A 114,759-nucleotide genomic window follows, 5' to 3' on the forward strand; every position below is an offset into this window, starting at 1 on the left:
CACCGGCGCCAATCTCCCGTCTTCAGCTCCGTTGGCTGTTCCTGGACTCCATTCCACCACTAATTAGCTCTTCAGAGATTTCTCTTCGTGGAAGCAGGGGGTTGGTGGAGGGGTGTAGGGGGCTTGACGGGTGGGGTGGGATAAGGAGAGAAGCGGCAGAGCGATGTGCAGAGGAGAGTGAGCCCTATTGGATATCATGGGTCTAATGACAGTGACTGACTCGTGCGCTGACAGACGTATGCAATCCTTAGATAGATAGATAGATAGATAGATAGATAGATAGATAGATAGATAGATAGATAGATAGATAGATAGATAGATAGATAGATAGATGGATGTCTTCAGGCATTGGTCAAACAGGAGGGCTTGTGCAGAGGACTCTCACTAATGTCCCGCCTCTGCCTGGCCAGCATGACCAGTGCAGGTCTTCTGGTGATTAACATGTTGGCAGGGGTTCCTACATGAAAAGACCCCTGTTTCTTTGTCTTCTGGTGTGTAAATATTGTGCTAGCGGAATATGAAAGTAGTGCAACTATAAGGTACAAAAACATAGGGAAAAAGATCAAGAGTGGGTCTCACATCAAGGAGGACCCTGAGGATGTCTTTGTTGTCAACTTCAGAAGGGGGAAGAGAGGAGCAGAGGAGGAAACTGGCAGAAGGGGGAAAGATGCCAGAGAGAGCTCAAAGGATTCGGTCTGGGCAAGGTGATCGGTATTCCTCGGCAGTCTGCCTTCTGGCTCAGATCAGTGGGAGTAAGCTGGCAGCCAAGCCAGAGGGCATAACAGCACAAACACACCTTCAGCACTACAGTGCTAGCGGCTCGTCTTCGCAATCTGGAGGGGCGGGAGCTGGAGGGAGAGACGGAGGGAAGAGCAGGAGAAAGTAAATACACTGTAATTATCTTCAAATCATCGACATCCATTGTAAACACGAGCGTGTGTGGATATTCCGGCAGAAGCCGGAGCGCGTCACCTTCCGCGTCGGAACAAAAGTTCGTCGGTGCGACATTCAGGTGTGGGTTGCGTGTGGGGAGGAAACCGAGGTCACCAGTCAGGCAGACTCATCCTCAGGCCAGCGATGTCGTATCTGCTCACATCATAACCTCGCTCTTGGACGGAGTCCAAAAACCATCGGCGTGTGATGAATGGGGAGGCTCCAGCCCTCTTCAAGGACTTCCCAACGCCATGCTGGGACACAAGCCTGACACGCTCCTTGCAGTAGACACCTACATGGCCCTAGCTGATGTTGTATTACAGCCCCGACTAAAGGTCTAAACAGGTACCTGATGGGTGGGCAGAACTGGGCAGGTCACAGGCCAATGAAGAGCTCACACACGTGCACACACACACACACACACACACACACAAAGTGGTGTGACAGGTACCAGATGTCCTGGCAAGGGCCAGCTGTCTCCACGGGTGACCACGTCCCCTCCTCCACACACACACACACATACACACACACAGGCATTCACCCACATGTCCACACATCACGCTTGGTCCCAAGTCACCTGTGGTCTGACACACGTTGCCCACTCATGCTTTCACACTAATGCCCTGCTGCCCACATTTAGTTTCTCGCCACAGTCCGCCAGAAGTCAGTTCTGCCTTTTATATCCCGACGTCATCACGAGTAACACCCTGAGAAAAACATGACAACAGAGCTCCCTCCTGGCAATTCAGAGGTGGCAAAATCGTTTTTACACAGGGAAAAGTTCTTAATAGTCTTAAACGCCCGCAGACACCTTCACCTCAGGGTCCCTGCGAGTAGATATCCCGTTAAGCCCTTGTTTAACGAGACACTTTTGTTTTCTGAAATGTGAAATCAACCGTCATGTGACACTTTATTGCAAGAAACACAAAAAGGTTTGATTTTAGTCCTGCTGTCTCATATTAAACGGGTTTCCGGACCTTTTTCATTTCATTTGACAGACACCAAGGGACTCTACAGTGACCTGGGATACTCTTACAAGATAACTATTGGGACTCTGGTTTCAGAGAGCTTACTGTAACTTTATGGAAACCTGAAAAAAAAGGGCCAGTAACTGAGTGCACCCGCCGTTGTGTTTTTAAAGCAGGTTTTTATGCAGAAGATTGTAAAAACTAAAATGAATTATCACAAGTGAAAATGAATGCACTGCAATATAACAGTCCTGTATGAAATCTTATCTTCATGAAGGTTCAGTTTAACAACACCACAAACTACATCCTCCAAAATGATCATATAGTAGTTGAGTTACCAGATTTCCTACAGTGTCACAACATAACAACTGAACATTACAACAGTCGTGAAGATTTTGTGCAGGGCTGTTATATTGCAACGCATTCCTTTTCACTGGTGTAACCTAATGTTTCAGACAGCAATTGTAAGTCCGTTTCACATTTGCACTTCTGCTGCATATACAAAGTCTGATGATTCAGCATCAAGATTCCAAAACATCGATCACTCTGAATCACAGATGCAAAGTTCATCACATGGTGCTCATCAGTGAGAACAATATGAATCCAAAAAGAATAAGTCTTTGGTATCTAATGTATAGATTAAATGTATTAGTACAAAACTTTCAACCTATGGATTTCTCAGGCCACGAAATCAAAGATTAAATTCAAAAACTATCCCTAAATCTCCTGTTTCATTATTTATTCCAAATATAATTACGTACTCATGAAGCGAGGCCTTGAGTTTCTGTTAGGACCAGCGAGTAGGGAAACTAATTTCAGAGCTATGAATGCATTTTTGATGCGCCAAAATCCAATACAGCCTTAATGATGAATAATCTTCATTATTATTCTATATCTCTGATAATGCGGTGTTGTTGCTGATCAATAGGATGCCATCTTGAACCTTCAGCAACGTCCGCGGAGACTTTCAAGAACATCACTCATCAAGGCTGCCCGGTAACATCCAATCACATTGCCATTCTGCCGATGCTCTTCCGCCTCCTGAGATCACAACCAACTTCTCTCCTTTGGATGGGAAAAAGAAAAGTCCTTGCTGCTTTAAGGTTTTAAGTGGAATCTTAATGTGTGTTTTTCCTCCACTGAACAACCCTTATATTTCCTGCTGCACAAGGTCAACACGTTCACGTGGCCAGAGATGGAATTAAATAAAGAACTGCAAGAAACAATTAGTAATGCATCAATAGTCAGATCAATAGTGATGTTGGTAATTATCACTTTTGGGATAGGGGAGATGGTCTTTCCTTATTGATGCTCTCTAATTCACGGGTATAACCTGAGGGCATGCAGAATAAATCAAAACACATCAAGGTAAACCACATTCCCAATTCCTTTATGGCAGATGTGAATAAAAATTAGCCTGTAACTTAAAATATTAAAATCTGAACTTCTCTTGCAGAGGAACACCGTGTTGAGGTCATCGGCGTGATATTTTGAGAAGTGAGGAAAAACATATTAAATCAGTCTGACAAATGCAATTGATTAATTGGAGGATCGTGGCAGAGAGGATTCAACCAAATAGATTATCACGAGTAATATCACTATTAAAATACTGCTCAAATCTCCCCGATGAGTTTTTCTGTGTTGTTTTTGCCGAATCAATATTTCTCACATCGAATGACTCTGCTAATTGGCCAAAACAAATAGTTTGTTTGAAATGTAATCCATATTTATTTAATGCCCCCTCGCTTAAAATTTCCTGCCGGGGTTTAATGTCTAATGAAATGTGACAATTTATTTAAATTTAGGCCATTTATCTTAGGCGGACGGAAAAAGCACATGCCAAATTAACTCTGATCCGGACAATTACTGCCTATCATGTAAACCCATATCAGAGCGAGTGGAAAGAAAGCTGCTCCACGAACAAAAAAAAAAAAAAAAAAAAAAGGCTGCAGTGCTGCACCATTTAACCAATCATCTAATTGGCACAAGGTTTCACTGGACTGAGCTTCAATTAAAACGAAGCCCTGGGAGCCCGGAGACCCCTGGAAAGAATATTTCTATTTCACCCATTTACTTTTTAAACTCACGTCTTGTTAAGTTATTCGTCTGACAGAAAAGAATTCGCACGGCGTCAAACAACAAACAGGAGGGAGAAAGCGGCGCTAAACGTCTCAGTTCTGGTTTGAGATTAAAAGGTTTAATTAATGTGTGGCGCAACTTTGTCAAACATGGTTTCTGTCACTTGGGCCTGTTGAGAATTTGGCACCGGATGTGTTCCAGGGCTGATGATATAGCAAACAACTACCAAATAGTGAGTCTGGAACTGTTCAGACAGTTATTGTCACATGAATCGGATCATTTTTGTCTTTTATGGGCCAAAAAATGAATAAATTCAATAACATGAATCTGCTTATTCACGACTATTCTTCTAATCAGGAGCAAATGTCTATCCAAATACGTGACTGAGGGACCGAACCGTCCTCCTTCCCATGACCAGGAGCCGTCCCTGGAGACGCTTTGCTGCCATTTGTTTTCATTTAAACCAGAATTTCACTTTACTTTTGTCCCAGCATACCTCTGATCTCTCCCAAGAACCAGACTCTATCCAGACACACCAGGGGAACAATGGGAGCCTGAGCACCACCAGAGCCCGGGGGCCCTTTAGGCCGCACGACTGTGTCGATAATGCAGATGTGACCACGCTGATCGGATGAGACAAGCGGTGTTTAGAAGGAGCACCGTCCCCGATCCAGTTAAATCTGCTGCACTCCGTGCCAGCGATTTAGATGTGCAACTGCCGGAGTTGCTGCTCCGCTTTGTGCAAGTGAGGTTTCCTGGCGTGGGCGGGCTACTGCGCGTATGGACACGCGCACGCACACACACACACACACACACCTACACTAAGTACATGCACACACTCAGTCACCCAGGTGAGGGGAGGCAAGTGCAACACCCAGCCTTGTTGATGGGTCCATTGATTTTTGAAGGCCTCACTCCTTCTTCCTTTTTTCTTTGATTATTAATTCACAGAAGCAAAAGAGAAATGCCCAGTGCTTTTAAATCTTAACTGCTCACTGAAGTACCATCTGTCGAAACAATGGCCCCTACAGTGTGTTTGATATATGACCAGTTAGAAACAAAGAGCATATCCCTTCCAGTTCCTGTGATAGTTTAATTTCTAGGATAACTGTGATAGCATTCTCTGTTATGTTTATCACATGAAACGACACAATTTGAAACTGATTATGGGGAGCAAATTTTTCACTTAATTTCTTTACAAAGTATATCTGAGTAATGAAAAAAAATGACACATTTGACAGTGAGAAATTTCACAACTATTAATAAGTCCAGTATCATGATGAAATCTTAGTGTAAGTGTTGTGCGATGGCCAGAGGGTAAGAAGTAAAAAGTGCTGCGTGCTGGGGAAAAAGCCAAGCTGACCGACTGACCTCTGGAGTTCGATAGTTATAAATATTTTGGGTTTTTTTTTTATGTGAAAGAAAAAATAATGTTGCATACCCAGCTGTTTATTTTATTGTGTGTAAATTAGTACAGCCCTGCAGTTGGTTCATGTTGTCCTTTTGTGTGATGAGTTGTCCAGTTCCGTAATTATTCACTAGAGGGAGCAAACACAAAGCTCTTTAGATCTTCTACACTCCTTGCAGGTTGCTTTCACTCAGATCAGCACTGTGCACTAATTACACTCCAGATCATACATGTTATAGAAAGGCAGGTTGCACACACACACACACGCTCCTCTGCTTACCTGTGCAATACTTTAGTTTTAGACAAATTGTTCTTGCTCATGGCTCTTTGAAAAGTTTTCATTTTGGATGAGGAACATTCACAAACCAAGGAGTGATTGAGGTTTCTCCAAAGCACAGCCCGCTTTCTGCACCACCCAAAGACGATCCTGCGAAGGGAGTCGTCGTAAATACTGCATGCTGGGCATTTTTTTTATATATATATATATATATATATTTTTTTTTTTCTTATCAGTTGACTTAGCTGTGTTTGTTTGCTCGATGTTGTGATGTTGCTGATTAGTGAAGACAGATGAATGAATCATAAAAGGACCCTTCAGAAGTGTCTCCTGCGAGGGACACGTCCAGCCGGCCGCGGGGGGAAACTCGCGTTGCATTTTTCACTTTTCACTGCATAATTCGGCGTATTGATGAATATTAACAATTAAGTCTTTCAAATGTCTTACTTTATCTGGTGCCAGATAAAGACCGCTCTCTTCTAGTGAATTAATTCCTGAGATGCTCCTTGCCGAAACATCTGAGATTCACCCGGAAGGCTGCACTCTGCTTGCTCCATGCTAGTTGCTCTGAGCTCCCTATCCACCCCCATCCATGCCTCGATCCCTCAACTAGCACCCACCCTTACGCTCTTGCCTTTTTTCCCTTTCCACCCCCCCTCCATGATTTTTTTTTCTTTCTTTTTGCTTGTTTGATATATTTCTTTCCACCCCACCACCACCATATTCAAAGACTTATACAATATACATGTTCCATCTGGTCAAACTTGGTGAACTTAAATATACCTGTCAAGTGCAACTTTAAAGTTTCCCTCGCAACCTCTACTGGGTCTCGCCCAATCCACCAAGGCTTTAATTAAAAAGCAGCCCCAGTTCCAGGATGTGCTTCTAAATGAGGGAGTTTGCGCTGGCAGACGAGGAGCTGGGGTCTTGCAGTGGGACCCGGCTTGTGGCTTTCATCACTTCCACTCCACAGCTCTGAAGTTCCGGAGAGGCATCTGTCTGACTTGAATTGGAAAGATGGAGAGAGGCACAGTGAGAGAAATTGAGAGAGAGGAGAAATTGAAGAAGCGAGGAGGAGGAGGAGGAGGAGGAGGAGGACGAGGAGGAGGAGGGGGTGGAGGAGGGGGTGGAGGAGGAGTAGGGGGGAAGGGGTGATGTGGCCCATGTGGGGGCAGATACCCAGCTTTTGTTCTGACTGTGAAGGAGGAAAGTGAAATGTTAAAGGTAGACTTTTTTTTCAGCGTTAAAGCGAGAGTTTTGCACACACGCTTGAGCGGCTGCTGGTGTGGAATTAAGTTTAAGTTTGAAATTTATATTACGTCATAGTTTTTTTTTCCTGTTAAAACATTAACAATGTTTTTATATATATATATATATTTTTTTTTTTAAAAGTATATTTTTGGGAGAAAACAACACAGGACTGACACCGAAATAGTCAGAAAAGCGAATTTTATGTAAAGATTAGTGGCATTTATTTAGGTTTATTTCTGCAAAGCACCGTAAGTCTGTCATCATGAAATCAGTTTTCTTTCTTTCTTCTTTACTTTCTTTTTCAAGCCTGTTAACAAAAGTGCTAAGGGCCATAGCACCGTCTGTCGTGATCACTGTCTTTCTCAGCACAGCAGAATATCTCCAGATTTGTAACGCAGCTGCTTGACATTCCTGAAAACCAAGCAACTCTGACATCTAGTGGTTATTTCCCCAAAACACAGCATCACAGAAAAAAAAGGCCCTTTGCACCCACCGAACAATCTGGACAGCTGAGAAGTTGTAAGATGCTTCCCTAGAGGCAGAAACATTCAAAAACCATGACCATGTGCAGCAGAGTCAAACCTGAAGCTAACAAACACTTTTTCAGCCATCATTTCCCTAGCACAGAGGTCTTCAATGTTTTTCAGGCCAAGGACCCCAAACTGACGGAGAAATTAAGTAGGGACCCCCCTACCTACTATATGTGTTCTATATTAAACTCAGCCCAGTGCTGTTTATAAATATACATTATTATTATCATTTTGCATTCAATATTAAGCTATCCCTTATCACTTTACTAAAATAAGTTGGATTCGTGTAAATGTGCATTTAAAGAAATTTAAATTTAGAAATAAAAAATATATATACATATATATAAAAAATGTCTAATCAACCATATTTATCAATTCCCCCGGCAGTACCTCAGCGGACCCCCTAGGAATAACGGACCCCCCGTTGAAGACTTATGCTCTAGCATTTCTGTCATCAGTGATATTTATGTACACATATGTGTCTACATGTATATATGCACACACACACACATAAAGAAGGGGATTAAAAAGGCTGTAATCCTATGGTTTACAAATTCACAGAATCATACTTTAAATCCAGTGTCAAATATTAAAAGCATTATGAATGCATATGTTTTGGGTTTTTTTCCCATAGAATTTATGGAACCCGTACTTTTATATTTTCAAAAGGTCCCAAACATCATCCAGAGCCCGACGATTCCAGGCAGAGGGCCAAAGCCCGCTGAACCCTGCGAGAGGTTAGAAAATTCTCACGCATGTCTTCAACCGCTCTCCAAACACGACTTTTCCTTAAACTCTGCGCCTCGGTAATTTATTGCCAATTACAGAATGCGGTGCGACAGCGTTTTTTTGGAAAGATTAGTGTATATCTGCGGCTTCTGGGTCCAAGGCGCTGCAAAGCAGCCCCAGTGGGGTTTAATGAACCTGACGATAGACATGTTTCTATATATATACTTACTCTCGTCTAATACACAGACGTCTGGTGGATCTGTCGCCCCTAAAGTGTCATTACACGTCAGCTGTTCATGTGTGATCAGTTAAAGAAAGGGGTCAAATATCTTCACACAGTGTATCCATGGACATATGGAGGTAGTCAGAGATGTTATACAGTATAATCAGTCCCCCCGCTACCTCTCCTGAATTTCTTCTTCTAAAGATTGTCAAAGGGGAAAGCTAGAGTGTTGCGTCAGTCTTTTTTTTTTTTTTTTTTTAGTTTCTTTTACAAACACAGGAAGCGACCAGTTGCTATTTGATATTCGCCAAAGGCCTTGGCCACGTGCATTCGATCTCCTCAAAGCCGGTTTATTGGCAGAGGGAAAATTTGTTTCAGATGGCAGGGCACTCAGTTTCCCCTGCAGTGGATATTCTTCTTTTTCTTTTATCTTTCCTTTAGTTGTTTTGATGCAACGCTACCTTCGGAGGACATGAGGCAAACAGCTGCATCCGCGCAGAATTATGGTATTTTATTCCCTCCACAATAAATAAGTACGAATAAAAAATAAAAAAATGCAAAAATGTCCTGCAAGTACTACATCTGACAGCATTTATCAGCATCTGTAAACAAGAAAATAAACTCATTACAAGCAAATCAAATAGCTGCGATGCCGGAGAAGGTCACCACCCCGAAGTCGCCATTTTACGGCAGTCATTTTCACAAAATATTTACGTGATATCTGCTCGTTCATCACTGAAAGCAAACACAGTTCTGTTTAGAAAGCAGAACGCAGTGTATTTGTATTTGATTGCATTAGTTAGGCAGGCCGGGCTTTAGGGTTCTCTTCCCATTTGATCTTTTATCTTCAATCTTTTTTTCCTCCAATTAAGTGCGACCATATGTGAGGTCAGGGGCCTGTTACGGCTGTTACGCAGCTGTGATTATGCGCCACAGAAGCAACGGCATCGAGGCGTTCTTAGTTTTATTTTGTCAGGGATAAAGACCTCAAAATTCTGGGAACGTTGCGAAGGAAGCTCCCAGTCTGTGCCGCGTGTTGACGCAAAATTTTTATTCCCCAGGGGTGAAAACTGACACGTCGCTGAGCGTGCCCACTGATAGAAATGATCAGTGACTGAGCTGTTGGCGGGCATTTGTCCGACAAAGCGATAGTTTATCGGGCCCTGCACTCCTCAACCCGTGTCACTCACGCTGCAGCAGTCTGTTTTCATTTTTATAAGCTCCGGGACTCACGGCATATATAATGAATCATAACATTGTCTAGAATCTGTTTCTTGTCTGATAGGTCAGCGTAGACACACTTTCAGCAATGTCTGGGCCTTATTTGCCTTTTCGAGACTTTGTTTTGTTACCACCCCCCTTTATTATACATTTCTTTTTCTTTCTTTCTTTCTTTTTTACAGCATAAAACTTGATCTTTGTTAGCAGTGTTAATATTTACGGTTTTGTACGGGGGAGGCTTTGTTGATAAAAGGGTTCAGTTTTCTAGTTGGAGGACTACTTGGAAGGCAAAATTGTTCCAGTTGCTGTTGAAAATTCAATTTAAACTGGGGGATGCAGCACAATATTGTTTTTAATTCGGCATATTTGTGGAGAATGATTGAATAACTGATGTGGCATTGATTCCAGGACTTAGATGAAGCCATACAAAGACAATAAAAATCAGTGTTGATTGATAATGACAATAATTTACAGGATTTTGGTTGCATTGCATTATATTAACACCATAGTGTTTGGTATGTCTAAATCTGAATTATATATGATTCAGACTAAGAATTACTCCCCATATTTTATCATAAAGCAAAAACAGTTTCTTGAATTGCTGGCTGTCAGAGTGAGATACTCTCACAATATCTTTGCAAAGAGGAGGCCATAAAGAGGAGAACAATCGGGAACGTGAGACTCGTAAAGAGATGCCATTTTATTCAGTTTTAACCTGCTCGTCTGGGTCCTCTGTGTCAGAAAACTGCCTCTGTGTCTTTTAAACACACACCATAGTCCAGCTACACAAACCAAAGCTTTGTTTGTGTTCCTCCTAACCCACAGATCCACTCCAATCCTCCTTCTCTTGCCATCATTCATATATTCCTTTGGACTATTTGGAAATAGAAGATACATGAAAGACATATAAATAACATGTGTCTCTAACTGTCCATCCACACAGACAGTTAAGCCAAGTAAGGGCAGCAAAACATGGCTATTCATACACACACACACACACACACACACACACACACACACGCTATGTTTTCCTAGCATAATTAAATCGGCCCGTACTCGTTCCACAGGATCTCCCCCGAGGATTTGGAGGCCCACACTGACAGTCCCTGCAGGTCACAGGGGTGGCTGTTTTTCTTGGACATGTTTCATGAGACTGCTTGTGTTCTCTCTGGGAATCGGGTCCTTCAGGGAAAGAAAGGCGCAAAGGTGGAGATGTGGACCGCGGACATCAGAGCAAATGTTCAGCACAGGCTCATCCCGGCCCCGCACCCCTCTGAATAGGCTCCCAGCAAATGGCCTCGCATTCACAATACGCTACAGGTCACGCCGAGCCCTCTCTCATGTCGGCTCTGTTTATGTTTTATTAAGGAACTCACAACAGAAGTGTCCACAGGAGAGAGTTCAGGATTAGAGGAGTTTCTGATTCTGTCTGCCTCTAACTAATAGGTGTATTGGGCGGGTCCTGAGCAGGAAAGATAACAAGTGTATGTGTCAAAACTAGAAATAAAATAATATATAATAATAATAAATAAAAAATGCATTTGTACCAATGATGTACTTCAACAGCATTGTTGTAATGCACCTACCAGCCACCAGTGACGCAACCCAGTGCAATGTGGCTGAGAAACAGGCCAGTTTGGGAGCAAGGAATGCACCAATTTAGATTGTACTAAATACAACGGAAAACACTTGGAGTGATTTGTAAACAGGTCTTTGTCACAGAGTATTTTTACCATCAATGCTTACATTAGATTTATTTCCCTAACAAACTTCATGACCACTAAATGCAGGGTGCTGTTGTTTGTTTTAAGGCTTTTTTTAAAAACAGCTTAACAATGTTCCACAAGTGGAGACTTACCTGTCCTGTTTCTTATGTATGTATATATCAGTTACATTTAACCGTTTCAAATTTCTCTCTTTGTGTCAGTTTGAAACATAATGATAAAATTCACTTGCCATGTCCTCATCATGTTTTAGATTAAGTGTGACTTGATCTAACAAGATCCAGGAATTCATGGTTAAAATCACGCAATGCAGTCAAAAAGGGACACCTGTTATTTATATATTTTCGCAGAAACCAAGAATTTAAATAGTTGGCTTATTTACAAATATTGGAGGACCTCAAATGCCACCCTGAGGAACACCACAGTACCTGTCTCTTTTGATTTGAATTACATTTGTGCAACTGAGTTATTAAATTTGCTTGAGTTATAAATAGTTTCAAATCACTGCTTTTTTTGTATGTTAAAGGGAGTTAGTTTCTTTAATGTGGGCTTAACTATTGCTTATTCTTTAAATTGCTTTGTTGTTTAAACGTTGTTTCTGCACACAGTTTGTAAAGCAAATATGAGTTCCATGCTTTCTAATGCCTAATTCAAATACTATCTATTGTAAGAAACCTTGTGAGAAATGATCTGAAAAAAAGACATGAGGAACAGAGGACCTCCTGCTGACACTGAGTTGTAAGCCCATCCTCGGGTTAGACACAATGATGACTTAAGTCCATTTGTGCCAAGTTCTAGCAGGCTTGGGTCATTAACCTGACTGTGTCTTTGACAACAGATGGAGGTGGAGGTATGGCTTTAGGCTGCACTGTGATCCATGACTTCTAAACACGTAATCCATTCTCCTCTGAGTGTCCCTAACCACAGGAAGCCTCTCATGCAGCTCGACTGATCTCCACCTCAAGGGCTCAGAGCACCTAAACATGTTCTACCCAGCTTCACCAATAAATAAGTAAACATGTGACATCATGTTCTGGATGGCAATAAACTGTGGTTTCTTGTTGTTGATGATGTCTGTTACTGGAGTCAGGGCATGGATTTTTTTTTTGATGTTGTTAGTTCAACAAGAATAGCTCTAATCAAATTGTCTTCAATTCGACTATGTAACATGAGACATTTAAGAGGTGGAGAGTATTTTTGAGAAGTACGAAGCTTACGGAGAACAATGAGAGCAATTCAGAAGGGCAGTTATTATTTGGCCAGGTACTCCTCATTGAATAATTGAGGCTACAGTATGGTTGCAGTTGTAATTTGACGTTCTGAGACCTTGTAAGAGCATTGGAATAATATTATGACAATTACGACTGCATACTTTTGACAGTGTTTAAATTCTTCATGGAAAGTTTTAACCAACAAACCAAAACTAACAGTTATGAAAAAAAAAAAGTATTTACTGGCTTTCAAAATAGACGAGTTCTTAAACTTACAACAACAATTTTTCCTGTGATTTATAACAACACAACTTACAACACATTAGAGTTAAATCCATCTCCATGCTCTGTTAAGTCCCCTCTTCTCAGTTGCAGTAGAAATGTTGAGAGTACCCTGGGTCGGGAATGTTTTCCCATCTCAATAAATTGCTGTTTACCGAGAATCTTCCGGCAGCTGATGATAGTTAATTGTTTTGCATGCAGATGTCCGGCTGAACTCCAGGTTTTCTATCATCATGCTGTTTTACTAAGCAGATTCATCATCATCATGCCAAATTAACTGCGATACTAAGATGTCCTGGTGAACACTTGAAGACTTAAATATCTTCTAAGAGTCGGAAACATTTGTTTGTGCACAGCCCTTGCATGGATCTGTCTTCATTCAATTTTTTTTTTATTATTATTTTCAGCATGGCTTTATGGGGAAACACACATGTAGGATTAAAAAGTTTTCTTTCCATAATGTTTATTCAAAAGTAACAACTTTGTTCATACCACAGTTTTCTGGCGAGCGTGCGCACTTCTGCTACATGCATACACTGAATGAACCTTTGCTTGGCGACTAATAAAAATGCTTGTTTTTACTGCATGCTTGTCGTGGCTCAGCTGTGGGTCAAATCCAAGCTATTATGTGTCATCTTCGATAATCTTTAACATTTCTTGTAGTTACAGCAGCTCAGTCTCTTGCGAGAACCTTCAACAAGTGTAAATAAGCACAGGAAATGGTGATGACGACAACAACGATGATGATGATGATGATGATGATGGTGATGATGATGATCACTCAGAGCTTTCTGGAAACTTGTATTTGGCACAGATAGTGCGATGGAGTTTATCACCCTTTAAAAATCTCTTGAGTGCTGATAGCTCATCCCTGCGTGCATATCCATAGATGGAAGTGATATTTGTGTTGTTTCTCAATCTTCACACAGTCAGACTTGATTCACTACAGATGTTGTATTCAGATTGCCATTATCATCAGAATCAGTTGGTTTGTAACATTTAAATGACGGGAAAATGCCAATATAAAATGCCAAGAAACTGTCTCTTCCAAAGGACAAACACAAATTCCTTTCTTCTGAAATATGACTCAGTTTGTTGGATTTTGTTGTTTGTTTTTGTCATATTATCTCTCGAGCTATCGTAAATTCTCGCACGTAAAAAAAAAAAAAGAAGAAAGATTTAAGACATCTGCACTTGTCGTTCATCTGTCGTTATGAAGTCCTTAAAACCTCCACAAATGAGGAGAGGAACCCAGCCAATAAAACTAACACAACATTAGAGACGCACTGGGCCTGCAGTTAATAACCTGTGTCTGCAAACATACACTAACTTTACTCGGCAGCCTTGCCCAGGCATGTCTGGCAGTGCCCATTTCCCCTGCTTTGATCACACGGCACAGGAAACCAATGTGAAAGACTGGCTGAGTATAAGTCTTTCTGCGCTGAAACTAATTACATGAGCGATAAGGGATGAAGGAGGGAAGCGACTCATAGGTCGGTGCTACTGCGAGGGAGAAGAACACATACAGTAGAGTACCACTGTAGTTTCAAATATGAATATGTGGATGAGTAACACTAAATTATTCTGAATAAAGTAAACATTCAAGCCTAATATATATTTTATCATTGCACTGTATTCCTAGCAAAATGTTTAAATCAGTGGATTAATCAGAAGTGGTTGCAAAACATCAGTGCACAGTTATGTTGCCAGGTTGTGAGTGTATTTTCAAGGTAAAGCACCTTAATATATGTTCTCTGTCAACTTTCACTAATCCACACTTGGAAGCGTCTCGACATCTTTTTAAACTTGTTTTTGGATTTACGGGACACGAGTTCACAGTTTGGGTTCAGCTTCACCGCTGTCATCAGTGTCAGATTCATTTCCAGCCACTGCAGGAAATCATTTTTAGAGATAAAGCTCTGATGGTCCATTACTTTCCCAGGATGAAAACTGCAGCCCAACAAAGTTAGTGAATAGCTGCTGACAACAAGCGGCAGCTATTTTAAAGCCATACACTGATTTTCCACTTCATTAGTTGTACTGGTGGAAATTCATTTATTCTGAATGTATTCACTAAGTGTTAGCTTCATGAATTTATCATAACTTATTCACATGTGTTTTTATTTTTGGAGGCTTGTAGTGTTTATTTTATTTTATCAACCTTATTTTAGCCAGTAGGCTAGGCTAAACAACAGGTTCATTCAGTTAAGTTTAACAACATGACAAACTATATCCTCCAGAAGATCAGAAAGCTGAATCACCAGCTTTTCCTTTTACACTCTTTCAACATAAACTCAACATTAGAACAGCCATGCATAAAATTGAATTTTGTTTTCATTACCTAAAGCTTTGACAGGTTAGCGTAAATTCAGACAGCAGCAGAATGGGAATGCATTGACGTCACTGCTGCCTGGGGCCACACCCGCCTCCGTGGCAAAACACAGTGAAATGTAGCAGTAAATACAACGACACTGGGAAAAATGTGGACTATCAGATTAAATTAAGAACGACTGGACTTGACAATGATCCATACGAACTAGTATGGATTTGGAAAAGTGGATTAACCTCAGTTTCAGTTAGTTTAAGATAGTTGTAGGTCATCTCAGTTATGATAAATGTGTCTAAATAAAAGATGCTAACACTAGCGGATCTTTACTGAGAAGTAACATTAACGTATATACTGTAGCATCCAACTAGACGTTAAAGGGATGACATGGAGTGATCGCAAATATTCCGTTTATTGTTTTATTGTTATTTATTGTTGAAATTGATAGTTATTGTTGGCTGTAACTACACCAACATCACAAACTTAAGTAACTTAAGGTTTGACTTCTTTCTGTGACTTTCTGTGCCTGGATTCCAGTTGTTTCTTTGTTATGCATCAATCCATTTGCTTCTCTTTTCTTTGGCAGTTGGATATATCTGTAAAAATACATCTCTGAATGCTTTTCAGTTTTGTTGGTACAGTCAGTCGCACAACAGCTCTTCCCGTTTTTTAACTTAATCTTACAATTTAGACTCTGTTAAAGCCTATGATTCAAACTAATGTGGCTAATCTCCATACTCAACTGCCGCTCAGTGGCCGTAACCACGGAGACTTCTGTTGCTATGACATCATATGCAAACCCTCTATAGGAGTGAGAGAATGAACTTATGAATGAAATTTGTTGCTGGATGAAGACTCGACTCCTCTTTGAGAACTTTATGCCTTTACTGGTGTGTTTATTAATTGCCAATTGAGTGGTAAAAATCACACTGATCAAAATAGGAACACTGATGCATTTTAAAATGAGTGACAACCACTGATATTTAAACTTGCCATCTGTAACGCAGAATTTTCATTCATCCATTACAACCACTTATAGTACTCAGCAAAGCACTTCAAATAATTCAATAACTGTCAACCCAACAGAGAAACAACAACAGAGACCTTAACATGTACGCTGTGTAGTTAACTGTTAAATATGTAATAAATCTCTTGTGCGTTGGCTGCATGTAAAATCAACCTCGCCGGATATGTTTGTCAGTTCAGAAATCCTGCATCCTGGTTTTAATTGTCTACACAGGTGGGCTTCTATGTATCCTTTTGACCCTCAGGGCTGAATAAGGGCCCCATTATGAAAGTCAAAGGTCAGTTTAGTGCTTGAGGCTAATTGATTTGTGGGGTGCTTAGATATGCATATCCCATGAATCACGGCAATCAGAGCTAATCAGCGTGATTATCCATATATTTTAACACGTGAGGTCGTCATTCTTGCATTAACTCACGTCCAGTCCCTTAGCTCTAGAATTAAAGAAAACTGTTATTGTTCCAGTAATGTGTAAAGAAAGGTAATGACTATAAATTAATTGTAATTTCTTTGAGCGCAAGCTTTTATTATTTAACAGAACCCTCTGTTTAACAGGCTTACATACCACAAATATACATCCAAGACGCGTCAAGAATTATACCTCAGACGCTCTTTGGAGACGTAATCACTGCCAGATGTCTGTCGGTCCTCTCCCCTCTAACCTCTGACTGCTTTCCCTGTCTCTGACTCAGACACGAGGGAGGACGACAAGATTCAGGGAGTAGCTCCCTTGCCTGCCGCAGGAGTGAAGCACAGAAGGAGGTCACGCGGTGTGAGGAGCCGAGACGGGGCCGGGGGGAATTCCCTGTGGTACGTTAATCAATGTAAAGGATAAACAAAACATGACCACAAGAGCTAATGCATTAATGTGGAAACGTCTTATGAGATAACTGCGGCGTGCAACACTCCAGCTGTTAGGGATCGTCACCAGGAAACGCTGATTATCATCCCGGTACCAAGACTACACAGTACACAGTATTTGTTTTTAGTTCGTGATTATATCGTGAAATCATCAGTGCCATAGTTCAGCAAGGATAAAGTCTCTGCTTTTCTCCATTTTTCCTTTTTCACAAACAAAATTTGCATGTCCAATTTCACCAGTAAGTAAAAAATATACTTATAGACTATTTTTTTATTTAGAATGAATAAATCTGGTGCTCTAAGTAGTATTCACAGCAGCAGTATGCTGCATGTTCAAGTCCATTCCTTTTTTAAATGGAGTGCAGCTCATTGTGTTTTTTAAGAGTAACAACTTGGACGTCCCTGGAGGTCTTTGGCTTCCTGAACATCCAATATATTTTTGTCCAAATAAAGAATGTGGAAATTTTCAAGTGTCTGACTCTAACAGGTGCAGCCCTGGTTAGGAACATGTGTGTATATGTGTGTGTGTGACAACCTTAACTGTATTAACCCATCACAACACCACAATAGAAGGATGATTAACCTTGGGTACGGTGGGACAATGGTGGCACTAATCCTGGCGCCTACTTTTAGCCCATCGGTTATGTGAGCTGTGCACCATGTGAAGGCCCTATTGGTCAGTGAAGCCTGGAAATGAAAGGTCTGCAACCCAATGGAATACCAGTGAGCAATAAGTATAATTAACCATGGTTAATTCTCCCTCAGCTCTTTCCACGTTGGAGGTCCCTGCATTGAGAAAAGGCGGAATCTGTAATTAAGAGGCAAATTAAAAAGGCACGTTCAGCGTAGAGACCACCTAGAGACACTATGGTTTGTGCTGCACCAAGTTTTCTTCTGGTGAAGATTTAAAAAAAATCTTACAGCTTAAAGGTTTTTTTTAATTCTTATTATTTGGTGACCATGTTTAAACAAATTTATACATGTACAATCTCATTCAGTGTCTGAACGTTAATATATGTACTATGCATACTTTTACTTTTTACAGCTATAGACAGAAAATACAGTATGTGTTATACAGTACACAGTCTGATACACAGGGGTCAAATATATGGCCTGCGGCCCATAAGGGAGCCAGAAGGTGTAATGTGGCCTGCAGCATGGATTTGAACAGCAGACAGCAATGTGCCTAAATTGTACTTATTTTTCTTAAGAAATTTTATTTTTTAAAGGGTAGTTTATTAAATGTAAACATTCTCCTTATTTACTAGTTCTTCTTTGTACTAAAACAAATGCAAAAAATCCAGAGTTGTTATGCTGTTATCTTACTGGGCCTGCGCACTTTGTGGTTAAACTGGGCTGTACGTGAACTAAAATGAGTTTGACATCTCTGGTCTAATACAATACTCTCTTTAACAATGGCCTCAATAGTAAACATGCAATTATTATAATGATTTAAAGAATTTCTAAAAATATCAACATAATTGCATTCGATGAGGCCCCATTAGCTACTTTTATCATTTCATTCATGTTCGTTGTGGTTCTGGCCAGATCGCAACCTTGCTTTTAACACACAAATCCCAGTTCATTACCCTTTATAAACATTAAGCATTCACATAAAGAAGAAAAAACATAAATACCTTGCTCAGTAGTTCTGCGAGGCGCTCTATGAGGAATACAAATGGGCCCGGTGCCCTACATCAAAGCTGAAAACAACACAGCTAGCAATCAAGGGAAATAAGTGGAGGGATTAAGTGTTCTGGAGTGAGGGGGAGTAAGAAGAGGAGGGGGAGGAGGAGGAGGAGGGCAAGGGAAGAGGTTGTTCCAATTGAAATAGCAACTGGATATGATGGACATTTGGGGAAGGAGTGGGAGCAAAGCATGTGTCGCGATGGCGGACAGCTCTTGTCAGACTACCGTCACGTGGGTCTGTGTGTAAACGTGCTATCTCGTGCTTTGGAAAGTATAAATAGCATAAGCATTTTGTGAATATAAGACTTAGCCACCTGTGGCTGAACACCGCAGAGGCATTTCATCCGAGTTCACAGTTAATATCTATAATGGTTTCTTTTTTGCCAGAACCGTTTGCCGTGTTATCTGATCCCAGATCTTTATCAGGTAACTGGCCTGGGCAACATCTGGAAGTTCGTCAAGGAAACCCCATCAGTCTTTCCTGACTGAGGTTTGTTATCTTCACTTTTGCCCACTTGGTCTTCACAGCTGTGTTTACAAGTAGCACGTCATGTTCAAATCGTCTACAGATGTTTTTACAATCCATCCCTAAGAACCCCAAAGTGTTGATCACGGCTTCCGTGGTTGCTTATGCTGCATTTCAGCGAGACTTTCAGCGCAGCATCCCAACAACAACTTTGCACTAATTAAAGGTTCAAGGAAAGGATTTATATACAAAATCTCCATGTTTTCAAAAAAATAAAAATAACACAGCTCTAAAAGTCTAACAGCTAACTTTTACCTTTCGAAGCGCTTTTTGCTGGTCAGACCAACGTGGAGTTATAATTATGTCCTAGACATTTGGAACACGCACCCATGGGCTTCCTGATAGTGGAAAGCTAAGACTCTGTGTTTATCAGTGCTTTTAGGGTCTGTCCGACAAGAGCCAGATTGTAAGCAGGAATGTGTCTAGGCCGTAACTGCTCTGTCAAAGACCTCACTATCAGTTCCCCGGTCGTCTGAGAGCTTTGTGTTAAGCATGGAAACACTAAAGGCATTGGGTCTGTATGCTGTGGTTTTGAAAATTAAAAGCAACTGATAGTTAATGCTGCATCCTGTTAGCTGTCCAGATAGCTTCTATAGTGAGCTGGGTTCAGTCTAGAGCAGCGTTTCTCAGGTCAAGGACCCCCAAACTGTTGGAGACATTAAGTAGGGAACCCCCGGCCTATTATATGTGTTCTATATTAAATTCCTCCTAGTGCTATTAACAAATATACATTATTATCATTTTGCATTCAATATTAAGCTATCCCCTATCACTTTACTAAAATATGTTGGATTCATGTTAATGGGTACTAAAAGAAATTTAAATTTGTAGGGGAAGCAAATATATATATAAAAAATGTCTGTCAACCAAAAGTTTTGAAACCCCCTGCAGTACCTGCGTGGACCCCCTGTTGAAGACCTGTAGTCTACGGTCATGGAAGCATGTGAGGAATAACAGTGCCTAAAGTTGTAGTCAGATAGAAGCACAATTTATTTCTGTATCACAAATTCAAACGCTCAAACATCTCCCAACACAGCAAGTGTACAGATGTTAGCTGCATGATAGCTGTTAGCTGGGTGAGCTGGCGAAGCAGTTGAGCTGATGGCTGATTTCAGAAAATCTGAAACTCTAGCAGTTAACGGTCTATGCTTTTTTTGGAACATTGATCAAGATGCTTCATCCAGCTGAAACATGTCCAGCCTGCTGGCGATGTTGACATTGACTCAACACAATAATCTATTATAAAGACACGATCTGCATTTTCGACCATCAGCTGAACTTGCAGCAGTTGTTTCGGATCCAATTGACCCTTTGTCGCCCCTCCTGACTGGTCTGTTGACCACCACCAACCAGAGGGCTCCCACTCAAGCCCACTTGTCCTATGTTACTGTTTAGACAAACAATAACAATGCAGTGGCCCATTCCAATACAAAAACATTGTAAACACGCAGACAAAGTTAGTATTAAAACAAGAGTGTGTACAATGGGGGAATTTGAACACTTTGCCTTCTTGTCACCTCCAGCCTCTATTATCACAAGTTTAATTTGTTTTCTACGGGAATGATCTCCACTTTGGTATTGTTTGTCTGCAACAGTAAAATATGAAATTGAGACTTGACAAAGAGCATATTTTTACTGTTGCAGACAAACAATACCAAAGTGGAGTTCATTCCCATAGAAAACAGCCCTCTGGTTGGTGGTCAGGACGCCAATCAGAAAGCCAACAAGCCTGTACTCTGCAACTGACGGCAATTTATGCACAATGCATTTGTTCAGAAGAAGAATATTTTCAATATAGTCTAGACTAGAGAATCTATGTTGACGTATATCCGGAGGTCTCCATTGTTATCTGACACTTACGCCAGTGTTACTTAAGCCCAAAACTGCAGAAGCATGCAGGTCCAGGTACCTCATGGAGGAAGCTTAGAAACCTTTTTTTAACTGGGCAACTTCCATTGGAACTCAACACAGAACAACATAGCTGTAACCATCATTTCCCTTTCCCATTATGTGTGTGTGTGTATGTGCAGACAAATGGAGACCATATTTCTACCACATTAAAATATGTATATATTAACGTATAAATACGGTTTACATCCCAGTTTTTTAAACGTTGGAAAGCCAAGTAGAGCTCATAATGTTCGGTTTATGGGAAGCTACAGACGAAGGGTCTTTATTTTCCCATAACAGAAAAGGAGCTTAAAAAAGAATGGTCATTCCATAAATCTACATTATCTAAATAAATCAAAGAGGAATACAACCAGAACAGGGGTAATATAAATCAGTTTATCAGTTTATACATATAAGGAGCCCACTTGGAGCCTCGCCCAGGGGCACTTCAGCCATGGAGATAGGGTGGTCCCAAGTCCAACTCTCCAACCATAACCCATGATGTTAAATGCATAATTGATACTGTCTTTGAAGGTGAATTGCAGGTTCTGTAATTGCCCGAGCTTTTATTCTTCTTTCGTGGTAGATTGTTCATGCGAGTTCCATCGGTAGTCCTTAAAAAAATTAACCGTTCTTCTAGATGCTGCCGGTACGATGACTCCACACATCGCTGAATCACTTTCAAGCCTCCCCTCATCTATCAGCACATTTCTGAAATAAACTGGCACCACAGTCCCGATATCTCCTCTATATTAAACGTAATGATGTTCAGACTGACAGCCTTACCTCCTCCTTGATTGCGTCTGGGAGTGCTGATGCTGGTAAGACTGAGTCATCTGTTAGAAGATTTTGGGAACTGTTAAGACAAAGTCTGGTTGGAATGCAGTTCGGAGACATGAACCAGCGAAAAATGTAATACTCATGGCGCCGGACAGTTCATGCGCAGCCATGTTGCATGGCTCATGGTATGACCCACGCGAAACCCTCTACCTCTGTAACTCTGGTGGCGAATCAAGTTAAAGAGGAGTCATAAAATAAAAAATAAAAAAGGAATCCCTGTGACACAGTATAAATTCTTTTTATGTGTTAAATTGTGTACCTGTGATGTGTGAGTTCGGGTCAGACGAGAGAGGAAAATTTACGTAATATAGGTCGGAGCAAGAATCCAAAAAACGCAACTGAGCAAGAACGATTACACAAGACGGCAGACAGTGACTAAATGCGGTCGTTCACCACCACTTCCCATTTGCGTTTCGCATCACGACTGAAAACCCTGATGTAATGTCCAGCAGACATAATGAAGAAAGTCGCAGGAACATAAAAATGACAAATTCTCAAGAACACAGACTTCTCTACAGACTCTTTTCGCCAACTGTAGTTGCCACCACTTCATGAACCGACCCTCATACTAATTAAAAGAATCTGTTAATATAGTAAATCCCTAATCTGTGGAAGCTCCTCCATCTAGACCCACGTTTTTACTGGCGCCGCAACTTGTTGTTTGTGTGAACCATATGTCCCAAATTAATAACGCCAGGCAGTACGCTGAGCCCTCTCAACTCTGTCACTGCTCTGTCACAGTAGGATTGGCCTCAAACTTATTCTCTACCTCCCTCTCCGTGCCTCTTCCCCTCTCTGTCTCTCTCTCACACTCACTCTGTTCTTTCTGTTTTCGCACAAGTGTCCCAGTTAAGAAATTGCTTACATCCCACTCAGTCTGGGGCTGGATTGAAATTTCCCATAGGGTATGTACCAATATGCAGAGAGCACACTTCGACAGATGCCATCAGAGAACAAGCATATGAATTACCAGGCAGCCTGCCATCTTTGAGTTCAGACAGAATGGCATTAATACCTGATTACGATCCAAACAACAACACAACAACAACATGAAAGCCAAAGCAACTGGGAGCAGGTAAAGGTTTCATCATTTATATATTAATGGATTTACTAACAAAGACTCTACTCCCCCCCTCTCAAAAGTTAAAATGTCATAGACGTTGCCAACAATCGGGGAGAGGGAGGGGTGTGGGGGTGTGGGGGGTGAGGGGGAGGAGGGGGACTAGGGGCGAGGAATCAGATGCCGTCAGCAAATCACGTTCCAATAAATTAAATATTCGCCACTGCTGACCATAACTAATTCAGAAGCCATGATATATTCATGACTACAATTAAAGAAAACACGATCCCTTTAATTTCAAATGGCTGTAAATATTGGCATTACCCAATTAAGTCACATTTGACTGTAGGAAAAGCACCTGCGAATGAACCAGGCTGGAACTACGTTTCCTAGGAGGAAAGAATGAAAGTTTCATTAGCAACTTAAAAAAAAAAGAATACAACCGTGAAACTATACATGCACCACAGCAGCACTAGCGGGGATCCTGTTAAGTTTTAACTCACCTATACTGCAGTTTTACATTATTAATTTTTAAGAAATTATATTTTTAATGAAGAAAACTGATGCTTTTTTGTTTCTTTCTTTTTTAAATCTTTTTGTAAGATGAGAGAATAAAAACACACAATAGTGAATGAATTATACTTTTTTTCTCCTGGAAGAAAGAAAGAAAGAAAAAAAAAAGAAAGAAAGCTTTAAATCAACAAACGTGAACAGAGGTTTTCATGTGTTTGCATTATAAACTCATGAGCAACGTCAGAAGATCTTCAGCCTGAGGGTCTCAGGGCCACAGCCTCTCAGCGTTGTGTCTGTGCATCATGTGTGTTTGTACAGAGTGTGTATGTTGCGTTCTTGTCACTCTCGCCAAGATGCCTCTTTCATCTTTAAAACTTTTTCTGTATCTCTCTACCTCTTCCCGCTCTATATTACAATTTACAGCTTAATCGAGCTATGCTCAAAATTCAACTTTCTGACTACAGTCATTGTCCCAGTTTACATGCAGCGCAAGAAAATCGAATAATTGTTCTCCTCTTCCACACTAGGTGGCGATACGTGTCTTTTCAGAGGGATAATACCACGTTAATACGGCCCGATTTCCGGTTGACCTATTACGTGATAAATTAATGAAGAGTCGTTCATGCGGCAGACCGGCATTTCAAACAACAACCGCACGGAAAATAGTAAATTTTTTTAATCTCATACGTAACATTCGCGCCACTTCTGGTGCAGGTAAGATCCGCGCTATCCCTCTGACGGTTCTTCTAGCGGCTCCGTTTCTCTTCTTCTTCTTCTACGATCGGCTTTCTTGGACGTTTTTGTTCCGGGGTCACACGCCAGCGCAGCGGTGGTGGAGCATGCGCACACGCATTATCCGTTTGAAAACTCCGATTCCAATCGCATTATCTGGGTGTCTCAATGGGATAATGAGAACTCAGATTTCAATCGGAGTAACGTGTTTACATACACTTAAGTTCTCCTGTTATGGTCCGATTAAGACAATAATTCGTTTTTTTCACTTGCATGTAAACGCTATGTAGTTGCACTGACCTTCATGCTCTCTCATAGCCGCCACTACACCTCAAACATAACAGACAAAGTTCAAAGCTCGACGTCAGCAGAGGAACATGGATGGAAAGAATAGCTCTGCTGGATTAAAAACAAACTACTGAGCAACATCCGATCTTTGACCCTGAAGGTCTCAGGGCCACAGCCGGTCAGTGTGTGCGCGCCCGTGTGTCCGTATTCCTCTTTCTTTCATCGTGCAGTGTCTGCGTGTTCACTGATAAATATCCGGTTTTTACCACGCAACTTACACAACCTAGTATCAGATGTTCGTGAATGGGTAAATAACGTTGATTCACTCATTCACGGACACTGAACATTTACCAAAATTATTTGTAAGATCAGAGCAAGATAAAATAAGATTCAATATAAATATTTATCGTGGTTTCACGCTCACATTTGTACTCATTCGACATTTTAATGTGTTCACTGGAGAATTTTTAACAACTCTATGCAGATATCTAGCAGGTAAAGAGTTTTTTTTTAAATAACAAAATAGAGTGGTTTTCCCTCTTTCAGCAGCTGCTGTATCAGCTCTTTGCCGTTGCATAATACAGACTGCGGTGGCTTTGATCGGCCTCTTCCTGCTCTCAGCGCGCATCATGATAGATGGTCCATTTCGAAATCCATAATGGACGCTGACGTACCAGCTCTCTTCCCTCCTGACACCGAGCTGTCTTCTCCCATCAGTCAGCCGTCTAATCGGCTCAGAAAGCACTCCCCTTGTTTGTTTGTTCTGCCTTTTGCGTACAGGTAAAACCAATTTATTTGCTTTCCAGTATTTTTAATTTAGATGTTTGGTGAATACAGGCTAGACCACATTTTCCCAAACGTATCATTTACTGAAGAGAGGTTCCTCAAACGTAGCAGGAGTGGGGGTAAAAAAAAAAAGAAGAAAAAAAAAGTGTGGTTTGGCCACCCACACTGTTGTCTGTAAAAGTAAAGCCTGGCTGATGGTTAGCTCCCACTTCCCGTCTCGGCACCCTCCCCCCCCCCACTCAAATGAAACAAACACAGCATCACAACACGGACGTGGACTTCCTCGTGCCTTCCTCCCTCCAGCCTAATCTCTGCTGCCTTTTGTGTGAGGAAACAGTTGCGTGTAACGTATACAAGACCTAACGTGAGTCAGACGGGATTGAAGAAGAAGGTGGGAGGGATTTAAGGAAAGGGGCAGATTGGAGGGGCTCCCAGATGCCCCTGCCCCTGTGTGTGCATGAGTGTGTGTGTGTGTGTTGCCGTGCCTCGGAGAAGACTGTCAGCAGGCGGTGCCTCTGAGAGAGAGGAGAGGAGGTGGGGTGGATGTTTCCAAAGGGGGGCCCAGTCTGTTACCAAAGGGAGGTGGAGATTTACTATCCCACCCAGTCAAAGTGTCTCACTGGTGCTCTGACACACACACACATGCAGAAATACACACACACACACACACACGGCTGAGGCACACACACCACTGCAAAAACTCTCCACAGGAAACTCTGAGCCATAATGCGAAGGCATCTCGGAGCAGACGGGTGCATTGCTCAAACCAAGTGGGATACGGTGCGACTTTGATAGTGCGTTAATTACTCATGTGATGTGATACAGATGTCTGGGGGGCTTCAGCTGAAAGTTTGCCTGACGGTTTCCGAGGGGGCCAGGCAGACATTTTAGAAGCGGTAGGTGAAAACCAAATGTATTTATTATTTATGGACGGATCAGTTTGCGTGCTGTCACAGATCCCAGCAGTGTCATGCTGATGCTAAACTGTGATGCTACTTGAAGGGCTGGCTGCTAAATAGTTCTTTGTGTACTTGGTGACAGCTGGGACTTTGAACAGGAACAACTCTGGGCTATAAGAGTTGCCTGCGCTGTGACATGATGAAAAGGGCTTCGCTATCCACCTGATAGTTTAAAACTTTATCTGGCAGTTTGGTGGAATGAACTGCTCCGATTTTGTCCAGAGATCTCGTGTGTGTGAGGAGGAGGAGGAGGAGGAGGAGGAAGAGGGGGAGATGGGGGGTTGTGGGGGATTCATAGCATAAGCATGTGTTTTTGCGGATTTGGATCTTCATCTGCTTTTTATTAAAACCCTTATACTCTCACAGCTGACTGGAAATCAGCACTTTTTCGCAGCTGAAAAAAAAACAAAAAAAAAAAACGAGTCCCACAAGTCTAAACCTTTCAATATTAGAAACAGAGGGAGAATGCAGAACTGAGGAGCTCATTCATCGCGGACGCACGCAAGAGGCTCATTGTCAAAAACCTCAGCGTGTAGCTGCAACATTATTGACACAAAGACATCCAGGAATGACTGAGGGCAAAAGATGTGCCCAATGTGCTCTGCTGATGCCCCATCCGCACTGTATGACCATAACTGGCTCTGGCATCTCCCATCTGTGCGCCCTTGGCAAAGCCTTTTTGAAGTCGTGAAGACGTTGTTAAACTTCCTCATAGGTTTTGTAAAGGGACAGTAACGCTGTCAAAGTTTCTTGTGCCTGACTTGATAGATTACACTTCGGTCTTGCCGTCTCTCTCCGGCTTTTCAAAAGGGATCTGGCAGAGTTGCTTTTTCTTTTTCACAAGTGCACGTTCTGAACATTTGTCCTCCTGTTTTCTGTTTTGTTGTCTCACCAGTGATATATACCGGGACAGCGTTTCAATCAGTGAAATCAAAGCGCTCGCTGCGTTCCATGATGGGCACCGCAGCCAGGCATATGTTGGTGCTAATGGCCTGTATGGCAGCCAGAGGAATGTGCCAGATAAACAGGGCCGATGCAGAGAAGGATGATCACCATCTCCCGGGCTTCCTCGTCCACTCCACCCTCCAGTCTCCGGCTTTCTACAGCACCGTCAGCCCGAGCGCGGGACCCCGCCGCCACGTGGGACCCAACTCCGACAACGGGACTGTCGCCACGAGGCCGATGCGCCCTCCGAAATGCATCGTATCTACCTCCATCAACAGCTATTTTAAGTACATCAACACCATCATTTCCATCGCAGTCTTCGTGATCGGCCTGGTCGGCAACGCCACCCTGCTGAGGATTATATACCAGCACAAGTGTATGAGGAACGGGCCCAACGCCCTCATCGCCAGCCTGGCCCTGGGCGACCTCATCTACATTTTCATTGACATACCCATCAACGTATACAAGGTACGGCCGTCGACCCGGTCCACGCATGTTTATTTGAACCTGCGCGTCACAGCTGAGCCCCTGAGTGACAGGTGCCGAGCTGCTGATACGATGAAATGCAGCAACAAAGGAGGTGAAAGATAAAGCGGAATATGACGGACGGGAAAAGGGAGTGGAAGAGGGAGGGCGGGAGGGGGGGTGTAAGGGAGGGGGCGAGTAGACGGGAAAGTGCAATCAGACGGACAGCGTTATCTTCCCCGCGTGGCCAGATTAGCGATGAGAGGGGCAGGGATATGACCGGCTAAATAAACACGGGGATCGGACACACGCCTTTGGCCTCGTATTGACCTGAGATATTAGTCATTAACCCTAATTTAGCAGCTTTATTAAATACTAGTTGTCAAGGGATAAATCCAAGTGGGGCTGGAAAGTGAAAGGGTAAAAATGTAACACATAATCATTAAAAGCCACGTTAAGTAGTTGTCTGGTGACTTTCCGCGTGTCTGAGAGCCCTGTCACTCAGTCTCAGGTTCGTGTGACTCACAGCACTTTCCTCAAACTTGGGACCACTTTGCAATTCTGAAGTGTTTAATGATGATACATCGTCACAGGCCTCCCGCCTCAGTTTGATTTACGCCCGTAAACACTGCCGCGGCTTTGCGAAATAACAGAGAATGGAAACCAAACGAGACCATCGGTCAACCTGACCTCTGGAGCTCGTCTCATCGCAGGACGCCATTTTAACAAGAGAAAAATGAAGGGGGCCACCTGGTTGAAATTAACTCGGCTCTCTGTGGGCGCAGGGCTTTGTAGTGGGCGCAGCACATGTGCAAAGAGGAAACAAATATCCGACTGCGGGGAGAGGTTTGTGCGCAAACAGGCAAAAAAAAGGAAAGAATAAAAAGCCACGTCTGCGATGTTGAAACCCTCGTGTTCTCTTCCTCAGAGCAAGGACACTGTTCCCCAAAACACTGTCCTTTTTTTCCCTCTTATACAAAACTGTCCCATGAAGGAGAAGTGCCACTCTAGTGCCAAAGCAAGAGCCTTTGTTGACATGGCCTTGGCTTATTTTAGCAAGGCAAATAATCAGAGAGTAGATTGTGGAAAGTTGAGTTCACCAGTTCTTTTGTTTATCGGAGGAGTGAATGTGCTGCGTGATGCTTAATGGATTAATGAGCTCCATGTGGTTTAGATTAATAGCAGGCTCCCAGATTACTTAATTAAAATCCCTTAAACTGATACATTAACACAAACAAACAGCGACGTAACGACAACTCCGCGCGTGTCCAACAACGGAAGATAAATGGTGCTGGGAATGCAGGTCTGAATTCTTTGCAGATAGCAGCGAGCGCTGTCGTGACCGCTCTGTGTTTCCCTTCCAGCTGCTGGCGACACACTGGCCGTTCGATGACACCACTTTTGGCCTGTGTTTGTGCAAGTTCGTGCCCTTCCTGCAGAAAGCCTCCGTGGGCATCACCGTGCTCAACCTGTGCGCCCTCAGCGTGGACAGGTCAGTGCTGCTCCACCAAGGGCTTGTGTTTGTCACAAATGGAATTTCAGGTATTGTCACTCATTGTCCATTAACAAAGAGGTATCACGAGGGTTATCGTGTTTTCATTCAACCCCCACAGATTTTCACTGAACCCACATCTTTTTTATGTAAAACATATTTGCTCAGATGCTTCGTGACTCAAATGTGTGTTTTTCCCACTCCCACACTGTTGCGCAGAATTCAAGGACGCAGCAAAATGACTGCATAGAACTTTAACCAGCACGAGTCCTGGATATTTACTTGTTTTGTTTTTAGGAATCTAATAAAGACAGAGCACACTAACTAGTTGCCAGTTCATTAGGTACACAAGTAAAAATTAATGCCTTCCAATAGAACAGTCCTGAACAACAAAGGTTGTAGTATTCAGCATTAGTTCAAAATAACGCAGTGCTGTGTGGATTGTACTGTGTTTTCATAAGTGACGCTGAGGTTTGTGGTGCTATTGAACAACACTGTGATGCACCGACTCATGTTTCTATTTTCTGTTACTTTGACGAGCCCCATTTTAGTCAGTAGTGTAGGCTGAATAACAGAAATGCTTTAGTTTTGAATTCAGTCCAGTTCAACAGTTCCTCTGGGACGATGATGTTGAATCAATCACCACCTTCCCTACACTGTTACAACATAAGCTGAACATTACGACAGATGGGGATTTACACTGTGTGTTATCATATTAGAATTGAGATTTTGATTTGATTTGAGGGTAATGACAGGAAGACTTAGATAATGACTTTCAGGAAACTCGTTAGGTCACCACTAATTGTCTACTGGTACAAGTAATTGACCTCTCCTATCCTTGTCAGCGATATTTCACGTCTTTATTTGGGATTAGTTGCATTTATTTATTTATTCTATTTACTCGTGACATTAACATCACTTCCACCTCGCAAGCGTACCGCCGAGTTCCTTTTTTTTTGATAGCACCTTAATAGAAATTCCGCAATGAATAAATGATGGCCGTGAAGTGCTGAAGCTCAGTGTCATTTCACTTTATGGACTAGACACAACTTTAAAGATAAGAGGCTCTGATGCGCCTCCAAGGTTCAGCGAGGCAGGGCGTTCTAATGACCTCTATCAGGAGAGAAAGGCTGCGGCGCTGCACCATCAAGAGCAGATGCTCTCCATTTGTTTCCAGGAAATGTGTAACATATCTTAGTCTGCGTGCATTATGAAAGTACTCAAGTCCCCTTTGTATCTTTTCAATGTTGGAGGAAGAGGAAAAAGGTGGATACATTACCACTTAGTAAAATATAAATAGCGCCATGTTGTCGAACAGAGAAATTCAAATGTGTCATGAAAAATATATTGTTTTTGCCATAAAATCTTGATGCACGATTTTACTAAAACATTTCGACAAGTGGTTTCCATTAATGAAACAAACAAGCAAACAAGTATTCAGCGCACGCGGAGCACAAGCCAACAGACAGGCCTCTCTCTGCCAACGTGGGGCCGGTCTGTTTGGAGGCATCACGAAAATATAAATATTAGATATTTAAGATAAACAATTGATCATCTCTCCTCGTTAATTCTTAACATTCAGATATTCTTTGCTGACTGAGCAGTGTGTTGAGCTTGGTGCACTGCCATGCATGAAGGAAATGGCGGTGATTCTCAGTTTGTAAAGACAAAGAAATTGGTGAATTTACACATTTTTTGCCCATGTAGCAGCAACTGGAAGCAAATGTACGGAAGACTATTAGGGCCACCCATGAGAAAAGAAATAAGAGGAGGTAGATATGTTTTTCACCATGCAATTTGAGAAAAAAGAGAAATTCTGAGAAATTTTGAGAAATAAAGTAAAAAATTTGAGAAAAAAGTCAAAATACAATTTCGAGAATAAAGTAAAACTTTTGAGAAAAAAGTCGAAAGTAGAAGCAGACCTTAAACCGTATGATACCGCTGATACTCCGCAGAATTGGGACATTGGGACAATGAATTGGGCATTGGGACTAAATTAATAATTAATTAATAAAATTTTTAAATTGTATTGTGAATATTTTTTGCTGTATTGCTGATATATTATATTGGACTGTACCATACGCATACGTACAACCGGTTTAAAAGTCTACTTTCTACTTTGGACTTTTTTCTTGAAATTTTGACTTTTTTCTCCAAAATAAATTTCAAATTTTTTCGTGAAATTTCCACTTTTTTCTCAAAGTGCATGATGAAAAAAAAATCTGCCTTCTTAAATTTTTTTCTCATGGGTAGCCCTAATACTCTTCCGTACAAATGAACCCTCATAGACCTACTGATGCATTATATTTTTTATTCACATCACATTCAAATAATACTAATGGTGTTATTTTTATCCTAGAATTGCTTTATTGTATCGTCTTACTGCAGTAACTCAATATCCTGTACTCATAGTGCTTTAATCAGTTTAAGATGTTTAGTGTCCATGTTATCCTCAAAGCCACATGCTGAATGTTAACTCGGTTTCCTCTTGGGATTCAGGTACAGGGCTGTAGCATCCTGGAGCAGAGTGCAGGGAGTGGGCATCCCTCTCCTGACAGTCATTGAGATCGTCTCAATTTGGGTGCTGTCACTCGTCTTGGCAATACCGGAGGCCGTCGGTTTCGACATAGTCACCTTCAACTACGACAACAGGACCATACGCACTTGCATGCTCAACCCCAAGAGTGACTTCATGATGGTACGCTATTGTCATTCCTCTTACCAGCTTTGGATAACAAAACTGCAGTTGAGTGTTTTTGCGTCCCGTTGTTTAGCTTCTAATAAGGCCAAGATGTGCTGTAAAGAAGTACAATGTGGTGAATTTTGTAAAACGAAGACAAAACAGCACTGCACTAATGAGATAGGAAGCGCACCTGCGTGAGGACCTACTTATAATGAAAGTGCAAGTTCAGCTTCCATGATCTCAAAAAGTGTGTGTTGTTCTTCTTGGGGAGTGCTTTTAATGGACGGTAGGTGTGCCCACATGCTATTTTGATCCGGTTTGGGCGTACGTATTTTTATGGTGCAGATGAAACTGCGAGAACGATCACCTACAGCATTTCCTGCTTCTGCGATGAATAATTTAAAATCCAACGAAATCAAAACACAAGACGATTAGAACATGAGAAAGCCAGAATGCAACCTAGTCACCCTCGAAGGGTGCGCCACTCCACCCAAACTCGCTGCAGTCAATATTTTGAGTAGAGTATCACTTAACGAAATAAACCTGCCCTACTTACTCTCCCTCTCCGTGATTGTGGCCTTTTCACATCCTTGGAGCACATAATTGATTGCAGGCCAAGTGCAATTACTGCAGCCTGGGGCCTCAAGCTGAGCCACATGTGTGCACCCATTCCAGATCTCACCCAGCTCTGAGTACCACGTGAAGGCTTCAGGAAACCTCTTAACGCCATTACTGAATAGTACACTGTGTGAAAACACGCAGGATTTTGTTTCCTTTGCAGACACCAAACTCTGGAATGGATCCACAAGATAAAATACTCAAGGACGTTGAGCAATAAGTTTCGATCACGTTTGCGCGGTTCGAAAATTGTGGTGTATTTAAAGAGAATATTTCACATGTTTCTTTACAACCACAGGCGACAAAAGGCCCCTATTATACACAGCATAATTGGAATCGGGTTGATATCTGCGTGCAGAGCAGCAGTTATGTGAATTTCATTTGCACTGGAGTACAGGGGTAGTCTGGTGGTGTTTCGGGTCTTGGACCTAGTCAGGCGTAATGATTTCCAGTTCACTTTCATGGCCCAGAATCACACGTCCTTTAAGGCCCGATATCAATGTCAGCTGCAGAAATCTGAAGAGTGATGCGGCCTGAGGATGAAAGGAAACACAAGGCAGTGACAAACAAAGATTTTAGAACAATCAGTCAATCAGACTTTATTTGTATAGCGCTTTTCATACAAAATTCAACTCAAAGGGCTTTACACAGTAATCCCACCTGCAACCCAAATCCCCCCACTCCCCGAAAGCCCCCACCATTTCTCCAACATAGACACAGACCCACACATCTGTGAAGCACAACAAATAAGAACAGCATTCGTCAAAGTAGGAGGAAGAACTGTGGAAATGCTACTGTGAGTGAGGAAACATTAGGGGCCGGATAAAACCAACAACAGCAAGGTGAAATGGGTCAATAAATAAAAACTCCAAATTAGTAGAAATAGACGGAAGAGCACAAACTTTAGCATCTTTGACAGCGTCCTGTGAAGTAGATCCATGGGTTAATCAGATGCTTTATTCATCGTTATGAATCAATGCAGAGCCATAAAGATAGAGCTGTTCCTAGACAATTTTTGTGTGTGTGCCTGTGTCAGGGTACATCCTGCCTTCAAGGAGTGTCATGGTGGGTGGGAGGTACATGTCTAAATAATGTCCCCTTGAATGCCAGCTCCAAAAGTTTTCCAGCAGAATATGGAATTGTCATTGTCCCATCAGTGATTTTAATATCCACGCATATTGGAGATGTAGTCATCATGGTGTACGTGGTTTAGAAAACCTCCCTCGTTCTCTACGTCTACGTTTTTTTGTTTTTTTTGCATTTGTTTTATTAAATGTGTTTGACTGCATCTCTGCGTTGTGTCGACCTCCAGTTCTACAGAGATGCAAAGGACTGGTGGCTGTTTGGCTTCTACTTCTGTGTACCGCTGACCTGCACCGCCATCTTCTACACTCTGATGACCTGCGAGATGCTCAACCACAGGAACGGCAGCCTTCGCATCGCACTCAGCGAGCACCTCAAACAGGTTAGACGACACCTAAACCACTAAACCAAACTGCTCCTGGTTACAAGCGTTTATTCCATTGCTGTACATCTCCTCTCTAATGGTGGAGTCTTTTGTTTCCTGCGTGCAGAGGAGGGAGGTGGCCAAAGCTGTCTTCTGCCTCGTCCTCATCTTTGCCCTTTGCTGGTTCCCACTGCATCTGAGCAGAATTCTCAAGAAGATGATTTACTACCAGAATGATCAGATGCGCTGTGAGCTTCTCAAGTGAGTAGAGGTTGCTTAAATGTCTACAAGCAATGGACAAGAGGACATGAAACTGTTTTGTTTATAACGTTTGCTGTGACTATGAAGTTCAGAATCTCATCTTTTCACTGAAGTCAGAATATACTGAGCTTCTCAATGCCCACAGAATCTTACTCTGAGTATCTATCCTACTCAATATGAACATACACCGATCAGCCATAAGATTAAAACCATTGACAGGAGAAGTGAATAACACTGATTATCTTGTGACAACGCAATGTTCTGCTGGGAACAGTTTGGACCTGACATTCACATGGATATTACTTAGACATGTATCATCCACCTTGATTGATGCAGCCATCCCCAGCAGGATGCAGTTTATGAACAACCTAAAAAACGTGAAAAACAGCACAAGGTCTCAAACTGATCAAGCATCTGTTTGGAAGCATTGGAACAAGCCTGATCCACAGAGACCCCTCCCCTAAACCCATAGGACCCATAGCCCCCACACTACGAACATCCAGACACCACAGGACACCCTCAGAAGATCCATGTCCATTTTCTGATGAGTCACAACTTGGAGGCACAAGGGAGACCTACACAATATTAGGAAGATGGTCATAATGTTATGCCTGATCGGTGTAAGTTTCATTAAAGCTGACACCATTTTTTAAGCTCGTCGTGCCAAAGTAACAGAAAAGATTTAAATTTGTGGTGAAAATCATCGTCCTGTCTTTGATTTTCAGTTTCCTGTTGGTCCTGGACTACCTTAGCATCAACCTAGCAACAATCAACTCCTGCATAAATCCCATTATCCTCTACTTTGTCAGCAAGAAGTTCAAGAACTGCTTCAAGGTATCGTACTCCCCTGTCACACACACACACACACACACACACACACACACACACACACACACACACACACACACACACACACACACACACACACACACACACACACACACACACACACACACAATCAATCGCTCTCAATTTCCAGGCACTAAACCCTGAGATTTATTCTAGCCAGTAAACCAAACAGTGAACTCAACCCTTTGTCCATGACTCAGTGGCTGTGATGGTGATGACATTCCACGGCCGACATGTAAAAGCTGGCTAGAGATTTATGTAGCCGCTGAGGTCACACGCAACACATGTCTGTCGTGGGGTTGGAGATAAACCAGTCCTCATGTTTGCATGTTGAAAGTGGCAGCGGTTAAACGGACGAGCTCCACATATGGGAAACCCTCTCGGTAAACACTGCCATGCTAAAATTTTTCTCTTTCCTCTTTTCGCATGTTCTTCAAGTCGTGTTTGTGCTGCTGGTGTTACTCTGACAACCAGCTGAGCAGCATCGGGCCCATGAATGGCACCAGTATCCAGTGTAAAAGCCCTGAGCCCAACAACGTCCACACCGACCGCAGCATCAGGAAGGACAGCAACTGATCTATCACCTGAGGATTTTTTTTTTTTTAAAGCTTTCCACTGTCCCCAACAAGTGTTTAAAACGCAAACCAATACTCATCCTAAAATGTATACTTAAAAAAAAAACAAAAAACTTCTGATTAATACTCTCGGATCACTGGAGCAGCACATAAGTGTGGCAGGGATGGATTTGGAACTGGAATCAAAAGAAACAATGGTGTCCAACGCTCCGATGTTTCCTGATCCTTTCAGCGGGCTGGACTTCCGAAGACAAACTTCTGTTCCCACGCCCACGGACAATGACGGAGAAGCTTGCGAAGTGGGGGGAGAGCAGGATGAGGAGGAGGACCCTTTAAAAGGATGCAGCTGAATGCCGGCTATAAATGACTCAAGCTGGAGCCAAGCGTGCTATTCCTGTAAAGGGCAGCACTACTGGGAAGGATGCTACAGGAAGGAAAGAGCGGACTGCTCGCTGTCAGAGGGGATGATGGGAGACGAGCGCGCGGCGTCCTCAGAGGTCACCGCTGATGATGAAAAACAGGAAAGCACGTTACTGGCTCGAGCCAGAATTAGCGAGGGGTTGTTGTGCATGTTACTCGTTATTCAGTAAGCTACTATTTGATATAATTAGAAGATGTTTTGAAGTTCGAATTAGCTTGACTCCCGCTGCTTGCTCTAGGAAAAGGTGGGAAGATGACGATGATTAACATAAGCACCATCCACAGCCTCTAAACCTTCTGGAAATTAAAAAGTTAAAGATGTCAAATAGGAAAATCGGAGGCATGCTGAAGTAAACAAAAGCACAGATAACGCAGGTTTTTAATCCTCCATTTTCAGAGCATTCACTTGATGCATTGTGAAAAGCCGACATCACCACTGACCACAAACAATAGACGAGATTTTGTTTTTCCTCCTACAACACTGTGAACTTTGCCGTACATACTTATCATGTGACAGTTATGCTTGTGTAACCCATGGAGTGATAAATAAACACATGTATAGTGTCCTCTTTTGTAAACCGCTGTATTACCGTAACAAGACGTATTTTACTTGGACCACATTACAGTTGTAATGACGTAGACAGACGGTGTTTTTGAGAAAACAGTTATACGCCAAACTGGAGGAAAAAAAGAAAAGTTTTTTGTTGTTTTTTTTCTTTTCGGTGATTCATTTTATGAGAAGCTGCATATTCATTGCTCTATGACTGGAAACAGCTGGACTGGCTCTGTCCAAACTTAACAGGATCCGCCCCCTGTGCAAAAACACATAATGCCCGAAGTTACACTTAAGTGTGAAGTACCAAAGATTGGAGTTGTTCAAAAGCACGTGTGGTGGAGCTAACAATGGAGGAATGAAAGAGAAGTGACAAATTTACCCCTTGAGTCATTGGCAATGTAACAACTCTTTCATGCAGTGAGTAATTAGTCACAATATTTTTCAAAACGTTAAGTTCGGGACTGTTTCTAGGCACGGTGCAGTCACTTCCTGTAGCTTTAGATGTAACTGACAAGTAACTGTATAAGGATGTTTCTCCAAATTATAACCTGCTACAGTTTTTACGTGGAAATTGTACAAAACGACTATACTGCCTTATACTATTTGATATGTGAACCTGTGTAAGTTCAAAAATATGCTAGCATTTGTGTGTGTCCGTGTGTGTGTGGGTGTGCTTCCACTTTGTAAGTTGGAGTGTGTGTTTTTTTGTTTTTTTTTGCACACTTGTGTATAGAAACAAGCGACGTCTGTACAGCATTACTCTTACCACTACCCATAAAATCGTTTCACAGTAATCACTAGAAAACAGTTTGTTGTCGCTCATTGAACGCGCCGAATGACACGCGTTGATGCTGCTGCTCATACCAATAAATCAGTCTCCACTCTAAATAAACGAGGAGGTTTATTTGGCGGTATGTGGCCCGATTTACCAACGCACTGGTTTCCCAGCGAAGCCGCGGGGCCCTCCTTCTGTTTTTAATCTGCATCTGTGAGAAAGGGGCGTCTGGGAGTGATTTGAGACACACTGTGACCTGCTTGGCAGCTGAGCCCTAAGGGTTGCTAATGTCAGCAGAGAGGATGTGAACGGCTCGGACGGTGGGAATTTGATACATATAATTCACTTCTCATCTCTGCTGCCAAGAGAGGATGGAGGAGAGCAGAGCTCTTTGACCGTTGCATAGTTTCGGCCGCATCCGACACTGGGGTTCATCGGGATCCTATATGTTGCGCTTAAAACAGTGTCACGATGGATGTAAACAGCAGGGAAAAAAAAAAAACTGGATACGACCCAAATATTTATCAACAGCTTCCGTGTGACGCAATTCGATGTCTCCTTATCAGCGACAAAAGATGCCATTAACCCGGGATTAAACTCTCAGCGGCTGTCAGAAATAGACAGTTAACAGAGTGAGGGTGTAATCCCATATACAAAGATCAAAAACACCAACAGACCAACAGACTGTTGCAGCAGCCAAGACTTTATCAGACGCCGGCCTGTTTTTTATTTATTTATTTTATTTTTTTTCTTATTCAGCGGGTTGCAGATAAATCTTTGACAGGTCATAAACCTTATGAAACAGTTTCATATTCCTCATATTAAATCATCTGTCCCTGGTAACCCCTAATCAAGCTCTGTGTTGCTCAAAACTCCGGTTGTTAGGACACAATGTCCAAAAGGGTCTGATAACGCAGAACAGAGTTTAAATAAAAGACAGATAATATAAATAATGATAATAATGCTGGTGATGCTGGGTTGAAACTCGGGATTTTAGAATAGAATAGAATAGAATAGAATAGAATAGAATAGAGGTGTATACATCTATGGAATGTACGTGACGTCACAGCCACAGAAGTTTCCGTGGTAACGTCCACTGAGTGACAGTGACAGTTGAGCATGCAGATAAGCAGCATTAGTTTGAATTTAATAGCATCTAAATTGAAAAATGAATTAAAAAAAATTGGGAAGAGCTACTGTGCGATTGACCGAACCAACAAATTTGAAAAGCAGAGGAAACAAAGAAACAACTGGAATCCAGGCACAGAAACCTGGTGTTGTGGTTCTCATGTAGTGTCAGGTAATATTAATTTATGCTGAATTTTTTTGATGAAGTCGTACCTTAAGTCAGTGTTTTCCAATCCTGGTCCTCGGGGAACGCTGCCCTGCATGCTTTAGATGTTTTCCTCCTCTACCACACCTGATTCAAATGATCAGCTCGTCATCAAGCTCTGCAGTGGCCTGATAATGAGCCAGTCATTTGAATCAGGTGTGTTGGAGCAGGAAACATCTAAAACATGCAAGGCAGCATTCCCCGAGGACCAGGATTGGGAAACACTGACTTAAGGTACTTCTTAAATTACGTCCTGGAGGGCTGTCGGATAAGTTTGTTGTTGTTTTGGTGTAGTTACGGCCGACAGTAACTGTTTAAGTTCCAAAAATAAATAGCAATAAAACAATAAACGGAATATTTGCGTCATCCTCATCATCTTTTTAACATCTGGTCGGACGCTTCAGTATCGTACGGCTAACATTACTTCTCAGTAAAGCTCTTAGCTCTCATTTATCATAACTGAAAATGAACTAAAGCTAACTTAAACTAACTGAAACTGATCCATACTAGTTCGGATGGATCATTGTTGAGTCCAGTCGTCCTTAATTTGATTTGATAATCCATATTTTTCACGGTCTCTCTGTATTTACTGATACATTTCACTGTGTTTTTGCCACTGAGGGGGGCATGGCCCAAGGCGACAGGGACTTCAATGCATACCCTCTGGAATGGAATGGAATGGAATGGAATGGAATAGAATAGAATACCTTTTATTGTGATTATATAGTGTACAATGAGATTGGAGCGCTCCTCCTTTTCAGTGCAAAAAACCCCAGGTATATACAAAATAGTGCAAGGAAGGTATTATTTACCAAGATTTACAAGCTAATACTAAAACTACTAATAATAAAAAAATAGCAGCAGTGGTAAAAGTGTAAACATTTATTGCACAAGGTTCGTAGAATAGACAGGATGGACATGATAGCAGCATCAGTGCGTTTAGAAGTCTGTTATTGCACATCCTATATCATGTTGATTGTTGCATGTGAGAGGTTTTATTCATGCTTTCCTCTGGAAGTGAAAATGACATTGGAGAGTGTGAGAAAAAAGGGAAGGAGGGAGAACCGGAGTGGTTTTATTTCTGGAATTTGGTGGGAACATTGTTTCCAGGCAGCAGTGAATTGAAGAAAGCTCAAAAACAAATAATAGAGGATCTCAGAGGTCCAAAGTGCTTCCCTGTGCGTAGCTTAGTTAGACTTGCTTGTTGCTACTCCAAATATGTATTTAACCTGTCAAGCATATAGCAACAGTGTTATGAAATTTCTACTTCTCAATTTCTGCCTGACAACAAGCACCTATTAACATTGTTTCCCTTTCAACTTTATTCTTTAATTTTTAAGGCCTAAGTGGTCTATAAGGTTCAAATCTTATTGAAGAAATTCAGTGGAGCATTTTTCCTGTGTCCATATGCATTTAATCATGCTAATCATGCTTAACTTGTCATCAAGCACACCCACGGTAAAGACACAAAATGTATTTGTTTATTTCATAATGGGGAATATTAGTTCATCAACTGCTCCTTAAATATTTCATGACCCGAAATGAGAGACAAGCCCTGGAACGACTGCGAAGATTTCCAGTCATCCAGGGCATGATATACATCCCAAAATAACGCTCTAAAACAAAAGGAACAAAAGAGGCAGTTTAACCTAAACTCCCCACCAGTCGTCATTTATAAATGCAGATGTCAGTGAGTCGTAAAAAGTGTCCAAGAAAACTCAAAACAGTCCAGTTGTCTTTGTTTTAGCTTTGTTTGTTTTTTTTTTTTTTGGGGGGGGGAACAAAGCACGCAAAGAAGGAAACTGCCCTAGAACAGGTGTGCTCAATAATAAATTACAGTTCCAACAAATGAGTCAGCGCATGTAAACAAACAGATGAATCAGATTTATAATACCATTACTGCGGGGAGCGGATGAAAGAAAGTAAGTGGCATGCGTGCTGGAATATGAAAGTTAAAGTATGAAAAACAAATAAAAAAAAATAATAAAATAAAAAAAAAATTAAAGACATGTGGGCAGATAAAATATCAGCCGGAGCATTCTGGCCAAGATGTGTGATGGACTTGGGGCCAAGATAAACAGAGAGGGCAGCGCAGCTAGGACTCCATCACAGTATGCTGTTTGTTTGTCAGTTTGCTATTATTAATTCATTTAATTTAACAACTACCCTGCATGCTGCCATAGAGGCAGTGCATGGGTGTAGAAAGGCTGTGCACGATGCACAGAGGGCGTAAGGGAAGAGGGGATGATAGACCTGCGCTTCGGTCTGGAGCCTGGGATCAGGTTCAGCCCGGCCATTAGTGTTGGCGTTGTGAGTCACTGAAGTACTTCTGTTATGTCCTGCATGTGAACGTAAATATTAAGAGTTTACAGCAGCAGCACAGGATGTGAGTATATAGCAGTGACTGAAAACAAACTAGTTCATGGAACGTAGTTCTAATGGATTCTGGGGGAACAGCTTTAATTTCTACACAACCATTGTGTTGCTATTGTTATTGTATGAAGACGCTCTTTAATTCCATCCTACTTGTTGAAGGCTGTTGCTCCTGAAATGACAACACGACTGAAGTTAACACACTCAGCGAGTCTGAACATTTCCTGCCACAAAGGCCTATGGCAGACATATTAAAATAAATGAGTAACTGTCGAACAATTGCAGTCTTGTGTATTCCTCCGACAAAGGAGGTGCACTTTGGCTGATGCATTATAACTCAAGAATCAGACAGCACGTCTCCTCCTTTGTTCCGCATTGATTATTATCATTATTCCTCAGACCTATCCGTTGTGTTCGCCTCCTTTACACGCGTCTGTCTACGAGGCACATGCGCTTCGAGTTACTGAACCCCGCAGATATGGCTGGGAGTCAGTGAGACTTGACGGACGCCACATCCTTTATGCCAAAATGTGTTTTGGGCCTGATCAAACACAGCATATGTTTATCTCCCTGCCCTTACATGGCTGTACCCTGTATGCCACTTTGCATGGCAATCCCTCCAAGCTATCCGCCGTGGCACTCGCTCGTGCGACTTGTGGCGGAGGCCATTGCTAATTCATAAAAGCCAAAAGGATCAATTCAAAATTCATGAACAATCTGTCCTGCAACAACCAGTGATTTCTGTGACTGTGGGGCAGTGCAGGCAGAAAGGAAGGCTCTGCCGCTCCTCATTTTACAGAAAAGGCGAACGCGCGCACGTGCACTCCAACACGTGCGCGTGCACTCTGAACAGACCTCGTGAAAACCTGGGAAGTCGGTGCAAATTGAAGTAAACAGTGCTTCAAAGATAATGAGCGAAGTGTGCGAAGGTTATTTCACGGTGTCGTCTAACACTAATATGAAAAGGCGTATCGAGGGGGGACTCCATATTCACTTTATAATTGCTTCACTTCGATAGATTAGACTAGACCAGATTTCTGTAATATCCTGCAGTGAGTGTCAAACACAAAAAACTTTCTGTCGCAAAAAGAATCAGCTTTATTTGGTCATGTTCACACACACACACAACAACAACATATATACAAGAAATCTGACTCCAGTTACATGTTGCACCTCAATACAGATGGATATAATGTTTAAGAAAATATATAATTTTTAAATACAACAATACAGGTGATTATATACTATGTGTAAACGTGTGCAAGATTAATAAGTATATAATGTATATCCTATATTTAATTACAGCAGTATTTACAGTTGTGACAGTTTCCGGGCCTTGAGACCAACTTCCTCATTTGTCGGTGTCTGAGCAGTAGCTCTCTCTCCTCCTCTCCCTCCCTCTTCCCCGGCTTGATTTGCTTGGACTTTGTTTTCCTTTGGTTCTCATATTCCAGCAGCGTTCGCTCCCCCAAACAAACACTACAAACACGACTGATTTACTGACCGCGCATTTGTTTCAGGCCAGCAAAATGCATCCGCTTTATTTAAAATATTCCCGTGTGGTCTCCACATTTTTGTCCTTTAAGCCAGGTCGTGGTTCAGTGAAAAATGTTTGTACATTTTGAAGAGCAGGGGCAGTACAATTAAACTGTAATATAACGTATTAACTTTAGTATACTAGGCTGTCACATGAATAGTTTTAGTTGGAGAGGGATTGGTACTGATCCTGCAAACAATTTCCCCCTAAAAATGTTGATGTCAAGTTCAAACTTTTAAGTATCTGCCAACAATACGAAAATAAAATGTGTAAGAGCCAGTGGACTGTACATGTTAATGCTCAAATGTCATGTCTCTCTGTAAAACCTGTTTATACGGATATGAATCTCAAATAAAAAAGAACAAACCAACTATTTTGCACATGCTATGGATTATTTCAGTAGAGTCACTTCTAGGTGTCAAAATCTTTTCTGATTCTGATGCATCTTAAGTCAGGGGTGAAAACTGGTTTTAATTAAATCAATAACCAAACATTTGTACAAACAGACCAAACAAAACGCCACTTCTACTCTGAGCCGTGCAAATGTGATCTAGTCTGAGCCAAACTTAAAACCACTGCTGTTAGTTACACACTATTCTAGGTCAGAGCCTAGTAACTGTTATTTCACATTGCCATCTGGTGGCGAATGTACATAACATGTGGTCTTTTTTTTTCTTTTTTGACAAAATATATATAGAAATCATACAACAGTGGAAAACTGGTCAGGATAAAAGGTAGTTATAAAACTATTCAATTCAATTTAATTGTATTTATATAGTGCCAATAACAATACAAATTGTCTAAAGATGCTTTACAAAAACCGTCTTGCAACCTCCAGGGCAAGCCTGAGGGCGACAGTGGCAAGGGAAAAAAAACTCTTTTAACAAGAAGAAACCTTGAGCAGAACCCAGCTCATAACATAAAACTAATAGAAGCACAACGAAAATACAACAAATAACCAAAAACAAGATAAAAGGGCTTGAGGTTGAATAAAGTTCAGACAATATTATATTTTTAACACAAACTTCTTGTTTTGGTCGCTTTGGGGTTTAAACTTTTTTTCAGTATTCTCTAAATAGGACATCAACATCGCTTTAAAAACAACAATATCTGGTCGTTGGTTAGCAAATTTGGAAAAGTGAATGTGAAATTTCTCTATATACATGTCCAAGTCCATTTTTATTTTTTATTTTCGACACACCAAATAGTACGTGCTGAATATTCAATTTCTATGAAGAATCGCTTTTGGAATTTAAACAATTATTAAGGTCAATCCAAAAAAGTATGAATGTGTACATTCCCAAAATAAGTGAGATATTGTTTCATCCATAATGTCACAAAAAGAGCAAAGAGTGTCAATATTTATCTTGTATTTTATAAGGTAAATGGTCTTGACTGGATAACATCTATGCAGTATTTTAAAAGTAGCCTCTCTTATCTTAACAATACACTTTCTTGATCCATGTGTACGTACCGTGTGAACAATAAGATTGTAGTGCAACCAAGCCTGTCACAAGAAAGTCTTCAGTGATTGGCTAATCACTTCCCCAGAACCAATCAGATCGCAGATTATAGGCGGGGCATGCAACTGGAGCAAAACCAGGAAGTAGACGCCGAACAACAACAATTACTTCTTAGGAAAGTTTTACATAGCAATTCTAAACGAGCACAAAGTCTGTTATCTGTACACTTCTTCGTGGGACCGACGCACGTTTAAATTCGTTAAATTTTTACTTCATTTGTTTAGTTATCTAAATGTTTTAAGCCGTTCATGCAGCATGGATCATGTGTTTGTTTACAGGGGGAATCAGCTGACAAGCTAACGTTAGCAAGCGTCCTAATTTTACAATCGAATCAGATGAGACGATAATTCACACACCAGATCTGCCCTCATGAATGCAGCGTAACTTTAGTAAAGGAGCGAACTAATATGTCCAGTAGAGAAGGAGTGTATATGTATATTGGGTCTCGCTGAGCTGTTGAAGGTGTAACCAACGCTAAGGACGTTAGTGTTAGCAGCGTTGGTTCAGGGGGTATAATTGTTTAGTCGCCGGATCATTGCCCGGGTTTAAAAGGCCCTACGGCGGCTTCATGAGAAAATGCCTTGTTCGTGTGGGAACTGGAGAAGATGGATTCGGCCCTTGGTCATTGTGCTGTATGTTTTATTGCTGTTAGTGGTCCTGCCGTTGTGCATCTGGGAGCTGCAGAAGTCAGGGGTGAGTTCATTAGAGTGATTTACATCCTGAGAGCTATGTTTGTACTCAAATACTGTACCCAAAGTCTCCCTGATACCTGCATTTATGTGTGAATTGTTGCATATATATATATTCACCTATTTGAGCCAAGTCATTGTGTACTCCTGGAAAAACGACTTAAAAGTGTTGACGACTCATCGTGCACTCAAGGGCGTGAACTGATCCTGTGTCCAATGAAAGGCTTTCACAGATTTTGATGTTTTTTGGACCAGTGGTTCGACCATGAACTGGCGGCTAAGAGCAGATCTTTAGGAGAAGAGTGGCTTGAGTCAGTTAGCTGGATGGAAACATATGTGTTCCTTAATATTTATATATAGAATATGTTTATATATAGCACTCTGCTAGAAATGTCATGACGGCTTTATCTTATTGCACTAGTAGATTTTCTCTTAAACAATAAATAAGTTTTCACATTATATTTTAATAAGTAGAACTACATAATTTTCACACATCAAGCTGTACAATAAGGCTGTCATTCCTGAGTTATAGACCTCAATGTTCTTAATTACCTCACACATCGATGTGTACTAATTACACTCTGCTTAATTCTGAGTACATTTTGGTGGTAACCTTTCTGGACTCCTCCTTCCATACAGACTTAAAAGAAATTTTAAGTTGACTGAAGAAGCTTGGATCTGATACCAGCTTTGACTTCCATGAAGAATGACTCTCGATGTGTCATAACGCTATTCTGAAAAGACTTCACTGCATAAATAACATTTTATTTTTTATTTTTTTCACTTAATGACAGGTTGGCACTCATAACAAAGCATGGTTCATCGCTGGTATATTTGTCTTCATGACCATACCCATATCATTATGGGGCATCCTCCAGCATCTGGTTCACTACACTCAGCCAGAGCTTCAAAAACCTATCATCAGGTAAAGATGTCAATGATCACGTCAGCCACAAATAACAGCCTGACACTGCTTTTTGTTGTCTGTTATTTATTTTTTTTTTTTTTTAAAGGATATTATGGATGGTCCCAATCTACAGCTTGGACAGTGTAAGTTGTGTATTATACAATATAATACAATATGGCATAGAATATCCTCTACGGTATCTGACAATGCTAAAAAATGCTACATGTTTTATTTTTCAGTGGATTGCGCTGAAATACCCCAGTATTGCAATTTACGTGGACACATGCCGAGAGTGCTACGAGGCGTACGTCATATACAACTTCATGACCTTCTTGCTTAACTACCTGGAAAATCAGTACCCCAGCCTGGTGATGATGCTGGAGGTCCAAGAGCAGCAGAAACATCTGCCCCCTCTGTGCTGCTGCCCTCCGTGGCCTATGGGAGAGTGAGTTCCCCTTTGAATAGTACTATTTTTACAGTTGGAATGCATATCAATAAAATCCTTGTCTGTGCCCCAGTCAGTCTAACTGTTGCTCATCTGCGATATTGGTTAATCATTGCCCGCCCTGCTTTGAGGCAGTTTCACAGGCCGTAGCTATTTACACTACTGCCTCACTGAACGTAAGAACAATTAGAGATATAGTTAGCTTCAATAACACGGATCAGTCTTCACACGTAACAGACAAAAAGACAACATGATCCCCTGTGATTTTATTCCATTTTGTAATACTGTTTACAGAATGTACTGTTTTGTCATCTGTTTGTTTCTTGTTCTTCGAGCATGTTTGAGTTTGTCTTGGTTTATCGAATTATCGAGGCCGTCTTTTCTCAGAGTCAACAAATCTATAACAGTCACCAGCTTCACATTAGCCTCAGTCAGGCAGCATCCCTCAGTGGTTAACATTCCTGTGTGCTGTTAATTTAGTCCAGAGTTGTTTATTTCCACGAGAATCAGTTACATTTTCCCTGAAGGCTTTTATATAATGTTGTCTTGTTAAAACTTTTAAACATTGTAAGATTTTGTAAATGAATACTGTAGATTGTGTTATTGTGAAGGCAAATTAGGTGGTTCCCGGTTAAATGTTGTACTCATTCTTGTCCCAAGTATCTCCTCCAACATTTCTTATGATCTTTAGTAGGTAGACTTACTCATTCAGTTCAATGTATTCTCCCTCGGTCTGCAACATTGTTGATGTTTAACCCATTCGCTTCTAAGTTAAATGATAAAATGTCTCTTTTTACTAGGGTTTTACTACTGAGATGTAAACTGGGAGTGTTGCAGTACACAGTCGTAAGACCTGTCACAACAGTGATTGCTTTGTAAGTAAGCTCTTCTCTTTATACACTACATTGTTTAACACTCATCACTTTTTGTTCACAGTTGAATTGTTGCCTGATTTTTTTCTTCTCATTTTTTAACCTTCCTAGAATCTGTCAACTATGTGGAGTGTATGATGAAGGCAATTTCAGTTCAGGAAATGCGTGGACATACCTGGTCATCTTCAATAATATGTCACAGCTGGTAATTATTTCTTTATTTTTTTTAAACAGGCATAAAATATAATTTGCCTTTGCTTTGAGTAAAGGCTGTATCGTAAACAGTGGCCTGGGAGCATGCCAAGAAGTAGATTTAAAGTCGTTACAAGCAACCTGCTTTGACCTGAATTAAGTCTTTGTCTTCTCTTGGTCTAGTTTGCCATGTACTGCCTGGTGCTGTTCTACAGAGCGCTGAGAGAGGAACTGGGTCCAATCAAACCAGTGGGCAAATTCCTGTGTGTCAAAATGGTGGTGTTCGTCTCTTTTTGGTAAATCTTAGTGTGTTCACATTAAATGGCATGACTCTTTTTTTTTTTTTTGAAAACATGCTACTTGTGTATTTAGGTGAAATTACAAGTTCTTCCCAAATCTTCATAGGCAAGCCGTGTTCATCGCTCTGCTGGTGAAAGTGGGCATCATCTCGGACAAACACACTTGGGACTGGAAAAGTGTGGAGGCCGTAGCTACTGGCTTACAGGTGGTGTAATGTGTGCCTAATAAAACAACATTACAAATGTGTGAGAAGAACTTAACCTGACTCCAAAGTTTTGCTGTCCTCAGGATTTCGTCATATGCGTGGAGATGTTCCTCGCAGCCATCGCCCACCATTTCAGCTTCACCTACAAACCTTACATCCGGGAGGCGGAGGAGGGTTCCTGTTTTGACTCTTTCATGGCAATGTGGGACATCTCTGACGTCAGGGCAGACATTTCCGAACAAGTCCGCAACGTTGGTACGCTCCTTTTTCATTCTGTTGTGAGTGTCGGTAACCGTTTCCAACATTAAACATGCTTAAAGGATGCTTTTTGTCCGCACTGACAGGGAGAACAGTCATGGGTCGTCCGAGGAAGTCCTACATGGGCGAGGCGCAAAGTGACGGCGAGCGATCTGGTCTGCTCTCTTCGGCGTCTCAAGATGCCATCGCAGAAGCAGCAGCCAACCCGGCGTCCCCGAACGGCCAATATCAAGGCCTCGGCAGAACCCCCGCACCGCACTCTCTGTCTGCGCCCGCTGGGCTCGGCTCAGCACTTTGGGACGAAGTGTCTGAGGCTAGAGCTGACGACAGCCAGGACGAAGAAAGGACCAACCAAACCAAAGAACCAGCAGAGGCAGATCTCATTGTGATCACCTAGCTTAGGCTGGTGTGTGTTCAAAAAAAGAAAAAAGAAAAAAAGACTGTTCCAGACCTCGCTGTGTTCCTTCAGAGTACTGATGCAAACATAACAAACTTGTTTAAAAGGCCGCGTCAAGTAATAGACGTTTGCCAGCAAATCCATAACCAAATGGACCTCTCTGCCAGTGGCAGCTCCAAGAATGTTCAATGAAGGTATGACACTAAAAGACTTGCCGACGGGCGTTTTATTCCGTTTTATGTTGTACTGGAGAGGCAACTGACTCAGTAGGCTTTTACAGAACCTGTTGTAATTGGAAAACATGAGGTCAGTTTTAACTTGCGTCCTCAAAACTATTTTGTTTCTTCAACGTCTCTGCCTTGCGTGTTTGAGGTGAGCGGTGCCGGTGATGTCGTGATCTCAAATGTGTCAGAGGAAAACGAGAAATATGCAACTTTAAAAACAGGTACTCTTCTTGTATCTTGGTTTCTACTGATTTTGGACATCAACGTACAATTCGTAGAGTAATTATAAATGAAAACGTACAATACTAAAAGCACATAAGTGTCCAGGATCTTTTTTTTTCAGAGGGTAAAGGAAAAAAAAACAAGGGCAGTAAATTGTAAAGGTGCAAACTATTTAATCAATTGGGGGAAGGGTTAAAAAGAGGTGAAAGAGATGTTCTGTCTGACAGATTAACGTCACTACAGTATCAATATAAATACAGTGTACTCTTATCAGACACATCATCTTAGACCTCTGTACACAATAGGAAACAGGGGAAGAGTCAGTCCTTAAAGTATGACGCAATATGTTGGGAATGGGTGGGAGTAAAGATCTAAAGGTCAAATCGTGGCCTGGTTTGCATAGGCTGGTATAGACCTAAAGTGAACCGGGGGCAGGCTGACTGAAGTGTGTGTGTTTGTGTGTGTGTGGGGTAATCCTGGTCTGTGGCTTCTGATCCAACAGGAGAACCACAAGTTGCTGTAAACATTATGGAAAACATTAGGAACGCTTACCACACCACAGCTCGCTGTGTATGAAAGTGCCTAAACGTGCGTCAGAACAGAGCAATTAAATGACGCGTGGGTGTCAGTGTCACAGTGGACCTCTTAGTGGCGCGGTCATTCTCTGAGGGCAGTGGCCACGTTCAGCAGGAAGATGCACACTGCCACACCGGTGCTCAGTCCAATAAAACATCAGAGGGGCTTGGGAAAAAAAAAAAGTCTAATCAATGGGGACTTTACCCCAAAACTTAAGAGGGCGACGGTAATGTTTTATTGACCAATACCACGGGACACCTTCAGAGGTCTTGTAAAGTTCATGCGTTGACAAAGTGACAGAGCGGGGGACCTATAAAAATGTTGATTTTACTGTCGTGGCTGATCAGTGTTTATTTTAAGGGGTTTGGGTAGATGCTTTAAGTACAGTTCAAGTATTAAAATACACACACATTTCAATTTGAAACAGCACAATCAGCAAGTAAGGTCCTATTCTGTACTGGACTTACAGCAAATAGCATATAGCTCTATGATGTGTAATAGAAATGTATTCACTAGTCCTCTCAGATGCCTTGTTCTATATGTGCCGTGGAACTAGTCCATCCACTACATCACCTTAGTATCAGCTTCATTTGATGAGATCCATCCCGTTTAGCCTTTAAGCTGAAGTAACTTTGCAGCTATTTCACAGAAGCCATTTATCTGTGCAGGGATATTGACGTGATCAATGTCCAGTTTGGGACAGATCAGCCCGTGTCAGAACGAGGAATGACAAATGTACGAAATCACCAAGGATAATCTGCATCATGTCCGTTTTAAGCATGTTGCACTGCCTTACATTTGTTTTTTGTTTTGTTTTTATAAATCAACTTCATTCCATCCGTGACAGCCTTGTCAATAAATCAGATTAACAACAGCTTATTTATTATTGTATTTATTAAGAAAATGTTACATTTCTTGGTTTACTTTTTGATACAAACATCTTTACAAAAACAACATCGACCATATGTATATACTTACAATATGATATTGATGGGTATAAAGTCTTTGATTGTTATGTATCAGCTTTCCACTGGTACTCACTAGGTCGGTCTTCCATCATGCAAGCTAAAACTAAACCTCTCGCTATGTTAACACTGTGTCTGGACAAATGTGGAAATCTGAAGATTTCTTATATTCATCAACATGACACGGGAGGAAAATCTTTACGTTATACCAGAAGGGGAATGTGTGCTATTTGATACATTTTCCCGCATGCTATGTGACGGTGGTCTAAACGTGACTTAAAATGTGACCTTTCCCGACATTTCACTGAGGTATACGGTATATTTGTATAAGTGAGCCACTGGTGACAGAAGCTATTGTTACGTACATACTTCCAGCAGATAGAGACACAAATAGATGGGCTGGTCGGAGAGCACGTGGGAGGGTTAGTGGCAGCCTGGCAGTGGATACAAATGCTGCTGATAAACTACTTTTGCAGTAATTAAGTGTTCCCAAGATAACCTCAATCAATATATACCTGATCATGTTTAACAGATTATTAATCAGAAATTATTTTGTTTTACTTCCAATTACTTCAACAATTGGACGTTGAAGTTCCCCGTAGAAATGAGCCTGGTGACGTGATTTATGGGACGAGTTCCAATCGACAGAGAAGTAAAAAAAAAAAAAAAAAAATCAATCAGTTACTCCTACAGAGTTATTTTGTTGTAAACTAATTCATCTCTTCTGTGCTCAGATGACATGCATGACTAGGTTACTATTCTGTCACCGCATAAAGCCTGGAAACCTTTATGGGCGGGCGAGGTCGGGCTGGCCTTGATTTTTAACATCACTCTAAAGTCGAGTGTCTGATAATCACCATTTTACTCCAATGCCAGTAGAGACTTCCCTCTGGTGGCACGTTCTGTACAGTACATCACCTCAATACTGTCAGCATCAGTGAGAGTGGATTTATTTTTGACTGTGTGGAAAATCTTAAATACCTTCATACCATCAAAGCCTACTAGTTAAAATGTTAAGACATTACTCCATTAGCGCGGCAGGCGCCTCCGTGACGCGCGCCGAAATGGAGATGGTGCTTTTGTGAACCCTCACAGAGAGGCAGACCCACTCCCCAGCCTGCACCTGGAGGGGCTGCTGCAGAACGGCAGCGGCCTGTTTCCAGTGAGAGTTCTGGTCGAGGGTGCTGACGCTGATCTCCTGGTCCAGGAACATCTGATACCAGAAGGGAACTGCCGTTATTCTCCCTGCGGCCGTGGCCTGGACCTGCGACGGAACAGGGAGGAGAACGGGGCTTAACATGGTGCTTAATGACACACGAACGCAGACACAGTTAACATACTCTGCCCCAGCCTCTTTTCATTCGTGTAAAGCTTCTGTCAGTTTATAAACAAACTAAAAATTAAATTTAAATTGAATCAACATACCTATATATCAGCTCCTGTGTTTGTGGATGTTTTTTGTACTAGTGACAGAGCTGCACTGCTAGCATTTCTTCTGCTTATGCTGCAGAACGCGTATGGAATTTCACCTGCGGACTGAATAGGCTCTCGGCCAATTGCGATAAACCTGACAGAGTCAGAGTGTAATATGCAGCCTCATGATTGGCTCAGCAGCGATAGGGGCGGGGCCTACGGTGTACAGGAGGCTTAGATTGACAGGTCTTGGCTAGTGTGGCGCTCTGTGTGAAAACGGTGCGCTGTTGAGACACCTCCTGTATCGCTTAATGAGTAAAGTTGTGACTGAAAGATGATGTCTTCTTCCTCTATTTATCCCTTTACTAAAATATGTTTGATTTGAGTTAATATATATATAAATAAATTTAGATTTGTAGTAGAAAATTAAAAATATATATCAAAAATGTCTAATCAACCAAAGATTTTGCGGTCCCCGCTGCAGTACCTCTGCAGACCCTCTAGGGGTCGCAGACCACTGGTTGAAGTTCTATGCTCCAACATTCAGATTGTGAATTTGGGGTAGAAAATAAAGTAAAGGTTAGAAGTTTGTACAAAGGAGTATGCGTTTATAGGTCTGACTCATTTTGTTTTTGTATTTTTTTTGTGTGCTCGCACTTATGTAGCAACAGGCACCTCTGGGCTGTTTTCTTAACTATAGCCACAGTCAGTCAGTGTAGATATCTGTTCTAAATAACATGGGGGTTGATGCACGCCTTACCTTGACTTCTCTGTTGGTGTAGTTTGCGTTGGTATCCATGAGGTCAAGAACAAAGAGCTCCACGCACTGACTGAGATGTCTGCACTCCAGAGTGGAAAAGTCCAGGAACACGTGGACAGGCACCTGAAGAAGATATGAACAGAGGCTGTGGGCTGTTGGCAGAAGACAATAAGCTGGTTCTGTGTGCAAAGAGGAAGGAGGCAGTACAGTTCATGATGTTGATGTCAGTAGTCCCTCTCATTATTCATCCAAATTATTATTATTATTTTTGAATTATTGAATACAAAATGAAAAGAAAAGCACAGAACAACTGCAAATTCGCAGATTAAAACAAGATGAACAGAACAGAGTAGGTCATAGAGTCACTTATTTATATATATATTTATAGTAGAGAGAGGAGCTATTTCAGGCTTTTTTTTATTAACTTTCCCCTGAAGTCAATCCTGGTCATAAGCCGTGCTTCCTCTTCTACGGTCACGCAACCCCACCAGTCTTGTCCCTATTTGTACATAAATATGTGCACACCGGCACATTTATCTAGTCTCACTCGAATACACCTTTACTCTCGTGAACTCATTTACTTTGCTGGGAAAATTTTGGACCCGGAATTCATGTTGATGTGATAGCTTGATCCAAAGAGGCCCCTACCCTCAACCCACAGGACCCAAAGACCCCACTAACAACATCCAGTTGCCAAACACTACAGGACACCCTCAGTAGGACCAAGTCCATCCTCTGATTAGTCACAAGTGTTTTGGAGGCACAAAGGAGACCTACACAATGTGAGGGAGGCGGCCATGTTGGAAAACTACTGCATCAAAACAGATTGTCTGTTTCTCCCAGAATTCAGTGAAATTATCCATCAATAAGTTCAGGTTATCTACCTGCGCTCCTTCCAAATAAGTTTTTAATCTGCAATGTCAGTAGCTAAGTTTCCATTACAGTTTTTTGATACATAAAAATTATATTTCAGAAATTTCGATAAAGTACAAATGCGCTTTGTACGTGTTTCCACTGAAAGGTCTTGTGATATCCCACAATTCCCTCAAATCTTCGTCACATAGCGAGACTTCACTTTGAGGGAATGGGATTTCAAATGAACTGGTCACATGACCCCCTGCGTCACCTCCGGTGACGTCGGTGATGGGGAATTGCGAGAAAAAAAGAAAAAAAAACATTTCCATTGCACTTTTGCGACAAACTTTTATATTGAAAAGTGTGAAAAACCACCTCACGAGAGCTTAAAAGCGTTTTGGCGATATTTCAGAGGTTTTTTCGAAATGCAGGTGTTTCCATCACCAGTGTTTTATCGCGATATTTGTGTTTTCTAGGGGTAAAGGAAACGCAGCAATCACGAGTGAATGCTCACATCAAGTCTTCCACCTCAGTTTCTTCCAAACTTGACAAACAAGCTGTGGCTGCAGGGCGAAAAAAAAAAAAAAAAAAAAAAAAACTTAAAAGCTGACACAGAAACCAAAGTGGAGGTGCAGAAAAAGTGTCACCATTTCCCTTACTGCAGAACAAAAGAATCTTTCCTCCTCCCTGTCACAGTTGTGTAGACCTCAGAGCCCACTGTTTGATGTGCTTGATGTAATGTGTGCTGATGGATTCAGGTAGGAATGTCTTTGGGCCAAGCTGTGTGCTGTGTCTTGTGTGACAGTTGCGCTAGGAAGTGCCCTCCACCGAGGGCTTCAAAGACGGCATCTGTTAAAACAAACGGCCGTCCCCCGAGAGGCCAGCGAAATTAGAGCGCAAACATGATGCTGGAAAAAAAACAAATCAGTTCCAGACCAAATAAAGAAAAGGAATTCAAAAGGATTTGGCAGCTTTTTTTTCTGACACAGATGGGAAGTACACATCAAAGGGGAGCAGAGAAAAACACACAGTCCTGGACTTCAGTATTCAACAAAAGAAAACCCCAAACATGGTAGAAACCTTAACTGGACTCGCGGCCCGCCTGATTACCTTAGACGAGTGAAACGTGACCTGGGATTTTTTGTTAATGCCTTTTTTATGCTATTGCACCACACGTCAGTCATATTTAACAAGGCAACAAATCTGCGTCTAATGTACCACCGTTGAATGCAAATGACGCAAGCCCACAAACGCGGCATACTGTATGTGAGAACGTCAATACCGACTGTTGCATCAGGAACATGAGACGGAATAAGAGATACAAGCGGCCGCAGATGCACAAAAGGAAGATTTCGCAACTTTTGTTTGCGAAGACCGAAGGAGTTTCAGTGGTTTTGCTGCTTTCAGAATGTACTGAATACAATTATTATGTTGTTTTTTTGCATTTTTAGCAACTTTTCACAAGTTCATCAATTCAACACTACACAACTACTGGTGCAGATGTTTGTTTTGGGACATACGCACCAGTGCCTCTTCACGCTTGTGCTGACAAATCCAACCAAACTGACAAAAGACCGAAGAACTGAAGACATTTGCTTTGTATTTATATATATTTTACATTTTCTCTTAGCTTAAGTAAGTACACCAATTGTTGTTCTTTTCCACTAAAGTCTCGCTTTTATTCCAGGCAACTGAAATGTTTCAGTTTCGCACGGGTGATCAAGATATAACCCTTTATCTTCACACCCTGCACTGACTAGTCAGAAAAAAACAAAAACAGACTTTCCATAAATAATACAACACGTTAGATACATGGAAGACTTTGCAGGTTTGCTTACTGTGAACTGGTTGATGAAAGGAGCAATATTGAAGCCTAGCGTTGGCTCCTGACCCTGGACAGCGCTTTCCAGCAGCAAAGTGTCGGACTCCACCAGCATACCGTGCACCACGATCTTCTCCGGGAATATACGCCCTCCTTCCTCCAGCAGACACCTGCGGTAAAGAACGGAAATATAGTTGAAGAAAAAAAACTAAAACTTACATAAGTGATTGAACATTTCTGCAACTCAGCTGGCTGCCCCGTACCTGGCCAGAGAGGCTTTCTCCATCAGCTTCTGTCTAATGAGGCCACACGTTTCCACACAGTCCAGGATGATGGCACTCCACAGCTTCTCCCTGGCCGGCCTCTGCAGCATCCCCTGCTCGTCCTCCACGCGGTTGAGCCAGAACTCTAGATACTGTTCTGCGATACCTTTGGAGTGAGCCAGTCTCTTCAGCACTTCCTGCTGCTTGGTTTTTTCCACAGAGCTGTAGGCTTTCACGTGACCTTGGCAGGCGGCGATGAGGGAGAGCAGGGAGAAGCCTTCGGACACATCCAGCACGTAGAACAGACCGCTGCACTGTGCGGAGGCAGCCGGGTCAGGCTGGGGAGCTGATCCCTGGTCTTGAGTTTGGTTTTTAAGCTTCAGCTGGGAGATGAGCTTGGTTATCGCACTGGAAAAACACTGGTGGTAGTTCAGATTGTTCAGCAGCGCCATTTCCGAGCACTCCAGCATGCACGAGCTCTTGGTCCCGCTCTGATCGGTCTGAAGACACGCTAACGCACTGCACAGCTCTGCCTCTGGGCTCGGGTTGGAAACGGGGTTTTCGTAGCGCTGCGAGTCTGCACGCTTGTCCAAATGGATTTTATGCCCATCTCTCAGCACAGCGACACAGCAGAGTCTGAGGAAGGCGTCTCGGCAGGAGACTTCAACAATCAGCTTGTCTCGAGGCTTCAGGGCAAAACCTTAAAAAAAAAGAAAGAAAACAAACTATTCTTTCTCTGGTCCCAACTAAAATGTGTTCATAGTAACAAATAATAGATTACTAAAAGATTGTTTAAATTAAAAATTATTAATTACAACAATCCTTACTCCTAGCACACACAGATATTACTGAATATTACATATTTTTACATAAACGTGTTAAAAGTGCTTTTGGCCTGTTTTGGATTTCCTTTACAAAAGCTCTGGTTCCGTATGATTGCTTGTGTTGACAACAGTTTTCTATTTCTTAAATTATCTGGCCAAGTGTTGTGTTGTGTAACGGACCTCTGACATCGTGCCTACACTAGATTTATCCATTAATTCATTCTTGTCCTCTTATCTTAAATTGGGTCATGGTGGCAGAAGCCCAAGCGGGGGAATTCTGAACATGCCTCTCCTTAGCAACCTTTTCCAGTTCCTCCTGGGAGATCTTAAAGGTTCCCATGCCAGATGAGATATGTGATCCCTTCAGGAAATTCATGGTCTTTCCAGCTGGGTCTGGCAAGTAAACCTCAGAGGGAAGGCACACCAGGGGGCGTCCTAATCTACTCTGAGCTCAGTGTGTCCAAGCTCCTCACCCAGTCTCTGAGACAGTAATGAACCAACTCATTGCACTTCTGAACCTCAGACTGTCTCCTTGTATCCTTCAGTTTTTTTTCTCACTACCCAAAACCCTTCAGCCTTAGCTCCTCATTCTTCACATTGTTCTGCTGATACTCCCCGTCCATCAATTATACCATAATTCCCCTATATAAAGCCTCTATATACTTAAATATATTGTTTTACTTGATGTCATGTTCATGGGTTTGTCAATGCAAATAAAAAAAAAAAATTAAAAAAAAGGAAGGGAGAGCAAATCCGACAGGGAAATGAGATTCAGGACTAGGCAGCGAGAGGATTCCTACAGGAATAACATCTGTTCATGTCTTCATGTCAACGCGCAGCTCGTCAGAGGCATTTGGGGAAAATGCATATTTATCCCCTATAAGAATTTCATGAACACTAAAGAGTGTCACAGGCGATCACGGCGCACACGTCACAACAGCCGGGAAACGGATGTCGGCGATCACTGGGAAAGGTGGCGGCTCCCGTGAGGCTGCCCTCACCAATTAGCAGTTCAGCGAAACGGTGCTGAGCCCCGTCTGAAAGTCGATGTACTGTGATGCCAACTGGAACATGTCACCGAACGTCAGTGGCTATTAAGTTCACTGTGGCCTGATTTGATAGCGAAGTAAAGGATGTGCAGGGCCCTCGGGGGACATTTGGCAAAGTTAAGTTAATGCTCAAAAAGCAATCGAAAGTTTTTGAAGGTCTCAACAGTTCTAGTGTTACGTAGTATCCACTTCACTTTGGGGTAATGGCTTTACTGCACGCCTTAAAGATCACATAACTTGTGATATATTCACCTGGAACAATATTTTGTCTCAAGGGGTTGGTTTTAAAATTTTAGAAATGCATTCTAATAGTTATACTTTATTTTAATTTCAAAGAGCTGAAACTTCATGTTATTATCTATATATGCGTATAATTCTCAAACATAGCATATAGACTATAACACACAGTGCCCTCATCTGATATGAGAATGAAGTGCATTTGAATGAAAAAAGCAGTCGCTAGTCACAATTAAATAAAAATAAATAAAAGATAAGATAAGTCGAGATCAGTGTAGTTACCAGTAAGCTATCCAATGAATATGGACACATTGCTTGTCTGTTAGTATCTTACCTTCGGGGCTGTGGACAGGGTAAATGGCTTGCTCCCAGCAGGTGTCCTCCTTCGGTCCAGTAGAAAGACTGCTCTCCTCATCCAGGTGCAGCTGAAACCACACAGCCAGAGCATCCAGGACCCCTTCCTCAGTGACGGGCAGAAGCAGCTCTTGAACCTCCCTGGAGCTCAAGCCCTCCAGTTCCTACAGGGTTATCAGCACACAAGAAAATTGCGGTGGGTCTCAACTAAAATGACGTTTAGTCGTGTGAATATGAAGGCCTTTGGCGTCACTTGAAAACCAACTTGCTTGTTAGAACATAGAATGAGAATGTAAACATACTGTATGTATGTATGTACTCTTCAAGCAAACCAGTGTTTTGGGCTTGTTACCTGAATCCATCTTGAGTGATTGGATCATGTACAATCAGCTGAAAATACGTGTCAAAACATCCACCATTTCAAATGCATCTTGAGATCTGATCACATTTTTGAACTCTGTATGCAAACAAACACCTTGTGGCATCATGTGGGGTGCAGCAGTGAATTGTGTGGTGCATGGCATCATGACGTGAAGACTTGGGAAGATGCTATAAATTTTGGGACAAGCTGTAAAGTCTCTTTTAGCCACTGAAAGCAAGTTTTTCATTTATTTATGAGGTTAAATTCCACTTATGTAAGAGCATGTTAGTTGAGTGGACGGTTTTGAATGTGACTCAGGCCCTGTTATGTGTGCACACTGTTAAAGGACTGTCATCACAAGCGGCCCAGAGCGGCTTCGAATGTGACCTCAAAGTGATCAGAGTGTGTTCACACAGTGGTTGCTTAGGATGGATGTTGACATCAACCCCAACCCTAACCCTAACACATGGCATTGAAATAGTTTAAAAAAAAAAATCAAAAAAATGTAAAACCTGACACAAAAATTTTGTTGTTCTTGTGGAGCATGAGTTTAGAAATGGGATTTTCATGATCACCAAATTTCAGAAAGTAAAATCTTCCAGATGTTGAAGAGCAAGTTGAAACAGGAAACGTTTTAGTACATTTACATTCAAACACAGCTAAAGGTCGATGATTTTGACTAATCATGTGAGTGCACACATACTCCCATTAATATACTATCCCTACTACATGGATTAACATTCTTAGTAATGCACGTCAACATGATTGTCCTACAGCTACCGCGTGGCTGATAAACACAGTCTCTCCAGATGGCCAGCTGTGTTCAGGGAGCTAATAAACCAGAGGGAAATCCCTGGAGGCCTATAGCTCGGTAAATAAGTGGTCGCTGATGTGCCATATTTAAGCCAGTGAAGCAGCCAATGTTAGCTTCATGGGACAGAGTGTTCACATCGTTTAATTATTTGGTTGACTAAAACAAAATGACAAAAACATCAAATGTGTCTTACATGGGTACACATTAGACACAAGGAACACACAAGGAATAATGTCCAGTTAATATTAATATATTGGCTTTATCTATTCAAATATCCTAGGCTCAATGGTGTCACTCACCTGCACATTATTGAAATCTATATTGAGGACCGTGAAAGGCTCTGTCAGAGGTTTGTACCCGCCCGGTAGTCTGCTGAGTCTTTCTGTAGTGTACGGCTCCATGGAGTCGTCCGGCTCAGAGCTGCAGCTCACAGGACTATGGAGCTCCCCGGCTGCAGCCAAGGACAGACCGCCCACTTCAGTCACACGGAGTCTGCAAATTAATAATAATTAAAAAAAAAATAAAAAAAAGAAGGAGCAATGGGTTGATAGATCCAGAGGTCAATGTAGGAGAAGATGTCTATTCAGACAAATGCAGATGGATTCCAGGTCCCACCTGTGATGCCGACGGATCTCACGGGACTCGACAGCCATACCGAACACAGTGGCTCCAGCAGGGATGACGCGTCCCGTGGCCGACTGTTCCCCGAATTCATTCTCGCCCCTCTATAGGAAGAGAAACATTTGCTTTGAATGATACCGAGCATAAGGCCCTTAATATGACTGAGACATGAAACAAAGGTTCACTGCATGCTTTTAAAGTTTACTGTGTTTAAAAAGCCACTGACAGGTGTTACTCATCAGAGAATGGACATGAGCCTTCTGAGGATGTCCTGTGGAGTCTGGTAACAAGATGTTGTTAGTGTTTTTTTTTTTGGGTCCTATGGGTTGAGGGGGGCGGCTTCTGTGGATCAGACTTGTTCCAGTGCATCCAGCAGATACTTGATTAGATTGGGATCGAGTGAATTTGGAGGCCAGGTCAACACCTTGTGCTGTTCTTCATGATTTGTTCTCGTTGTTCCTGTATCTGTGTCAGGCTGCATCCTGTTGGGGGTGACTGCTGCCTTCAAGGAGTGTCATTGCTATGGGGTGGGGGTGCCTGGTCTGGTCTAGGTGGGTGGCGCATGTCTAAGTAACATCCACATGAACACCAGGTCCAAAATCTTCCCAGCAGAACAATGAATTGTGACAAGATGGTCAATAGTGGTCAATAGTTAGTGGTTTTAATGTTGTGACTGATCGGTGTATGTCCATGATAACCACATGACTCGTGTAATACTGAGCGAGAGCTTGAGAAGAACACGACTGGAATTTTTGATGATGTTTTTTAAATTATTGATGATGTTCCACCCCTCAGTTCTGCTATTTCTCAGAAACATCTTTGGGTGACTGACCCCCTCCTTTGTCCTCCGCATGTATCATGATTTGGTTCCTTTGAGCCTTCAGCCTAAATTGTGACAGTTCTCTGGCTTCGTTACTGACAACTTTTCATGTGTTCATGTGTAATATTGTCTCAGATTTGTTTTTATTTCATGAACCCTCTATATCAGTGACAAATGGCACAAAAATGTGGCTGTTTACATGGAAATGCTTTTACACAAGACACAAGAGACCAAGGCCAGTTCCGCGTAAGCGTGCGAAACAGAGTCGAACTGTAAAGCAAAGCCTTGTGTTATTTAACTTTACCTGTGGAGGCAGCAGCAGGTGATGCCAGGCATGAATGAGACTCTCTATGATGCCCTCTCCAAACAGTCCAGCATCCACCGTCTCCGTCACCACCAGTGAAACCCTAAACAAGGACCAAAAAACTTTTATCAAAAAAAAAACAACATTTTAAATATGCTTCTTAAAACAAAGGACTTAGAGCAGTACACTCTGAAGATAATGACACGTCATTAACCAACATTAAATATTTACGGGCAACGGAGGCCCCTCGTTGCCTCTGTTTGGGCAAAGAACTTGACTTCACAGCCTGTTGGCACATTCCTTCTGAGCTACTATTAGATGCAAGGCTGAGAATCTAGGAAGTGAAGAGGACGATCATGTAGTGAAAATATTACTTTTAATGGGCTAAAAAACCTTGTGCCAACTGTGCTGGGGGACGCCAGAAAGATTAGGGCTACAGACGCTCAACAAGGGCATGACATTGCAAAACAGTCGACCGTCAGCTTGAGCACCAACTGCTCCCTGATGACGTCTCTAATAACCACAGTAGAAAGTAAAGCTTTGCAACAAAGAAATCTACAGCACTGTATATTCTTGACCTGAATACATATGATGAGAACAGGCAGCTCATGTGCTACATACTGTGTGAAGCCTGTATAATGTATGAACAGGCTGCAACTCGGCCTTAATAGCATTTAATGCATTTAATAGTACTCCACAGAGAGCTGGGAGATGAGATAGTGTAGCTGGGTAAAAAAAAGAAAAAAGAAAAGTGGTATTTCTCTGAGGGCTTTTCCTTATACTGCAGCTAAAGATCTAATAACTTTGAGAATGAAAATCACCAGCAAACAGAGGTTATACATTGTGGCCCCGCCCACATGGTGAAATGTATCAGTAAATACAGTGAGACTGGGAAAAATGTGGATTATCAGATCACAAACTTATCGGACAGTCCTCCAGAACGTAACTGAAGAAGTAACTTAAGGTAGGACTTAATATTACCCGACACTAAATGTGAACCACAACACCAGGTTTCTGTGTCTGGATTCCAGTTGTTTCCTCTAATGCAGCGATCTCTGACTCTGATCTCTCTCTCTGATCTCTAATCTCTGACTGCTTCTCAAATCTGTTGGTACAGTCAATCGCACAACAGTTCTTTGCCTTTTCTAAAGTGATTTTACAATTTAGACGCTATTAAAGCTTACGAATCAAACCAACTAAACCTTTTGCCACTAAGTGGCCGTAACCACAAAGACGTCGCTTGCTGAGACGTCACGTGCACAGCTTCTGTACTTGAATCGCAGCCTCATTCTCTCCATTACTGCAGGTCCTTTGGTGAAGTTGTTAACTGATCTTTGTCAGAGGAATTGTATTTCATGACTTAATCACATATTTTGCATGTCGCGATGGTATGGGCTTCATCATAATAATATTTCCCCACAACTTGATGAACCTGATCAAGCTGATAGCGTTTGCTGGAATGACCCTCTTGGCTCCAAACTTGTCTGAGTTGTCCATGTTGTTATTGTCACGTGATCAGTGTCTAGTCGGTGTTATGCTAAAAGCTTCATGGCACGGCAACGAATCCAACAAACCCACTAGTTGACTCTTCTATACAAACCCCCAGCGTACACTACACGGCACATCGGACAGATTTTAGACATAAAACGGCACCTGTGCGGGATGTCCTTTGGCACTTCCATCTCCAGAGATTTCATGTGGAGGATCTTGATGCTGCCGTCCATTCCGTTGGCAGCCAGCACCTCGCAGGCCAGCTCGTACATCGTCTTCGACAGCTCACAGGCGTACACCTCTGCAGCCCCGGCCTTCTTAGCGCACATACTTAACAGAGATACACAGGAATCAGAAGAAGAAGAAGACGAAGAAGACGAAGAAGAAGACACTATGGAGTTTGTTCTGATGCGATGGAATCAAGAAGTGCATTAAATAAACAAAAATAAAAAGTTACCAGTTGACTGCTAATGGAAAATATCTCACCCAAGGATTCCAGTGCCAGTACCTATGTCTAGTACAGTGTTGCAGCCGTTTTGAACAGCCTTCTGAATGGCTTGCTGGTACTTCCGGTTTCTGCCGCGGTCGTTGAGCATGAGGAAATGCCAGCGCTCCACCAGCCAGTTGGCCACACGGTAGAAGTTCTCTCTGGCTTCCGGATAGTCTGGTCTCAGCTTCAAGGCTTTGTGGAAATGTCCAGCAGCTTCGTCTCGAAATCCCATTCTGGATGACAAGCGAAGAGCCAGTCAGAAACAGTAGAAAAACATCTGCAATCTGCAATAACATTCATGCCGATAAGGGTACCTGAACAGGTGCTCCCCCATGCCGTTCAGGATGACCTCGTCAGCGGGGAAAAGTTCCAGCGCTTGCTCGTAGCAATCAAAGAGGTCCTGAATGCGGCCCACGGAGTCCAGCTCCTCCGCCCACTTGAACAGCGTGAACCTGAAGGACTCCTGGAAACGAACGCGTAATTAGATACGGGTACATTCCCATGCAGTGAACACAGGCTACTGTGGCCTGTTGCGTGTGCACAGTGTTGAATGTACACAGACTTGTGTGAACAGGCATTACCCTTGCGACGTCCTTAAACACAGGTGCGAGATTGAGGACGAGAAGGTAGTGAACAAACGCAGTCCCGTAGTCTTGACTGAACAGGCACTGCTGGGCGCTTTCCAGGGAACTGGAGACCAGCTCATTCCTGGCGGGGTCAGGGTCCGCTCTGCGCCGCCTTCGGGGCCTCCTGCCATGCTTCGGCCTGGCACTGGCATTAGGCATCCCTCCAAAATAAAATCAATAAATTGAGAAATAAAAAGAGTCACTTTTAACAACTCACAGAATGTGCACATCACATGATCACGTAATGTAGCTTAAGAATTTGGTAGCCAATTCCTTAACAGAAAGGACGAAAACAAATTCAAAAACTTTCTGTGCACACTGAAGTCAAGTCAGAAAGTAAAAAGGTCAGCATTGCCGTCAGCTCTGACATGTGTGCAGCACAGACACAGAATTTAATTTTATTTCCTCAAAATCCCATCGTGCAACAATCTAAACATGGAATATAAATATCTGAGATTAAAAAAAAACATATATCATATATAAAATATGTATACAAAAAAACAGCATTGGTAACATAATTTATAGAAAAACGTATATACATGATTATATAAAATATTAATTTACTTCATTAATACATCATAATTTTGAGTTATAAGCACGTTATTCTAACTTTTGAGCCGTAAATGAGCACGACATCATACCGTAAAGAAATGCTGTTTTTTAAATTAATTTTATTACGCGTCACTACCTAATTTACTTTGACTTACTGTGTATCTTTGATGACGGGATGGAGACACACGAGGGCCGTCGCTACCGTAGTGGCTTTATTCAATTTGTAGACACACAAATATTAACATTACGGTAAAGTCCAACACACGAGTTATTAACATGACTGAGGTCGATCCTTCTCCAACCATGCGACCAAGCACGATAACAGCTGCTCCAAACTAACGGCAGCCACGAAAGTTTAGTTTGAATGTAAAAAATAAGAATAATAATAATCGAATCGGTTCATATCTAGGATGTAACCGCTGGCAGACAAACACGACAAATCACATTTTTGCCGTGAATCGTTCAACTGCCGTTTAACGACAAAACGCGGGTCCGTCTCCTACACAGCCCGGAAGGAAACTACGAGACTGACTAAAACAAGGTTCCGCGGGCGCATTGGAAAGAAGTGTGTTACATTTGAAATTACGAGCAGGGAACATTTTAACACAGAAAGCATGACATAAATAAGGGTCCGTGTTTATGTTCACAAACCACAACACGGTAAATGTCACAGTCTCGGGTTAGTAGCTCTGCTGGGACCACTGACGGGCGAATCCTTAAGCACGATCAAAGAGTACTGAAACTCAAGAGAGTTCAAGCTCATAGAAGTCGCCTACGAACTGAAGTCAAAATCAAAGTTTCTTCCGTTTGTGCAGCGCATACAGAGGATTGTATTGCCCACTGTGCAAGTTAAACGCTAAACTAAGAAATATATTAAGTAAATATAAAAATGAATGATAATAATAATGAAAAAAAGGTACAAAACAGATTCAAGTGAGTCTGGTGTTGCATAACGTAGTGGGTGCAGTCCCTTGGGTTTGACAGGCGCAAAATAATATATAAAGTCAATAAATAAAATACAATATGAAGGTCCAGGTAAAGTGACAAAGGGCATGCACAGAGAGCAATCCATTGCTGCACAAAGTGGTTAGTGCAGCCACTTAGTGGGTGTGTATGTGTGTGGGCGTGAGTGTGCGCAGTAGCCAACAGTTCCTGAAGTGGGAGCAGTGAGGTCAGAGTCCAGTTAGTGTCAGCAGTAGCCGAAGAAGGACAAGGAGGGTAGGATGAAGCTGTCCTTCAGTCTGCTGGTCCTGGCCCAGAGACTCTGCAGTCTCCTCCCTGATGGCAGCAGACTGAGGAAGCTGTGCGTGTGTGCGTGCGTGTGGGGTGGGTGAGCTTTGCGGGTGAGGCAGTGTTGTAGATGTCCTGAAGTGAAGTGAGAGAGACGCAGATTATCTTCCTAGCTGCTCTCACGATGCGACTGGTAGCTCTTATGGCAGGATGCGGTGCAGGCGCTGTACCGCTGAGTGATGCAGCTGGACAGGATGCACTCAGTGGTGTCTCTGCAGAGGGTGCACATGATAGGGGCCGGGGCTTTGGCTTTCTTTTTGGTTTTTGTGGAGGAAGTAGAGACAGCGTTAAACTTTCTTCGCCTTACCTCCAACTCTTTGTCTTGCAAACACACAATCATGTCACTCATGCGATGAGTTATGCTCATTGTTTTGTTCAAACCATTCTGTTTTAATGCATTATTTGGCTGACAAATGCAGCAACCACTAGTGTTGATGTTTTGGGACATTACCCCCTTTTCCTCATAAAACCTAAATCCATTATCATTGTTATATCTTGTATCATACAGCATACAAAGGCAAATCTCTTCCATGTATGAGCATACATATGCAGGAATGCAGAATACAGAAAGCTTTATTAATCCCCAAAGGGCAATTCAGTTTCTACAGTCCACCATCTAAACAAACAATCTTTCACACAACAATAATACACACCAGGAGTAGCATGTTATGACCCGAGTTCAAGTGCACGGAAACAGATCAGTAAATAATGATTTCCTTAACTTCGTACTTAACAGTGTAATAGCTGAAGGAATAAATGATTTGTCTTTCTGCGAGGCAGAAAGTAGCACCGATCACATGGACGCCTAAGAACGAATTCATTTCCAAGAGTATGATGTTGGTTCATCAACCTTTTAGCTTTTCGGAGAACACCTCTCTCCCAAAGAGAGTTCAAGTTGCACATTTGGATTCAAGTCATTTTGGAGCATTTTCACACTGGGGTGGTGCTTTCATGTCAAACTACTGTGTCACAAAGCTATCATATGATTTAAAAATAGAAAGAAAATTAAGTGCATTTTAATGAGAAGAAGAAGTAGAATGAAGAAGTGTGAAATCACCTTTATATTTATCTTAATCTTATATTTATCTACCACATACTTTCTATTCTCACCTCATCTTATCATAGACAAACCTTTAAAAAGTATTACTTCATTTTCATTTTTAAGGGTGCTGAGACAAAGTTCAGGGGTGCCTAACAAGAGCCCCTAACAATGTAGTAGACACGCCTATGATTTCGCAACATCATTCAAACCAACAAATAAAAGAAAAAGAAGGCTCTCAACATATGACACGGTGCACACAGTTTACACACAGTGCACATTTGTAAATTTGGATACACCTAAGAAATTAACCCACGCAAAAAGGAATAAATCAGATTGTTTCATATTTTTTATGTACAACGCAATCAAGTCGAGGGAATCGTTGAGCGTGCGAGGCGAAAACGGAAGTGCGAGTGACGGCGCCATTTTGCCCCGAACGCACTCTTTGATGGGGAGTTGCGAGTAGCGCACGCAGATGTCAGGAGCAGAGTTTCCCAATCTGTCACTTTGCTCGGCGGAGCGCGCCTGATGGAGGAAGGAAAAACTTGGACAGCGCAGCCGTGACTTCTTTGACAACAACCGTGAACCGACTTCCGATGAATCCTTCACTCGTTGACGTATCGTTCTCACCTTTTAACCGGGACACCTTTTAGGCGTGCTCCGTTTCTTTCGGCGTGTCGGGAGAAGTTGCCATGCTAACCGCCGTTAGCCGCTGCTACTTGACGTAGCTATGCAGCCCGACCTTAAAACCTAAAGCGAATACTAATAGTAATAATTAAAACAGTAGCATTCAACGGCCGCTGATTAGTTGCAGCTAGTTTCGACCAGTTTCTGCCCTCCACCACCACCTCCTCTCCGTTGCTGAAGACAAAGCTATCAATCTGTCAGAGCCGAAATGGGACTTCACCCGCTGGAGTTCAGTGAGTGCTATCTGGACAGCCCCATGTTCAGGGAGAAGATCAAGGCACACGAAGCGGAGCTGGACAAAACCAACAGGTTCATCAAAGAGCTGTACAAAGATGGCAAGAACCTCATCAATGCGACAAAGCGTGAGTTGAACACAGTCGAGAGACGAGAGAGAAAAGTGAACTGTAACGCACACGCGAGAAAAAGTCTTGAGTTTTTGCCTCTGTGTCTGATCATGTTTAACAGCGATCATATCAGGGAGTGAGTGCCATGGTAACCAGATCAAGGCGTTGTCTCTTTTAATTACGTCTTTAGTTCATTCTGGTTTATTTGACTTTTTCTTCCCCCCCCAATAACTTTTTTTCCCCCCTACTTCTTTCCCACTGTTTACTCTCAGCCACACACCTCAACTGGGTTTAAACGATTAGACTGCTATCTGCCTGAACTCTAATCTTGTGGGCTGGGCTTGCCTGTGTGACAACTCGGCTGCCAAAACATTAGGTACACCTTCTACCTTCATGAAGGTTACGGTGTCCAGCATTTGCCTCAAACAGAGGGCAGAGAGAGCTGCTGATTCAACTGTGCTTTTATGTAAAAAGTGCTGTATCCACTCACGTTCCCATTATTTTTGACAACCCCAGTTTTTGGGTAGTCGCTGGGCGAGGCCACGGGCTGCCTCCTCTCAAATGTTTCCTTCACCGCTTCAACGTATATGTTGAACAACATAACGGTCGAGACGCTATGATTGAGGGCAGTTGTGTGCTTTCGCTTTCACCGATGTACATAATGAACTGGCAATTGTGTCTAAACTGAAAGGGACTTGTTGGGAAATCCCTAAAACCCCTAACATCACTGCATTCAATGGAAATGTGGTCGTATGTCTCTGTTTACTCAGACAGCCTTTGATACTTTAGAAAACAACCTAATACCGTGTTGTCAGTGGCGCAGAACCCAGAGATGGCTTCAGGCACGCCTTCAGCGCTACAGGTTTCTCAGTGGTCGGGACAGTCGACATATTTCTGTAAAACCCCCTCCTTTGTGCCATGTTTGCGTCTCTGCTGGTTGGTTAGCGTCACATGTCCAGGTATGTCTTTCATTTGGCCTTAGGGACAACCTGAACTCTTGCGAGTCTCCCATCCGGCAGGGCGCTGTTTGACTCACACAGGGGTCTTTGTTCATCTTGGGTGCGCGAGGCCAGATAGTTTTATTAATATCGAGGGTGTCGCTGCGCATGAAGAACAACAGATTTCTCCTGAAAAACATCTATGAAACGGACAGTAGCTCCGTTACAGTTTTTCTGCAGCTTCACCTGCACCTGCACCAGCGATCACCAGGAGCTCCGTGATTTGGTGTTAATTTGGTGAACACGGAGTTGAAAGGTCCTAAAGACTCTCACCTGGTTGGGCAGCAACTGTTCGTAGGCGTCTTACGCGTGTGACTTTTAAGCAGGGATGGGCGTTGTTAAGGTTTTGCCAAACTTTTGAAGCTGTGCCGGTGCTTAAAGAATGGAAATCATACAGAACTTGTCCAAAAAGGTATTTCGCGAGGTGCGAGTTGAACAGAGTATTAATTCAAATAATACAAATGGCTAAGAATGAAATGAACCAATAAAAAATAAAATTCACAACAAATTGTCTTAATTATCACAATAACAACAGTGCAGTGGGGTCTGTCTGGCTGTCAAGGAAATGCCGTGCGTCTGCGTTCGGGCACTTGTTGCGTGATTCAGAGTCTTTTGAAGTGAAGCACAGTCAAACTTTTGCGCATTCACTTCCATCCATGCAGGTGAAAAAGTGACGTCATGCGCGGCGTCTGCGTTGCTTTTCAGTCTGGTTACTGTCATTTGCGTCAGCACTGGTGCCATTATGGTACCCACCCCTACAATTAAGTGCTTTTCATGTGTACGGCCCCCAGCCCCAAACATTTAGCCCATTTAGACACTGGTCAGGGAGCTCTATCGATCCGAGCTGCTTGCGTTCGACATGAATAGATGCCAGCATTTAAGAACAGCTGTCACTTTTCTTCTTGCCAGTCTCCGGCCTTTCTTCAGTTCCAACCTTACTGCATCCAACATGAATGAGCATTTGCTGCTGTAACTCCAGTGCGCTGGAGGACAGCGCTGCTCCAGTGCTATCTGCAACAGTAAGCTATTCTTTGCATACTATTTGCATACTTGTGGTCCCATTGCAGCCTCTCAGCTCGAGCGAGTCTGGCACGTTCCCTCCTAACCTCTGTCATCGTGGCAGTTATTCCTCCCGCAACAGCAACTTAAACATTTACTGCATTAGCCGTTTTAATCACTCTCGTCTCTGCTCGTGTTTCGCCTACCTCCTTTTTAAAAGGAGATTACATGTCACTTCTTTCGCAGCCACACGCGCGTTTTTACCAGGCGTGTTGTGGTGAGCTCTGGTATTCAGTCACTGGCAGATATTGGTGCTCTGCTACGGTGGTGTAAGCTGATACAGCATATGCTGCTGAAGGAGAACATGTCACGTCTTGTGTTTCACGCCTCGTGTGGCTGTGAATAAACTGCGTGTCACCTCTTTTTTTTTTTCTTTCCCCTTTTGTCAAACACGCTGACGTATGCATCGGACGGACATTGTTGACTCTCGTTAGGTCCACTTAAGAATACGAGCATATCGAGAAAAATAGGAAGCTGCAGTCATACGCTCCTGCTGGAACTGTTGCAAAATCAACTGAGGTTTCAGGAAGGAACTGGTGTTGCTATGTGACATTAATGCAGCTCGGTGGTCACCATGGCACAAACCGTCACCCGTTCGTTTCACTCGCGTGAAATGGGTTCAGAAATGTTGATTTTCTGACTCGAATTGATCTTTATTTGAAAGATGTGACGTCTATTAATAAAACCCTTGGGTGGATTTTCTAAATTATCTGTCATTTCCTACATCCTGTGGTTCTGGCTGTGGTCTCGCAAGACCAGTCATGCCAAACCATTCTGTGACAGTCTCCAGACTGCACGACCAGATTAGTCCGCGTGTGAGCGAGATCCTAAGCAGAACAGAAGCTGCATCCCTGAGAGCACATTCACGCCTGGAAGGTGGTGCGCTGCTGGCAGCGTTTTGGTTTTTAAAAAGAAGAGCCGGACCAAAGCGAGGCCATATATGCAGGATTTCTCAAGCAGAAGTGAAAGTCCAGAAATATACGAAACCCGTGAGAACGACGGTTTCGTGAGAATCTCATTCTTAACTGAGCAAAATCATTTATCTCTGATAGTAAAGTTGAATCGAATGGAGACAGAACATTAAGTAGCATCAATTTTAATATTTGTTCAACACTTAATGCCTCAACTTTTACCGTTTTTGTGTTTTTCTAGTCTTTAAAATGTTGTGTTTGACATCACTGAACAATTGATTGATTAAATATTTAGCAGAAGATCTGTCAGGAACCGGTGGAACCGACGGACAGAAAAGCAACGCCAGTCACCTTTGTCAGCCCTGACACAGATTCAAATAAATAAATAAATAAATAAATAATAAATAAATAAAATCTCTGATCGATTTACAATTTAACAACTTGTGATTTTGGTTCTGGGACTTTGAGCCTGATAATCCAATGAGGGATAACTTGATGATGATTGAAGCCTGCATCCGTCATTATCTACGAATAATCAAATTGCTGAACCGGGACCAGTCCACCCTGTCCTTAGACTTTGTCCAAGCGCGGCTGAATTATAACGTTCGCTATATAGTAGTTTTAGCTACAGGAAGTAAGTTGTCAAAACTCAGTGTAGCTAGCCCATGTGTTACGTGAGCATCTCGTCTCACACTTGATAAAGATCACACGACAGCCTTTTTTTCCACAGAATCTGCTTGTTTGTTGTTGGCATCTTTAAAGCCGAAGGGTTGCATTTCTGGACGAGGGTGTTTGCTCTCGAACAGTTGTTTTTGATGAGCGGAGTTGATTTGAGGAAGCCGAGCCTCACATTAAGATATACAGTAGCGCTCTTTAAGCGAACGGTTTGTTGATGCGTGATTAAGTGATTCGCTTTAGGCTTTGACCTCGGAATGATCCGCTGGTGCAGCAGCCTGAAGCGCAGTTGTTGTCCTTTCTCAGCCTTTCAGTAACTCCCTCCTCTACTACAGCTGGGAGGATGTCCCACTACGGAAAGTCCTTGGTTCTGAGAGGAAACTTTGGAGCGGGGCCCGGGCCAGAGAGCCGTGACATGGAAGTGCCCACTAGCGGAGCAACGTACAGATGTGCTTCTGTTTCGGAGAGCTTCCTCCACAGGAACCGTGTCCTACGCGTACCCTCTCATTAGCTCCTCTCTGTTGTCTAAAACAAACAAACAGAACTGATTTCTTATTCGATTATCCAAAACCTCATTCAGAAAGAGCTTCCTATTTGCCATCTATCAGCCTTATTGGTTTTATTCTTGCGCGTCCTGTGATTCCCGCAATAATGTGAAAAATGAAATTAGGCCGAGGTCAGGACGGGGTCGGTCCGTGTCATTCATTTCCACGGCCGGGGATTCCTCCGATCTACTGAACAATTTGCTCATAAAACAACTTGCCATGTATGATTTATTTATTTTTTTTCGTTTTTCACTTTCAGTTTGAGAACCTGGCCACGTGAAGGTCGGTCTCTTTCTGTTTGGCAGGCGGGTTTAAGAGTAGCCTGCCATGGTGCGCTTTGGCTCACTGCTGCTCCGCGTAATCACATTACTGATTCTGCCAAAGAGCCACATCACAATCTTTCATTAAAATCGCATTAGCGCAAGACGTGAAGTCATGTGGGAGGAACGCTTTTTTATCTCTCGCTGCAGAAAGAGGACTACTGTGAAAGTGAAGCTGGATGGCAATGCTTCTGAGGTTCCTCTTGTTTTATTTTATGTTATGGTTCAACCGCCATTCCCTGCATTAGGAAGTGTAACTTTTTGGATTGTTGCCAAAAAATAAAACCCAGATAGTGGTTATGTGTGTGTGTGTGTGTGTGTGTGTGTATATATATATATATATATGTGTGTGTGTGTGTGTGTGTGTGTGTGTGTGACCAGTCACCGGGTGCCGTTCAGTGCAGCCTGACCCTACAGACTTGTTTTGAAGACCAGGAAGTCATGAATGAAGTAATGCATGTTTGGTGGGCAGGGAGCAGGGGGAAGGACTCGGTGGGCGGAGACTAGGGGGCCGGGTCTCAAGTGGAGCAGGGATTTAGCTTGGAAAAGATGGGAGAGTGGAACAGGAAGCCCTGAGGAAAAAGCACAGTGTGGAAAAGCCGAGGGCCTGGGCCGGGCAAGTTCTGACCTAAGTGGCACATCTGATGACACCGTACGAAAAGCATAACAAACAACCCTCCGGCAGATGCCAATAAATACACTGTGGACTTCTTAACCAGCTGACATTTGACATATACGTACGTTTTATGCTTTGTTTTTGGGAGAAACCCATGCTGCAGCACCGCTAAGTTTCCTGCTTTTAAAGCAAACAGGGAGTGAAAAATAGTCTGAATGAATGGTCAGAATGTTTCATGGTACAGAACGGAAACTTAGTATGGAATCAAATGTTATATGTTACAATTGAAGTCCAGTGTCACAGCAGCATGAGACTGTAAGATCAGGACACTTTGCAGAGGAGTGACAGTAAAAAAACAACTGTGACGTTGTTGTTGGAAGTTAATTGGAGCTTCACTCTAAAAGTGTATCATATTTTTACAAGAAAATGTTTGTTTTTTTTTTCAGTAGCCCGCCACACTACCACACTTGGGATTTTATTATGAGGGGTGTTTCAAACATTAATATAAAAGAAATACCTGCACACAACTGAATAGTCCAACAACAAATCAGACAAACAAAGTCTGGGACGATCGAGGAATACCCGACAAATGCCTTTAATTGTTCGTCCTTACGTTATTTTCCTTTCCGTGTCTTTTACAACAGACAATATAGCGGACTGTGCACCGATCAGCCACAAAATTAAAACCAGTTTAATGTTGTGGCTGATCCGTATAAACACCTTTATTCTCTGACATAACTGACTAACAGCTATTTTGCACAAAATCAACCCAGTAACTTCTTCTGTTAAATATTTTTGTGATATTTTTTTGTGTGACATGCATTACACAGTTCATATCTCCACAAACTTTTTTTTTTTTTTTTTTTTTTTGGTGAGTGAAATGCCAAACATTTGCTTTGTGCGAGCCGCTCCGGTAGCGCGGTGCCTCCCCGTCTCATTTTCGGACTTTGGTCAGAGGAAAGTATTTTGAGTGTCGTGCTTCAGCCACTGTTGGCTGATGATTGGCATTGATTCAGAACACTCACGCGTTCGGAAAGGGATAATATTTATGACTGAGCGCAACCACAGATATTTGTAAGACTACACCTATGCGCCCCGGGGTCGTGCAGTTTGGTGCCGTACGCTCTTAAGAATTTTTGTTTTCACGGAAATGCAAATATTTTCTGGTTTCACGTCGAAACACTGAAGATGTCACTGAGAGCTCTGAGGAAGTATCTATAGATTTTTTTTTTTCACAGTTGATGAAACATGTAAGTGCACTATTGATTATGCGTTACTCAGCATATTGGGATGCCCTAAACAACGAGCTAAAGCTAAGAGCTAGGAAATAGGATATCTGAGTTATGATTCTTTTCAAACAAGCTTGTTCCTGTTACTTTGAAGGCAACGGTCCAGTTGAGGGGAAAAAGGGGCATCTCGGTCTTTCATCTGTTGCTCTCCACGACTACCAGAGTCCTGTGATTCAGCACCTCCTCTATTGTGCCCTCGTTGTTTTCTTTTTGACCGGGGCACCAGAAGTTTATGTCGCCCGGCTGGCATTTTTTTTCACTTTGTTTTTCCTGTTGTACACAACCTGCCCAGTTCTATCAGATTGACGTAAGGTGGGGTTTGTATGACTCACACTGCGAAGCCCGGGGGGCTCTGGTGTTCTGCAGAGAAACTAGCCAAGTTTGACAGTTCCCAGGTTTGCTCTGAAATGCCTTTCTTTAAAAGGCAAAAAGCAGGCGAAGCCTTTGCCTTGGACTCTCGTGTGCCCTGGCGTGTGTAGTTTTTCTAACTTGTGATAGCTGCTTCCTGTAGGACAATGGCTATCATTAAAGTCTTTTATACAGACTGCTCATCTGACACCTTGTTTATTGCTCCGCTGATTGTATCCAGTTGATCTATGCTGCAGAAACTGCAATTGACACTGCGCAGGGACGCGATGCTTTATCCCCTCTCTGAATGCTGCCTGATGTTGATTATCGCCGGAGCTTCGTGTAACCGGATAACATTCATTCTTCATGTTTTATGTAATGAAGTCCACAGCCAGGCCTGATGTAGCCCGTCTCATTAGCTGTCCACCCTGCAGTCGGTTCGAAACATGCCTGCAGCCTGTGTAATCAGATTGTGGATGGGTGTGATTTGTGCACCGCGCTCGCATATGGCTCTAATAAAGGCCTCGCAAATCTATCCATTGACATCAGCGTTCTGAGAGTCCACATTAATTATCCGCAGTGATGTAAGCCTTGATCGTGGCCTGTGCTGAATGTGTTCGACATTCTAATAAACGGCCGCAGTAAAAAGCCAAAAGGCGCAGGTTTTGCGTTTATGTCATCACTACTTAAGAAGAGGAATTCAGCTCATGTTGTTGTTGTTGTTGTTGTAAGACGCAATAATCATTTTCTAAAAACTAAACTGCAGAATACACACCTCGAAACATGTTTGAACGGCACAGCCTTGGCCATCGTAATGCCCTCAGTTTGCCAATATTTTTTTACAACGGTGTCCTATGTTTACGTCAGAAACAATATAGTGTCCAGAGGCTTCGCTAAGGTGTGTCAAGGTTCGCTTTAATGTTGTCAAAACATGTTTTTTTTTTTTTACTATCTGGGGGTGATGGTTGAACTTTCCGCTCTGCATTCTTGTGTGCTTCAGTACAATTTGAGAACTGGAACGGTCCGACGTATTTTTTAACCTGTTACAGAACCTCGCAACCGACTAAAAATATACAGGAAAATGACATACAGTGTTTACTTAATATTTATAACGCAGCCTTTAAAGGAGGCAGTTTTTCGTATTCGCCACGCAAGTGGAAAATACTTAAAAGAAAAAATAAATAAATATATATATATATATGTGTGTGTGTGTATATATGGCTACTGCTGAAGCCAAAGAAAAACACAAGAAAAAAAACGATTAATAAAAACTCAATGTGGGAATCAAATCAAATAATACACAACCTCTAAAATTTCTTTCCTATAAAAGGTTTTTTAGCGAGGCTTCGGGAGATGACACACTCATCCTCCTTGCGTTCCTCTGGCAGAAGGCTTCAAAGCACAGAGGCTCTTACAGCAGTAACCTGCTTATTGAAGCCCGGATCACTGGAAGGGCAAAGACTATTAGATTACAGCAATTAAAGTAAGTGATAGATTTTTTAAAATGACATGACTTAGACGGGGAAGCGTTGTGGAAAACAGCTAGAGGCAGAGGATTAGGTCTTGGGGAGGAAGCACTGATTGAGAGGCACGCAGGAAACACATTGGAATAGCAACAAAAAAAAGCAAAGCAAGTATTGTTTAGCTCGTCCCTGATTACACTGATATCAACAGTGACAAAAGTGGCTAGATATTTTATTAACGTTGGACATAATTTTACAATTTTAAGATGCATTCAGTTTGATATTTGCTTATCAGAACAGAGAAAGAGAAATCCTTGCAGCAATTAAATTCTTCTGCTACCGGTCAGAGCAATTTAGTTGTATACAAATTAAACACCACACGCGCGTGTGTGTGACTGCATTGCTGCTCACCACATAAAACCTGCAGATCTTTGACAGAGCTTAACCAGCTTCCAGTAGATTAGTTCCCAGCAGACTGTGCTCCACGAAAAAAAAAAAAAAAAAAAAGCCATCATATATATTTAAACATGTTTGTTTGTAATTTGTGGGGGGAGAAGTAGATAATAAGTTTCAACAGTTTCTCAGAGCTCATGGTGATAATTCTAATGCTAATTTATTAACTAATTTATCTATATTTTATATCTAAAGAGGTTAAGAGCAACGAAAAGCCACCGAAAACCTAAACTTCCTTCACCAAGAATGGAAACTGTGATTATGGAGCAGTCGGGAATAAAGAGGCTTAGAGGCAGAGAGGGGCAGAGATGTGCCAGTGTAGCAACACGAATTTATAAAAACATAAACTTTACATAAATGTATTCAACATCCAAACAGTTTTCAGTTGATTATCTTTATGTTAAATAATCCATTAATAGACAAAATCGTCTCCTGTGTAAGGTGCCAGTCGCCGTTTCACCTACTGCAAATACAGGACGAGGCCACGCTGACCAGAGTCACCTTTTATGGACTTGCACGCCCTGGTTTGGATCCTTGCCGCTGCCTCTGGTGGTTCATATTCACCCTGGATTTACAGTCACTTTGAAGGAAAATTGCTGTGTTCAGCATATGAGTGTTTGGTCCCAAAATAATGGCCTGAGAGGCTCGCATTCAGCGTGCCTTTATTTTGAAAAGAATACCCGTGTCCCACGCTTGAGCGAACCCGCATAACATTTGTCAGGTTGTGTTTACTTCAGTTTGAAGTCACCTCTGTAACAGAAACCTTTTGGGTAAAAAAAAAAACAAAAAAGTAAATATTTTTTTAAGTTAATAGTAGCATATTAAATGGATGAGTTCCAGTTTTACCAGGTGCACTTGACACAAGTTTATAATATTACTTTTCTATTTTAAATGACTGCCTAATAAATTCTTGCAGTTACTCAAGCCTCTGGGAGAGTTCACCCTCCCAGTTCCTCCAGCGTTACCAAAACACAGCCTTTAAAGAGGCGTCTGAGTCAGAGGATTTGCCTCGACTGTTGTTAGTTGGGATTTCTGAATAAGACTTGTACGGTGTCCTACTTTACGTTGGTCATATGTGTGAGGCGCCCGAATAAAGGATGAGTGTGCACCCGCTCCGGTCATGATTGATGATCTAAAGTTAGTCTGTTCAGTGTCTCGCCCGCGGACGTTCACGAACAGAGCTGTGAGCTATTATTAGTAATAAACAAGAACAAGTCATGAATCTTCATGTTTTCGTTAGTGTCAGTTGAATGTATTTGCTAAATTCTTGCGAATACATAAGGTGCATGATGTAGTTGGTTTTTATGTGCGTGTCCGCCTATGACATGGTTCTGCTTTTTATTTTCTCAACAATTACCTCATCCACTAGAAAATAAAGCATTTCCTCCGAGTGCTATATGAAGACCTGCTCAAGGAACAAAGAAAATACTATAACAAGCAAACTGTGCCATTGTCTGCATCGGCTTCTTAGCTTCCTTTTATTCCCGCGACAGAGCGGTCAGACGGCCACAGGTGTCCACGTTTCTCTGTGTGCTTTCAGATCGTGGAGATATGGGATGATGTTGAAGAGAGACAGACGGTGGATTTTCAAGGAGATTCGGTATAAATAATTGTGCACTTTGTGCTTTGAGAAACCTGGGGAGTTATTCTGGTCCGATAAATAATAAAATAAAATAAAAATGGATAGAAGATTAAATGGAGAATAATGGAGTTTCTGCACCAGTGTGTTCTGTAGGTTTAGGTCTGTTTTGCCTCATAATGACTGAGATGATTTTTTTTTTTTTTTTTTTTTGCACGTGTTAAGCCATAGTACCTGCCCTACTGACACATAAGGGTTAGATGAGCAACAGGATGTAGCAGACAGGATGTTTGCAATGTGGTTAACTCTCATACAGCTGAGCTATTTGTGAAGCTTACGTCGTGTTGCTTTTCTGCAAATGGTGCTTTCGGACAGTAGTTTCAAAATAAACATTAACACCTGTTGGGTAAATTACATCAAATCAGGCCTTATTGTCATTACGTCGTACATACACACAGCTGGAATGCAGACAGAGTGGAATGCACTTTCATTCTGTCTGCATCACGATTGTGTGTGTGTATATATATATATATATATATGACAAAACGACAGTGAAGCTCGATTTGATTAAATGTTTTTCCTCGAGATGTTCACCTGGTATATTCGGCCGACCCCTTTTCGAAATGTGGTCGACCTAATATTTTCCGTAATTTTTTTTTAATTTATTTTTTTCTCCTTGCAGAGCTCGGGCTGGCACAGCGAAAGTTCGCTCAGTGCCTGGGAGAGTTTCAGTTTGAGTACATCGGCGACGCAAAGACGGACGATGAGCGATGCATCGGTGAGTTTGGGTTTACCTCATCCCATGACGGAAACTAACCGCCGGGTTTTGTCACCGCCACACACGCTCTATAAGTGTATTTGTTGACAGTCGTTTCTCAGCCGGCAGTTGTTGGCGGAGAGGGTGAAGCCGAACGGCTGCGTTGCAAACCTTATAATCTTTGTTTTTTTTTTGTTTTTTCCCCTCCCTCTCAGATGAGTCTTTGCAGGAGTTCTCCTCATTCCTCAAAAACCTAGAAGACCAAAGAGAGCTGATGGTGAGAGCGACCAGTCAAAACCTGCACAACGGCAATGAAAACCACCTGTGTGTGTGTGTGCGTTGTGTGTGTTTGAATGCTTTGCACGGTGTGCATTTCTAACAAACCTGCACCTACTACTGCCCATATTTGGTATTTATTCCTCTCAAACTCTGTCACCCACCAGAGATCCAGACAAACGCAATAATAATGCGTTTTTTCTCATTTGCACTGCACGCGCACGGCACACATGCGGGGAGAGCGCTCCAGTTCCCCCCGTGGCTTTATGAGTAATGATAGTGTCTGCACAGCTCCTCCCGTCGTGCCTGTCTAAGGGTCACTGCCGCATCACCTGCCTGGGAGTGGCTGCAGAGCGGACATGAGCGCATAACTACATGATTACACCCGGGCTTTAAACGCCCGAGAGCTACAGCCGTCAGCAAGGTTCGCAACGATACAGCTCGTAACGAGATATCGCCATAAAAACCAGCTCCTGCGTTAGGTAGCGAGCTGCCAATGTTTAAACCACGAAAAAATCACGCACGCCAAAGAGGAAGGCCTCATATGAAGTGAAGAGTTGGCTCGCTGGCCAGCGGGGAGTTATATAAACAGACGCGGCCGTGTAATGCCTGTGTGTAGTGTCTGAGGCTTGGAAGTGAACCCATCATCAGTAGCTGACTGGGCTGACTGTAGTAGCGCCAGGCTCAGACAGTAATGGTAAGCCACGCTCTCGGCACAGCACTTAGCGCCGCGCGAATGACATCACAGTGCAAAGTAAGGAAAAGCAGGATGGTCGTTCAGGCACAGACATGTCGGTACAGTGCTGTCAGCACAACAGAAACACCGGAGGAATGAAGAAAAACACACTCGCTCAATTAATAGATTATTGCGAGACAAAGGTTCTGTTAGTGTAATAGCTCTTACTCATGATTTCCTACTCGCCTGTTGGAATTTCTTCATTAATAAAAAGCCGAGCAGTTTTTTATTAATGAAAAATCTCGTTGGAGTTGCTGGTGGACAAAACGTAGCGATTGCGTTCAGCGTGAGCTCCACTTAGGGCAGGTCGGTTGTCGTGCGCAGCGTGAGCAGATGAGCCGGAGGGTTGTGGTCTGCGCCGCGCTGCGTCTGTCCAGCTAACCCCGCTGTCGTGCTGCGGCTGACGGACGACAACTGGTGCTCTGTCAAAACTTTGCAGGTGGAACTCGAGCTCGAGAATTTCTGTCCCCCAGGTGCTAGCACGTAGACATAAATAGACTTCACACTTAACAGTAGCTGCGGCGTGGACCAAACATTGTGGCGTATGGTTCAAGTTTGAAGCACGTGAAGTTTAACCCCTTACGTGATTTAGTATCAAATCCACATGATGTAATTCGAAGTGCATGAACCCATATGTTGCAGCCACTCGTTGCTGATAGGAAATTGCTGTTTTGTCTCGTGAATTATTAATGGCCATTGTCAGTGAGATCAGCGTGTTTTCTTTCCAGATGAGAAACATCACAGAGACCTTAATGAAACCTCTGGAGAAGTTCAGGAAAGAGCAGCTCGGCACAGTGAGGGTAATGTGTCATGTTTCATTTCCTCTTCCCAATATGTTTTGTTGCTCTGGATGTGTTTGTTTATAGTGCGCCGCGAAGAAAGATTGAATCTAACAAACTTCACCTTCCTTTGTCTCCTTTTCTTTGTTTTTCCTTACATTTGTCTCCTTCCACTGTGTATTTCTTAAGGCGGAAAGAAAGAGGTATGAAAAAGAAACGGAGAAGTACTACAGCTCCTTGGAGAAGCTCCTGAATATGTCGGCGAAGAAGAAAGAGCCACAACTGCAAGAGGTAATTATCCCTGCACGATCTCGCCGACGGATATGCATCACGCAGGCTGCCTATTCATAATCACAAAAAGACAGACGCACGCAGATATTCAGTTTAATTTGCGTGTTGCTGTTTTGGGTTTTTGTGTCCCGGTGCCATGAGGAAGAGCCTGGCAGGCTCGTGTGAGTTTCCACTGACATGCCTCGCAGTTTTTCTGGCTTGTTTGAAAAGGAAATGTGTGCCACTGCGTACTAAATTACCAAGGTCAACTGTGATTGCTGCAGCAGTTCCTGCTACGCAACCATCATGACAATTTTAATTTGTGGACAACTTCGCGGCCCCTTACGAAACAACATTTCCGTCTTCTTGTCATTGTTCTTCGATGTGGCCTTGTAAGGCTTACGCATATGTTGTATACACCAACCGGAGAGGACACTTGAATCTGTTAACAGTACGACTACAGGCTGTTCTGTTCTCTGTGACTCTTATGAAACAAGAGTCTGTGGTACCACCACTGACTTCTATCACATTAGAATAAATAGAAACAGTGATGTGTTCACAACCACAAGAGTCGTGTAGCTCATCAAACCATTGACCAAGTGAAGAGATTATTTAAACCACACACTGAATATTGAGCTTCGATTCGTCTGCAATTTAGTGGATAAAGTTGGAACGTAAGCAACTTACTGTAATAAAACTTACAGCTACCTATTCCAAATCTTTCCCTACAGTTGAATATTTAGTGTTCCTAGTGTTTTAATTGACTAGTAACTCTGCTACTTCATAGTTCCTACAAGGATATTTTAAAATCATTGTGCATTCTCACAGAACAGCGCTCGCAGACATGAAAAAAACAAAAACTGACTAGATGTGAATTTTGTCTCGCAGTCTAAGAGATGCAGGTTAGATTAAATAGCCACTTCAAAGTCTGCAGACTGTATCACTCTATAGATGAGGTTTCGGAGAAAATATATATTCAGGGTGTGCTCTGCCACTCACTCAGCGTCTGCTAGGATGGGCTCCAATTTGCTCGCGACCTTGGGAAGGGCGGGCAGTCGCGGGTAATCAATGGGCACGTGTATTTTTAGTTCCATTACTTTTACTTTTCTGTCCTTTGAATCTATCAGTCATTTGGACATTGACGCTTCCTGTCGTGTGGCCTGACTGGCAATAAAGTTCATGTTGACTTGGCCTCGCTGCTTCTGCTGTCCGTCAGTGTAGGACTTTGAAGGCTTTACCTGTCACCCAGTCCCCCGGGACAAAACTTCACTATCACCATTTGATTGAGCAGATGTGCTCCATAAGAACTGAAGGGCTTACCAAAAATAACCTCCAGCTCCCAAATTGCACTGTTCAAAACTGTAATGTGTACTTCTTTGTCTGTGACTATAATCATCATGGTGTGTGTTCTCCACCTCTGCAGGCAGACACCCAGGTGGAAACCATGAGGCAGCACTTTCAGGAGGAATCATTGGACTATGTGTGCAAACTGCAAGAAATCCAAGAGAGAAAGAAATATGAGTGTGTGGAGCCGGTGAGTGACAGACGTGGAGCGTGTGCGAGCACTGACGTGGCTTTTCTTCCCCGCATTCAGTGATACGTTTGTGAGAGCAGGTCTCGGTTTCTGGTACTGCCTGCGACTTGTAAAAAAAAAAATAAATGACTTTGGAAGACACTGGAAGGAATGAGGGAATAGATTTACAGCCCCTGCTCTGTATACAAATTTTGCTCCAAGTTTAGGTGAGGCTCATGAAGCTTTAATAGTCCCACAAGAGTAAATCAGAGTGGTAAGTCTCAAAGTTGCTCGGTAGTTGTGTGAAAGTGTGAGGGTGTCTTTCTGTTACAGCTTGGGGAAGGAAAAGTGACACATTTGTTCTAATTAAAGAAGCTAACAAGATATAGTTTAGTGAGTCAGTTCAAGCTGAAGCATATTAGCTTCAGGTAAACCCGATAAGTTATGTTTTTCAGGGGAAAATTCTTAATAACCAGTATCCTGTTATCAAATACCTAAGTAGAACAATATTGTTTTAAGACAATTCAATCTTTCAAGAAAGGAAAGTGCAACACAGTGTGTGATGTGTCACATGGGCGTACGTGGTTCTGTCTCTTATTTGGAAAGTCACTAAAGCATTCGGTCATGTTCGGTCATAATGTGTCTACAGTGTTTCAACATTCGTATCTCTTCCACCTACTCTTTTAACTCTTCATAACTCTCATCGCTCTCTTCCTCGTGTCTTCTAGATGCTGGCCTTCTTTCAGACGGTCTTCACCTTTTATCACCAAGGCTTTGAGCTGGCTAAGGATTTTGACCATTATAAAAGAGCGCTGCAGATCAACATCCAGAATGTGAGAAATGTTTGAATTTTCTAAATTAGGTTTATTTATCATATTTGTAATTTGGATACAGAGACAAGTTTATCATGGCAATCAATCAACAAATGTTTGTGTTAGAGATCGACCGATATTTGCGTTTTTTTGTTAGCGGTATCGGCCGATACACGAGTACGTTCGCCAATACATCTATTTCTTTCCCCCGGCAAGATTTACAAACAGACGGCCCTGCGCTGGTGCAGCCCATATGTTGCCCCTCCCCCACTAGAAGACTACGTGCAGCTGGAAGCTGGGAAATGCTTGTACTCATAGGCCTGTTAATCACCCCTCGACACGCCTTCTTTTTGTTGTTGTCATTTTTATCATGTAAATGGAGAGAGAAAAGGCAGCACCAGCTCCAAATATCAGCTCAGAAAATCCTAAAAAAAATCAATATCAGTCAACCTCTAGTTTGTATATATATATGTTTGTTGCCTGGAGAATGTTAGAGGTTTGTGTGTAGGAAACTACGGAAAAACATTTTCACCACTGAATGGCTGAAAGACCCTTAAACTAACTGGCACAGAAGCTATTGTCCTATTTGCCACTGAAGTCCTGTCTCTGAGCACCTGAATCTGTGGCAGGGCTAATATTTACATGTCTGTTTGCCTTGGTTTGGCTTCCAGAAAAATACCACTTGTTTACCTTTTCAACCCCTTGTTAACATTGGACGTGCTCTGGTTTGGTTACACCCACTCTACAACGCCTGTGTCACTTTTATTTTCCTTTTAGGCTGCGCTAATTAGTCTCCAGATTTCATGGGGTTGAAGGGGATTTCTAGGGAAGTTTACCAGTTTTGATTCTGCAGTGGCCTCTCGCTGAGAAGGTCCCACCATGAGCATCAGGAAGTGACTTCCTGGAGCGTGTGTTTGCTTTCTCTCCCTCCCAGACGAGGAGTCGATTTGAGGGCACGCGGTCGGAGGTGCACGAGCTGATGAAGAGGATCAGGGACGCGCCCCAAGAATACAGACAGACCAGCCCCATCAGCTGTGAAGGCTACCTCTATGTACAGGAACGACGTAAGGCGTGAATGTTTTATGATGAGAAGGGTTTCTTTCAGTTTTGGTAGTAAACACATAAGTGAAACATACATAAACTGTTGTGTGTAATCAAAGGAGGGACTCTCCATAAACTACTCATGTAAGAATAATGTCTCCCACATTCAGATATTCTGAGACTGTTCTATTATATCTATATATAGATATATATTATATATTTTTTTCATATCTGTGCATTGTTTTTCTAGGGCCACCTCCCTTTGGTTCAAGTTGGGTCAAGCGCTACTGCACATTTGTCAAAGAGCAGAAGATCCTGCACATGGTGACTTTCGACCACAGATCTGGTGGAAAGATTGTGAGTTTGTCATGCCGTTTATATATATTTATATATGTATTTATATATATATATCAGCGTTTTCTGCGGCATTCTAAATATTCACATTTCCTCTCAGGGTGAGACGGAGTCCATCACGCTCAAATCCTGTGTCCGCAAAACGACAGATGTGTTGGACAGGAGGTTCTGCCTAGACCTCGACATAACTGATCGGTACGTTTATGACCTCACACACTGGGATGACGTTGTGCTTCTAAAGAAAAAGATCACGCCCAAAAATCATCAGTCGGAATATAACGTTTGTCATGCACAAGGCGGTGCAAATTAGTGTCAAGCCTGAAAGAAATATAAGAAACTTCTACCCAACATAAAGGACCAAGACAGACCTTTTCAGTTGTGCTGCCCACATCAATCCCGGCTTCAATCTTCCTTTGTTTTGCCTTTCCCAGAGGACTGTCCCTCCTAGAAGCCTGGTGTTTACCATCAGGGCTTCACATGCGGAAAGTTTTCATTTAAACCAGAGTGAAGCGGTTGGATCAATCATTTACATGGTTTTATTAGGTGCTAATATTTTCCTGCTGGACGGCTTGTCCGCAGCTGTCTGATTTAAAATCCTGGACCTTCTGATCGGGCCAGACAGCTTCGACTGACCCGGTCACGGGTGACTTAGGGCTGTTATTCAGATTACCACGAGTACGCATGTGTCCGTGTAAACCTGGCTACAGTTACTTTGTTTTATATTTTCTCCTGAATAACGTGAGGGTGCTAAAGAGCTTAGTCCCGTGCTCCCATGCGCTGCTGGTGGCTCTGTGTGTTGGATTGCCGAGGGCTGCACAGCGGGACTTCTCTTGGAGCGCTGCCCTCAGACACTTAGCTGGGGGGGATTTGCCCCACCCTGCTGTGACCTCCCATAATAGATATCTGGTTTTGTCACACAGCGTAACCCTGCCCTGCCTCTTTTCTGTAGTATTAATAGAAGAGCAGTAGTACTAGATTTAGTATGGAAATTCGAGTGCAAACATTCATTATGACTGCATTGAGTAATTCGATATCCATCTGGCTCTGATGGTTGTATGTGTCATGAACCAGCTGGTATGACTAATCGGGCTTGTGTCTGTAGCTACAGAAAATCTGTCCAAGGGCCATGTGGCCTTTTTTGGTTAAAAGAATACTGAGCAGATTTTGTGCTTTCGCCTTTTCTTTTACTGTACTTTTAATCCTTCGCCTAATGCTGCTGTGGTATTGCTGTTTTCCAGGCCAGGGACCGTGCTTACAGTACAGGCCCTGTCAGAGGATGACCACAGGTTTTGGATGCAGGCCATGGGTGGGAAGGAACCTGTGAGTCACCCTCTCCTGTTTCATCATCTGCTGCCCAAACCCTGTCTTTCCGCGTTATTCTGTTTTAGCTGTTGAATTTCAATGATTTGTCTGTTTTTTATCAACAGATTGGACACTATCTTACGAAGACATTGTCTAAAGAAACAGGCAGTAAGTTTCTTTAGAACCGGATGCTGTGTCTATAAAAAAACAAAAAAAAAAAGAAAAGAAAAATGTTATCAAGAATACTATAAATATCTGTTGTTTTTGTCTTTTACCTGCAGTTGATTTCCGGTTGGATGATGTGGGTTTGAGTTTTGTCAAGAATTCCATCAGTGCAATAGAGACGAGAGGTGAGCTTCAGATTAATGTGATCATGGAAATGGGGAAAAGTTCAGTTCAGAGAATTACAAGGTTTAATTTGGCTAAATATATTTGAGGGTAACGCAGGGAACCTCGTTGGTGCAGTTTTTTAATTCATGCACAAGGGGGCAGCCTTTCTCCAATATTAAAACCAAAGGGAGTCTAGCGGTTACAGCAAGCAGCACAAATTACAACATTTCCATTCCTTTCGCAGAACTTATGTTCATGTTCATTAGCTTAATTCATTTGCTTTTCTGATCCCCTTTGCTTGAAATGTTGCCTCAGACTACTGTGACATGCATCTAATAAAAATGTACACACACAAATATTTGGTGTGTTTTTATACGAGCATGACATGTGATGTGAAAGTAAAATTTTATTATCATTTTTTTTTTCTTAGGTATTAATGACCAAGGCCTGTACAGAGTTGTGGGCGTAAGCTCGAAGGTGCAGAAGCTCCTTTCATTAATGATTGGTGAGTACAAGTCCATTCATCTCCTCTGTCTTAGTGCTGTCTTTAAATGCATCATAGAATATTTTTTGGTAAGAACAAGCCGACGCAATGGACGTGTCTGCGAGTGCGATATTTAAAAAGGTAGCAACTGCTAATCCACCCATGACTTCCATCGGTAGCACGTCTCTCTGATGCTCAACAGGTGCCAGTGTTTACCTCTGCCGGGCTTTCATTCACTTTTATGTCGCCCCAGACAACCAGACGGGGTCCATCCTTTTCACATTCTTGCACTTTCTGGCTTTGTTTTTTTTTTTTTTTCCCCCCATTAACACGCGGCCAAGACGGCCTCTCGTGTGCTGCCCCATGGCTGACTTAGCCTGTCGTCTGCCTTTCTCGAATTCCTCTGTGCCTCTCACTTGTCCCGAATCCCTTTCACGCAACCTTTTCTATAGAGCTCGTCCTCTGTCCTTTCCATCGCTCCCTGTCTTCTCTCTGGTTTCCCGCTGTCTCCAGCAGACACCAGCTCACTTTCAGCTCTGTGTTCAGAATGACAACAACACAGACAGCCGCCAGCCTGTCTCATCTTCCCCTCCAAAAACCACCCAGCCTCCCACCCTGCCAGCTCATGCTATAGACTCCATTAACACTCTGCTGTGTAACATTAACACGTTTTTAAAGCTCGAGTATAAAAAGCTTTCACTTTTACTCTTGACATTCCGCATATTATTGTTGACGTGGGGCCAGCACAGATTTTAGTTTCACTCAGATGTTTGCAAATATCCTTGAAATGACTTATATGCATGACAGAGGTAGTATTACTTCTACGCTGACACATTCACAAACATTTTGCGCATGCAGCTCACAGTGAGTGGGTGAAACCAGCTTTAGACCCTGAAGAAAGACTTCGGATCCTCCCACTCCTCCTCCTTTTCATCTCTCACCCACCAACATGGCCACGGTCCAATCACGGGGGACAGAGTGATAGAAAACTCTACCATCGTATTACAGTACAAACAAAGAGAGCAGCACCTATTAAATGACATGCAACAATATAACGGGAAGAGGACCGTCTCTGGCTGGCCTGTGCTACGTACAGAGCGGGCACAGCAGTTAGTGGTGCTAGGCAGAATGAGGCTGTAACATTTGCTGAATTAGAGGTTTTGGTCCTGTAGATATAATTGCAGAGCTAAGGCAAATTTGAGGATTGATTTCCAAAGAACAACTTAATACATTTAACATTTTGGTGTGTTTCATTTCAAGGTGGAAATGACCATGAATATATTAAACGCTGAATGATGTGTCTAGACCAAGCGGCAGCCTCCGAGGCTGATGAATGTTTCTCAGCCAAGTGCCAAAAAAATGCAGTTCCTCGAACGGCCAAACAAGCCAGTCTCTATAGAGTTCTGTGTTAAATTGCCCAACTTTACCTAGTTTGATTCTGCATGGTTTGCACCCGCCGAATATTTTAGAACAATTTAAATCGCATTAAACTTAACGCCGGTTAAGGTGTGTGGGCTCGCGGGCCCGCCCGCCTCAGCTCCACCTCTTGGCCCACTTCTAAATAACACAGTCGGAAACTGCCAAGATGGCGACGGACGGTGCCACGTTGAGCTTCAAAATGACTCTCCGGGATACGTGCCTGTGGTGGCATGGATGGTTAATTTTTAAATATGTCTTTAAAACAATTAATTTCTTTTTTTTTTATTCATCAACTGAAGTGTAGTCGTTCTACGTTCACTCAGTTTCCATCGATTGTCCCTGTCCAGTTCTTGAAGAATAGCATCACTTGTCACAAATATCGTGTACAAACTAATACGTACGGACTAATACGTCCAGGATGCGGTTAACTGAACAAATTACATTCAAAACACAAAAACAGAGATCAGTAAAAGAAGCAGACAAACAGACGGCAGCAAGGCGGTGGGTTTTGGGTTAATAAAAATGGTTTGTTCGCTCGGATTACACGAAATTTAGTTTCCTGCTTTGATGTTCCTCATGCTGATTAGGCGATTAATGGGAGTCATCTGTTGATTTATTTCGCCTCGTCGACCTTCCTGATCTTGGCTGACGGTTTCCTACCTCACAATCGGAACCATGGAAGGTTGAAGGACAAATCCGAGCGCTTCAGTGTGCTCAGACTGTATTAGTTCGCACAACCAGGGACGTAAAAAAAAAAGCCAACCGTGAGAGAGCTCTCCTCGCAAAAAGTCATAGTGTTGCACTTCATGTTTGCAGCCAACTTCTGCACACATGAAGTGCAACACTGTGACTGAGCTGGAGAGACGGTGAAAGCGGTGTGAATGTCTGTTTTTAGAAAGTTACGGAAACCTGCTAAAAGTGAAGGAGTTGTGGGGAGCTTTTGTTTCTCAAGCTGCTTAGCCGCATGACTTGAGCAGTTTTGAGATAGTATTCTTTAGGAGGTCGCAGGTGGATTAGAGGGTCAAACTGGTTTTAGCTCGATCGCATGGTAGGCAGCCGCTGGGCGATGAAGTTGGTCAGCACAATTCTGCTTTAAAAACATATTTTTTTAAAAGTGTATTTAACATGTGTTTTAAGTTCAGTACATGCTATTTTTCACACCAGACAGGTTTGTCAGTGCACGTATCCAGGCAACTTAACTTACCTGAAATATTTCTCCATCATCATCATCATCTTCGTACCTGTCATAACCTTCAATTCCAACTGTAGACTTTGATCTTTATTGTCCCCTTAGGGAAATTCTTTTAAACAGCACTGTCTCCATTCCACAAACACCACCACACTGCACTGTACTCACTAGCTACTGTGCTAAAGTCGTCACACACTTAACTAAGGACTTACTACCAATAACAACATTAAAACCGTACAGGACTTTGTTTGTTCTTCTGCTGAGTAGTTGCGCTCTTAAATCAGTGCTACTCCAAACACCCCCAACAGTGTTTTTGCAGACTTGACCAAATCAGTTCTATTTGTGCATGGAAGAGTGAACTACAGAGCAGCTTACCCAATCAATTTCACATACAAAGACACACCTGGTTACAAAAGCTCCTTAAAAACGTTTGCTTTCAGTACATGACATTGGACGGGCCATCTTGCAGAGGGCACAGCTCTATAAATACACGGTCGTAATGGTGGCAGCGCTTCGATGAAATGAGAAAAATACATTTTCACGTAAGAGACCACCTACCACCGCTGGTGACTCGGGCCCCGTGGAGAACATGTGTCTGACTCTAAATGTTTCACTGACACCTTGCACTTTCACATCCTCTGCAATTCATCAGAGGTTACTTAAGGTGTGACTAAAGCCCCCTGAATTTTCAGCACAACACACGCCTGGAGTCCCTGTGGAGTCAGTGAAGTAGTAAGGGATTAATTAAAGTTGTAATGAGTATAAAGCCAGCAGCCCTCTACAGGAGCTGCAACTTCCTTCCATATCCACTGGGGCTAGACTCGATCCCCAAGGCCAGAAGCACTGCTTTTATCCTCAAATGGCTAATTGCAAGTCACATATTTATATTGCATATTTGGATTTTCTAGGCTGGCCAAAAAAAAAAAAAAAAAAGACACAGTCCCTGGATATGCATAACACAAGCAGAAGAGTTCAGTGGTGCCTTTGTGTGAATTGATCCATCAGTGAATTTTTGTGGTGATGATTTCTTTGCATGATTCTGATTCTTTTAGATGAGAAGAGCAACGAAGTGGATCTGTCCACCAGTGAAGACTGGGACATCAAGACTATTACAAGCTCACTGAAGCTTTATCTGAGGTAAAGATCAATGTGACGACATTCAGTCAAAGACACACACTGTTGGTTTTGTTAGAAATGAAATAAGTTGAATATTTTATTTTATATATTATTTTTTTATTTCTGTTGTGGTCACTTTAACTCCCGGGACCTGAGCACACTTGGAAATTTAAAGGGAAACGCCACTATTTTTAAACATCACAGTCCGTTTACAGGTCTACAGGAGTAATACTGCATATATGAAAGTTTTATATGAAATATTTTTTTGGCTCCAGAGGGAGCTGTGTGGAGTCTGATAAATTCCCCCAAGTGAGTAAAAATGGAAGAAATCTGAAGGTGTGGAGTTGGTAGTGAGCTTACCAGACCTTTCATAGCTCTGCTTGAGGTTAGCAGTACCAAGCCCCCTTCTAGAGGACCACCATTTATACAGTTCCTGGCCAAAAAAAGGTTGCCACCTTGTCCCTGATGACACAGGCATATTCCAAGACCACAATATCAGGATTCATGGGACTCAAATAGTGAAAGAGTGGTTCAGGAATCATGAGACATCTCTTTTCACACATGGATTGTCCACCGCAGAGTCCAGACCTGAACCCCATTGAGAATCTTTGGGATGTGCTGGAGAAGACTTTACACAGTGGTCAGACTCTCCCATCATCAATACAAGAACTTGCTAAAACATTAATGCAACAGTGGATGGAAATAAATCTTGTGACTTTGCAGAAGCTTCTTATCGAAACAAGGCCACAGGGAAAGCTGTAATCAAAGCTAAAGTCGGTCCAACAAAATATTAGAGAGTGTGACCTTTTTTTTTTTTTTTTTTTTTGGTGGCAGCCTTTTTTTTTGGCCAGGGCCCATATTGTAGACATGAGACATAAAACAATTGGTACTGTGGGGACCATGTTTTGACAAGAAGAAAGATGAATAGAATGAAACAGGACTTGGATGAAACAGGACTGGTTCTGCTGCATTGATTAAAAAAATCCTTTTCATCACCCATTGTGAGTCTAACAGTGATATAGAAATGCAGTGACATTACTATACAGGACAGTGTACCGGCCCAGTAAGTGACCGGTCACTCCAATTCATCTTGTAAAGCACCTCACGGCATTAATCATAATAGTTGCGTATCCAAGCAAATCCACTCCTGACCCCTGACGACCACAGTTGATAAATAGATTTTTTTTTTTTTTTAATATATCTTAAGATGAATGAGGTTGTCCCTGTTCACTTGAATTTAAAACATTTCATCCATTGTCAGTTGCGTCTTTTATTAAAAGGCTGCAGATTTAATTATGCAGAGTGCCTTTTTATAATTAACTCTTTGCATGCGAACATCGCTTATGATGTTCATGTTCCGCATTCACCAACTCCTTCCAGGTTGGCAGAGAGTTCAAAGATTATAAATGTAGTTTGGCTGTAGGAAGACAAGCGAGTTTCATTTAAATCCCAATTTGTTTTTGTAACAGAGCAGTTGCCAAACATTAAGTTGTCTTTGGTTATTAAAATGAAGAAAAAGTTTCCGAATTTGACGCTTTCTTTCCGAAGCACATTCATAAACATGCAAGGAGCTGATGAAGGTTTGGGCTCCGACATCAGCCAGTTTTGCCACGTACCGCTGAAAGTAGTGTTGAATAATTACCTGTTATGTTTTGATTTATCTGCTTTCACCATTAATTTATGTTTCATTCGTTTTCATTTTTCTTCAAGATCATATCGACATAAAAAAAAAATATGCAGATTACTAGTGTGTTGTCAGTAATTGGCTGCGGTTTAATTGACGGCGCTGAATGACAACATTACAGCGAGATACTTTTCTCATTTATTTAAAGTACAACCGTGACATTTTTATGGTGTTTGTTCATTTTATCGTTCGAGTGGCTGCTGCTGTTAACAACATGACAGTTACACTACACTGATTGGGATATGAATGACGAGAGTTTTCGGAGGGTATGATCTGGATTGTGATTGGCTCATTTTACGCCATTTCCTGGAAGGAGTTTGTTATAATAGTCTTTTGGTCTTTTCTCTGTTTCAAACACCAGAATGAAGTATTCTCAATACTTACATACACTTATAGCATGTCCACATTGTTATGCTGTATTAGACCAAACTTGAGTGTTACTCTCTGATTCGTCTTTTACTTGTCTGACCTGCTGGAATAAAGCAGGGTCAATCTCCTCAGTTTCCTCTGAGGCTAAGTACCTTTGGCCTGCAGCCAGCTGCAGTGTGGAAGTACCTTCAGATGAACTTGGTTATCTCAATGCGTGCACCATCTAATTCCATCCCCTGGCCTGGCCACATTAATCATTGCTGTGTGCAGACCCTATAAAACAGTGCGCCAGCTATTTCTGTCCCCTTGCTCACTTCGACTCTCCTTCTCCGTCCACCTCTCTCTCCCGTTCTCTCGCTATCTCTGCGAAGGAGCCTTCCTGAGCCGTTGATGACCTATGGACTTTACAAAGAGTTCATCAGCCCTGCGAGTAAGTTCCCCCACCTCTTACACCAACACTTCATCTGAGTGCAGGCCGTAAGCAAACAGCAGCGCATACAAACACACGCCGCCGTGTCAGTCTGAAATAGATAATCGAGCCATCGAGTCCAACACATTGTTCCTCTTCAGCGAGCTATTAAAAACGTGAAAACATCAGAACACATTTCAGTTCCATTTTTACCAACTTTTCTGACGTTAAAGCTAACCTTTTAAGGGAGAGTACATACTAGTGGTCAAGCTTTTCATGTAAAGCGTTGTGTGTTTAGTGGTGTTGAATGCTAATTAGCTCCTTACGCCTTCTTACTTACGTGCTACTCTCAGCGACCAAATTAACCATTTGTGGTTACTTAGCACTTAAGCAAAAAAAAGGCTACTTTTTGACAGTCCTCTCTTACGGGTCTTTGTTGCCAACATTACGGTGTGCACATGAATGTCCATTTTCACCCACGCCACGTTTTAACATGACACTAAACGCGTGGCTGAATAACCACTTGAAGATTCGGCATCGCAACTCGTCTGTGACCTTCAGCGGCGAAAAGACGGCGTGTTTTTGGCCGCGCATAGTATAATTTCTCTTTGAGATGTTTTTTAAAGCAAGCCAAACTTGAATCTTATTACAACAAGTGCTATAATTGGATCAGGTTGACATTTTTATCAGGCGCTCGCAATGCCCCCATAACAAGGGGGAAAAAGTGGATTAGCAATGAATATTTTTTTTGATGGATGACAGCATCCATAAGAGGCTTTTTCCATGTTTAAATCCTTGTCGTTCCCATAGTAATGATGTTTTGTGTGTCTGTGTGTGCGCTGGGGTGCGTGGGCGGTCAGATGCCCATGTGTGAGGAAATGTTTAAGAGATGATCTTGGGGGTTTTAACACAACCCTTTTATACGGTAGCGACAGTAACGTAAAGCTATCTCCTCCGCCAGCGTTGTGGAGCCGGCTGCCAAATTCTGGGAGGCTTCAGACCGTATATCACCATCACACCTCTCCTTCATTTATTTGAACTGGAATACGTCTTCCTCTAATGCTTAATCCCTTACACTGGAGGGAGATAATTTGATTGTCGGGCCCGTACAGGTCCACTACTAACTAATTTTTCCAGATAGGCTTGAGCTCTTATGTCTTTTGAAATAATAGAGAGTTTCTGTCTTATTTTCTGTTTATTTGCTTCAAAATCTGACATTGTGCTGCTCGAATCAACAGTGAACCATCGAAATTTGCTAATGTACAAATACTCTGTTTGAGCTGCGTTGGCTCTCTGCCACGCGAGGGGCACAGAGGCCTCCTTGTAGTTTAATCTGAGTGCACGGCTGTTTCTGCGCTTTTAACAGAGGGCGGTAGTCCCGAGTCTCGCATCCAAGCCGTCCACTGCCTGGTCCACAAACTACCGGAGAGGAATCGACAAGTCCTCGGGCTGCTCATGAAGCATCTGGCCAAGTGAGTGCTCATGGTTCTTTGGTCATAGTTCACCCAATCTCCACCCCCTCGCTCTCTCAGTTCTCTCTTTCCACTCTTCCTGTCTGTCTCCTTATTCTCACTCCACATGCTTTTTCTCTCTCTCTCCCTCACTCCCACTCTCTTCACTCCCCCTTCCCTGCTGTCACTCCATCTCTTCTCTGTCTACCCAGTGACTGCTTGGTAAGAAAATTGATGCTGCTAGCGTCTTAACATATATATATATAATTTTTTTTTTACCTTTTCTTAGGTCATCTTGGTGTATATTTAATGTTGTTGAGGGAGGATTGTGTAGCCTCCCGTACCTGTTCGTCACGCTGCTTTTCAGCTCATCGGTGAAGTGAAGTGAAATAGGCCACTCAAATGAAGCCCTCTCTTGAGATTTCTGTACACACCTCTTGATAGACTACTGTTGTGCATCACTCCATTTTAGAGATTAGATAGAAAAGAAAGATTTAAGGAATAATGTTAGCCAACATTACAAGGTTTTACCTCAGCAAGCTTTTTATAAACTAAATATGAGCAAATTGAAGATAAGTAAATAATCCCTCTTCCCCGAGGCAGTGAAAGTCTGGTGGATCTTATTTCATAGAAACCTGCTGCAGAATCAGGCTCTGGTAAAAAGGCAGCGCTATTGAAATTGAATTTGGATTATCCAGCGTGAAATTCTCCAGACTGGAGAGACTCGAATATTTTTCTGAAGTTGGCGTGTGTGCATGTCCTGCAGGGGAAGGAAGCAAAGCCAGAATTTCACACTCCTATCTGAAATGGTTTCAGAGATGTTATAAATGTGAGTTGTCACCAATGTTTTTGTCTTCAAAGGCATCCTTTGAAGCTATTTAAACTGTCTCTCTGGAGCCGCGCCGCATATCATCATATTTTGAGTGTGAAATCTCTTCACCTGTCCGTATAACTTTTTCTTCAAATAAAGGTTTTTCTCCACTTTTTTTTTTCTTCCTCTGGCCTGAGACAAAAGTTTATTTTACCGAAGAGGTTCTAGTTTTAAAAGTAAAACGTGGTCTTTGCTCAATTTGAATGCGATCTGGTGGCGCCGAGCAGCCCTGACCTTTGTGTTTCAGGGTGGTCAATATGATGGAAATAGCTCCCGTCAGACCAGCTCTTAGTGGTATTTGGAATGCGCGGTGAAAGCCTTATCGCTGGAATGTGTTGAACTTTGAAGAGCAAATGAGAGACTGGAAGAAATGTTATACGGAGACATACAAACCCAGGGAGATGGGTGAAAGTAATCTAACAAGAAGTGATATCTCATTCTAGCGTTTCATATTATATCTCGTCCTACACAAGTTCTGCTAAATGGCTGCGACTGAATAGTGCCTTTGTAGTGCTTTTATCTGTCTGTCTCTTGAACCACAGCCACTTGCTGCTCACATCAAATGACTATTACAGTTTTATAAAATAAAACATGGACTGTTAGGCGCAGTCAAATGCTCTTTATGTGACGACTTCCACCGTCATCCACTAACTGAATTAAGTGGGAGACGAAGAGTGTTTTTCCAGCAGGGACCAAAAAGTAGTTGACTTTTACTTATATCCTTATATTTGAATCTGTGAGAACAAGTTATCCGTTGTGGCTGCGGCGCAGATGCTTTGCTACGTTTTCCTCCTGCAGGTCTGTGGAGCCGAGCTGGGAAGCTGGGGTAAAATGTTTATGTTGTGAGTTGTTGTTTTCCGCAGTGTGGCGGCGCACAGCAAACAGAATCTGATGACTGTGGCCAACCTGGGTGTGGTGTTTGGCCCCACGCTAATGAGGCCACAGGAGGACACCGTCGCTGCCATCATGGATCTGAAGTTCCAGAACATCGTGGTGGAAATCCTCATCGAGCACCAGGAAAAGGTAACGCTCACAAACAGAGTGACGCCAAAGGTGATGCCAAAAACATACGTTTCAAGCTTAACGCTCGTGGTGGGAAGTGTATTAGCACCATCCATGATGTCAGTTTTTGTTTGGTCAGATCTAAACCGCACTGACAACATTAGGGCAACATTTTGTGCACGATTGTGTTTTCATTTGCCTTCAACTAGGAACTAGGCAGCCAAGGCACCAAAGGAAATCTGAGCTGACATGACATCAGTAAGCTGCACACAGCACCTTTTTGTTCATCAACCTGGATAGCGTGTAATTACTTGACATTGAAGGATAATCAATGTGCAAGCGAAGCAAAAATATGTTTATACGTCCCAGTCCGTTGGCACTGACGTTTAGAAGTTTTCTATTTTGCCTCCGAATTATTATTTTGCAGAGAAGTGCACATGCTACACTCCACCTGACACCGCAGTGTATTTGGCAGAGCAGGAGTCTCAATTAGGGTAGATGGGATCCTCTTTTTGTTAGCGCCGTTTATACTTGGGAGGTCCACGTAAACATCTTGCCTTATCTGCCTTAAAGTTTGCTTTTTTGAAGGAATGTTCTAGTAGACCGTGCACCACAGTAGATAAGGGTAGTTTGAGGTCTTTCGTATTTATTTATTTCCCCGCAAATTATGAGCAGAAATATTTTTCTCCGGATAATGTAACTTAATCTTCTGGGACAGCTTCACACAGTAATTAAGGCACAAAGGAGTTGGACAGCAGTTTCATTTAACAGAAATGCTCAGTGTGGCCTATAGGGGGAGCCCCAAGTGTTCACACAAGGATTAAATGTATATTCCATTCATTACAAGTAGTTTCATAAGCCGGAAGATTATGTTTGGAAGGTTCTTTGTGAGTTTGAATATATTTATTTTGGTTATGAGTTGTTTCATAACCTGCAGTTCATGTGATCGTGTAATCTCCCTGGAATGTCATTAATCGGTGTCAATCCTCAAAGGGGAATAATTCTCCGTATCAAGAAGAGAAAAAGGTCTGAGATTAGTTTTCTAATCTGTTTGGAGCAGCACCGCACTCCGCATAGATTCAGATGAAACCCCGAGCTTTCGGTTTTTGTTTTTTGTTTTTTTTTTCTTTTTCCTCTTCTTCACCCGGCTTCATTACATTGAATATGATGTGTGTCTGAATAATATTCTCACCCAAGTTCACAAATTTAAAATGTGCTGTGAAAAAATGCAGAAGCCGAATGAAAACCAACAGGGTATACAAATGTGCTAAAACAACACCAGCAGCCCGACGTACGCTGCTGGACTACCCAGAGGTATCTAACAGCGGCCAGGTGATAAAGGATGTAGTTTTAGAATGCAGCAAGAGCATTTTGGAAAGTACAGCATGTTAGAGCAGGGGAAAAGTTGAGCAGACAGACAGACAGACAGGCATTAACTTCCCTCACAGCTGAGTCCCACTCCAGACTGCTGATACCCCCAGATACCAACAGTAGACTCTGTTTTATATTCACCTCCATCTGCAGAGAGAGGCGAGAGGAGGGAGAGAGAGGCAGCAGAAACTCTCAGCCATATCAGATTTCTCACTTTTTCTATCTGCCTTTCTCCTACAAACTTTCTTTCTCATGCCCCCCCCCCCCACCCACCCCCGCCCCCCCTTGCGTCTGCCTCTCCCGTTCACACTCTATCTCACTTTCTCCGCCACTTTCTCTCCCTCTTTTTCTCTCTTCTCCCTTCCCTACCTCCCTCCTCTCCTCGTCTGTGATCCTTTCTGAGTCTCTGCTGAGACTTCCTCTCCTCTGCAGCCCTATTCTCTTTTAACTCCACATCTGAAGTTTATATGTAAACATGGCCCGGTGTAAACAGGCTGCGCCAGTTGGCCAGCTCTCCTCGACTCCAAACCCTTTTCATTTTACTTTCTACTCCTTCCGAGCGTGGGTCAATTTCTCCGAGGAGAAATGTCACCTTTACTTAGACCCAGATTTCTGGATGGGGGATGATTGTGTTATGTGCTGCTCTTTTTTTCTTTTGGCACAAACAAAATCTTTTCACATGCAGTTTTTAGGGTCCAATCGATGAGTCGCTGCACTTTCCCTAGGAGCACGCGCTGGGGCTGCAGGTACCTCCTCTATCCGTTTCTGCGTAAAGCCTGCGAGGCCAATTGAGAACGCGCCGCTGCTCCACCTTCTTGGAGAATACGCGCCGTGTGTGTGTTTTGTCTGTTGTTGCAGAGACGTAACTCCCGTGTGTGTGTGTGTGTTCAGATCTTTACAGATGCTCCTGAGTCGTGCCCTCTTTCATCCAATGCTCCAGTATTATCTGCTCCCACACGGCAGTCCAAGAAAATGGGTCGAAATCGGCCGTTAGCGGTCTACAATCCACAAGCCCTTGACATTCAAAATGGTAAGTGATGTTTAAATTTGCACCTGCATATGCAATATTTCCTGCTACAAAACAGGAAAGAAGCATTACGGATAAGATGCCACTGTCGGGAAGGAGCACACCAGCCCTCGATTTTAGTTTTTAGATGAAAATTGCTAAAAGCATCTCAAACACATATTTAATTTAGAGTACCCTGGAGGTATCAGAGGAAACGAATGAAAAATGACTAATTTCAAACAGCTGATTAATTCATGCTCTCAAACTAATAGTGAATGCAAACAGAACATAAATCTCTCATCCTGTAAAATATGTTAAACAAATGATTATATGACACATAGTTTCACAGGTAAACCCCCTGGGCCTCGTGCAGCAACATAATATTATTCTGTGTTAAAGGGGGTGAAAAACAAGTCAACTCGAATACACCACACATTCTCATTGAGGTGTCCTGAATGGTGAATCTCACTTCAATTAGAGTTATTAGGATACCTCTCTGAAATAGCATATACCATGGCACATGCCCAAAATGGACAGATGCCATCAATAGAGGTTGAGTTTAGTAGTAGAGAAATCATTCGTTCATTATTGCTTATCCTCTAGAGGTGGCAGGGGGTCTGGAGCCTATGCCAGCTGCCACTGGGCCAGAGGTGGGGTAAACTCTGGAGAGGCCGCCAGTCTGTCACATCACAGGGGTGTATCAATGTAGGACAGGGGTTTTCAACATTTTTCAGGCCAGGGACCGCCAAAGTAATGGGGAGGTTAAGTAGGGACCTCCTACATTCTATATGTGTTCTATGTTAAAGTAGTGCTATTTATAAATATACACTATTATTATCATTTTATCATTAGCATTCAATAATAAGTTATTCAAATAATGCACATGTTCAGATATATATATATATATACATATATATATATATATATACACACACATATATATATATACACATATATATACATATATATACATATATATTTATTATTATTTCAATCAAGGCCTCGTTTTAAAGTTAAAACTGTCAATCTGTCAATTATTTTCTATATCTGTCAATTTTATATATATATATAAAATTATTTCCATAACAGTTTTAACTTTAAAAATAGTTAAATACTAACATACTTAAATTTTTTTTTTTCTTAATTTAAAGTTGTGTCTCAAAATTGTGGGGGAAAAATTAGAAATAATATAAAAATGTCTAATCAACCAAAGATTTTGCGACTCCCCCTGCAGTACCTCTGTGGACCCCCAGGGGTTGCAGACCCCCTGTTGAAGACCTATGATGTAGGCAAATAACGAACAGCAATGTCAAATCAACTTGGTTTTAAATAAAGGAAATGAACTATGGGATTTTCCAGTAGTATGCATTTGTGCTATTTTCCGTAAGGTAAATGCAGTGTCAGCCAAGGGACACGCTGTTAATGAAAGTGAAAGGAAATGGTTTGAAATATGAAAATAGACATGAAGAGGTGGAAATCTCACAAGTAGATCATAAAACCATTAATCCATATCTCCTCTTTAGAAGTTAAATACACACGTTTAGTTTCGTTATTTTTTCACATACTCTGCGAAGTCAGTGCCATCCACTCCATTTTAATAAATTGTATTACATTTATAACAACACGGTTTCACGAAATAACTGGAATAATGTTTATGCCTTGTATTGCAATAAAGACCATGAGCCTCACAAACTACATTGTCCAAAATGACCAGAAAGTTGAATTAGCATCTCTCTAGCCGAGTTTATCAAAATTTAAACATCGTAACTGTCATAAAAGTAGGCATGTTGTGTTACACTGCATGAGTTTTAGCTAGGTGTTCTAAAATGAACCTACAACAGAGTGCCTTTAAATTCAATCCCTCCTAAGCCTTTAAATTCACTCATTCAATCCATTCCCTACTAACATCTAGTTAGTCCGTAGCCTCACAGTGTATGCAGATGACGCACTGAACTCAGTCGCCTTTCTCTCAATTCACGTTCTCATCTATGACTTCATGTGCCCGAGTTTACTTTAGAATTCACTTCATTTTCCTCTGAGGTTTGATCAGATGGGAGACGATGGAGGGTCCTGCTGTGGTGCATCAGAAGTTATGACCTGCTGACCCTTAAAAATCGAACTTCAGCCTTTTCTGATCTGCGCCGGCTTAAATCTCTTCCCGTCAACAGTACCAGAGGAATCTAAATCTGCTTACCAGATTGCCTCTCTTTTACTGTGGGGCATTTTAATATCGGGGACGAAAGGCGTAATCCTTTTTTAACCTTTGTGTATCTTATATGGCTTCTGCTTAATGAGGGTAAAAGCAAATTTAAGGACGCTAAAGGGAGAAGGGAGAAGAGTGTTTATCTAGTGTATGACTGTTCTTGTGAGTCTACATGTGACGCTGCGTGTCTGATGCTCCTGCAGACGTGACACCACATCGTGCATAGGGAACGACCTTTAGGAGCATTTGTGTCATAAGAACCTTATCTTTCAGGAGACGATTACACATCACTTGAACATTCGTTTCTGGTTTGATTGAATTTGAGGATTGAGCTGCAAATTTATTATGAGTGTTAAATTACAAAAAGACATGCAACAAAAAGACTTTCCACCAAAGTGAAATAATACTTTATAGAACTAAATAAAATGAGCACAAATATCGTTTAATGAGGTCTTTTGCATCACTTGGTTGTAAATTGCGTGTTGCGTTATTTTTATATACTTTCTGCGTCCATGGTCCACTCACACGTACTCATGTCACCTGCTCTGACCACTTTCTCAAGGCTTTGTGAGCGTGTAGACTGTGGTGGACTGATAACTTACTCCTTTAAAGACATCAGCATCCTTCTAGTTGGGTCAAGAAACCTTCAACCTGATCCATCAGTTTAACTTGTGGATGTGTCCGGCCTTTAAATGAATGGGTTTCAGTCAAAATTAAAGGAGTGTACATACATTGTCCAAGACATTTCCAACAATGTTTTCAATTTAATGTAATGATGAGTTTCATTCTGACTGCCTGTCAATGGCATCATGTCCCCTTTAATTGAATTCACTTTTATTTATTTATGTATATAGCGCCATTAACAATCAAAATAGTCTCCATGCATTTTACAGCAACCACAGCCTGAAACCCCAAAGTGAGCAACCTTGAGCACATTACAAGAACTTTTAAAGCTCTCATACTTGCAGTGTTACTGGTTTGACCACAGACAGTAACAACACCGGGCATGAGCACCTCATGAATAAGACTGGCATCAGTAATTTACGGTCATTTCATGAGAATTAAATCCCCTTAATATACATCTACCATCTACAATCGTGGTCAAAACAACGACGCCCATAATCCCAATCACAAACTTATCATACTTTGTGTTGTGTGTTCAATGCAGTCTGTTAAAAACTAATATAGAGATGATGCATTTTTTGTGTGCAAAAAATCAAATTTATAAATATTACATTTGGAAAAGAATTAGTCTGTAAGTTCTGTTTAGTTCAGTTTTAATGAAATACATGCTTATGGTTTAAATGCTTTGAAACATTTTTGTTGAAGAGAAAGGGAGAAAAAATGATCAAGTAAAATTCGCTTTTTTTCAGATTAACTGTTCCTTCTGCGCCTCCCCATATCCCAGAAGCGCGATCTTTACTTGACAGGAAAATTGAAATACAAGAGCTTGGATCTCCCAATTGTCTCTTAGGTTCCTGTCTGTGACTGCGGAAGTGTATTACTATGAACAATACAAGCTTGGTTGTAAGTCTCGTCTGTTTTGACAGCAGTTTGATTTATTAAGTCCCTCGCTGATGCAGCACCGCCCCGTGCATTGATAAATTATTCAGCTGCTGTATCAAGCAAGCTATAGCCGTTGAGCTGGAAAGGGCTGAATCTCTTACAATGAAATGAAATTAATAAGAAATAGGCAATTAATTGAAACTAACACTGGTGTCAACAGTGGGAGACGGTTCCAACCTAGCTACAGATGAGACATCAATGGGCAGCAACGAGTCCGTGTCGTCCCAGTCGTCGTCGGCCTCCGCCTCAGACATGCCTCCAGAGAAGACTGAACACACACCGCTTAGCGCCAGCCTCAGCTCAGGCAGCAACCCCAGGTGAGTACTTCATTAAGTCCCAGATCAATATGTGACCGTGCACCCACTAAATGAGCGCTATAAGCTTTGGACGGACACGTTGACCGTTTATGATACAACAATTCGCAATACTCCACACACTCGCATTGATTTAGTTTTCAGCTTTCTGTAAATAAGTAGCAAAGTATAACATCGACAGTTAAAGTTCCTCCTCTGCCTCATCAGATCAGTTTTACTGCTTTCACAGGTAAACACTCTGAACAATCAGTAGTATTTGATTAGAGCCAGCTGTAATTAACTGGTCTTTGATTTCAAACCGTTTTGTTTCACTTCTTTCATTCACTGTGCGCGATGTGGGTTGAAATGTTAAAATGTATCATTCATTTTCTTCTGAGTGTTAATGGCAACAACTGGAAATTTCACAGATTTGAGAAAGGTTTTTCAGGTCACAGTTCAAGTCACTGCCAGTTTTATCTGTGTAATAATATTATTTTAGTATCATATTATACTTCAAAATTGCAGTAGCTTAACTTGTGTTTTTATTTTAAGAACATTTGCCTTAGGACTTAATTGATCATGCAAACTTAGCTAAACTTAGGAGAAAAAAAATGTGCACTTTCTCTGCTTTATTTAGTATTTTTAATGCAGACCTTTTAACTTAACATACTCCAACAAGTACCTTTAATCTTCAAATCAGAAACACTTTCCTGCACATTTAACGGAGTAAAATAATAATTATTATTATTGTATTTGTTGTTAATTGAAGTGACTCAGACTTGTAAAGAGTGAGCATCACAGACTCAATTTTGTCAAACTGTAACACACTGACTTAGCAAAACATTACATTAATCCAGGTGATGCACAGTTTTAGCTTCAGCCCCATCGTTGATGCTGTCACTGTTTTGCATTAAATGCATTAGTGGTCGGATGCCCGGCCGTACCTCCGTCGCTTCTCCCATCTGTCCTCACTCTCGCTGCAAAGTCCTTGCTCCCTTTTTTTTTTTTTTGTTGTTGTTTCCAGCCCGTGAGTTGTCTTGAATGCTGATGTGAAAGATGAATTATTGGGTTATGCTGCAGATGTTAGACTCTCTGCTGTGTCATGTCTACAGATTCACCTTGAAATAGACTTTTTCCCTCATTCACTGTCCCTTTCTCCTTCTACATCAGCTCAAAAGAGCTGTAGTGGAAAAAAAAAAAAAAAAAAAAACACAACACAACTTGACAGAGGACAATGTGATTCGTCTCTGTTTGACCTCTGTGGGCGCGTGCCCGCCTGTGTGTGTGTGTAGGCATGTTTTTATTTATTTTTTTTCAAAGTTGCAGAGTTAGACAGACAAGGCTCAATACGTCTTATGTAACCAATTCCTTTTTTTTTTTTTTTTTTTTCTTTTTTTTTTTATTCCTGGGGGTATATTTTTCTTTTCTTTTTTTCTGCTTTCCCACATATGTGGCATCACGTTGGAGGACGGAAGGAGCAACCGGGAGGGGGTCGTAAATCTCAGCTCTTATTTGTTTGGGAGACAGGTGGCCGTGCGTTGGCCGTGTAAATCGTATTGACATTGGGGAGATATTCATCTTGTTTACCCTTATAGCCGAGGCCCCTGTCCCTTTATGAAGACTTGCGCCATATGTCACAGGGTGTCGCCCTGGCTTTGTTCGCTCATAAATCTTAGCATGTGAGATGGTGGAGACCTGTTAGCACAGCACCTCTCTGGCGTGGAAGCCAAAGATTCAGCCTCGTCCCTCGCCAGCGAGAGCGGTGGGGACGGCAATTGCTAGATTACAAGCAGCCACTCACAGAAATGTGTTGTCTGCTCTCTGGTGTGCCTAAAAGCGCACCTGGAGAACTGCATATTTTAGTCAGATTTCCTGCACCGAAAATCTGCCTGGTCATACACAAACGCATCCTGACTCACTATATCATGTAATAACTCTTTGTGGGCTGTGGCGTGATTTATTATCTCCGTCATTCTGGATGCCTCGCCTCATTTCTCCTCCTCTCCCTAAATTCAGTCGCCGCTTTTCCCAGCGGCTCCGTTGCCCCGACTTCTGCCCGATGAGGTTGCATTTTCTGGCCTTCTCTCCTTCCTCTCCCCCACTGCCCTCCCCGCGGCCTTCCGAGCTCCTCTCTGGCAGACAGCTGTGGATCATAAAAACGCGGATCAGGGCCTGTTTCCTGCCCACCCAAACTGGTGGTCGCTGACTGAGCGGGCTTGGCTGTAGGTTTTGATCCCACTTTCTCCCAGAAACAGGACTAAATCCCACCGCTGCCTTTCTTCTTTGAATAGGAAGACAGCTGATAGTCTCACTCATCCCTGTGTTAGCTCCAGCGCCAGGATCAACAAGACTTGGATGCTGCCGGCTGAGATTCCTGTAGTAATTAGAAGCAGCAGTCCACTTGTGCTGATGAATTTTTCCCTGCTACTGACCTGGCAGCGTGTAATCCAGTGTGATAGCGCTGACGTTTTAAATGAGGAACCAGAAGAAAAATGAAAGCCTATACATTCTTTCTTATAGAACTATATTTTTTTAATTGGTGTGCATCTATTACAAAATCCTCACGATGTAAAACATAATATTCTTAAAACTTTGATACGAATATTGCCAACTTCTGGAAGAGATTTTCATCCCGGCCGCACATACAGTACTTTTTCCGAGTCCCCATTTGCTATATTTATTTTCATCTTTAGAGAACAAGCTCGGCTGGGCCTGTGATGGGTAAAACAACGAGGAGCAATTCAAAGCTTGAGTCTATTTTTGTTGACGGGAAATGGCAAGCGATTTCCTTCGGTTTGGCTTAGCTGTAATTGTGAAAGCAATTTTGAGGTGAATGTATTTACCTCTGGTACATTTAACAAGTTTCTGCGGCATCCACGTGGAATTCACTGATTTTTTTTTTCCTGGTTGATCATCATTGAGATATGTTTATTTTTAAGATCTTCGCAGTTCTTCCAGCTGAAATAAGGTTGCGCGTAGCTTCTGTTTTCATTCACCGTCAAGTTCGGGGATTCGTACGTGTGCGCGCGTGTGTGTGTGTGTGAGTAAGTTCACCTGCAGGTTGGTTCGGTGCCGGTGCTCCTCTGCTCCCCCCGTCTCTTGGCTGTGACCCAGGCAGACAGTGGTTGGGCCCGGGCCTAGGTTAATGAGTGGATTTGCTGCACTGCAGCGCACTGTCCCCCCATGCTGATGTGAAGCAGCTGAGCACCACAGTGGCCCCACACTGCTGCAGAGCTATAAATCACCCACAGTCAGGCCGGGCCCGAATGGAACAGCCACCGCTGGGGATGGACAAGCGCGCTGAGAGAGAGGCAGGGGGAGAGACGGCGAGAGGAAGCAATGCAGAAAGGGGGGGGGCAAAAGTGTGAGCCACCTATGTCCACATAACATCCCCTACCCTGTTTCCCCCTAAGGCCATGTCTCTCTCCTCCACTAGTGCCAACATAGCCACTACTCACAACATCCTCTCAACCTCCAGCCCCTCCCCAGCTGCTCCCTCTAATTGCCTTTATTAACGTCTCTATGGGAGCGGCAGCTAGGAGCAATTTGCTCATTATGTGCTGTATTAGCACTGGCCCAGGGGCAGGCATGGAACACAGAGGGATGCCTGGCTAAGACTCCTGCTCTCCTCTTCTGCACTCTGTCTTTACCAGGACCCCTGCTTCCATCCTGCACGTCGGCCATAGACTTGTTGGCCCTGACAACAGTCGGCGCAAAGCACAGCTCCTGCCGTAGAAGACGGAGCTTGGTCAAAACGGTTGTTGTTTGCCCTCGCATGTGCAGAACTCATGCACTTGACCGTAGGCATTTGACGTGCTCCTTGTCAGAGAATATCTGGAAAATTAACAATTTCCATTTATCCGAACGACAATCTCTGATTTTTACATCGATGTGAAGAGCACCAGACGCAGCGACCGGCCCTCGATTGTGATCCACTGTGATGAGTGTCTGAATAAAAAAAAAAAGCGTATGATTCATATTATTGTCGAACTCGTCCGCTCAGTGACACCTTTTACCATTTTATCTTTCACTAATTCACATTTGTCTTTCAATTTTTCACCTGGGGGCACATGATTACAGTTAAATAGCAGTTAAAGTTTGAGCAAACAAAACCTCCCATTGAGGAATATCCTTCCCAAAGATAAATATTATGTTTAGTTCACTTTGCGTTTGTCATTCTCAATCTCCTCCTATGACATGAAATCATTCCTGATCAGTTCAGATGGAGAAGTCACTGGATGACAGACCCAACAGATTATAACACGGCTCAGTGTTAAGGTTAAATATCAGAGCAGATAAATACATCAGAGACACTTACTGCCTTTTTATACGTTGTGCATATTGTACTTGCATGTCAGCATGGGCAGAGAGTGGGTCCTCTTTTGTCAGATGGAGTGGAACGGATTTAACTTATGGGAGCCCGTTTTTATTTGGGAAGGAATAGGTTTTATTATGCACGTATGTTCGATTCTCGATCTTGATATTTCATCGTTGCTTGGAATCGTAATGGATCTCAACATCTAATCATGACGTGACCTTAAAAAACGCATCTTTAATGGGGACAACTGACTACGCCACGTTCAAGTTTCTGGTTTAGGCTCCCTCCCGGTCGAGACACCCTGTCGTCGTCGAATTACACTCTCAGCTGGTCTCCATAACAACAGGTTGACCAGTTTAGCGCACCTGTTGCTCTGCTTCTACCACTTACTGTAGCTGCTACCAATACTGAATAATTTAGCACCGTATCAACCACGGCATTGTTTTTTTTCTCACAGAAAGCCGGATGGAAGAAATGCTCCATGTGTGAACTGCGCACAACACCTAAACATTAATGCTTTTAGCGTAGCGGACTGATGGATTTCTTTTGTGGCAAATGTACAGTTGGTCAGTATATGACACTATAAAATAATCCGGTGACTGAGCTGGTGTGATTTTTGTTTTTCAGAACTCCTACAACAGGAGCCTCCGGTTCAGGGGAGAACCAGCCCAGTGCTGCCACCTCGGAAAGAGACAAGCCAGGGGAGAGGTAAGACAGGGGTCGTTGTTGCTTACCTCCCGTTTTCCTCAACAACCTTAATTTTACTTTCATTTCATCATTTATTAGTCACTTTCACCCTCACATATTGGTTAAACGCCGCACACCGACATTCCTCGCTCTCTGTTTTCACTCGCACGCTCCATTACTCGCTTGCTCGTCTTTCATGTTCACTCAAAAGAATCAGCAGCTCATCGTCTCGCAATCTCGCACATCAATAATTTCGCTCCCTTCACATATTCTCTGTGATTTGGTGACCTTTGGTGTATTAAACGCTACACACAAGTGTTGCCTGTAGCCGGAGCAGCAACCTTCTCCCTTGTGAAACCGCGAATGGCATCCGAGTGAAGTGGAGGGGACAGTCGCCACATTACACTCATCAGTTGCTCTGCTTGCCTCAGAATAAGGGATGAATTCAATCTGAATGCCTTCAGATGTCGCTGAGGAAACAGCGCGGCCGATCCATTAATGTCATTTTAATATAAATACAAGTCCTCGTTTTTCCCAATGCGGTTCCGCATGAGCGCGCTCTTCTCAAAATTCTGACTCCGAAGACTTGGCTGAGCATTATTGTATTGACAACTCTGCGACCACAAACTTTATTTAGGGCTTTTTTTTTCGGTTTGTATATTTTCTTTCTCATCCTTACATTGTTGCTGCTCTGCAGAAAGAATATGAAATATTTATCAGGGCATCGTGTGTTGAAGGCACAATTTCTACATAGTAATGTTGCTGGCATCCAAGATAACGGTTTGCAATGGTGGGCAAAACAACCTTTCTCTGGAAGCCGTGTTTATGTTTTTTTTTTTTTTTTCTTGCTAATGGAATAGCATAAATACGTCTTTCTGCGAACCTTTGCAGAGCGGTGAATGCGGTCTCTTTGACTTTTACATCAAACTGATTTAAAATTCAGCTTCTGAGCAAACAAATGTGAATCTAAAAGCCTGAGAGCTGCAGAGGGAGATTTCCATTCTGCCTGTATTTGTGTGCAAACCTACTTTAGAATTCCCTCGCCACTTTTTAATTATCTCACCATAGATGGTTGTCTGCTGTGCGGACCCGACGCGCGCCTTCCCTTTTTCGGCCGTTTAAAAACCCGCTACAAACGACGCCGCGTCTCATTGTGATTGTGCGCACACGCGCGGGGTGCGCGTAGGTGTGTTTTGATTCGCTCCCCAAGTCTAGACCAAAGATGTGGCAAGACAAGAGCGCGTAGCGGCGCGACTCCTCTCTCCCTGTGCCTTTTGCTTATTTTCCAGCCCGGGCCGTTTTCTGCTGTTTCAGGCTAGTGAGTGAATGAACAAGCAGGCCCTGGGCCCAGATTGAACTGTGCGGTAATCCTCCCCAAAGCTCCGCCAGCTCACTGATTGCCTTCATTTTTCAGTGTCACCGGCAGGAAAGCCAAGGCAGTGTACCCATGTGAGGCTGAGCACGACTCTGAGCTCTCCTTCCAGATCGGCGCAATATTCAACGCTGGTAAGTGTTATCGCCTACACCAGTCGCTCACTGAGAACCGGCCCTGGCATATTGGATTTGGAGGAAAACCGAACACCCAATCTGATCTTCAATTGAACGGAGAGATGAGACAAGGAGAGGGAGGACGGGGAGGGTTGGGCCAGGAGAGAGATTTGCTCTCCGGTGTCTCCGGGGAGAGGCTTGACTGAGCTTTAATCGCCCTCAGAGGAAATGAAGATTTTGTAGTTGTAGTGTTTTTGTCAAACCCTTCACTTATGAGACACGGGTGCTATTCGATTTCTCAACTCACGAACACGAACTTATATAAATAATAGTAAACACGACAATATTAAATCATAAATTATGTTCTTCCCTTTTTAAGATATTCAATTTGGAGCGTAACCTTTCTGTTTAGAGGCAGTTTTAGTCAAGTATTTACATTGATTTTGTCCACTTTCTGTCTGTCCTTCAACGTGCTAAAGAAGATGATGTTTTCATTATCTAGACATCTGCGCTCTGTGTCTTGAGCACCTTTGACATTTTGCATAGTTTGCCACGCTATAGAATTTTTTCTAAACGTATTTGTGATTTTTTTTTGCGTGAGCTGTGGGCATTACAAATGTGTGGAGGGTCGCGAGGGCTGAATACTTAACCAGGTCTTCTTATATGCGGTTTGTCTTAAAGAAGACTTCAGCATATGTTCCTTGAAACAAAGAACATCTCTGCACTGCTGAAATTTTCTTTAAGTTAGTCTCTTAAACCGGCTGCCTGAAAGGATTTTCGTTATTATAACACTATACCCATCAGAAGTTTTCATTTTTCATTACATTCCCAAATGTGCACACAAGTGATGTAGACACACATTTGACAACGGGGAACTGTCAGAAATAATTGGTTCTGTCTTGTTGTCTCAATATACAGTGAAACTGCAAACAAAAACAAGACTTGTGAGTAATGTTTTCCCATGTTCTTAGGCAGGCTCAGAGGAGCTGACGTACACGAATCCACGCACATAAAACCAGATTGTCCAGAACAGAACTTTGTGCAAGGTCTGAACGGTCCCGTAGCTTTGGAGATGTTCTGACCCAGCCGTCTTAAATCCTTCCTCTTACCCATTTTTTCTGCTTTCTAACAACCCTGAGAAACATAAAACATCCGCATGCTACCTAATATATCCCATTTTTTTTGAGGTGCCATGACAACCAGATAATCAAGTTGAAACGGTGACTGGTCGTAATGTTATGGCCGATTGAAAACATTTCAGATCTTAATTTTTCTCCTGCGGAAACTGTGCTCCAGGTGAAGTTTCTATAAAAATCCGACCTAAAAACAGACCTGTCTATACTGCATAATCACGGTACCCTCCTGCAAACCTCTGCCCTCTAACACGTGCGCCTACACAGAGCGGAGGATCTGTGTCCTCTGCCTGCCCCTCACCCCTCCCCTCTGGTGTTGTTGCCCCGGTGACGCTGTGTCCTCTCTTGCAGTGACCCAGTCGAGGGAGCCGGGCTGGCTGGAGGGGGAGCTGGACGGAAAGAGGGGCCTCATCCCTGAAAACTACGTGGAGATGCTGTAGAAACCCAAATATTTATGAACGCTTTTGTTCACCGGTGAAAAGTACGCAAAAGACGCATGTGCCTCAACACAATTCACAGTTCAGCCTTGTTTTATTCACAGCCCTGAAATCTCTCTGTCAAGTGACAATAGCCGTGCTATTATTGGTGGACTGTTCCCTGCACGTTTTCGGCTAACAAGTAGACTTTGCGATGCATGTCCAAGTGTGTTCTAATGTATTATGGCCATCGTTGTTGTCGCTGCACTGCGATGCACGTACAATGTTCTGCTGTATATGAAGACGCTATCGCCTCCAAGTATAAGTTCCTAGCAGCAGCAGCGGCAGCAGCAGAGAATGAGTGCGTCCCTGAGCTCGCTCTCTCCTCTGCCCAGTTATACATGGTATCCATGAGCTGAAAGTCAAAGGGAGATCTTCAGAAAATGTAAAACAGAATGTAAGCGTCACTAACGTCACTGTAGCGATACCCGCGTGCCTTGAACATCCAAACACCAGGTCTAAATGTATGAATGGGAGAAAAAACGAATTGGAGTGTTACTGGTTTCACTTATAAACTGTTGTATTCTTTTATTATTTTAAGAGTAAATGAGGCACATTGCTGCTGTGATTTTATTTTATTTAATTGACGCATTGATTGCATGACATTTGAACTTTAAATACTTTCTGTACTGTTTTGTTCCCTGTGCACTCCTTCACAGAAACACAGCGAAACGCCTCTTTGACCTACGACGAACACTGTTGTGTTGAACACTAGCATCAATGTCAACAGAGCTAAATTTGAGCAGGTAGTGATGACTGGGACGTGTTTATCCTGTCAAATGAGCAGTTTTGTTTGTTTTCTAAGCTTATTTTTTTAACGTTGCTCAGGTTCCTCTGAGCAGAGTAATGAGACACTCCCAAACGACGTTATTATCGGGAAGCGATTAGAAATCAATGTGTTATTATCAGAGACGCATCTAACTGCAGTACTTAAACATGTTTGTGTTTTACCTCCGTTTCGTGTTCACAGTCGAATTAATAAAAGTTACGGCCAAGTACGTTCTTACGTTTTTAGTCAGATTGGTTTTAGCATGTACGCACATGACATTACTTTTCAGTCCGCAGCTGTTCAGCGAAACACTTTCATTTGTCTGAGAGCTTTGGTTCAGAGATTGTTTGTGTTTTCAATCGAGGTTACAGTAATTTAAGACATTGATTTATGACGTTCATAAAGGGCCTTGACTTCTTTCTCGTTTTTTTTTTTTTTTTTACCTTTGGGTATCCTCTTGATCGATGTTAAACAAATAAAGTTTTTTTTGTTCGTTCACTGTATTATATATTCTTGCCATTAAATAAATGTGATATATGATGATTTTTAATTTTACGGACTAAAGTCTATTCAAGGCTCTTTCCTACTAATCCTACTAATATCTAGCCTGGAAGCTAGCCGGACTTCTCATGCACACAAAAGTTTTGCAGTGGAAGGTAGGCCTAGAGTCGCTTCAATGGGAACTAATTATGCCCCATCTGCCTGGCCAATCAAATCAAAGCAAATAAAACTCCCCCTGTTGACTGGCTGCGGTATAGGCCATAAGCTCCACCCCCTCTGTGTTAGTGGATATGACTTGGGCCAAACTAAAACACTAAAATACAAAAAAAAATAAAAATCCAAGGATGCTTTCTGTCATTTTTGGTACTTAATATATATATATATATATATATATATATAATTGCTGGGTTGTTTCTGTAACCACATTTCTGGATTGTTCATGCTGGGTCATATTTCTGGGTTATACGAGGTACTATAAACACATTGCTGGGTTGTTTTGCGTTGGGTCAATGGTGTTGAAAGGGGTTCATTTATAGCTGAAGACCTTGTTGGGTTAATATGGCCCAACTCCTGCTTCATTCGTTTTCCTCATTTATTGTTGAAATCCGGTTTTGTCTGAATCTGAGTGACTGAACAAAAGGAGAGTGAAGAGCACCTCAGACATCTTTCTGGATCTTTCTGGTGGGTTAAATTGAATATTTACTTACATGTTTAATAGTTTCAAACTTAATATAATTCGCAACATTCTTCAACAATTATTAACAAAATTAAGTTCCCAACTGGTCCACTCACTAAATGAAGCTAACATTCTCTAGCTAACTATAACAATAGCTCTTTGAATTTCACAATTTAATGATGACTGTAGGTTGCCATGCCAACTGCTCCGTGAAGTGGTCCCGTAGGACTGTGAGAAAAACTTACTTACTTATTTACTTATTTATTTTCTAGCATCAGCTTAGCCAATGCAAGGAAGTGGGGATGTGTTGTCCGCATTTATATACGGATTATGGTTTAAAGTGCCTCAATGAAATCTATGAGTTAACTCTTTATTTTTTATTTATTTATTTATTTATTTTAAATGGGACTAATTATATCTTTGGATGAAACATAATTAAGAAAATACATACCCACCTATGGCCACGCTGTGTTGACTGAGAGTCACTACCAGTCATTGAAAACTGAAGACTTGAATGAAACTCAACAAGTCCAGTTGCCTTTGTTTCATGTTTTCAGGATGCACTCTGGTGTGGATGGCTAAGAACACAAATCACAGAGATATGAGAGTTATTGTAACTGTCTACTATTTAAATTTTCACCTGGGAACGTGTGCAGCTTTGTTAGTTGTCACATTACTATTGTGATGACTCGTCTGTTGGCCACAGTCTAAGGATAAAGTGAAATGTGGAATTGTTGTGCAGCCGGTAGTGGTACGATGAGCCGTGTAGTGTAACGTAAGCCTTCCCCTTTATTATTGACCTGCGCTGGCTCATCCGAGTAAAAGCTACTTCCAAAATAACTTTCCATGAAGGGATTAAAAATAGATGGTAATCTTTCACAGAGGAAAACACACTAATCCACCTCCTCCTCCTCCTCCTCTTTCTCGAGCCATTAACATCTCCGCCTCACGCATGTTAATTCTTAGACTACATCTGTGTAATTAACACACCAAATGGCCTCCAGACCCAGCGATTTGGCCTCGGTTACATAATTACCGCCAGTCCACCGCCACGCTCAGACCTCCCGATGCACTGCTTGGTAGTGTAACACACACAAACACACAACACACAAACAGAAGCACGGCGTGGTGAAAGAAAGGTCGTGTCTGCGCGACACATGTCCACCAGCGCCCTAGAGCGGCCGCAGACGCGACGATAACGTAATGAATTGAGGCAGCGCTAACGAGATGGGTAAAATATTCCCCTACAGTCACTACCACCACCTCTGCCGCCCACCCCACCCCCCCCGGGCCGGGGCACTTCATCATCGTCCTCTTCCCTCCGCCAGAATACTGCTGAATCATAGAGACATCCACTCTGCTTTGGACTGTCTGTCAGAAAACCTGCCGTGTTGCTCTATCTGCCTTCCTCTCTCCTGCCTCTGTCTCTCTGTAGTATTCAAGCATTCTGCAGTTTGACGGCTGTTTAAATAGTAATTTGTGGCTGATTTTTACCGATCAGCCACAACATTAAAACCGCTGACAGAAGAAGTGGAGAACTCTGACCATCTTGTGACGATGCAGTGTTCTCTGGGAAACTTTTGGACTTTATTAGACATGTACCCCCCCCTACATAGAGCAGACCAGGCACCCCCACCCCATAGCAACGACACTCCCTGGTGGTGGCAGCCGTCCCCAGCAGGATGTGGACACACACACAAAAAATGGACTCAATAGAAGACCCATGTCCCTTCTCTGATGAGTCAGAACTGTTTTGGAGACCTGTGTTATGCTTGTGCGTGTAGTTTCTCTTCACGTTGATCTCGGCCTCATGTTTGTCGGGCCTTCATTTCTCTAAAGGTGGAAGTTAACCCGGGATGCCGTGCGCCGGGCTGCTACGACGTATACATGGATTTAGCCTAGATGTCTCTGTGTGTTTTGAGTAAAAATCCAGATTGAGGTGTTCCTTTCTCACTTCCCAGTCGTGGCCGCGTGCCAGCTGTCCTCTACCTCCCATGACGCAGTGTCCTTCAGTGCAAAAAAAAAAAAAAAAAAAAAAAACAAGCCACACGCACGCACCACGCCGTGACTCAGCTCGGATCAAAGCCGCGACAGTGAGAGGGTGCCACGCCGACTGTAAGCGCCACTAATGCGTTTGAATTTCCCCCAAACATAAACGGCGGCGCTGGCTCAATACTTATACCCAACGTTTTCATCTGGTTCCTCCGGAGCGTGGAGCTCAAACGCAATCACGGCGAGGCTCGAGGTGCTACCGGGGCTGAAAACTGAGTGGGAATTTTGGAGAAAAGAGAATTTTGAACATAAAGGAGCGAGTGTGGAAGGAGGAGGAAAAAAAAAAAAGAACTCGACGCTCAGAAAGTGGGCCACAGAAGCCGCCATGTGCGCGGGTGCAGCCGTGAAAT

The 114,759-nt window shown here is 42.4% G+C and overlaps 4 protein-coding genes across 4 annotated transcripts; 3 read left to right on the top strand and 1 right to left on the bottom strand.

Annotated features, from left to right (window-relative positions):
• Positions 1-25,978: 25,978 nt before the first annotated feature.
• Positions 25,979-37,529, top strand: ednraa (endothelin receptor type Aa). Its single transcript, XM_047578949.1, has 8 exons — positions 25,979-26,267; positions 27,226-27,743; positions 29,105-29,232; positions 31,732-31,930; positions 33,846-33,998; positions 34,108-34,241; positions 34,967-35,075; positions 35,529-37,529. Exons 2-8 carry the CDS (start codon positions 27,282-27,284, stop codon positions 35,664-35,666), a joined length of 1,323 nt encoding a protein of 440 aa, XP_047434905.1. The 5' UTR covers positions 25,979-26,267; positions 27,226-27,281; the 3' UTR covers positions 35,667-37,529.
• A 6,729-nt stretch (positions 37,530-44,258) lies between these two features.
• Positions 44,259-50,348, top strand: tmem184c (transmembrane protein 184C). The gene is made up of 10 exons (XM_047578229.1): positions 44,259-44,875; positions 45,666-45,796; positions 45,885-45,921; positions 46,018-46,223; positions 47,024-47,098; positions 47,207-47,300; positions 47,471-47,583; positions 47,693-47,792; positions 47,876-48,047; positions 48,137-50,348. Exons 1-10 carry the CDS (start codon positions 44,759-44,761, stop codon positions 48,445-48,447), a joined length of 1,356 nt encoding a protein of 451 aa, XP_047434185.1. The 5' UTR covers positions 44,259-44,758; the 3' UTR covers positions 48,448-50,348.
• On the bottom strand, positions 50,346-64,659 carry prmt9 (protein arginine methyltransferase 9). Its single transcript, XM_047578228.1, has 13 exons — positions 64,246-64,659; positions 63,494-63,699; positions 63,227-63,375; positions 62,909-63,145; positions 62,585-62,752; positions 60,932-61,034; positions 59,802-59,911; positions 59,486-59,678; positions 57,992-58,175; positions 55,548-56,247; positions 55,301-55,454; positions 52,608-52,730; positions 50,346-51,698 (listed from the first exon to the last, which is right to left on the bottom strand). Exons 2-13 carry the CDS (start codon positions 63,695-63,697, stop codon positions 51,456-51,458), a joined length of 2,568 nt encoding a protein of 855 aa, XP_047434184.1. The 5' UTR covers positions 63,698-63,699; positions 64,246-64,659; the 3' UTR covers positions 50,346-51,455.
• Positions 64,660-66,863: 2,204 nt separating this feature from the next.
• arhgap10 (Rho GTPase activating protein 10) lies at positions 66,864-111,730 on the top strand. The gene is made up of 23 exons (XM_047578501.1): positions 66,864-67,468; positions 78,389-78,484; positions 78,679-78,740; positions 80,204-80,275; positions 80,444-80,545; positions 81,948-82,058; positions 82,766-82,870; positions 83,784-83,913; positions 84,141-84,247; positions 84,345-84,439; positions 85,483-85,564; positions 85,672-85,714; positions 85,828-85,896; positions 86,307-86,381; positions 90,021-90,105; positions 92,509-92,567; positions 93,913-94,018; positions 95,732-95,891; positions 98,133-98,271; positions 102,177-102,333; positions 107,255-107,335; positions 108,729-108,820; positions 110,287-111,730. The coding sequence occupies exons 1-23, from the start codon at positions 67,315-67,317 to the stop codon at positions 110,373-110,375; spliced, it is 2,271 nt and encodes a 756-aa protein (XP_047434457.1). The 5' UTR covers positions 66,864-67,314; the 3' UTR covers positions 110,376-111,730.
• The last annotated feature ends 3,029 nt before the right edge of the window (positions 111,731-114,759 follow it).

This window comes from Mugil cephalus, chromosome 2 (assembly GCF_022458985.1).
Source record: "Mugil cephalus isolate CIBA_MC_2020 chromosome 2, CIBA_Mcephalus_1.1, whole genome shotgun sequence".
Taxonomy (NCBI): domain Eukaryota; kingdom Metazoa; phylum Chordata; class Actinopteri; order Mugiliformes; family Mugilidae; genus Mugil; species Mugil cephalus.

Excerpts from the sequence above, each read along its gene's own strand:
- ednraa (XM_047578949.1), top strand. The coding sequence starts at position 27,282 with ATGATGGGCACCGCAGCCAGGCATATGTTGGTGCTAATGGCCTGTATG. Across the intron at positions 31,931-33,845 it reads CCAAGAGTGACTTCATGATG|TTCTACAGAGATGCAAAGGA; the intron begins GTACGCTATTGT and ends GTCGACCTCCAG. Across the intron at positions 33,999-34,107 it reads TCAGCGAGCACCTCAAACAG|AGGAGGGAGGTGGCCAAAGC; the intron begins GTTAGACGACAC and ends TCCTGCGTGCAG.
- tmem184c (XM_047578229.1), top strand. The coding sequence starts at position 44,759 with ATGCCTTGTTCGTGTGGGAACTGGAGAAGATGGATTCGGCCCTTGGTC. Across the intron at positions 44,876-45,665 it reads GGGAGCTGCAGAAGTCAGGG|GTTGGCACTCATAACAAAGC; the intron begins GTGAGTTCATTA and ends ACTTAATGACAG. Across the intron at positions 47,584-47,692 it reads GTGGTGTTCGTCTCTTTTTG|GCAAGCCGTGTTCATCGCTC; the intron begins GTAAATCTTAGT and ends AAATCTTCATAG.
- arhgap10 (XM_047578501.1), top strand. The coding sequence starts at position 67,315 with ATGGGACTTCACCCGCTGGAGTTCAGTGAGTGCTATCTGGACAGCCCC. Across the intron at positions 82,871-83,783 it reads TGCAGATCAACATCCAGAAT|ACGAGGAGTCGATTTGAGGG; the intron begins GTGAGAAATGTT and ends TCTCCCTCCCAG. Across the intron at positions 83,914-84,140 it reads CCTCTATGTACAGGAACGAC|GGCCACCTCCCTTTGGTTCA; the intron begins GTAAGGCGTGAA and ends TTGTTTTTCTAG.
- prmt9 (XM_047578228.1), bottom strand. The coding sequence starts at position 63,697 with ATGCCTAATGCCAGTGCCAGGCCGAAGCATGGCAGGAGGCCCCGAAGG. Across the intron at positions 63,376-63,493 it reads TGTTTAAGGACGTCGCAAGG|GAGTCCTTCAGGTTCACGCT; the intron begins GTAATGCCTGTT and ends GTTCGTTTCCAG. Across the intron at positions 55,455-55,547 it reads GAGAAAGCCTCTCTGGCCAG|GTGTCTGCTGGAGGAAGGAG; the intron begins GTACGGGGCAGC and ends TCTTTACCGCAG.